The sequence below is a fragment of the Camarhynchus parvulus genome, chromosome 4A (assembly GCF_901933205.1).
Source record: "Camarhynchus parvulus chromosome 4A, STF_HiC, whole genome shotgun sequence".
NCBI classification, from domain to species: Eukaryota; Metazoa; Chordata; class Aves; order Passeriformes; family Thraupidae; genus Camarhynchus; species Camarhynchus parvulus.
The window spans coordinates 16,129,609-16,272,282 of record NC_044600.1 but is presented as its reverse complement, the minus strand read 5'-3'; the positions used below and the strand labels follow the sequence as shown (position 1 = coordinate 16,272,282).

The 142,674-nt window shown below is 49.7% G+C and overlaps 1 protein-coding gene across 2 annotated transcripts; it reads right to left on the bottom strand.

Annotated features, from left to right (window-relative positions):
- Positions 1-47,131: 47,131 nt before the first annotated feature.
- On the bottom strand, positions 47,132-126,173 carry LOC115914764 (gamma-aminobutyric acid receptor subunit beta-4). Of its 2 annotated transcripts, none has more exons than XM_030967505.1 (9): positions 125,542-126,173; positions 120,817-120,905; positions 98,437-98,504; positions 72,528-72,748; positions 58,939-59,021; positions 54,789-54,926; positions 53,187-53,339; positions 50,336-50,580; positions 47,132-47,741 (listed from the first exon to the last, which is right to left on the bottom strand). In XM_030967505.1, exons 1-9 carry the CDS (start codon positions 125,619-125,621, stop codon positions 47,364-47,366), a joined length of 1,455 nt encoding a protein of 484 aa, XP_030823365.1. In that variant the 5' UTR covers positions 125,622-126,173; the 3' UTR covers positions 47,132-47,363. The 2 variants fall into 2 exon arrangements, with proteins under 2 accessions (XP_030823365.1, XP_030823364.1); XM_030967504.1 differs by having other exon boundaries at positions 50,324-50,580; positions 125,542-125,839.
- Positions 126,174-142,674: the final 16,501 nt, after the last annotated feature.

The window sequence follows — 142,674 nt, the reverse complement described above, 5'->3', positions numbered from 1 at the left end:
AGAGCCAAACACTGAGGGAGCCATGGGCTGTAAAACAAGTATATTTTCTCATGGAGATTCAGGGCTGCATTTGTGGGAAGGCACCAGCTAATTTGAAATACAGTCCCAACTGAAAGACAAAACTGGTGGGGGCAAAGCATTAAAGGGAGAGCAAGGGGCTATGAGATTACATCATGCACCCTTTGGGGCAGCGTTCACTTTGATTTAAACGCTCAGTTCCTCAGGCCTGCCGCTAGATGGGAATAAAAACCAAAATAAGGGTTAAGAGAGGCTTGGCTTTAGCATCGCTGCCAAGCAGAGCTGCAGGAGTTTCCCAGCTCCACGGCTCAACCCGTGAGCCCAGAAGGAAGGTGATGCCTTTTGGGGCTACCTGAAACAGAGGGCAGACAAAATTAGAGAATAAAAAGCAGTTCTATTTATTGAAGGGCATTCAGGTACATTCAGGACAGACAAAGCCCCCAGGGGCTACAGCCAAAATAGATGACAGTTTTTAATATTTTTGTAAGTTTGGTCCATTTGCATATTGGGGGTTAATCTTCCAATTGCAGCTTGAGGTAATGAAGTAATTTACCCCCAGTTTGCTGCCCCCCGCTCATTTTTGTTTCCATCTCTGGGGGCTTGAGGCAGTGAGGTGTCCTTGATTGCCAGGTGTGAAAAGTGCATATTATATGGCTCTACACAGATATTTACCATGTGTATTTTGATGTATCGATTAGTAGTGCTGAAAATTTTAATAATATGATAAATGTAGTCTTGTAATTAAAAGGTAACTTTTGTAGTTAAAATAAGAACTATGTTAGTGGGATTTTTAAAAGAAAGGAATGAGGTACTTGCACCAGATAGCAGCCACAGGACACCTGAATCTTTCAGAGAAAGAGAATTTATTGCCCTCTTATCAGAAGAAACAAACTTCTTCCTGCCTTGAAGGTGCTGTTAGGATTAGAAGGAAGAAGCTGACACTGACCAGACAGAATCCTGTGTTTGAATGGAATTTATGCATCATGTATGAGGTGTATGAATATGCAACAGGCTGTTGTTTTTAAGAGTTAATCCTCTGTTAATGTGGGTCCTTTGTCAGGCTCGTGCTGCCCAGAAAAAGGTACCTGGACTGTCCATAACTCTTTGTTTCTATTGTCTCATATTGTCCTAATTCAATTTGTCCAAATTATTATTACTCTAATTGTATTACTATTTTTAGAACCATTTTATTACCATTAAACTTTTAAAATTTTAAAAACAAGTGATTGGCGTTTTTCACACCAGGCCTAGAGAGGAATTGTTGTGTCTGCCCCAAATGTGAAGACAGTAGCTAGCACTGTATATGGAGTTTAGAGTTCTGCACTAAAGAACTGCAGGATTACAAACATATGAAAATATAAAAACTAAAATCTAAAGCATCAAAGGCCCTGGTCCCTTGGAGGCCCAGCAGAATGGCAGGATGTGCCCACAGCAGCAGCTGGCTCTCAGCCCATTGCACAGTGGCACCTGTGGCTGCCTGGGCACAGGGCAGAGCCAGCCCGAGGTGCAGGGCCCCAGGGCCCTGGCTATGAGCCACACTGGAGCTTTAGCCATCTCTGCTCCACATTCTTGCAGGCATCCACCTTGCCAGGAGCTGTCCATGCTCTACACCCTGCTCCCAGCAGAGCTGGGCTTCCCTCAGCGCAGTTCAGAGAGAAAAACAAGTTTTTTCCTGGACATGTCACAGAAAAGCTCTGTGTCCCATCAGAGATCCCACTCCTCCACTGCATTTAGGGTAAAGGGGAAATAAGCCATCTTCACTCTCTGATCCCAGTTTATCTCAGATTGCTCAAATCTTCTGAAAAATAATGAGTAATTCAGAGAATAATTGTAGCCTTCAGCTTGTCTGGAGCAGACACCATATCAGACATTGAGGAAGGTCTGGCTGGCATCATTTTGAGGTCTGGGATATCCTGGGTTTCAGAAAGGCTCACTGCGAAGCTTAGGGATGCCTATGGATAGCAAGGGATGCTCTAGCAGAACAGTCTCCTTCTAAACGGAGCTTTTAAAAACACCAGGGACTCATGGAAAAGTACTGGATTTGGGGCAAATAAAAACCAGCATGAGCTCAAAGCCAGCTCAGAGTTACCCTTTCATCATCTAGCCCCACTAAAACCAGTGCTTTAGTAGACACAACCAAGTGGATGTGCCTGCTTCATCACTTTCCCTCCAAAGATCTTTTCACCAGGTTAATTACCCTGTGTTACACAAATTAGTTCAAACTCATCTCATGGGGGTCCCTTTCCTTCCCTTTCCTTTCCTTTCCTTTTCCCTTCCTTTCTCTTTTTTTCCTTTCTTTCCTTTTTCCCTTCCTTTCCTTTTCCTTTTCCCTTCCTTTCCTTTTCCCTTCCTTTCCTTCCCTTCCTTCCCTTCCCTCCCCTTCCCTTCCCTTCCCTTCCCTTCCCTTCCCTTCCCTTCCCTTCCCTTCCCTTCCCTTCCCTTCCCTTCCCTTCCCTTCCCTTCCCTTCCCTTCCCTTCCCTTCCCTTCCCTTCCCTTCCCTTCCCTTCCCTTCCCTTCCCTTCCCCCTTTTCCCTCACCAGGACCTCAGCTTCTCCTCAGCTTCCAGGTGATATTTAGATGAATTATTAGGAAAAATTCCTGCCTGGAAACATTGGGCCAAGCTGCCCAGGGAAGTGCTGGAGTCACCATCCCTGAGAGTTCTCAGCAAAGGTGTGGATGTGGCACTTGAGGACGTGGTTTAGAGGTGAATATTGGGTGGTGCTGGGTTGATAATGGAATAGTTATGGTTGGAAATCCCTCTGTGACAGACATAAGGAATGGCAAAGTTTTCCTGTGGCCAAGCAGGATCATTAATAGCATTTCTTGCAGTGAGGCAAAGCCAGGGTAACCTGGTGCCAGCTGCAGAGGGCTCCCATGAGGGGACAGCCACCTTTCTCTTGGGGTCTCTGTGGTCCTGGCTGACCCCGAGATGTGTCACAAAGTCTCTTTTCCCAGCCCGGCAGTCAAAGAAGGAGTCAGGATTCTTCCGTTCCCATTCTCAAGATTGTTTATTGTTTCTTATCTATAAAATTCTTTCTCTGGCCTGCCAAGGTCTGTTCAGCAGGTCAGACAGAGGCACTCTGCCTTCCCCTGGGGCAGTGTTATCTTTTTATACTAAAAACTCCGTGTACATTATTTACCATAACTTCCCAATACCTATCACCTATGTTAGACAGTGAGCGTATACTCTAAACCAATCCAAAAGTGCCAACATCACCCAGAACATGGAGGCCAAGAAGAAGAAGAAAGAAGGACAAAGCACACCCAAATTCCTCCATCTTGGGACCCCGAGCCCCCATTCTAAAAACCCCAAAAACTGATTTTTCACCCCGTGACAAACTATTATTCTACTTAACCTTTCGTGGCCTGTAAATCTTCATATAAGGTCGGTAATTTTTTCCATGGGCTGAGATCAAAGGCACAGGGGTCTTGGGCTCTGGGCCAAGGTCTCTGAGCCCCCTGGCAGGGGCTGGAGCCACCCAGGGCAGCCACAGGGATGTCCTGGGTTCTGACACTTTCCTCTTCCTCAGGGATTGCCACCTCCCTCTAGCAAGGCCTGAGTGCTCTGGAGGAGAATCTCAAGTAGAACATTTAGAACACTGCAATGAGCAGGACTGCTCAGAGCACCACAGCACCCCAAAGGTGTCAGGAGCTCAATTATTCCAGAGGCACCCAAGCATGTGCTGTCAGGAGCAATGCTGCTTTGGCAGAGAGGATGGCCAAACCAGCCTGATGGATCCCTTCCTTCCATCCTGGCATCCCTAATTTCTCTGTAATTGCATCCTACGTGTCAGGACACATTTTGGTTCCTTGCTTGATAAAGCACTGGGGCCAGGAAGATCATTCAATTAAACGCACAGTCCAATACCTCCCCAAGCACCAAAGCCTTCCATCCCAGATCAGCTGGGATCATCTTCCTGTACCTCTGCAGGGCCCAAGGGAGAAGGGAGCAGAGCACAGAGAAACATTCATTCCCCTCATTTAAAAATGTAAAGCACATTCAGGACTGCGTGTAATAGTGTTGTAAATCTTATTTCCATAAAGTACCTCCAGGGCTAATTCACGAGACATTAATCATATTCCAGCTTCCCCCAGCTGTTAACTCATCTGCAGGGTTTTTAATAAAAGATTTTGTGTGCATTTTCAAGAGACAAAATTGTACCAATGAGGGCTGGTCTACTTGGAGCTGCTATTTCCATGGTCTGGAACTAAAGCCACCTTAGAGGCTCCCAAGGCTCTGCCCAGGAGGTTTCACTCCCCAGCTGAGCCTTCCCCAGCTCCAGCCAGGGTGACCTCAGCTCCATGCAATGACACCCCATGGTGAGGAAGTTTGGCCAAGGGACAGGCAATAAATAATATATTTCCAGGTCACTTCCTTCAAGTGAAATCTGATTTATTCCCAGCCAGTTCATCAGTGTTGTTCAGTGGCAGAACCCTTAATTACTCCTTTAAACCTCATTTTAATTTCCAAGTGCTGCTCCCTTCTAGCCTCCTGGAATTATAAGCTGAGTTATGGATAAACACCTTTTGCCTTTCACCACAGGATCACAGATGCCTCCCCAGCCAAGCCCTGTGCTCTTGCTGCAGGTGAGGCTGGGGCAGCAGGGCAGGGATGGTGCTGCAGGTCTGCCCTCAGCCCCTGCTTCCCCCAGCTCCTTTTCCCTATGCAAAGCCAGATTTGGGAGGATTGCATTGTCTGGCTCCATCCCCTGAATCAGCTTGATGGCTAATCCTGTTTTAAGTGCACTCCACCTTTGAGGGAGCATCACCACTTGCAGAAGCCCCTCTTGCTCCAGTTAATTACACAGAATAACACCAGACCCAGCCTCAAACTACAGGAGCCTCATTGCCACAGAGCAGATGGTTTCCAAAAGCAGTTTTCTCTCCACTGTGAAGTCTGTAAAAATTGAAAGCAGGAGACACCTGCCTTCATCACAAAGGGAGAAAGCTGGGCAGCTTCCCATTATCAGAACAAGTAATTTTCAATATCAGCACTCACTCAGGGTAGTATTCCTATCTGATAAGTCAATTTTTCTCTGCGTTTCTTAACCACTTTTTAAAAAAGCCAATTTAAAAATAAAAAAGCCACTTCAGACTGAAGTGTCCAGGTGTTCACACCTGCTGTTTTCCAAGGGAAGCCTTTCAACTTTTTCTTTCCTTTCCTCAGCTGAAGTTTATCAGCAAATTTGCAACAGTTCCCCAGGCTGTGTCTTTAGACAAAGAAATCAGTGATACTAAATTTAGGTATTTGTTTATTTTTTTAAAAAAGGACATGGGTAATAAAAGCCAAATTAAGCATAGGTGGGACCACATTAGATTTAGACAGAGCCACAGTGAAAGGAGAGCTGTGTCTTAGATTTCACTGGAGGAGAAAGTTTTGTAAGCTTATGGTGAGCAAATAAAGCCTCCATATTTCACCTTGTGCAGCTTTAGATGGATTTTTTCCTTGAAAAAGGAAAAAATCTTCACAACTTCAACCTCCTACTCGTAGCATAATCACCTGTGCTGTCAGTGTCCTGCAGTGATCCCAGATGTGGAATGGGACCAGGTTTTTTGCCACATTCAATCCCAGCTGTTTTGCCAACGTGAAGGACCCCCATGGCTGGGTTGAAGCTGACAGGAGATCTCAAACTGCCCACAAAAAATGAGCATTCCCCAGCACGAGGTGGACTTTCAGCCAGCTGCATCTCAGCAGCGCAGAGGCAGCCAACATCTGGACAGGCCACCAGCAGGAGGCTGTGCCTGCACATCTGGCAAAGCTGCTGCTGGACAGCAGAGATGGGCACCCAGCATTTCCTGGGACCTGGCTCTGAGCCTGCACTGAGCACACTGACCAGGGGAGGTACAACCTCACCAAAAGTCATGCAGGTATTTGTAAAGATAAAGAAAAAAACCCCAAACAACAATAACAAAACCCCCCAAAAAACCAAACAAAAAACCCAAAAACAACCAAAAAAACCAACCCAAAATCCAAAAAACAACCCCAAACCCCCCCCCCAAAAACCAAACAAAAAACCTCCCAAAAACCAAAATAAAAAGAAAAATAAAAAACCCAAAAAAACAAAGCAAACAGAAAAAGACCAAAATCAACCAAACAAAAAAACCACAAAAAACCAACCAACAAAAAAACAAACAAACAAACAAACAAAACACCCCCCTCCCCCAAAAAAACCCAAAAAACAAACAAAAAAACCCCAAAACCCCTGACCAAACAGAAGACAAAATGCTGATTTTTGCTGTGTTTGGGTAGGACAGCACAGCCCGTGCTCCTGGGGTTTGGCTGTTGACATCTACAGAACTCCTCTGCCCAGGCTCAGCACAGTCCCTTGGGGCTGCACCCTTGCTTCTTGCTCTGTCTGCAGCTCTCTGCTCAGAACATTTGTGCTGCCCTCTCCCCCTTCTCTTTGCCTTTGCTTCTGCCTTTCCAGGAGCCTTCCTGCACAGCTGACAGTCCAATACTGCAGCTATGCCAGATATGTCACTCTCCAAAGAAAAGGGATTTTTTTTTCTGGAATTAGGATCCTCTCTCCTGCTAATCCACTGCCCACCATGCTGCTTGCAACCTCCTGTTGCACCTCAGCTAGGGCTTTAACACCATAAACTAGAAATACCTCATTAAAGGCAGAAATATTTAGGAAAATCCTATCAGCACCTTGACTGTGTCATGGCTACAACCAGAGACACAGCCAGCAAAAAACCCCAAACAACAAAAACAACCCCACCACCTCCACAACAACTCTGGTTCTTTTTCTCACCTTTCCTTTGTTTCCTTCCTAAAGGATGATGGGTTTTTTCCTAGGTTTCTGTAGGTTCCCCATTGCCCCATACAGCCAGAAGAAAAGAGACTCTCCACAGTATTGCCAGACAAATTTATTCACAAACTGAATTTGCTATGCTTCCTCCCAAGGTGAAATGCAGATTCTCATCACTGCTATTACCGATGTGCTTCTTTTGAGCAGGAAAAAATAGCCAATACCAAATGTTATTAAACCTATGGGATACCAGCAGTTACCTTCATGTTTTCCATTCTGTGGGGTGTTTGTACTTCCCTCCTCACAGCCCTCACTGAAAACCCAGCTCTCCCCCCACAAAGACCCAACCCATTACACATTTGGTTGCTGGCAATAATTATTTTGGGGTCCCACAGCTCCAACTGAGCAGAACCACCTCGAGTTCTGTGAGCAGCTTAATTTGATGATCTGGAGAATCTAGTTGTTTTCTTAGTGTTAGGTAGTTTAGATTGATTTTGCTATTATTTTCAGCTCCATGGGAAAGAAAATTTGTAAATAAATTATTTTTTAAAAATAAAATTATAGCGATCTAACTGTCAACACAGCATCAGAGAAATCAAACTGCAGCAGCAGAAATCGAACTGCCCTGTGTCACCTCAGTGTCCCCTCAGCAACCAGAGGAGAAAATTAAACCATCCCAAGCTCAGAGCTCCAGACCTAAGGCACAGCCAAAGCCAACTCTCCTGTTTCAGAAGTCCCTCATTATTTTGGCTTTTTTTACCTGATTTTTCTTGCTCCTCCTCCTCAACAAAGTCTCAAGGAAATCTTCAGCAGCAGATCTACATCTCCAGACCCTTCACACCAAATTCTTCTGCTTCACTCTTGTGTGTGAACACCAATTCTTCTGAGGTAGGGCCCTCCATAGCAATGGAGGGTAAGCAATCAAATCACTCCTTTTCCTCCTCCAAATTTAAGATTTCAGGAAGTCAGGGAGAAGTTCCTGCCTGTTTACAAAGTATTGTTCATAGAGCAGCACTGCAGGACTTGATCCTCCTCTACAAAGTGTTCAGGGACAGAGAAAATGGCCTCAAGTTATGTCAGGGGAGGACTGGATTAAATATTAGGAAAAATTTCTTAGTGGAAAGGATTGTCAAACATCAGAAGAGTGAAGTGGTGGAATCCATCCCTGGGAGTGTTCACAGGACATGTGGATGTGGCACTTTGGGGCTTGGTTTAGTGGTGGGCACGGTGGTGGTGCCAAGCTGGATTTGATGGTCTTAAAGATCTTTCCCAACCTTAACAGCTCCATGATTATTCTGTGATCTGCAGGTAACACAAACCAAAGCTCCTCCTGCTGCTTGCTCCCAGGATTAAAATCCTGTGGGCTCTGGGACATAGTCCTAGCAACAGCAACAGTTCCTAATTTGCGAGATGTCAAAGCTCTCTGCCATCCTACCCCTAAGGAGCCATCCAGCCTCCATTTCCCCCACCTAATCTGCAATTCTGCAGCTCAGAAAATCTCACATCCCTCCACAAACAGCAGCACAGCTGCACCAAGGGCAGCACTCCTCATTTCCAGAGCAATCACATGAAGTCTTTAGCAAGGCCAAATACTTTAAATAAACACTTGAAGACATGTTCATCTGGGAATTCTTCACATTCTGGGAATTCTTCAGCATTAACAGATGGGTTGGTAGATGCAGTAGATTAATCTGGGTACAATATAAGCCAGTGTGACACCCAAGTGATTCAAGCAAGGGAACCACACGCAATGTGGTTTTTTGGAAGAAAATCAATATGTTTTCTTGTCAAGGGCATCAAGATGTTCTGGTACTGACCCTCCTCCTGCATACACTGCCCATAAAAATATGCCCTGCTATCCTCTGTGGCCAGATGGCCACAGGTTTTTCTAAGGGAGAAGCATCATTCCCACACACCCTGGATTTCAATGACTCCAGGGCAGACTCCAGTGGAGAATTTCCAGTCAGGCCAGCTCAGGACAGGCAGCACAACCAGTTTTGTCCAAGCAGAGATTTGGACACCTGGCAGGGAGGAGAAGCAGCAAACACTGAGGTTTAATTTTATGCCCAGTCAGGCCTTGACATCCTATCACTCAGCTCCATAAATTAGGCTGCTCTTTCCCTAAATATTTGCTTGGAGCAGCTCCTGACTTTATCCTGGAAGCTGAAAGATAAACTCTGATATTCCTGTATCAGGCCAGGCTGCACCAGCCCAGCTGTCTGAAGGAATCCCCCTCTCCCCAGGCAGACCCTTGCAGAGCTGTCTGTCTGTCCTTGCATGCCAGCCTGTCACCCTTTGTGTTTCATTTCCCTGCAGCAAGGAGAGTGCTGCAGAAGCTGCAGGGCTGGGCTGCCCTATCCCCCTGCAGAGGGGGACAATGCCATGGTGGCAGCCAGGTGACCACTGGTGGCTTTGGCCCCTTTCTTCCTTGGAAGAAGGGTCAAGTTCAGGCTCAGGGCTGACCCTGACACCTCAGTTCTCCTCATTCCCAGATTTTCTCCCAGCCTTCCCCTTTCTGAGCGCTTCCTGGAGTGTTTTGTGGGTGGGGTGGGAATTGCTTCACCCAAATATCTGTGTGGTTTTTCCACCTGGAGCACTGGCAGCATCCCTGCTTTTCCCTTGGTGCTGTGTCTTTTTTGTAGCATTTATCTCTCTTGGGAGGACAACTAATGTGTGTGATGATCAGACAGTCTGATAAAGGAAAAATGACACGTACTACACCAGAAAGGGAAATTAAAAGGCTTTTCCATGCCTCTGTGTTTGTTAATAGGCTTTAATTGCCTGCATCAGACTCATCTGGGACCCCCCATGTCAGCCATCAGTTTAAGGGCTACACTTCAGCTCTGACATGGTTTGTAGCTTTGTCCTCAACTATTCCTGACTTAACAGGCAACATCTTCCTTTTCCTGGTGATGACACAGGCTCGCCTGTTCCAATGAGGTGAGATTGCACCCTGGCTGCTCAGGGTAGTGTTGCCACTGTGGTCACCCTCCATTCCCTGCTTGGTTTTCCTTTCTTTGCCTTTCCTCTCCTGCTGGATTTCCCAGGCAGACAAGATGGGAAAGGGAGGGTGAAAGGAGAAAAACCCGCCCCTGTGCCCAGACTGTCACTGGATAAACAGCAAAGGCTGTTGGTAGTTTGCAGCAGTCAAATCTAGAAATTAAAGAGACAAGTCACCTTTGCAGGAGGGGACTACAATGAACCACAGTTTCTACTGACCCTTGGCCAGCCCTTGAGCAGGATGGAGAGCCCACAGCTCCTGTGCTTGGCTGTGAGCAGAGGATGATCTTGTGCAGAGCTGCATTTCCAAGGTGCAGCTCAGCTCTGCTGAAAGCCTCTGGCAATCTCCTACTGCTTTGCATGGAGAGCTCCAGAAACACCAGGCTCTCTGCTGATGTAACTTGATGGATTTGTCAAACACGTTTCTGCATGTTTTATGTGGTGCAGAACCATGAACTCTTCCTGTGTTTGATACAGCTTAAATGCCTGGAATTGCTCAGAATGGAAAGCTGGCCTGTGGTGTGCTGGGGCTGTCCCATCACCATGTTGAGGCAGGAGCTGGGCAGGCAGCTCATGCCAAGGCTGGAACAGTTTGCCATGGTGGGGCTGTGCTGGGAGCCCTGACAGCTCTGAAAGGGTGGGAGCATCTCTGGGGCTTGGAGGTTGGCACAGGAAATGTGTGGGAACCTCAGCTTAACTCAGGGTCAGGTCCCTCTTACAGGGAATTTCTTCTATGAGCTCCATGGTTTGGAGACTTGGCTTAAAAAACTCCCTTTCTGTCAGCCCATCTTCAGAAGAGTCCCTCTGTGTTGTGACTGTGTTCACAGGGGTCTGAGGATGAGGGAAGAGATGAGGATCTGACTCCATGTTTCAGAAGGCTGATTTATTATTTTATGATATATATTATATTAAAACTATACTGAAAGAATAGAAGAAAGGATTTCATCAGAAGGCTAGCTAAGAATAGAAAAAGAAAGAATGATAACAAAGGCTTGTGTCTCAGACTCTCTGTCTGAGCCAGCTGGGCTGTGATTGGCCATTAATTAGAAACAACTAACATGAGACCAATCACAGATGCACCTGTTGCATTCCACAGCAGCAGATAATCAATGTTTACATTTTGTTCCTGAGGCCTCTCAGCTTCTCAGGGGAAAAATCCTAAGGGAAGGATTTTTCATAAAAGATGTCTGTGACACAATTTAAACTTTTCTCCCTTTAAGTGAGGCTTTGGCTGACAGCACTGCTCCACTGTCAGTGCTGAGCAGGGAAGGAGTGTGGAGCCAAAGGTGAAGGAGGAGCAGGAGGAGCAGCAATGGAGAGCAGCAGCACTGCAGTGCCCTGGCAGCTTTGGCAAACTGGAAATGGGGACATGTGAAAAGCAGGGTCAGGGGAAAGTCAAGAGCAGAGAAGCTGCTGAACAGCTCAGCTCTGTCTGGCTGCTCAGCACTTGCTGGTGCTCAGAGGATATTTCAAGCTGTTATTAGTCCCTGACCCTTACAAGTCTGGCTGCAGCAGGGGAAGTGGGGTGGGAGCAGCATTTTCCAAGGTGTGGGGCTGATTCTGACTGCTGCCTTCAGAAGCTGGTGGTGCTGTCTCAGAATCTCTGCTGCTCACAGTGACTCTGAGATATGTACAAGCCTCTTTTCCCAGCCTGGCATTCAAAGAAGGAATCAGAACTCTTCCATTCTCATTCTCAAGGTTGTTTATTGTTTCTTATCTATAAAATTCTTTCTCTGGCCTGCCAAGGTCTGTCCAGCAGGTCAGACAGAGGCACACTGACCACCTTGGGGCAGTGTTATCTTTTATACTAAAAACTACATGTACATTATTTACAATAACTTCCCAATACCTATCACCTGTGTTAGACAGTGAGATTCTACTCTAAACCAACCCAAAAGTGCCAGCATCACCTGGAACATGGAGGCTAGGAAGAAGAAGGAAAAAGGACAAGGCATGCCCAAATTCCTCCATCTTGGGACCCCGAGCCCCCATTCTAAAAACCCCAAAAATCTATTTTTCACCCTGTGACAAACTAACTATTATTCTACTTAAACTTTCGTGGCTTTGAAATCCTCACATAAGATTGGTAATTTTTTTCCATGGGTCAAAATCAAAGGCACAGGGGTCTTGGGCTCCATGCCAAGGTCTCTCAGCCCCCTGGGCAGGGTCTCCAGTCCTCCAGGGCAGCCAGAGGAAATTCCTGGGTTCTGACAGTGCTGGGCTCTCCTGCGCCTGTGCTGAGGTCAGATCCTGACCAAGCTCCTTTACAGGCCACACTCAGCATCTGTGCTGTATTGCCCCTGTGGTTCTCACAGATGTGACAAAATGCAAGGGCTGAGCAGGCAATTGGGGTCTCAGCCAGGCCTAGAGCCCAGCTGGGACAGAGCAGGGCTCTCCTGCTAGTCAGGGAGCACAGCAGGGCCCTGCTGGACACATGTTGGGTCCATGTTCTGCACCCCAGCAGAGCCTGTGAACTCCAGAGGGACATTCCCTGTGACCATGTTCACAGGGGTCTGAGGATGAGGGAAGAGACGAGGATCTGACTCCATGTTTCAGAAGGCTTGATTTATTATTTTATGATATATATTACATTAAAACTATACTAAAAGAATAGAAGAAAGGATTTCATCAGAAGGTTAGCTAAGAATAGAAAAAGAAAGAATGATAATAAAAGCTTGTGGCTCAGACAGAGTCTGAGCCAGCTGACTGTGATTGGCCATTAATTAGAAACAACCACATGAGACCAATCACAGATGCACCTGTTGCATTCCACAGCAGCAGATAACCATTGTTTACATTTTGCTCCTGAGGCCTCTCAGCTTCTCAGGAGGAAAAAATCCTAAGGAAAGGATTTTTCATAAAAGATGTCTGTGACAATTCCCCCATTCCCATGGGCAGGAATTGTTACCTGGGCACAGCCAGGGGCTCTCAGGAAGGTGAAGCAGCTTTATTCTGGATACTCCTTTCCCCTCACATCCTTCTGGCTGGTCCCAGGCAGAGTCCATCTGTGGCTCTGCTAATGCCCAGTGGAAAAGGGAGGAGGTGGAGGAGGTGGGTGCTCCCTGGATGGCAGCACAGGCCCTGGGGGCTGTGGGAGCCACTCCTGCTCATGCCCAAGGCTAACCCAGCCTCTTGGACTCGGAGCAAAGAGCCTCAGCCATCGGGTACAGTAACAAGTGGGCTTTAATGGTCCCCAGCAGGCAGCTCTGGCCCTGCCAGGCTTCCCTCAGCAGGGCTGGGAAGATCAAAGCTGTCATGTGTGAGTGCCAGCCTGACTGATGGGGACATGGGGAACAAATGTGATTAAGCAGGAGGGATAAGGCTCAGCCAGGACCTTCCTGGCAGCAGCAGGAGTTTGGAGAACAGCTGGTACTGATCTGATGTCCTGTCCTGCCTCGGGAGGATGAGGAGGAGGCAGGGGAGGAAGGGATCCCCCGCCCAGTTTCACACAGTGCCATGTGGGAGTACCTCAGCTCCTGGCTCTGCTCTGAGAGCACAGGGACAGCCTCTCCTCCTTCCCCAGACCCTCTCTGGTGATGAGGGAGGCTCCTTGGCTCACACCGTGCTCAGGTCTCACCAAACCCCTCCCCAGGAGCCCCAGAGGGGATGGGGACTGCCCTGTGCTGCTCCCACTCCTGATGCTGACACTGTAGCTTATAGGGAATTTAGTGTGCATTATTAGCGTGCATTATTATCATCCATTATTCATCCCTGTGATGTGAACATACATTTGTGGTGCTGGATAATAAGGGAATTATGCCAAACAATTAAATGGCCCTCCACAGAGGAACAGCCTTGAGAGAAGGGGCCGTATCCCAAAACAAGGGGGGATTTAGTGGGGGCTGGCACCAAACCAGGTGGGGAAAGGAGGCAACAGACCCTGCAGGAGGAAAGGCAGGGCACAAGGCAAGAAACCAGCAGAGATGAGTGAACTACAGCTGGCTGAACAGACTATTTTTCATGTGAGTGGCTGAACCCAAAGAAAGCAGAGGGAATTTGGGTCAACCACGTTGGCAAAACTAAGTCAGGCCTAAGTGGTTGCTTCAACAGGAAGAGAAGAATGTCCTTTACCATCTACTCTGGTTTTTAATGTTAGGCTAAACAAAATTTGCTTCAGTGTTGAAAGTTTAAAAAAGGCCATTTCAAAACGTATCAGCTTGATGTCAAAACTAATCCTGCATACGTTTGGCTGAAGCTGTTTGTGAAATTAGACACAAACTTTCACAGAGGTTGGGTTAACTGGAAAAAGGAAAATTTTGATCCATTTGGCATATTTGGGTTTTTTATATATGGCATGGTGGGGAGGGGAGAGGAAGGAATCCCCAGTGCTCAGGGGAGAGAAGCAGATCAAGGAGCAGAGCTGAGAGCTGCAGCCTGTGTGTGATAGATCAGAGCGGCAGCAAAGCTGGAGGGGGAAGCTCAGGTTTTCAGAATCCATCTCAATTGACAGAGATAATTACAGGTGCCATGTTCCCAATTTCTTCTTCTGAGGACTCTCTTCTTTAATAAACTCATTCTAACAAATTGATCACAGCCTCTCTGCTACTCAGCACATATCAAAGCCATTTTTAAGATTGAAGAGAACACTTTGGGTGAAAAATAGGAACCAGTGCCAGACTTTGTAGAGATCTAAATCTACCTCAGCTGTAATACAACTGAATTAACTTGCTGTCTTCACATGCCACTGCTTAATATGTTCATGGGTGTCTGAGGTTTGGTCAGTGCTGCAGCCAGGACCCAAAGAGACCCCTGGAACTGCTGATGGTGTTCTCTGGAGGTTGCACCCCAGCTGGGGATCACATTGTGGTTTCCCAATGCAGCTGGGACGCCCCTGTGCTGTTTTGGGCTGACTTCAGAGAACCAGACAATCACAGAGAGTTTTGGGTTGGAAACAACCTTTTTCCACCACCTGCCATGTGCAGGGACACCTTCCACTGTCCCAGGTTTCTCCAACACTGTCCAGCCTGGCCTTGGACACTCCCAAGGATGGGGCAGCCACAGCTGCTCTGGGTACCCTGTACCAGGGCCTGCCTGCATAATACAAAATAATTTGTATTATTTATATTGTTCATATGAAGGACAAATGCCTTCATACAAACAATATAAATATTACAAATAATAAAAATAGATTCATAAATTCTGGAGGAGTTTGACTAGATGACTGCTTGATTGGGTCTAGGTTACTTCTCTTGGTTGTTTCCTGTTCTTTTTTCCTATATTTTCAGTGGAGTGTTTGTATCAGCATAATTCTAGTGAAATAACTAGACAAAGAGTAACTTTTTCACAGGAGCATGCAACATGCTGAAGACCTTGTTTTCTAAACCAATGTAATTAAACCAGTGCTCCCCAAAAATCAACAAGTGATTAAACCCAAGCTTTTAAGTGCATTTCATCAGACATAGGGAAATACCACGGGGATGCTGTAATTCCCTAGTTGAATTAGTCTGAGGAAAAAAATCATAATTAACTCTCATAACTCCAAAATAAATGCTTCCTAACTGTCCTAGGTTACAAATGCAAGGTGTGGCTGAGGGTGTGTGTTCCATCACCATCTGTCAGAGCTGGGGCAGTTCTCTGCTGTTCATGGGGCAGTTTTATTTATCTCTTCCATGACACATATCTCCTCCAGGAGATCTCTGCTGTCCATGGCCACTGAGTGTCCCTGCAGGGCTGATCCAATTCCAGCATCCCATGGGGAGATGCTGCACCCAGGGGAGGAGCCAAGCATTCCTACCTGGATCCAATCTGAGCCTGGAGCAGCACAGCAGCCTTTGCCCCCTGCATTGCCAGAGGAGCAGCTTTCTGCTGCCCTGCATTGCCAGAGGGAGCCCAGGCCCATCTGCAGCAGCCCTGGAGCTGCAGAGGAAAACTCCCCCCTTGTGCAGGATCCCTGCTCCAGCAGCAGCACAGCTGGCACTGCAGGAGGGCTGAGCCCCCATGGGATGGGGCTCTGCCCCCACCCTGACCCACCCTGCTCTGACTCTGGCAGTGGGGTTTTTTGTATTATTTTTTGGTATTATTTTTTGTAATTTTTTGTGTTACTGTATTTGTATTATTTCTATTTATTTGTGTTATTGTGTTTGTATTATTTATATTTATTTGTATTATTTGTTTGTATTATTGTATTATTTTGTATTTTTGTATTATTTTGTATTATTTGTATTTTTATTTTGTATTATTGCATTTTTACTCCTTTTCTTTTCCTTACTAAAGAACAGTTATTCCTATTCCCATGCCTTTGCCTGAGAGCCCCTTAATTTCAAAATTATAACAATTTGGAGGGAGGGGGTTTATATTTTCCATTTCAGGGGAGATTCCTGCCTTCCTTAGCAGACACCTGGCTTCCCAAACAAGACATAACCCAAACTGAGAGCACCCATGCTGGCATTGTTCACATGAATAAGCTGCAAGTTCAGTGCAGCCACGTGGAGATGCTTTGCCCTCCACAGTGACCCATTCAGCTGTTTCACCTGGCCCCAAATCTTCCACAATCCTGGTTAGCAGCTGTCTGCAGGGATAGGCTCATCCAGGACTGCCTTCCTGGTGTCCAGTTGGAGCAGTGCTCAGACTAAGGTGGGCTTCACCTCCTGCTCTGTGAGGAAAGCAGGGGTGACAAAATGGTTTGTTTTCCTCAGGGGGGGTGGCAAGGAGCAGCTGAGGTTGGGGTTAAGAGTAGCACATCCCAAGGGAAAGAGGGATGTCCAGGGCTCAGAGCAGCACATTTGCTGCAGCTGCAGCTGGGAGTTGTCCTGGTGGCTGTGGGGAGTTTTAAGTCGCTGCTCCACAAGGTTCAGGAGCTTTCTGCAGCTGCTGAAATTCCCAGAGTGATGAGGGCTGAGTCAGAGATCCCAACCCTCCCCTTCCTGTCCCCGGTGCCCTCCCAAACCTGCATCTCTCATCTGCCCTTCCTAGCCAGAAAAGGCTTTGTGTGCACAGAAAACTGCATCACTTTTATGTAACACAGAGTTACAGCCAAGACAGACACCTGCACAAAGCCTCTTCTGGTGCACCCCTCGTGCCAACTTTCAGCATCTAAAGCACCTCCTCCTGCTGCTCCTGAGGGACAGCATTGGCAGTGTCAGGGCTCCACAGCCAGGCCCAGGACAGGGAATGGCTGCTCTGTGTCTCTGTTTCACACTCCTTGGTCAGCAGGTCACAGGACACAGGTCCCGAGTGCATCTGTTTCCTTTCAGCCTCGGGGGAAGCACTCCTGGTGCTCTGCTGGGTGGCCAAAGTGATGCTCCAGCCCCTCAGTGTCTTTCTTGCCCCAAACTGACCCCAGCACTGGAGGAGTGGCCTCAGCAGTGCCCAGGCAGGGGACAGTCACTGTCCTGGTCCTGCTGGCCCCACCATGGCTGGGACAGGCCAGGTGCCATTGGCCTCTTGCCCACCTGGGCACACCTGGCTCCTGTTGAGCTGCTGGTGAGCAGCATTCCCAGGGCCTTTCCCACCAGGCCCTTTCCAGCCCCTCTGCCCCAGCCTGGAGCTGCAGGGGTTGTTGTGACCCAGGACAGGACCTGGCTGACCTCAGCCCATGGAGCCAGCCTGGCCAGATCCTCTGCAGAGCCTTCCTGCCCTGCAGCCAACAGTGCCTTATCAGAAAGGAGCTCCTTGGGGCATCCCACTGTGAGCTCAGGCCTTGGTGGGAACAGCAGCTGCCTTTGGCAGGGCTGGGAATGCAGAAATGAGCTGCTCATGCCCAAAGGGACTGAGCAAAGAGCTGGCAGCCTGGGAAAGGAGCCATTCAGAAGCACAGGGAAATATTTCTCCAGTTCAGGTGTGGTTTCCATGTTTCATGTGCATTTCTTTTCAGCCCAAAAGAGGAAGAAAATTTCAACTGGAAAAATCAGTCCTGAAATGGACCAAAGAAGAACATTTGAGCTGCTGAAACCTTGCCCTGCTAAGTTTTGTGTTTTGTTTCACTGCTGATCATTTAAATGCCATGTATTTTGAGCTATGAGTGGACATAAATTTTTGGATAAAAGATTGATCAAGATTGACTAACTGCTGCCAGTGTCTCCCTTGTCCCCATCTCCCCTTCCTTCCCCATCCCTGAGGGACAGGACTGGGGAGGAAAGTCCTTGAGAGGCAGCCAGCCCATGGCTCTGCTGCAGGCAGGCAGGCAGGACAGCCAGCTGGGCCCTCTCCCCTCCAACCTTGCTGTACTTTTCATTTTTGGCTGGGATGGGGGCTGGGGGGAGCTTAATTTTGCTGCTTTGAACACATGCAGGCTGCTCTGCTCTGGGAACATTGCTGTGGTCATTAAAAACCATCACAGCACTGGCTCCCAGCTTTGATATTGTGATATTGTCCTCCTCACGTGGGGACAATTGGCCTGTTTGGATCGAGGTGAATACTCCAGACCAGATCCAGGTAAGGAGTGCAGCATACTCTGGACACAAGGGAAAGATCAAACCATCAGTCCCTGAAAGAGAAATAATCAGTGCAAGACCCTCAGCTGGAGGAAAAGCACACTCTTGCTCTCTAGAACTCCCAGGAGGAGGTTGCAGTGAGGGGGTGTCAGTCTCTTCTCCCAGGTAAACAAAGGACAGGACAAGAGAAAACAGCATCAGGTTGTGCCAGGGCAGGTTTAGATTGGATATTAGGGAAAATTCTTGAGCTGAAAGGGTTGTAACAGGCTGCCCAGGGCAGTGGTGGAGTCACCACCCTTGGAAACATTCAAAAAAATACGTGGATGTGGCACTTGAGGACACGGTGAATATGGTGGTGGTGCTGGGCTGACAGCTGACAGCAAGAAAGGTCAAATCTGTTACATCAACTTCTATTTTGGCTGGAAAAGTATTTGCTTTCAGCACTGAAAAAAAAAAAAAGAGCTTCTCCTGGGGTTACTATTTTTGTGGCATTTATGGTTCAAGCAGACCCCTGCTGTCTTGCTTTTCAGGAATATTTTTGGATTTGTTGGTGCTCCTGCGGTGTCCAAGGCTAAAAATATTATTTGAGCTTTTGTTGCCCCTGCTTCCAGAAATAAACCAAACCCAAAGCCCCAAACAGAATCTCCTTAGGGGTTGTTTAAAGGTCAGTTTAAAGAGTTTTTACAAGGTGGATTGTTGTGTTAAGGATGCCTGGCCTGGAGCTTGGCATGGGTTTGGAGAGGCACAAGTGCCCAGCAGAAACAAAGGGGAACAAAGCTGGTGAAGGATCTGGAGCACAGGTCCTGTGAGGAACAGCTGGGGGAGCTGGGGTTGCTCAGCCTGGAGAAAAGGAGGTTCAGGGGGCACCTTCTCATTCTCTGCAACTCCCTGACAGGAGGGGGGAGCCAGGTGGGGCTTGGCCTCTTCTCCCAGGCGACCAGGGACAGGACAAGGGGAAATTGCCTCAAGCTGCCCCAGGAAAGTTGAGGTTGGACATTTGGAGGAATTTCTTCACAGAAAGGGTGATTAAATATGGGAATGGGCTGCCCGGGGAGGTGGTGGGGTCACTGTCCCTGGAGGTGTTTAAGGAAAGACTGGCACTTGGTGCCATGGTCTAAGGACACGGTGGTGTTTGGTCATAGGTTGGACTCGATGATCTCAGAGGTCTTTTCCAACCTAATTGATTCTGTGATTCTGTGATTCAGAGCGGAGAGCAGCAGCAAGAGAAAAAACCAAAATAATTTAAAATCCTCAGTGCCCCCAGAGGTGCTGGTGTCCCTCTGGGGTGCTGTCAGCACTGGCATTTGGGATCAGGATGAGCACAGGGAGAGGCAGCTGCGGGCAGGGAGGGAGGGGAGGAAAAGCTGCAGCAGGAGCCCTGGTGGGACAGGGTGAGCTCCCCCAACAATCTGTGCACAGAAATTCCCTGGGATGAATTCCCAGCTCCAGATTCACAGCCTTGAAACCAGCATCGTAAGCGAAAGGTTGGGCTATTTTTTTGTTTGTTTGCTCATTTTCTGAAGTGGCAGCTCGGATTAGAGCTGACACCAGGAGGATAAGCACTGAATCCTGGGCTAAATATTTCATTTCCACAGATGCTGACATCAATTTGGTTACAAAGGCACTCTTTTGCTTTTTTGCTTTTGTTTTGTTTTGTGTTGCTTCCAGGCTTTCCTATAGGGCTATTTGTTTATTCTTTTATACAACCTCCTGCTAAATTTTGGGGTGGAAAAGGGAAAATATAATTGAGCTCAAAAAAAATCAACTTGGAAGCAGAATGAGGTACATTACAAAGAAAAAAAAAAGCTGAAGAAGAAAAACCCCATTACCTCCTCTTTCTTACAATTTTCATGGGCTTCATGCAAAGATCAAGGAGAGCTTTGCCCTAATTCATGGCAAAGAGATTTTGCTCCAGTTGATCCAGAGATGGGGTTCAGATTTGGGCAGAAGGGAGTGGGTCAGGGTAGGTCTCTCAGCTCGCTGTTCCTGCTCCATGACAGGAATTCCTGCTGTCAGAGAGCCCACCTGGGACAGGCTGGGCTCCAGCAATGCCACAGGTGTGCTCCTGTGCCCCTCAGACACACAGGTGATGCTGCTGCTGGGCCAACAAGCAAAGGGCAGCTGAAGAATGCAGTGATGCTGAGCAGCCACAGCTCCCTTTTGCTACATTCCAGAGGATGGCTGGAAAACTCCACAAGGGAAATTATGTTTATGCTTCAATGCAGTGAGCAAAAAGCATCTCATTTCCCTGCTCTGCCATTCAGGCTAAATCCGGCTCTCCCTGACACGAGTCCATTTGGAATTCATCCACTGAACTTATTCTGGATTTCCACAGCAGCATCTGGGAGTGGAGCATGGAACCCTCTTGATTTATTTATCAAGGCTTCTGTGGATTTGGGATTTGTTCCTGCAGGAGGAGCCTTCCTGCCCATGGCTTATGCTGGGCTGGGGAGGCCTCGATGCCCATCCAAGGGGACAGAGAGGTGGCAGGGCTGTCCCATTCCGTGGCACTGCCATCTGAGAAACGTTTGAAGGAGCCTGGGGCTGTTTAGCCTGGACAAGAGGAGGCTTAGAGGTGACCTTATTGCTCTCTACACCTTCCTGAAGGGAGGTTGCAGACAGGTGGGGTTGGTCTCTGACAGAACCAGAGGACACAGTCTCAAGCTACGTCAGGGAAGGTACAGGTTGGATATTAGGAAAAAAAAATTTTCACCAAAAGAATAATAAAGCACTGGAATGCTCTTCCCAGGGAGGTGATAGAATCACCATCTCTGGATGTGTTTAAAAAAAGACTGGACATGGCACTGGGTGCTATAGTCTGGTTGAGGTGTTAGGGCACAGGCTGAACTCGATGACCTTAGAGGTCTCTTCCAACCTCATTATTCTGTGATTCTGTGATTCCTCCCATGGCACTGCCATCCTCCTGTGGCACTGCCAGCTTCCAGAGCCCTTGCAGGGTCTTTCCTGCCTCTGACGTCGGCACTGCTGCGAGCGAGGGAGACACGGAGGGATGAAAATAGCTCAGCTGTTATCAGCTCTGCTCTGAGCTCTGCTGCCATTTAAACGCCTTTGTCAGGAGAACAAGAGCCAAACCTTTGCTCTGAGCAGCTCTTTTACCTCCTGGCTGCAGAAACATCTCGGTGCCAGCAATAACAGAGGCCAAGGCTCACAACAGAGGCACTGTTTGGCTCCTGGGGATGATCCTAAATTCTTTCCAAGCACAAACCAGTGCTGCTGGCTCGGTTTGAAGGTTTCACTGGACAGCAGTGAGATCAAAGAGGCCAACCCCATCCTTCTGCCCCAATTATTTTGGGGTAAGGACCATCCTACACAAGGAGAAGTCTCATCAGCTTGCTGTGGTCAGAAGGTAGTCTCTGCATCTAAGTCTCTGAGTCTCTGAGTTCCAGTTTCAGCTTCTTTTTGGGGCCAGTGGCTCCTTCTCTTTTTTCCTTCCCTCACTTAGGAAAACAGCCATAAATGGTCCTTCCTACTTGGCAAAAAGTGTCATCTCTGAATGCAACTTTCTCTGCTTTTGTGCAAGCTGGGATCTTTGTTAGACTGGCACATCAGGTTTTCCCTCACAAGCACATTTAGGTGCTTGGTGCTGCAGAGCTTGGGCACATTCAGGCAAGCAGCCCAGCTGTACATTGCTCTAGAGCATGAGAGTGCCCCCAGTGTCTCCTCCTCATCCCAGCTCTATCCTCCTGCCTTCCCACATTAAACACACAGAATTCCCACAGAACCTGGGGTGATCCTACACTGGGTTTGGTCCCTACTCTCCCTGTGATTTCTGGAGTCCCTTTGCCACCCACAGCTGTTTTCAAGCCGGTGAGCTGATAATGCTGCTAACCTTTCCTTCTGCACTTGCATTTGGCTGCTTGAAGTGGGGAAAAATAAAAATCCAGGGCTTTTAGGCAAGCACAGTTTGCTTCTCTCTGCCTCTGAGTTTTCCTTCAGGAAGACAGGTTGGAAACCCTCACACCCTTTAGTTTGGAGTTTGCCTCAGCAACACCTCGTTTTACAGCACTTTGAATTGAGGTGCTGCCAAAAAATCCCCTCCCTGCCAGCCCAAGCACCTTTCCATTAAATATCTCTCCCTGCCCTGGAGAATATAGGAAAGGGAGAGCTGTGTGTACCTCAGTCTCTCCCCCACACCACACTGAATGTGGTTTCTTGCTTGCTCCAGTTCTTCCCACAGCTTTTTGGCAGCAACATCTTGAACACATCTGCACCCCCAAAGGGAGCCAGGCCCCAGCTGAGACACCCACCCCAGTGGAAATTGCTGCTCACAATTGCTGCTCACATGCCTGTGGGACGGGGCAGCTGTCCTCAGAGCGCCTGGGGACCAAGCCTGCAGCTCAGGGCACACCTGCACAGCACAGGAGGGGCTTTTGGGCCTCTCAGTGAGGGAAAAGTGCTTCAAGGACTCAGATATCAAACTCTGGCTCTTGTTTCAAGCCAGATTCCAGCTCTTTGGGAAGCTTGTGTAGCAACAGGAACCTCAGGCCCGGCCCAGCCTGTGCCCGGCCTGAATTGGGGTCTGCTGGGTGGAGAGCTGGGACTGCGCTCACTGTGAGGTACATGGATGATGCCTTTATGGGGCTACCCAAAAACAGAGGCCAGACAAAATTAGGAGAATAAAGAGCAGTTCTATTTATTGAAGGGCCTTCAGGTACATTCAGGACAGACAAAGCCCACTGGGGCTGCACCCAAAATGGATGACAGGTCATGAGTTTTCAGAGTTTAATAAGTTTGGTCCATTGGCATATTGGGGGTTAATCTTCCAATTACAGCTTCAGGTAATGAAGTCATTTACCCCCAGTTTGCTCCCCCCAACTCGCTTTTGTTTCCATCTCTCAGGGTCTGTGACAGTGAGGTGTCCTTGTTTGCCAGGCCTGGAGAGGAATTGTTGTGTCTGCCCAAAATGGGAAAGCAGCAGCTCCCACTGTGTGTGGAGTTTAGAGTTATCCACTAAAGAACTGCAGGGTTACAAATATAAGAAAACATACAAGCTAAAATCCTGAGGTATCATGGACAGCCACTCCTGTCCCCAGCTCACATGGGCTGTGCTGACAGACAGAGCCCAGCCAAGGAGGGGGAAAGGGGAGAGACACACCTGGACCTGCCTCTGGAAATGGTCCTGGTGCTCTCCCAGGGCAGCCACCCCCTGCCACAGCTCCCTCTGGCCTCAGGGCTTGGGGAATGTGTGGCCCTGATTTTTTAATATTTTCTAAGCCTTCTGATGTTTACATTCTTGTAATGAACTTCTCATGTGCTTTCTGTAAATAACTTATTGTTTTGCATTCTTTTATGGAGGAGGAGAAATTTGATGGACTGTTGGTTTGTCCAGTATCATTGGGGAGGTGGCACTGTCACCCTCCAATCCACTGTCACTTTTGGAAATCTATAAATGTTGGAGTCAGAAAAGAAACTTCCCTTTTTTCACCTTGAGAGCAACGGTGTGTGCGCTCGTGTTGTTTTGTGTCCTACAGTGACTGGGATGAGCTCCTGTGTCCCACTGTGAGAGAAGCTCTGCCTGTGGGGCAGCTGGGAGAAGGCAATGGGAAGATAAACCATGCCAACAACAGGCAGGGCATTCCCAGTACCTCTGCTCCAGCACCTGCAGGCTCTCTCATTGCCCCCTGTCCCCTCTCCCTCCTCAACTCCACGTCCCTGCACTCCCCACTAGGATCAGAAGCTATTTTCCTGTCTCATTTCTGTCAGTAAATCTCACTGAATTCATGAAAAAACCCACAGAAAAGTTGAGCACATTTCACACCCAGCTGCCCATCTCTGGAGAGCACTGGAGCGAGAGCAGGAGCTGCATCACGGGGTGCAGAGCCCCTGGGACCCCTCCTGCCCTTCCCTGGGGATGGGGCTGCTCTGCTGACGTGCTTGGCTGGGCATGGAAGGTTCATTAGAGGCCTCCTGCAGGCCTGGCCATGGTGGAGGCAGCTCACCCTTCACTCCCTCCCCTCTGTGTGTCTAGGCAGGGCTTCACCTCCTCTCAACCCTTCCAGAGCCATCCCTGCTCCCCAGATGGAGGTGCACACCTCCCTGTCAGCCACCCCAGCCCTGCAGCAGCCTGGCAGTCTGTCCTGGAAGGGGCATTCAGGATGGGCAGCCTGAGTTTTTGTGGAATTGAGGTGAGGCGCTGTGCAATGCCTGCCCCCCTCTGGCTCCTGCCGTGGAGTTTGCAGGAATTGCTGTCCCACTTCCCTCTGAGGGGCTGCCCAGGTCCTCCTGTGTCTCTCTGCACCCCTGGCCGCCACTCCTCTGGTCATCCCTGTGCTCTGCAAGCCCCTCTGACAGGATTATCCAGGTTTCTGCCAGCTCTGCTCCCTGCTGGCAGCAGCTGGGTGGATTCCAGCTCTGGGCCTGAGTTCTCCATCAGAAAGGAAGGGGTAACACATCACCTTGGCGCAAGCACAAGGAGCATTCAGCTGCTTAAAAGATTATTTCAGCAGATAGAAGTGATTGTGCCCAGCTGCCCATCACTGCTGACCACAGCTCTCTGGGAAGCAGAGCTGACAGTGTACATTCTGGGTGGGAACACCAACATTTGCTCATCGTGGCAGTCAGTGCCTTTCTTTTTGTGGTGCTGTTGCCTCGTTGCCCCTGAATCCTGACCCCAGCACTGAGCTGCTCCCTGCTGGGTGCTGACAAAGTACAGCTGGCACCAGGAGCAGGAATCCTCTGGCTGGAACTGCAGCCTGGCCCCATCACCATGTTCAAGACTCTTCTCCAAACACTATTTGTGCCTGAACAAATCTCCATCCTGATGTTTTGCAGGCCTTAGATTGTTCCCTTTCAATGTTCACTCAAGAAATCCAAGTGGGATTTTCCCTTTCCAGGCACAAGAAGCATCCTGCTGATGGGGGCAGCCTCGTGGGTGTGATAATTGCTGCCCACATCTGCCTCAGGACTGCAAACCATGCAGTGGCTGGGATGGGGCTGTGGAGGAGGCTGCTGTGATATTCCTGCAGCTGCCCTCTCCAAAAACCTGGCCTCTCCCTGGAAAAGCACCCACTGGTGAAGAAAAGGGCTGCTCTGAGTCACAATTCTTTCACCACACAAAAACAAGCTGCAAAAACAAGCAAACGCCTGAGCAACCACCTCATTCAATTAATCCCCACAGCTGTTGGACCAAAAGTAGCCAGGGGAGAGGAAAGCAGGATGATCACATCCCTTTGCAAAGGTTTGCTCCCCATGCAGGAAAGACCCCTGCTCCCCTCCCTCTCCAGCTTTGGAGGAATTGCCCACACAGGTTTTATTTGGTGTTTTCCACCTCTCTCCTTCATTTCAAATCCCTGGGATTGCCACACCTTCTGTGCTGGAAACAAAGCCATAAAAGAAATTGGAAGAGAAAGGGAAAAGACAGCCCACTGATCCCCCAATTAGCACGGAGTGCTTAAACAGTCAGAACTTTGCATTTTAATTGTAATCAGTCCAAACACAAAAAACTGAAGTGACAAACCCCACAGCTAATTCCAGCTGATTAAATAACTCCCCATCCCAATGCTTGTGTGTGTTTCTGGTTTAATTCCTGGCCTCTGGACACAGCCCCACTGATAAAGGCAGTGCTTTATTTTTACTTTCCTCCACCCAAATCAGTTTGCTTCACTGAATCCTTTAACAGAGCCACATCTGAGCTCTTTCCCCTGCTCTGGACCACAGGCTTGGGTGCCAGGGGCATCCCCAGCACTGAAGCTCTGACCATCTTTGAAGTTAACTTGGGTTTTCAGGTCTGTTTTGTCAAATAATGAGTATCTCCAATTAGAGAGATCCCACTGCCGACCTGGGCCTGTGATTTGCTGGCTGACTGCCTTTGCTATGGAAATTTTTTCCTTTTCTCTAATAGAACTTTTTCTGTTGCAATTCTGCCTCCCATCCCCTTACTGTGACAATTAATTAGGAACAAATTAAATGAGAAAGAAACTCCATGGATCCAAGAAGAGCTCCCAGTCCTTTGTGAAAAGCAGGACACACTGCAGAGCCTCAGCTTGGAGCAGAACAGACCCAAACCAAGCCACAAAACCAAACTTCCTGGGAAATGAGCTGCAGTTCCAGATGTGGGGAGAGAGCGCACCAAGAGAGAAGATTCTCAAGAAGCAGCTGTCCCCAAAAGAGGGGAAAGCTTCTCTTTCCAGTATTCAGTGCGGACACTTCAGTGTTGGATTTTCTGAGATGCTCAGTCCACTCTTCCCATCCCCTGCACAATATAATGCCTTTAAACCTTCTGTAAAAAACCTTTAAACCCCCACAAAAACAGTGACTCTTCCACCAGATCAGACTGCTCAGAGCCCCATCCAGCCTGGCTGTGAGCACTTCCAGGCATCCACAACTTCCCTGGCCAACAGGCCAACAGGGGACATCGCATCTAAGAGCAGAATCAAGGTGTGAACCTCTGACTGCGAGGCTGGCACTTGCTTTTGAAGGTCCTGACTGAGAAAGCTGGGACAGACTCTGGGAGGAAAAAGAGCTGTGAAAAATGTGTGAGGCCGGCACAGAGCCCTGGAACATGCTTATTAAATGAAACAGCAGAGAAGCAGGCAGAAGGTGTCAGTGTGATGTGACATTACACAGGAAATTCCTCCTGAAGTGGAATCTGAGGGGCAGAGTGCCTGGGACCCCAAAATGGTGCTTTGGGGCAATCATGAGCCTGCAGAGGAGGAGCTGGCTGCTGAAGGAGGCAGAGAGTGAGGGTTTGATGACCTCTCTGGTGCCCATTGTCCCTGCTGCTTCCTCACAGGAGCTGGAATGAAATGTCAAGATGGTCTTTAGAGCTTAGAAGCAACAAGGTGCTGTGGCTGCTGTAGAGAGTTCACACAAGGATTTTCTTTGCTTACTGTTGCTTTGTAAATTAGTTCCTTTAATCAAAGTGCTCCTTACCAAAGAACAATTCTTGGAAGCAAAAGTACAAGTGGGTGTGAGGGCTGTGCTCTCCCCTAGCACACATCCCTGTCTGGTGCTGCAGCTGAGGGAGGAGCAGATTCCTGCTCTGTGCTCCTCAGGAGGACAAGAGATGCCCAATGTCACCTCAAGGCTGCCACTTCCCATCCTGCAGGTGTTCCTCAGGAATAGGCCTGGCACACACTTCAAACACGTCCCATTTCTGGATGTGGGATATCTGGAACTCTTTTGGTTCAGGACAATGTGTTTGAGGATATCAAAGCCCCAAATTGTGGGCAGTGCTGAACTTTCATTTCCTCCTGTAAGTAGGGCTGTGCTCACGCAAACACTCTATTTTTTGTTAGTCAAAGTGAAGAAGCAATTCTCACAGAAGGGTGGGAGATGAGGAGTGTATGGATTTACACTGAATCAGATATTTCATACAGAAGGCTTAATTCTTTTTTTAGCCCCATAGGAAGAAAAGAAATGAAGAAACTAAGTAGTCTCAGAGAACTGGGGTGGAAGGAAAAATCCTGATCCCACCACAGGCTCTGCATTTAGCCACACTCAGCTCCCTCCTCTGCCCCAAGGGGTTGGGAGCAGCAGGTCCCACATCTCTGGGGTGGGTAGGGTGCTCCATCCCTCCCATTTCCATGACTCTCCAGTTTCCATGAGTCACAGGAGGCAGGGCTGCAACCCCAGAGCAAGTTCTCCAGCAGCTGGTGGGTAGTGGATTTGACCCTGTGCCTAGGAAAGGACTGGGAAGTGGTAGGAGGCAGACAGGCTCCATACCCCCTCTGCTGTTCCACTGGCTGCCTTTAGGGCTTTTTTTGCCATGTTCAGGGAAATTCCTGACCTGTGGGAACATCGTGAGACAGCACCATGCACCTTATGGAAAAGGTGCTGGCCAAGGGAACCTGCTGATTGAGAAGGAAAGGAGAGCACCTGCACAGCTTTCCTCTCACAGGATACTCAGGGAAAGGCCCCAGTCTGCTCAGATTTCTCCCTCCCCAGAGCAGCACAGCTCATGCAGTCATGCACACTTTCACTATGTGCTCTACAAGGTCACCACACCCAGGGACAGCTCCTCAAGCCTCTCTGCCAAGGTCCCCAGGAAGAGCTATTATCTTCAAAGAGCTGACACCCAGACTGGGCAGTATTGATCTGCAGCTGCTGATCAGGCAGGAGGACAGGAGTGCCCTGGGCACAGCTGGGGTGAGGAAATCAGGCATCCTGTGGTCACTGAAGGGAACCAACTCTGCTTGTTTCAGTCCCTTCCTCATCTCTTGCTCTGTATTTACAGCAATAAATCATTTCCTTAATCAGCCTGAAAGGGGAAATAGAAACCCCAGCGTAGGCAATGGATTTCTAGGGACAGAAACCCAAACCCATTACTGGAGGTCCCCATTCATTCATCTCCACTAGCAAATGCCTTTGCCTGCCATTGCAGGCCCTGTCCCCAGCTTCAGTGCCTGCAGGAGTTGTTTGGGGCATTTAATAAAGTCCCATTTTCCACCAACTCCTGAGCCAGAAGGCAGCAGAGCTCTCCCATTTCCCCATTCCCCTGTGCAAACCTGAGCCCTGAAGTCCTGGGTACCACAGGGCATGTTTTCCTCACCTGAGCAGCCCTGCAGTGAGCTCATGGCTCAGCCCCTGCAGATGAAATGGGCAGAGCTGGGGCTGACTTCACAAGAAGCTTTCACACCCCAGGGACACAAAAGAGCAGAGACAAATCTCCATGGGCAAGTTTGGGGGTGAGCACAACTTGGTATTGAAAAATTTGACAGAACATTAAAAAAAACACAGGTGTTCAACCCACCAAGGACCCTGGCTCCTGTGACCTGGCTGGCTGCCGCTGGTACCAAGTCCTTCTAGCTCCAGTCTTACTCCTATTTATTTATTTTCTAACTACTCTGCATGTCCTTCATTCCATCCATCCTCTTAGGAGCCTTTTTCCCTTCTCATTTTTATTTCTGCTCTGTACTTTGCCTTTGTACTATGCATCCATCCTGTCTTCTCTGTTTGCCTTCTGGCTGAAACACTTCCAGCTGAGGTTTCCCTCTCCTAAGACTTTCCCATCCTCCTGGAAAGCTTACAGAAGTGCTGAGGCTGCAAGCTCTGTCCCTCTCAGGAAGATGCATGGAGCAGGTGGGCTTGCTGTCCTGGGACTGTGGGCTGCTCTCAGGTTAATTTGTGAAATTACCTTCAGACTCAGCAGCTGCTGGGGCTGTTAGTACTTCAAGAGAGAAGAAAAATGCTGATGGGAACAGCTGCCTCTATGATTTATAAACCGTACAAGAACATCTAAGCTCTGGAGGGAGCTGCATATGGAAGGGGATTTTCTTGTGAATGACCTTCTTTAAGAAAAGGTACCAGACATAGGTTTGAGGGGAAATTGCAAAATACTCCCTCAGTGGTGAGAATTTCATCTTCCCCTCCCTGCCATGAGGAATGATGATGAAGTGCTGATCTCATTTCCTAATCCTCTTCTGTAAGACACAGTCTACTCACCTCTAAGGTCTGCCAAGATGTTTTTCACTGTCCCAGCACCTCAACATGAGCTGAGAACTTTGTGTAGTGGCAAGTAGGACAATGTGCGTCCAAATATAGGGAGGTCAGGTGTGGTGAAACATCCTCTTCTGTTTGATCATCAAATCCCAGGATGATTTATGTTGGAAGGAACTATCTTGTTCCACTCCCTTCCACTGTCCCAGGCTGCTCCAAGCCCCATCCAACCTGGCCTTGGACACTTCCAGGGATCCAGGGGCAGCCACAGCTGCTCTGGGCACCCTATGCCAGAGGCTGCCCACCCTCACAGGGGAGAATTTCCAAAAGTTTAAATTTAAATCCCTTATCCTTCTTGACACCCTGCTATGGACATCCTTTTCATTCAATTAGGGTGACCTAAGGTGCACAACAGCTTCTGCCAGTGGAGCACTCACATTGTCACCATGGGTTATAGGAGTTCCTCCCTAACATGCCCAGCAGAGACCTTCTCCTGCCTCCAAGGAATCCAAGGAGCTCCATGTGGACAATAAATAATGTTGTCTCATTGGGATGACAATCCTATCTCCTCTTTTTGAACCGTTACCAGAGCAGGAGTAAACTCTTCCTTCCAGCTGGAATCTGGGTGCCTCTCCCACCAAGACCACAATGCTCTGACTCTGCCATGCTCCAGTGGAATGGGATCTGCACCACAGGGACTGCAGGCCTGAGCTCTACAATTCTGGTTTTTCTGTTTATACCATCCTTGAGTGGTCACTCTTGCTCTGTCCTGAGGCACCCACGTGCTCCAGGAATGTGAATCATCTTTGCTGTTTCGTAACGTGAAGCCAGGTGGAAACTTCATCCAACAAAAATGTAACCATGAGCAGCCCTGTGCTCCTGTGCCACCCTGGCTTGTACTGCATTAATTACATTTTTATCTTTGTCCACCAAAGCTGGTCACAAATGCTGTGCTGGGAGAGTCCAGGAGGAGACAGTCATAGTCTCCTGTGGGGATTTGGGGGTGGACATTTACTTTTATGTTGCAAAGAAACCTCCTTCAAACCAGGAGGTTTTGGACTGGGTACAGAAATCTGTTAGACACAAATATTCAGTAATCATGAGTTATTTGCCTTTCTGCTTCTCCAAAATCTTGGTTTTGACTTGAAACCTATTGCCTCAGTAATAGTCATTTAATGACAGATTCTTTTAATTTATCTTCTGGTAGAAGGCTCCAGCAGTCAATTTATGAGAGTTTGTCTCCATGACAGAAACTTACTTTTTGTTTTTAAATGCAAACACAGCCCTGGATTTATTCCCATGAATCTAAGAACATGTTGTTGTGATTTTTTTTTTCGAAGAAGGACTTAGAACTAGGCTCATGATTAATTCACCAAATTAAATTAAACCAGTTGGCAACTCTGATTTAAAGTTGGCTCATTTTCACCCATCTGACTTCAAAATGGCAGAATGGATTTTGCTCAAAGTTTAGGAAAAAAAAGAAGACAAATTTTGCCTTGGGGGAAAGAATAAAAATATGAAATAATAATAGTGTGTGTCCTCCAGTGTTAAGCAGAAGCAGCACCTTGCCAGCAGGTGCACAGCAGGTGAGGGATGCCTTTGCCAGCCCACGTGGTGTCCAGGTGCAGAGCTGAGATGCCGCAGTAGTTCCTGCCCCAGCAGGAGCGTGGTCAGTGCTGCTGAGCACAGTGCTAAGCTCCTGCCCTGCCCTGCTATAGGAATCCCAGGGCACAGGGAATATTTCTCTGTCTGCTCTGGGGTGCCCTGACCCCCAGGGCAGCACTGACTTTGACCCTCATCCATGGAGAAAGTTTCCTAGACATCAAGATAGACTAAAATCCACAAAAGTGTGAAATAGATTATAGAGAGTAGTGCAGGTGTATCACTTGGTGAGATATTGAGGTTTTGGAATTTTTAGTATGTTGTGGATGGAAGCAAGATGGAGGGCACAGGGTGTCGTCCTGGGTTTCTTCTTCATGCTTCTTCTTCCTCCTTCTTCTTGGGTTTGGGTGGCATTTTGTAATTGGGCAGGAAAGTCTGCACTGTGGGCTCTGTGGGATCACTTATTGGGTTAAAAGGGAAAATAATCTAGGTGTCAGCTCTTAATTGGATAGTTTAGTCTTAAAAGACCTTGTAACAAGAGATTGTTGGCCATTTTGTGCCTTGCTGCTAACTCACAGTAGTGAGACTGTTTTACTGATAAGAAATAATAAACACCTGAGTCCCGACATGAACTACCTGTCCTAGGGTGACATAATGATGCTTGTTTCCCCAGTTGTGTTCTGTTTATGCTGGATATTATGTTCTGTGCCTTCAAGACTGGCTCTGAAAAGCAAAGTTTTATTTTGTTATTGGCCTACTCACTCCCCCACAGTCGGAGGGACACAGACAGGGCAGTACATAGCGCTGCTTTTGCTTTTTGCTTGTTAGTTAGTTTAGCTAGGCAGTCTGAATTTTCCCTGGGCTGTTTTTCTATCCTTTTCTTGGAACCTCTTGAGCCTGCTCCGGACTGGGACCTGGGGAGCACCGAGAGTTTGCACCCTGTGGCCTACTGGGGCCTACTCTGGGCAGCAGCCTTTCCCAGTGCCAGAGGGACTGATAACAGCGTGAGCACCCCCAAGAGAGACTTTCTGAATTTGTCACCTTTTTCAGAGCAGTAAAAGAGTGGTGTCACCCGGTATTGTTCATTTTGTGTGCTGGGGGGTGCTGTGCCTGTTAAATGAACAGGTTCTTTCCCCTTCTCTCTGAGGAATCCTTCCCGAACCGGTTGGGGGGAGCCATGTGGGTTTGCTTTCTGGAGGGGCCGCCTTTTGGAGCTTTTCTCCCAAATTTGCCCTAAACCAGGACACCACCATCTCAAATGCCTTCAATCCAGACCCAGGGATACTGATACGCTGCAATCAAACTGCACCTGCAGCACAGCCTGCAGACCTGCACCTGGCCAAGGCCAGCAGCAGCAGCAGCAGCTCCCTCTGTACCGCTGCAGCCCCGGGGAGGGTTCCTCAGTCTCCCCATGGCAACAGGGAGAGGATTCCAGCTGAAATGTGCTCATCCTTGCCCAGAAATCACAGAGTGAGAGTGTGCACAGCGGGAGCCTGTGGGCGGGTGAGGATCTGCCCCGTGGCACCAGGGATGGGTGCCTGGGCCCTTTCCAAGCTCTGGATCTCAGCAAAGAATTGCTGGGTTTGCTGCAGCACTGAGCTCTTCCCTCAGTGCTGGTGCTGCACAGGTTTTGGATGTGGTGGATGAAGAACAGTCTCGTGCTTTTAAAAAACAGAGTGCCCCCAACCAGGGAGTGATTGGTATCTGACTGCAAGGCTTTGCAATGCTGAACACTCACTTTATTATTCTATACTATATTACATTGCGACTATGAGAAGAATACTAGATTTGTCTTTCCAAACAATCTGTGGGTCTGCTGGTAGATAAAACCAGCACTGGGAGGTAAAAGAAACAATGGGAAGGATTCTGCTGATTGATGAATGGAAAAAGATATTTGCTTTTACAAATAAACTTTAGGTTTGCTGTTAAATGAAATTAGACATTGAAAGATGAAAGAAACAATGGGGAGGGGAAGAAAACCCCTATATTTTGTAAGAATTAAAAATTAAAAGGGAGGGTTATACATTAGAGGGAAATCTTCAGTATCAGGCGTTCTGGGAAGTCTGAACTTCTCAAGTACCTCAGCCAATGGGGAAAGAGAGAAGGGAAATTGGGATAAAAAGGAGGCTGTGTCATCCAAAAATTTGAGAAATCCCAGGGAAATGCCCCATGGCCTCTCCCTTCATTTGAATAAAGTAAAAGGACTCCTCTGTCTCCTTTTTGGACATAAACCTCTGGTGTTTGTGGATTAATTTTCCTAACAACTATATTAAAGAGAGATACTATACTAAGTCATACTTACTACTAACTGAAAAACTCCCGACTGTCTGCAGACCAACAGTCCACACATCTTGGACTTGATAGATGAATTAACATAAACAATCTCTACTAGAATCCAATTACTAAATTCTTTCAGGTAAACAATCTTCTTAACACATGTGCAAAACACTAGGAGCAGCAAGGTAGAATGAGCTTTAGGGAGCTCTTCTAAATCCTGGTCTAGGACCTGCCCTGTAAACACACAAATGAGAGTAGTGTTTCACATATAGGCCACAAGGTGAAGTTTTGATCCTAGAGCTGAGATGACCACACAAAACCACTGACATAAATCACATTTTTAACCAGAAACTTCTCTGAAGACTCTTTTTAAGAGCTACAGATTTTGCTTTTGTAATTTGTTCCTTCATTGTTGCAAGGCCAGACTCCTTCACTGTGCCCAGGGTGGTGCCAAGACTAAAGCAAACCCATTTTCCAAGGCTGATGAAGACCCTGACAGGATGCATGAACAGTCAGCAATGTCTGTTGCAGGGTTGTTTGTCCCTGAGCACATCATCTTTGTTTGAAGCTGGGTTTGGGGGGATTTTGGCCACATTTTGGAGGTATTAGTTCTTCAGTTTGATGGAGAAGGAGTCTTCCTCCCTTCAGCAGACACAGCCTGGGATGCTGAGTGTGTTTGGAGCCGCCTGCCCAAGTGACCCTGGAGCTGTGGAAAAGACCTGTCTTCCCACACAGCCATTTGGTGTGAGAATTGGAATATCAGAGCTGGCTTTTGGACAGCAATGTGGGCTCTCTCTAGGCTGTTTCTGACTGCACAGATCTGTCTGGGGGGAAAATCCACGAGTGGGGTTGGAGGTGAAATCCTCTGGCTGATCCTGCATTTTCCCTGGGTGGCAGGAGCACGTGGAACTGTGTTGATATTTAAATTGTTGACACAGAGCCTGGTGGAGGCAGCAGCTTCAGCACCACCATCCTTTGGAGAAACCTCTTTCTGGGGGAAAGCTGCAGGATCCAAAGCAAGCTGCCAGCACAGAATGCCCAGGCTGCCCCAAAGCAGGCACTGGGGCTGCAGCTGGGTTGAGTTGGTGATTTCTGTTCTCCAGGCTGAGGGTGGCTTGCAAGGACTTAGCAGCACAGAATCTGTCAGATGACATTTTACAAGACAACTGGCTGGATAATGTTTGCTGTTCTTTTTTTTTTTCCCTTCAAAAATCTGCATTTTGTCAAAAAACTGTAAAAAAATGTCAAGTTGCAGTGATTCAAATGAAATGCTCTTCAGCTGCATTGAAATAACAGACTTTATTTCATTTAAGTTTCAGTATCAACTCTGCTCTGAATTTGTCTCTCCATGAATTTCCATTCTTCTGCCTTTGCTTGTCTGAAATTAGACAATGAAAATGGTGCTGATACCGATAAAAACATAATTTATTCTTGAAGACAAAATGCTCCAAAGACACACCAACAAAAATAAAATCCTTTTGACATCAAAGATTTCACATGCATTAAAGACATCACTTTTAAATTTCCAAATAACTCTTCCTTTCTTTTTAGAATCTTAGCCTCTCCCATGTTGAAGAGACTTTATATTTGCTTTAATGCATGGCAGAGCAATGCACTAAACTCTGCCTTGTTGCTCCCTTCCAAACTCTTGGAGGTTGATCTGCAGAGGCATTTCCTGCAAATGGAGTTAGGAGAGCTTGGACTGACATTCTTCCATGCTGTTATACAAAGTGATCTTGAGGATTTCTTCATTCCAGCCTCAAGAGAATTTCCAGGATAAACCAGCCTGAATATGCTTCAATGTCTTTACAAACTCTGCATGTCACTTTGGATATTATTATTGTGCAAATTAAATGCCCAAGCCATTGAAAAGCCAGAGGAACCTAGATGATTTAATTACTTCAGAACCTGTAAAAATCACTGTTTGAATCTATAAGTTTCCTAGCACCATTAATGGTCATTAATAATTGCCTTTTGTTGAGGAGCACAGTCTCTTTAGCTTCCATCTGTGCTTTTGGGGAGGATGAGACCCTCAAGAGTGTGGACACACAAGCCTGAGGAGCAGATGTCCAACTCCCATGTCAGGTTTCAAATAACTTCACCTTTCAGCAAGCAGGGAGCCTGTGCTTCCTGCTGATCCCATATTTGCTTAAAGCTGAGGTTTTTCAGGGAAGAAAGAGGCAAGAAGAGAGGGCAGTGATGCTCCCAAGGCTTCCCCACTGCTGGGGCTGCAGCTGCAGCCTCTGAGCTCAGCAGGGCTTCAGGGCTTTTAGAGACAAGAACTGTCCTAATGGCTGGTGAGGAGAGAGGAAAGTTGAATTGGTAGATTTGAAGAAAAGAAGAAAATGGTTTTGTGTTATATATAGACTTCAGTGAAAGGAAACCTTCATCCCCATTACCTGTGAAATATCAGAGTTTTTTTGCTGAGCAGGTGGTGACTTCAGCCAGTGTTGGGGAGGGCAACTAGGGCTGGATTTCACATGCTGGCTGCTGAATGCAGTTCCTAGCATGATTTTTATCCCTGACTTTCCATCCAGCAGCCACACTGGTCCCACTGGCAGTAGGTCCAACCTGGGAAGACCTCTGGACACCAGGATGCCCAGCTAGAGCATTTCAGGCACTGTAAATATTCCTGTTTTCCTGCCTGAGCAGGGGGGAGCAGCACTCTCTGCTTCAGGGGTGCAAGGATGGCTCTGTCAGGGGCTGCACACTCCCAGCAGCATCCCTGCCATGGTTGGTTTTGTGTTTCTGACCTTACATTTCTGCTCACACCACAGAGGTGTGGAGAACAGAGCCTGGGTGGGGAATGGATTTTGGGCTGGTAACATCCCTTTGCAGCCCAGGGAAGTGGGGATTGAAGGCCAGCTCCCTCCTTTTGCTGCCATCATCACTGACCACAGTCCCACCCCTGCCAGCCCCCCCCCATGTCCCCACAGTCCCTCCCTCGATGACAACAGAGTCCCCCACCCCCCTGGCTGGACAGGCAGCATGACTTGAACATCCTAAGACCTCTGGATGGCCTTTTGAACTTCCAAACACGAACTTGGGAGCTTAAGTCTGGTCATTAAATACCTCCATATCTAGCTGGAAGTGCATCAGTCATTTCTAAAAAAGGTCCTGACTGGTTCCCTTTTTTTCAGCATGGCAAAGCCTGAAAGAGCTTGAATATTTCACTTGCTTTTGGAAATAGGAGTGAAGAGCCCTCAAAAATGAAGAATTCCTGATGTTCGTTCCTCAGAGTTAGGGTAAGTCACTCACCTTGTGGTGGAAAAACAAGAGTGGGAATTTATTCTGATTTTCCCCTCTGCTCCAGGCAGTGTCATGGAACTTGAGCACATTCCAGCTCTTGGTTCAAGCCAGCAGAACACTTGGAAATGCAGAAAATTTTGTTTAGGTTTTAGCAAAGTCCTCGGGACACCTTTCAGGTGGCATTACCACAGCTGTGTTTAAAGCTCAGGACAAGTTGGAGTCCTCTCTATGGCAAGGCCTAAAGACAGTGCCTTGAAAATGGAAACAGGGAGAACACTCAGACCAGCAGAGAGGAGTTGATTGTTTCACCTTCAAAGGCTGTATTTTATAAGTGTTACTTTTGTTCTGGGTAGGAAAAAAAAGCACAAACCCAAAAGGCCAAGAAAGTTTCCTAACCAGTTAATAACCAACAGTGTTCAAGTACATTTATGTCCACATACAGCATTTGTTAAAAAAGAAATTTTTTTGTGTGTTTTAACACCTTTTTTTCAAAAAAAAAAAAAAAAAAAAAAAAAAGAAGAGAGAGAATAAATTAATGTAATAAATTAATGTACATATTACACTATTTTGGCACTGGTATGGACCATTTTTAAAAACATTTGCTGTTAGTATTTATCATGTTTGTACAAAATTGTAAACTCTTTTCAAGTTTGTTGGTTTTTTTTTTCACTTTTGTTCATCGTCACCTTTCAAAAACTGTCACTACAGGAACAGAAACACCCCAAGCCAAACCCCAAAAGAGAATCAAGGCAGCTCTCCCTGCCCCTCTCCACCCTTCCCCCTGCCCTCCTGCGCACTGTCCCTGGAAGAAGCTGAAGGGACAGTTTTTGAAAGCACCTGGCAGCAATTGGTGACCACGTCCTTCCCAGAGCCCTCCTGGCTGCCCTGGGCTCCCACAGACACAGCAGAAAGTGCCACCCACCAGTCACACCTTCCCACCTCTAGAGTAGACAAAGATGGCTCTTTAGGTCATTTTATTTTATTTCTTTGTTGGTTTTTTCCCTTTTTTTTTTTCATTGTTTTCTTTTTTTTTTTTTACAAAAATTTCTACATCTAAATCACTTTGCTAGAAACATTATTTTTCTTTCCTTTCCCCCCCTTTTTTTTTTACATTAGTTAAAGCAGAATCTGCTTTTGTGAAAAAAGACAAGGATCAAGGTCTTATTTCATGCAGAAAATGCAAATTAAAGATCATAAAAATGGGTGGTTTGTTCTGGGTTGGTTTTTTTTTCTTTTTTTTTTTTTTTTTTTTTTTCCTTTTGTTTTTTAATAACGCTGTACAGGATGCAATGCAGCCACTCAGAGTATATTAAGATGGTTCACAGCAGTCCCTTTGACAGCACACTTTGACACTGACATTGATCCTCCTGCCCTCTTGTCCAGCTGTTTGGATTTCAGGCCCCAGCAATTGTCCCCAGCCAGAGAAGACACTGCAGCTTCTTCATCTTTGGGAGGGAGATGGGTGGGTGCAGCTGGAGAGGATGAGCCAGAAATGGAACAGATTTTCCTGGGAAGATGCCCCAGCCTTGTTTTTGTTTCTTTTTTGGTGCACCATCCCTGTGGTGAGCACACTGGGAGAGGGTGCTTGCCCTCCAGGAGCTGGGCTCTCTTTTGGCAGGGGATGTGATTTCACACAAAGGCACAATGTTATGATGTGCCAGGCAGCAGAAAAAGGAAATAAAAGTAAAACACCCCACCCCACAGACCCCACCACAGCCCTGCCACCAGGGTCATGTATGTTTGCCAGAGGCTGGGATATTTCTGGGTGATTCCTGAGGCTTTCCTTTATCCTCAGTTTTTCCATTTTTTCCTCCAGCTCCTAGCTGCTCATCCTCCCAGGTAACAGAAACCTTCTGTGTGACAACTGCTGAGCCTTTCTAGGGGTTTGCTCCCTCAGAACCTTCCCTTTGGCCTGCCAAGCACATCCAACCCAGTGAAGCTGTCAGATCCAGGCAGGATTTCAAGGAGATGTGCAGTTGTCAGTTCTGCTCCTGTGCTCAGACTTGAGCAAGACATGGGGCTTTGCTGGGCTGGGACTGGGTGGGTTTAATCTCTGCTTTGCCCATCCCTTTCTTGCTTCAGTGCAAGTGAAATGGGAGAGGGAAAGGTTGCCAACTCCCTTGCTAACCTTGCTAGCCTTGGCAGGGGCTGAAATTCAGGGATTTGTGCCCAGTCTCTGCTTGTGGGAGGCTCTGGGACACATCTTCCTCCTGTCTGCGTCAAAACTCAAGGGCCACAAGGGTGACAGGATCTCTGACAAAAACCTGAAAGCTGCACTGGCAGAAGAGCTATTCCTGTCCAAAACAGCCCCCGTGGGTCCCCAGCTGTCCCTGAGGCAGGTAGCACAGTGGTCCCCAGGCTGTCAGGTTCTGTAGGGCTCTGTTTCTGGGGAAAAGAGGTTAAAGCACCACCAGCTGTGGCAGCACCAGCTCTCTCACGGGGTGCACCTTGGGCTCCCAGCTGACCTGTCCCAGTATTGTGCACCAGGAGTTACCTGTGTGCCCCAGCGCTGAGACCCTCTGGCCTCACTGGGAGTGGCCATTGCAGGGCTCCAACCCAGCCAGGGGATGGTGGTGAGGGAGAAAAGCCCAGCCAGAGGCACCATCCCCTACAGGTGAAACGGGAGGACTCCCTTATGGCCAGAGCCAAGACAAGCGAGTTCATCCCAGCGTGGAACAGAGCATCTGTCAGTGCAGGGGCAGTGCCAGCTCCCTTCTCTGCAGGCAGGAGAGCAGCCACAGAGAGAAAAGCCTCTGCTAGCCTGAGACAGGCTGCTCCTACTGCTGGAAACCCTGCTAACCTGAGACAGGCTGCTCCTACTGCTGGAAACCCTGCTAACCTGAGACAGGCTGCTCCCTGCTAGCCTGAGACAGGCTGCTCCTACTGCTGGAAACCCTGCTAACCTGAGACAGGCTGCTCCTGCTGCTGGAAACCCTGCTAGCCTGAGACAGGCTGCTCCTACTGCTGGAAACCCTGCTAACCTGAGACAGGCTGCTCCTGCTGCTGGAAACCCAGCCACTGCCCTGCCCTGAGGCCCCAGGGGCCATCAGCATCACAACAAAGGTAAGCAGAGTTTCCTTCCTTGCTGGCCTGGCTTCTCCCAGCCCATGCATCCCCGGACCCTCCCTGCAGGCTCATCAGCACCAGGGTTGGGCACCATGAGCCGTGTGATGGCACATCCAGCAAAGCACACACTGGGCAAGCCTCGTCCAGAGGGCTGGGAGAGCCAAGGAAAGGATCTTTGGTCTTCATGCCTGGACACTGCCCATCAGATACCCAGCAAGGCTCCCAAAAAACATGGACCCAGCATCTAATTAAGTGAAACAACTCTGGTGCTTCCCCACATCAGAGCACTGAGAGCTGGGAGGCATTAGGCTTCAAAGAAGGCAAACCAACACTGTTTAAAACACATACTGGAAGAGAAATTATCATCCCCTTCACAAAAATAATGTTACTCACTGCTATACTGTTTCATCCTTTCTGGGGGAAAAGTCTGCCAGCATAAATGCCAAGCTCAGCCTGTGCAAATGATAAAACGTGCATCCCTGGATCATAAACGGGTCTATCACATCTCCTCTCCTCACTTTGTCACACACATATTCAGTATTATTCACTGAGTGCTTTCTGCCCCTGGCACTGGCAAGTTGTGGCTATCTTAGATGGGAACAGACAGCCCATGGCATGGGGCTGGGGAGGGGAGCTTTGGGATGCTGTGGGTCCTTTGGGGAGTTTTGGGATGCTGTGGGTCTTTGGGGAGCTTTGGGGTGCTATAGGTCCATTGGGGGGCTTTGGGATGCTGTGGGTCCATTGGGGAGCTTTGGGGTGCTGTGGGTCCATTGGGGAGTTTTGGGATTCTGTGGGTTCATTGGGGAGCTTTGGGATGCTGTGGGTCCATTGGGGAGTTTTGGGATTCTGTGGGTTCATTGGGGAGCTTTGGGATGCTGTGGGTTCATTGGGGAGTTTTGGGATTCTGTGGGTTCATTGGGGAGCTTTGGGATGCTGTGGGTTCATTGTCTCTGAGGTGACACCCTCAGATTCTGGTAGCAAGGGGCTGCCCTTTATGGCAGAGCACAGAGCAGTGCAGGAGCTCACACAAGTCCCCATGGTTTTGTCTCAGCAAAGCACCTGCCCTTGGTCCCCCACCAGTGCTGGTGGCCTGGTCAGCAGCAGAAAGGGCTGAGCAAGGCTCTGGGGCTGTCCCATGGACTCCAGCCTTTCTGCTGAAGAATGGCCTTTCCTAAGAGGATTGAGACTCCCCTTAGGTCTGCCTTGCACATCAAGTGTTGGTTTGCTTTGTTTTTTTCCTTTTGGTCTTGCTGCAATAACACAAACAACAGGACATTTATTGGCCCCACTGCAGAGGAGCCACACTTTCTGCCCCATGGAGGCAAAACTGTCCTCTGCTTTTCCAAAGCACTAAACACAAGACAGGCAATTCCAGTTCAGGCTCCCACTGCCTTTACTCCATCTGCATTACCCCATTTATCCAAGGGACAGCTGATCCCATCCTCCCCTCCTCACTACATCTCCAACCACAGTAAGGCATGAGGCAGGCTGGCTCTGGGAAGAGACCCTGTGCACAAGAGACTGGGATTTAGCACACAGCCTCCTCCTGCTGGCCTCAGGGGTGGTGGGATCAAACACTGAAAAGTTACTTACATACCATCACTTCCACCTCTACTGCCCACCTCTTCTGTGCTGCACTCACAGGTGGATCAGGGAGCCAGCCCCAAGGTCACCATCCCAGCACCTCTGTGCAGGCACAGGCACAGGTCTGCCCTCCAATCCTGTGGGAAAAGTCTGGGGAAATGGTTATAGTAGCCTGAAGGTCAGTGCTTCTTTATTGTACTTGTCACCTTTCAGCTGTTCTTTACTTCCGAATGTACAGAACCATTTTTATTTGGTTTACATCAAGACATTAGAAATCAAACAACTTTTTTTTTCTTAAAAAAAAAAAAAAGGAACAAAAGGAAATGAAAAATAAAACCCAACACTATATACATCTTCTCTTCCCCAGTCTCTGCTCCCTTCCCTCCCACCTTTCCACCCTCCCTCCCTCCCTCCCAGCATCTGCGTTAGGTCCTGCTTCCAACACATTGGTTTCGCATCTCTCACCCAAACCGTGCCCCATCCCAACTTTCACATCTACTGTAAAGACATCCTGCCCTGCTTGGTAAGGCCAGTTTCCTCTCCCAGAAAGCATTTGGTAACCAGCAGGACATTTCTTGCCTCGTTGTCTCTGGTGTGACCCCAGGGCAGGGCTCAGCCATGCCCCAGCCTGGCACAGCGGTCACCCCCTGCACATCTCAGCCCAGCTCCTGCAACTTTGTCTGGATGCATCTGATTGTCCCTGCCCCCAGGGACTGAGCTCTGCTGATGGCCACGCACCCTGAGTCTCCCTCTTTCCCTGTTCCTGCCCTCCCTGTCCCCCAGAGAGGACAGGCTGTGCCCACCAGGGACTGCTGCCATGGCTGGGCTTCCTGGAGTGCTGCCTGCAGCTGGACCCAGCCTGTCTGACTCAGGGCTGTCCCCAGTGCTCCAGTCCCTGCAAACCTGTTGTATTGCACATATATTTTCAAAAGCTCTCTCCTATTTGCTCTGCTTCTGAAGTTATAGCTCTCTCCCACCAAGCACCTTTTCCTCAAGCCATCCTCTCCATCAGGATTCCAGTAACCGCCTTCCCTAAAGCCACTGTCCTTTGGTCTGCAGCTCCAGAGGCTTCTCTTCTGTCTGAAAACAGCTCAGAGATTTAAACCCCTTCCTCCTCCCCACAACAAAGAGAACAAAACCAGCTCCCTTCCCCACCCCATATCTCCTCCTGCCAGACCCTCTGGAGCAGATCTGGTCAAACAGACTGGCCAGATCAGTTCCCTTCCTGGCTCTGTTTCTGGGAAGTGGATGTGCTGTCCATTGGACAGAGGAAGTGCCAAGCCTTGGCAGGTTCCCTACTTATTTGCAAGACATAAGCTGCTGGCGTGGTGTCAGATGTGCATGCAAGAAAGTTGGATGCCATTTAAAACCTACAGTCCTGTTTGTTTCATGCACTGTCAACTTATCCTATATACACTAGTGGCTGGTTTATGCTCAAAGCCATGAATATAAAGGTTTACATTTTCCTTTTACCTCAGTAACCAAAGCTTTTCTGTTACCCATGGAATAGCAGGGGTTTGCTAGCAGGGCTCGTTTCCCTCTTCTACACTTCCTTTCATTGTCTTTTCATCTCTCAACACTCAAGGCGAAGGGGGGATAGGAAGGGGACAGGCAGAATTACAGTCCCAAGGTCCCAGTCACGAAAGGTCCCTGAGTGACAGCACTATACAGTATCAGAAAATGAAGCAATAGAGTTGTGTTGGCCATGTATGTCCTGAGAGAGATTTCATTTCTATTTCTGCTCCTCCTTCTTCTCTTCCACATGCCTTCCCTAGGCTGTTACACATGGAAAAGGTGCAAAACATTCTCCCCCAGCCCGGCCTCCTCAGGCAGCCCAGAACGCCCCTCATGTTCAAGTGCTAAAAAGCACAACCCAGCAAGCAGCAGTCCTGCCAACAATCCAGGCCCTGAGCATTGCCTCCTGCACCTCTGCAGCAAAAGCCAGAAGCAGCTCCACTCTGGAAAAGCACTCACAAACCCTTTTTCCCCCTTTCCCCTCTGTGAAGAAGAGGAGGGCAGCAGTGGGCATGCCAGATGCAGCATGGAAATCCCTCCACCTTTCTGGTAACATTCATGCTTGTGATGGCTTGAAATCTCTGAGCCTTGAGCATCAGTAAAATGCCTTGGTTTTCCTTCTCTATGTCCTTTCTGTGTTGCTGGGCCTCAAAACAAGACAGGGGTTTGTTGCCTTCCTTAGGGGTGGAGCAGGCAGCTGTGGAGGGGGACACAGAGGTGCCACCTCACTTTTGAGCAGAGCATTCCTAAAGGCCTTCAGCAGCCTTCCCTCCCATTTCCTATTCCTCATCCAACTCCCAGGACTCTCTGTTGTTCTCCAGCACTCTGCCCCATCACCAGCAAGTGTAAGGCAGCTCCTGAACTGTCACCAGTCCTGAACACACACTCTTTGGCAAAGATCATTGAGTTGGACCCAAAAGTCCTGGAGTCTGGATGTACTGACTCTGTGACTAACACTGACCTGGTAATACCAAGTTAGAAACATTCAAAGAGAGAAACTAGGATGGCTCCTGACAAGAAAGAGAGCCCAGCCAACAGAGAACAGAGGCCACAGCACAGGAGTCTGGCTCCCAGTCCCAGCAGGAGAAGAAATCTGCTAAGCAGAGCTTTTTTTCCCTGGAAAGCTTTTGGATTGTCACTGGGCTCAACCCTGGATTGAAGCCTCAAACATTAAACACAGCCTCCCCATGCCTGATCTCCAGTTTCTGGAGGCTGTACTTGCAGGGCACTGATCCCTCAGGACCCCACCCCATGTGGGGCTCAGCTCTGAGAAGCACAGAGCATCCCTGGGGTTTGCATCATCTGTGTGCTGCTGGCCCTGCCAGCCTTTGGGGCCAGCTCAGACAGCTCTCAGGTGCCTAACTCATACCACACATTTGTCAGGCTTTTACTATAACTGTCAGATTCCTGAAGTTCCTGAGTCATTTTCCTCAGCTTCAGAATTTCTTACCCCACGTCCATTTGTTTTCCCTCCAGTCTTAATAGGCTTTTTATAACTGCCTCTTTTTCTCCCCACTTCTATCATTCTGAGCACCCTTTACATTGCAATCACATATATAAAGGGTAAATTTTTTGATATTTTATTGAATCATCAATCACCTGGTTAGGCTCCCCTTGCAAACTGGACCTGCTGATAAGCAGTCTCCTAGTGGGAGCTGCAGCCATGCCATGCTGATATCCACTGACATTCTACTGCTGCTGTCATAAAGCAAAACTTTATGACTTCCATTAAAGCATTTAAAAGATATTTCTAAATAGAATCACACTAAGAAGTGTAACTTTCTCCACTGGCCAAGCTTTAAATTCCTGCATATCAGGTAGACAGAACTACCTGATCCTCCAGACTCCTATTCCTATACAGACCCATACAGACCATGAACTGCAGCAATTTGGGGTAAACCCATCCCCAACAGCACTGCTCATGGATGGGGAAACCAGCAGGAGACTGTTCTGCAGGGCAGGGGAGAATCTAAGTCTGATTTAACAATTGTGCTAAAACCTTGGTGAGTCCAGGCAGGCCTGGACCAAACGTGCATGCATGAACATGAGACAGGGACAGACATGTGGGGAAGGGGGGATGCTCTGCTCTTATGCTTCAGATTCTGCATAAGACACATTACTGATATAAAAATAACAATAATTACTCTGATGAGGCCTGATCCTGCTTCAGCCAAGTCCAGGCAAAACTTTCCCTGACTTCAGAGTTACTGGGTCAGGCCTGGAGAGATTTGCATTTTCATAGTATTGTACAGACATAAATCAGTGAATGAAACGTGCATCAGGGTCATCTGAAAAACAGGAGTTTCCCTGGTCTCAGAGGATCACTCTGCTCTCCCAAGCACTGGGAATCAAGGAAAAGGGAGGACAACGCTAGCAGGAAAATAAAAAGATGGTTGACTAAAGGGCAATGTGAGTGTCTGTGGGTCTGACACGAAAAAACTCAATCAGGTAGGAATAAGGTTCTCATCATTACTCTAGGAATGGCAGAATGACCCTAGGGTTAAAGTTTTGCACTTGTGAATTTAACATTTTCATGGCTTTTATTAATATTATCAGGGAGATTATCAATCATTAGTGATTGCCAAAGTGGCCAATAATTCAGTGATTTTCCTGAAAGTCACTGGCTCCTTTGGGAAAGTCAGACCTTGCTGTCCAAGGCCAAGTTCCCTTCTTGTACCTTCCTCAGGAATGCCTGTGGATGAAAGCTCCTGGAGACTCAGGGGCTTCCACAAGCACCAAGCTCAGCATTTTCACTGCAACCTTCCCCCTGCCCAGCCTTTGGAGACCATCACCTTCCAGCAGGATGATGCTCCATGGAACCCCACCTCATCCTCAGCTTCATCATCTGCAAGGAAGGGCACGGGATGCTTTTTTCTATACTCTGTACATCTTAACAGACATAAAGGGAGGCCTGGTAGCAGCAGCACAAATCAGAGGCTGCCAGCCCACCATTCGCTCCTGAACTTCCTAGGAAAGGGGATCATTATCATTTCCCTATTTTTTTCATCCTGAAACATAACAAAGTTAAATGATATCCAGCCTTTTCCGTGCCTTGATGCAGGCTATGGTCACTCAGAGGGCTGGAATGTGGATCCACTGTCTGGAATAAGGAACAGGGAGAGGGGGAAAGGGTTGAATTTTTAGAGTCCTGCAACTGCTTTTCTCTCCAGGCTCAGTAAGGAAGATGCAGGGTAGGGATAACTAAGAACAACCCCTCCTCTGAGGACTGAATCAGCTTAGTCTCCTCGAGATCAGATGCCAGCAGTGAACAGCAGCACTGCCCTATTGCTGATCCCCAAATCCCTCTCTTCCCTCAGCAAGTGGCAATTTGCACACTCTGCCTCCCCAGCTCTGCCTCTGGAGCTGGGATCCCGACCTCCAACCTGGTGAAGCTGCAATGAGCAAACAAAGCCCTGCTATTCCCTCCCTCCCCCAAACACACTGCCAGTTAAATGTCATCTGTGTTCTCTTTCTACAAAAGATATTACAAAACCCCCCCTCCCCAGCCCCCCTCCCCAGAAAACATGCTTGCACACACACATCCATGGACACACGTGCCCACACACACACACACCCACACACACACCAATGCTCCACACACACACATTCACACAGGAAAAACAGCTTGCAAACTCCTGAAGGTGGAAAAAGGCATCTTGCAAATGTGCCTTGGTTTTGATAAGTTCCCTCCTCCCCCCCCTCCCATAAACCCCACGTTTCCCCTTCCCTCCCAAATAATTGCCTCGTCTTCCCCTCCCTTCCCAGCTCTTCCAAAATAAATATTCTTTTTATTTGTTGGTTTAAAAGACTCTTTTAGGCTTGTAAGCAAGAGAGAGGGAGAGAGAGAAAAAGAAAAGAAAAATCTCATAGTGTGAGAATGAAACCCCATCATCTCATGAATCCATGAAAGAATTAACATGAAGGGGTTAAGAACAGTGATAGAAGAAAGATTAAAAAATATATAATAAGACTGAAAAGTGAAAGATGAAATTCAGTAGTGAAATGGAAGTGAGGATAGAGCATTAGTGAGCACAGCCAAAGATAACCTATCGCCCCCACCAGTTTTTGACTCAATTTCTTTAAATCTCCCCCCTCTTTTTTTTTTAATTTTCTTGGTTTTGGGGTTTTTTTGTGTGTTTTTTCCTTTTTTTTCTGTCTTTTTTTTCCTTTTTTCTTTCTTTCCTTTTTTTTTTTTTTTTTTGGGTTTTTGTTGTTTTTGTTGGTTTGGATTTTGCTTTTTTTTTGTACAATGGTATAAGTCCTTCAGCAGGAAACCAAAATCAAGTCAAACACATCCCTCCCTGAAACCAAACCCCCTCCCGTACCTTTCTCTCCCTTTACCCCACCCCACACTCCGTGGTTCTACATGTGCTGAAAAGAGAAGAGTAAGCTTAGAATAAATCTAATGAACCATAGGAATAAATGACAATGATAGTAAAGAGTAAAACCCAAACCCAAAAGACCACAACACTCCTGTGTTGTCATTGTCTGAGTGTCTGTCCCTATTATCTCTCTCGGAGGCCGCAGGCATCAATTTACATAGTACAACCAGTAAACAAGGTTGAAGAATCCAAAAGTGATTGGAAAAATGATCCTTGACCACTTGTCAATGGTGCTGACGTCTGTCAGGTCTGGGATTTTGAGCTTCAGCTTGGACGACCGCCGGCGCAGGCGGCAGTTGGCGCGGTTGCGGGCGGCGGCGTGGTGGCTCAGCGGGACGTGGCGGTCCAGGGTGGGGTGGTGGCCAAAGCCATCCCGAGAGGCCAGCGGCTTGCGGAACTGGATTCCTGAGCCTTCGAAGGACATGACAGAGTTTCGAGAGTCGCCCACGCTGCTCATCATGTCCGTGGCCAGCAGCTCGTTGTTCATCTCCAGCGTGCTGAGGAGGATGTTACCGTAAGGGTCAACCTGGGACGGGGAACACAGACACAGAGGTACTGGGTTGTGGCGTTCACATTCCCTGAAAAAATCCCTTTGCCCAGGATTTTTCTCCTGGGAAGCTGAGAAGCCTCAGAGAAAAGGAAAACAATAATTATCTCATTTTCTTCTCCTGTGTTTTGCACCGTTGGAATGTGTTTGGAGATTGTTTACCCACAGGTGATTGTTTCATTGTGAGAGGAATAATGGATTTGTCTTTCCAAACAAGCTGTGGGTCTGCTGGTAGATAAAATCAGCACTGGGAGATAAAAGAAACAATGGGAAGGATTCCACTGATTGATGAATGGAAAAAGATATTTGCTTTTACAAATAAACTTTAGGTTTGCTGATAAATGAAATGAGATATTGAAAGATTGAAGAAACAATGAGGAAGAAAAACCCCTAAATTCCATAAGAATTAAAAATTAAAAGGGAGGATTGTACATTAGAGGGAAATCTTTGGTATCAGGAGTTCTGGGAAGTTTGTACCTCTCAAGAACCTCAGCCAATGGGGAAAGGGAGAAGGGAAATGCAGCCAAGAAATTGGGATAAAAAGGAGGCTGCGTCCTCCAAAAATTCGAGAGACCCCAGGGGAATCCCCATGGCTTTTCCCTTTATTTGAAAAAAGCCAAAAAAGGACTCCTCTGTCTCCTTTTTGGACATAAACCTCTGGTGTTTGTGGATTAATTTTCCTAACAATTGGATTCTGCTGTGAGTTATTTTGACTCTTTGGCCAATCAGGGCCAAGCTGTGTCAGGACTCTGGAAAGAGTCCCAAGTTTTCATTAGTATCTTTTTAGCATTCTGTAAGTATCCTTTCTGTATTCTTTAGTATAGTATTCTTTAATATAATATAGTATTATAAAGTAATAAATAGCCTTCTGAGAACATGGAGTCAGATTCATCATTCCTGCCTTCGTCGGGACATTTCCCAGCAAATACAATCCTGAGTGTCCTGTGTGCCATTAGGGGTGATTCTGAACAGATTTCTGTTAAGAGCAATACTGTTGAAAATGATATAACTTACAAAAAAATTTACTTTAGTCATGGGTTGGTTTGTCTTTGCCAAAGAGGGGTGGAAATTGAGGTTTCTCTTCAAAAGATTCTGTTCGCTGAGGATTTGAGTCTCATTGGGTGAGGACTCAATCAACAAAAAGATTCCTAGATTCTGAGAGCTTAATATCTACAGGGTAGAAGTAGCCAGAAGACACACAGGAGATAGAGAGACATTAACAGATATTAAACCCCTGACAGGTTCCCAGTCTGGGAAAAGATTGATAAGGGAGCCAAAAAACAAGGACAAAAAATAGCGTTGAAGAAATCAATAGCCAATAGGAGATCAAATACTAAGAATTGTGTAATGCAGAACCAAAGAATGAGATTTTTTTTAATATATGAAAATTCTGGTAAAGAATCACATGTGGTTGGAATGATTTCCACTGCACATCCTGGCCAAAATAAAGTAATGCCTGACTCATTAATACTTAAAAGATAGTGTTGGGGAGTTCTTTTTCTTCCCCAGGATTTGGTGACTATACCCCTGATGGGGTCATTTGTGAGCTCTGAACATGCTACATTGAGGATTGTCCTCTGCTGCTGGGGTAGAAGGAGCAGCCACCTGTGCTTGCAGCAAAATTTTTAGCGGGGGAAGTGTGATTCTGCCAACACAGGAGGACCAAAAGACACAGAGGCACTTTTGGCTACACCTGCCCCATGCAAGAGGAGGGTTCTGATGTGACTGGGTGAGGATGATCAAGGTGGAAAAATTCCCAGTAATCACCAGAGAAGGGAAACTAGGGATTATCTAGTGATGAGCACAAAGACTGCTCTGCAGCTGTTCCAGATTGCAAGGCAAGATGTTTTCTATTACCATCTGTATGGCAGTTGTCTTTTGTCAAGTGGGCAGTTTGCCTTATCTCTCTCTCTGAGTGACCACATTCACACCTCCCTTGGGAGGGGACATCTGCTGATAACAGCCATTGAATGTCACTGCATGGCTGATAAGAACTACAGCATCCCATTGGGAGATGTGAGCCCAGAGGGAGGAGCCAAGCATTCCTGCCTGGATATAATCTGGAGATTCTGGAACACCAGCACGGCTTCTCCACTGGATTCCCCAGAGGAACAGCAGCTGCCTCTTCTTCCACTGGATCTTTGAAGGAAGAATACATCCTTTTCTACAGGACCCCCTTGCTCCAGCAGAACGACCCCTGACACTGCAGGAGGGCTGCAGCCACAATTCCAATGGGACTGCTGCCAGCACCCTGACCCACAGGGTGTCAGGTTGGGTTCTGACTCTGGCAGTGGTGTTCTAGTGTACTGCATTTTTTATTTTATCCTTTTACTTTTTCTTCCCTACTAAAGAACTGTTATTTCCTGCTCCCATATTTTTTTGCCTGAGAGCCCCTTAATTTAAAATTTATAGCAATTCAGAGGGGTGGGGAGGGTTTACATTCTCCATTTCAGGGGAGGCTCCTGCCTTCCTTAGAAGACTCCTGTCTTTCCACACTGAGACAGCAGCTGACCCAGTGGAGAGCCTGAATTCTCCTGCCACAATGAAAGGAGAGGACAAACCTGCTCTCTCACCCTCTTCTCCTCGTAGCGGTGGCGCTCGTTGTTGGCCTTGCTGACGCGCTCGCTCTGCTTCTTCTGCTGCCGCGGCCCTCGCCCGAAGAAGATGTAATTGACAAAAGCGTACTCCAGGAGGGCCAGGAACACGAAGACAAAGCAGCCCATGAGATAAACATCAATAGCCTTGACGTAGGGGATCTTGGGGAGAGTCTCCCGCAGGTGGGTGTTGATGGTTGTCATGGTAAGCACCGTGGTGACCCCTGTGAGGAGAGGGCAGGTGCTCTGTTACCCACGTGGGATGGTCTCCTGGAATGCCATCCTCAGCTCCCACATCCCTCCTTCCAGCTGGACAGCCTCAGGAGGGAAGGGAGCAGTGCAACTGTTGTTATTCTAAGCCCACATGCCCACCACAAATTGCTGCAGAAAATGATCCAGCAGCAAACAGTTGGAGAAAGTGTCAAAGCTGAGCATCATCAGCATGATGGGGATCAGCATCCCTGTTTCTTTAAGTCCCCCTGATCTTCCCTCTTTCTCTCAGTGTGGTAGGAAACATTCAGTTTTGCTCTTTTTACCCTCTTCTCCTCCTTTTTTTTCTCCTTCATGAACTCATCAGGCTTCACTGTGTGCTACTGAATGCCTCAGCATCCTTGGCATCATGAGTTTATAAACTACTGTGTCTTTCCAATGCCATGAATTGGAGAAAGAGTGATTTCCTCTTCATGGCATTCTCTTTTTATTGCCTGCCTCGTAGGCTTCTGTCCTTGACCCCATCAGTTCCCACCTTCCTCTCACCAGCTTTACCATTCATTACATCAATTATCACTTGGACACATTCCTCCCATGGTTCTCACACTCTCCTTTTTAGTCCTCCTCACATTTCTTGCATCTTAAATAAGCATTTTGTGAACACTTTTGTCCCCATCTACTCAGTTTGAAAAGCCTGATTCACTATGATTACTCTCTCACAGCTTCAGTCCTCTTCTTCAGCTTCTTCTCAGACTCTTCCCTTCTCTGGACTGTCAGAGTGGCCTCAGACCTGCTTCTTTGACAGTGTTCTGCCAGCTCCAAAAACATGGCAATGAGCCTTCACACTTCTTTTGGGGGTGGTAACTCTTCTCCTTCAACCTAGTCTTCCTCTGCTTCTCTAGAGGTTCTTACTACCTTGCTGATCTTCCTTTCTCCTTTTTTCCTCCTCATCTCTCTTTTGGCAGCTCTAATACTCTCCATGACCTTAATTTGCTCCTGTGGTTTCAGCCCCACCTCTACAGTGATGGCTCTCTGTGCACCCTGGACCTCTGCTTGTCCTATTTCCCCTTCACCCTCGCTGTGCTTTGGTGTCATTCCTGATAAAAACTGAAAGAACTATTAGCCTTCAGTTGGGTAAACAGAAGGGAGATATATTTATATACACACACAATATGGTCTATATTTAGGCAATAGTCTAAATATACAGAAATCTGAGGCAAGGAAAGGGAGAATAGAATGTTCTCCATGTCTCCATTAAGAAGTGGACAAATTGCAATGGAGACTTAGGGCAAAGAGGAGCTCTTTGACTGTGCAAGCAGGTAAATCTGGAGATAAATTGACCAGAGGAGGCTGTAGAGTTTCTTTTTTTGGAGCTTTTTATGGATAAGTTGGGTCGAGAACTGTCAGGAATAGTTTAGGGAGAGCTGTTGCAGTTCTGATCTACAGTGTTCTTTTCCTGTCTTCTCCTTTGAGTCCAGATGTCAGCAGAAACTCAACAGCTGTGCATCTCACCTCCGCCCTCTTGCTTGTGCTTCCACAATGTCTGCCATGGTCTCTTTTTTTCTCTCTCTGATTACACTCCTGTCAATGCAACTTACTCTTTTAATTTACCAAGTTCTTCTTCCCTCCTGCTCCAGCCTCTCCAAGCAGGCAAAGCCAAATCACCTCTTTTATACCTTTGTACAACCCACCCCTCCTCTGAGCCTTCTCAAACTCATTCTCCTAGAGCTGCTTGAAGCCCCCAAGCTTTGCTGTAAGACCCAGCCTGTTCCTGAGCTGCCTCTCTGAGCCTTGTCCCACTCACAGGTCCAACCCTGCTCCTCCTTGCCTCTCCTATTGCCCTGGAACTTCCCCTCATGTTGCACAGCCCCATTCTCATATGCCAGCCATCCCCCCTTTCTTCTGTTCCTCCTTCCAAACCCTCATCTGCCATCCACCTCCACTTCCCTTCTGTTGCTTAAAAGATCTCATTTTTCCCCCTCTTATAGGAAAACATTCCTATTTAGGGGAGCATGTGCCAAAGAAGAACTTGGACTTTAACTGCTGCCCCACATTTGCCTTGGCCTTGAAGGGGGCCAAGCCTTTTCTGCAGTGTCTGTATGGGCTCTGAGCTATCAGAAAAACGTGTAATGCCCCTTCCTTTATTTCTTTCATCTTTTAACCATTGCCATACAACTTTTTGGCCACCCAGCCTCAGCATTAATCATGGAACTGGCCACTCCTGGCACGTCTGTTGACAAAGAGAGGCCCAGATTTCTCTTCTTAAGAAGACCAGTGCAAACCAGAGTGAAGGAACTCAGGGCATGTCAGGGTCCCACGTTCCTGAGAATCAGTGACCATCTGCATTTTTGTTTAGAGAGTTTAAATTCATACCCAGGACATTTTTGGTAGGACTTTTACTGATTCAAATAAAACAAACTCCAGTTTGGGAAGTATTAATAAACAAAAACAAAACAGAACAAGTAACTCTTCTGACTGAAAATTTAAAGTTTTTCTCAGAAAAAAAAATATGTCCATTTGGGATGACAACTTTGACAGACTTGCTTAATTGCTACCTCACAAAGAAAAGGGATTTTCTTTTTTACAGCTGACCTCCAAAATACAATGAAAAGGTCCATACCCAGTGCCACTCGTGCAGCAGAAGCATCATAGTTGATCCAGAAGGAGACCCAGGACAGGATGGTGATGAGGATGGAGGGCATGTAGGTCTGCAGGATGAAGTAACCAATGTTCCTCTTAATCCTGAAACTCAGGGATAAGCGCAGATACGAACCTGCCAGTGAGACATCAGAGGAGGATGTGGTGTGAGAGGAGGGCAAGGCTGGGTTTGTGCTAAGAGCTTAGGTTAGGAATTGAAATTTTATTTGGAAAAAGTTCTCAAGAGGCAGGAATAATGAGAAATCTGCTGGTTTCTGCAGCTGGTTTTGCAAACTGGTCAGCTTTTGCAAAGGGTCCCTTCAGAATCTGCTCGGTTGCCCCAGAGTATTAAGAAGAAAGGAAATTCTACATAAGTGACATTATTATATTATATCAGCCATCATGGGAGAACGGCTGTTCAGTGCTGGAATTGCTGTTATGGTGCCAGCCAATATGATGGAGGCTTACACAGGAGACTTTAACCCTATATTTGGGTGCTACAAGATGATTTTTCAATGTTTCATGTGCCAGCTCTGCCTCCAAACAGCAATGAAGATCTGAATCATATTTTTCCCATGCTGTTCTAAAAATGGGTTATGGTCAGACTGGGCAAATTCACATGCAAATAGAGTACTGTTAGTTAATCTGAAGGTCTCTTTTTTATTATTTTCAAGTTGTTGCAACTTCCTCCTAATCTTTTAGCAAACCTAATGAGGATAGTGAGGATAATAAGTACTTTTTACAGTCCTTCCACTGGAGCAGGCTAATTTTGACAGGGAGGAAGCAGTGCCTCTTTCATTGCTGTGAGACAAAGTCCAAGTAATTTCTCCTGCCCACCTCTGTCCCTCAGGCAAAACAGGAGCCTGAAATATGGGTGTAATCCTGGCTGGCAGCTAAAGTAACAAGAAAACAGCAGTTTTAAACCATCAAGGATGCAAACTGGGAAAAAGGAGTTATTGTTCTCTCACCACCATGTGCCACTTGTATGGCTTGAACACAATATTTCACCAGTCTTTTAGAGACAGGTGTGTGCTGTGCTGTCTTGGCAGTGAACTCCACCCCAGACCAGCAACCAAAATCCAACCCCCTCCAACTTTCCAGCTGGCAGCATCTGAATCGTCCCAGGTATTCTCTCCAAACCTTTTTATTGCCATGTACAGATGGGTTTGCATCATTTCATAGCCCACTTGCTTCTCAATGGATATATTTTCTCCTTACTTTGCACCTACATTAGCTTTGAGACCCAGATGTAAACCACATAAAAAATCAGATGAAGGCTGAGAACCTTCTGAAGAGGTTCTGAACTCACTCATTATTTTGACTAAGAAAGTGGAAAAATCGCAGTGGGGAAAATGACCCTGGAAATCTTTGAAAAGAAGCAGACAAAAAAAAAAAAAAAAAGAAGAAAAAAAAAAAGAAAAGAAAAAAGCAAAGCTGGTGGGTGCAGAAGACACTTTTTTTAGAGGAACCCCAAGGTGAAGCCTAGATCCTAAGTTAATGCCCCAGCATCTGAGTCAGAGGGATTCAGCCCAGTTGATCAGCAGCAGCTTTGCCCATTCCATGCATCCCTTGCCCAGAGACTCACCAGTGGTGAAGACAACTTCCCTGCTGACCAGCCTCTGCTCAATGATGGTGAACTGGGGCAGCTCCAGCACCTCCATCCCTGTGACAGCAGAGTCATTCCCTTGCCAGAAGAAGACAATGTCATCCACGGTGTAACCATCTGCAGGGAGGAAGGAGCACACAGGGAGAGCTGAGCTGACAGGCTGGACCAGAGGACACCTCCATTTGCACTAAGGTGATTTGGAAAAGGATCCAAAAGAAAGCCCACACCAAGCCTAGCCTCTCCCTGCTGATGTATTTTCCTTCTTCAGCTGAGCTTGGCAATACAGTCCCCAGGAGAAGAGTTAAAATTGGCCAGGACTCCCACTTCTGGCTAGAATTCAGACCAAAGGTGAAGTGTGGCCCATCCAGCCTGGACTTGCACAATGTAATCTCCCTGGCTGACTTGTGCACCAGGAGCCTCTGATAAATGCACCAAACACAGCATTTTGCTTTTTAAAAACTGCCTCCTTTTACCAGGAGGGGGAGACCACACAGTACAGACTGGTGGGACTGGGGAAACAGGGCAGCTCAGTATTAAAAATTCCCAGAGAGGAGAAGATCTGCAGCAGCAGTTGAAAAGAAGTTTGAAGATCAGAGCACCTCCCTTTTCTAAGTCCTCTCAGTCAAAATTCAGATCCAAGAAGCGAGCAGAGTCTCTGAGGCTGGGGGCTGTTTTACCAAGTGCTGGCTGAGAAGAGCAGTAATGAGAGAAGAGAGGAAGGGGAGCCAGACTCAAATATTCATCCCTTACATTTCAGGACCATGGGTTTGCTAACTCAGCCAAGCTTCTTGCTTTAACCCCAAAATATACACAGCAGACAGGGCTGCATGGGCTGGAAATGTGACCCCCAAGTGCTCTGGACTCGTGGGGAATGAGGCCCAGGGGATAAACCATGAAACTCCTCACCCAGCAGTGCCATGTCCACAGCCCTGCCTGTCCTTGGGACACGGATTCATCACAACTTGAAAATCACTTGTATGTTTTGAAGCCCTTTGGCTGTAGCTGCACAAGGTGGCCTCAGATTCTCAGTAAAGCTTCCTGGGAGCAGTAAGAAATGGCCAGGCTTTGGTGCAGCTCGGGGCAAGGCTGCCTTGTGAGCATGAGCTGCCCACAGCCAGCTCGTGTTCACACCTGCACTGCAGCACAGCAGCCTGCCTCTGCCACCCAGCCTGGCACACAGGCCATGCCAGCTCACAGCCACTCAGCAGAGTGCCACCACACCCAGCACCGGGCACCAGGGCAGTGAGGAGCTGTTGAATGCTGAGGAGAAATTCTTCCTTGTGGCTAAGGGTTACCCCAGATCAGAGGTGAGCCTTCGAGGACAGAGTCACCTGAAGCTGCTGAGTGGACCCAGGGCTTAGCAGTCTGCTCTGATCTCACAGCTGACCCTGCTTTGAGCTGCAGGCTGAGACACCTCGAGGTGTGCTCCCAAACAGAATTATTTGATGACTGTGCGGTCTCCAAGCCCACATCTTGCGCTCTCACTCATTGCTGCACTTATTCATGGGTGCCAAAATACAAACCCAATCTTCCAAATGCCATGCCACATCTGCTTCTGATGGAAATCAGCTAAGCCAGGGCCCCTCCTCCTGCCCCAGCTGGCATGTTCCTGCTCCCAGAGGGGTGAACCCTCACACCTTGGAGCCCACAGGGTTTCAGGACCCTTGGTTATCCTCCTCACACACAGCTCTGGGCACAGCACCTGTGTTTGCATCACTCAGCCCCAGGCTGGAACCAGCAGGAACACCCAGGTCCCCCCCAGCCCTGCTGATTCCAGCAGCTCCAGCTTAGGGGCACTGTGTGTGATTTCACATGGGAACTCAGCTGGCTCAGACCCTCAGGCTCCCATGCTTGTTCCCAATTTCTCCAGGAGGTTCCCAAGCCCTTTCCCCCCAGCATTCCCCCTCTGCAGAGGTGAGCCCAGCCTGGGAACAATTCACCTCTGCACCTCCTTTGCAGTAAACAAACCACACCGAGCTATTGACATTTCTCACTCACTGCACAACATCTGCTCCAGCCCTTGAACCACTTTTCAGCATCTTCCCTCAACCTCTTCGGATTTCTCAGCTTCCTCCCTAAATTTTGGCACCCAAACACAGCCAGAGCCCGTTTCCCCATCCCAGTGACATGTTTAGAGGCCAATCAATGCCGAGCTCTGACTCACGGCTCCCCTGCTTTATATAACAGGGCTCGCTCCAGCCCTTCCTGCCAGAGCCACAGAGCCTCCCGGAGCTCCCCGTGTGGCTGCAGCCCCCGGGGATGGCCCTGCAGCCCTGCACACAGCCCGGAGCTCACAGAACTGAGCTCCTTCCGGATGGATTCCCATTGGGGAGGATTCAAATGCGCAGCCAGCGGAGCCCCGCACGCCGCTATCTTCATCATCCACAAATTTAACAGCAGTGACTTCAAATTTACTTCCTGATCAGCAATGAAAATGTCAAATTGCAGTAACTAATTTTAGGAGATCTCACAGTTAACTAGCTCTATTCCATTTGTTCTATGACCTGCTGGTGTTGGGTACCAATTTTTTGTATTTTAATTTTTTGTATTATGGCATTATGCAATATGAAATCGAGCATGTTTTTCATGAAGCCATTTTTAAAAAGTGTTTCTAAAGGGAAAGGTTGCTTGGTCTAAAAATAAATGCTTCACTTTGATTTCTAGCTTTAAAGAGAAAACCAAATTTCCATTTTACTTCTAAAAAGTAAACGAACTTTCACAAAGACAAGTCATTTCCATCTGAAATATCGAAAAGTATTGATGTGACGTCTTAAAATGTCAGATTAGCAGTCTGTTTGCAGCCTGCCTCATCAGGTTTTTGTTGGATCCTGGCACACAGTTAGGCAGGGTGTACGTGGTGAGGGCTATTTTTGGGGTGGAGGGATGGGATCAACAGGCAGTGCTTATCTCCTACAGGTAAGAGCCCCCAGGTGCTTCCCAAACCCAGCACCCCTGCATCAGAAAAGGGCTTTTTCTCTGAGGTTTGGGTTGGTTTTGTTTATCAAAATACATTGGTTTTATAATCCAGCCCTGAAAGGACTGATGTTCCAGAGTCAAGTGGAAGCAAAGAAAATGGAGCCCTGCAGTTGAGAATGTGCAAATGTGTAAAAGACAAAAGCTCTGAGGGAGGAAACAATTGGATCTCCTCATCTCGGCCTGGGTCTCAGGAATACTGTGAGGAAATGTAGCTTTGATGAGCAAATTGCCTTGACATGACCCATTAAGAACAAAATCACAACACGGGGAACTGTGGGTAATTCCCTGCCTTCTGTTTGCTTGGTTCTACTGTAAACTGCTCCCAAACTGCTGAGGAGTGGCAGAAATGGCATTCTGGCACTGGTGCCTGCAGCAGGACCTCATTTCCATCCCCTGACCCTGCATGGGTGGGATGGGGAGGGCAGCTCCCAGCCAAGGTGATGTGGGAGCTCCCTGATGGAGGGAGCAGCTCCCAGATCGTTCCCTGATGGAAGGAGCAGCTCCCACATCCCTCCCTGATGAAAAGAGCAATTCCCAGATCATTCCCTGCTGGAAGGAGCAGCTCCCAGATCATCCCCTGATGGAAGGAGCAGCTCCCAGATCATTCCCTGATGGAAGCAGCAGTTCCCAGATCATTCCCTGATGGAAGGAGCAGCTCCCAGATCGTTCCCTGATGGAAGGAGCAGTTCTCCCTGATGGAAGGAGCAGCTCCCAGATCGTTCCCTGATGGAAGGAGCAGTTCCCAGACAATCCCCCCGAGGCTGCACAGGGAGCTCTGCTGCTCTGGACAGCCCTGGAGGGAACCTGCTGTGCATTTTTATCAGGGAGAGCTGGACCTGCTCTGCCAGCACAGCTGGAAGAGGATTTCCATGGGCACCCAGGGAACATCCAGGCAGGGATGAGGGCTTGGGTGCCACTTCCCACACGGAATGGAGCCAGCCATGAGCAATGACAGCTTCCTTTAGGCTAAGGGAGGTTTCCCCACCCTCCCTGACTGATTTTAATGCCCAGCCTGCTGCTAGAGCTCTGTTTTCCCGGGAATTTCCCCCATGGGTGAGGAGCCCGGTGCTGTGGCAGCCCCGGGGGGCACCCCCAGGAGCGGGTGGCATCAGGTGGCACCGTGTGGCAGGGGATGTGCCCGAGGCATACGCACAGCTCTCGATCTCCAGCGTGCAGTTCTGCTGGTCCAGCGGGTACCTCCGCAGGTCCATCATGCAGGCGGCCGTGGTGGTGATCCTGAAAGGGAAAGAGGGACAAAAATACAATAAAATTTAATAAATAAATAAATAAATCAAAATAAATCTGTTGTGTCTGCTTTTTTTTTTTTCTTAACAAAAAGAAAAAGGAATAAAAGGAGAAATGAAAGGCAGAAGTGAAAGTCAGGCAGCATTTGGGGCCGCTGTTTCCCTGGAAACCAGGGAGATCCGGGGTGGGAGGTGTGCAGGGCGGGGGGCTGCTGCTGCTCACCCCCAATGGCACGGCACAAACCCTCCCGATTCACGTCAGCAGGCAGCATCTCCATTAACGGGGTGGGGAGGGACCCGTGTGCCCGCTCTGCCCCTCCCTGGAGAGACACAAAGAACCCGGGAGGAGGCACAGCCCCGGCTGGGGGAGAGGAGAGGCTGCCAGCGGAACAGGGAGACAGCAGGCACGTGTGTGTGGGGCTGGGGATGGACTGGCTCCACCGCCCAGCAGTGACCTATTGCTGACCACATCATCACCCCCTTCCCTCACAGGCTGCCCCAAACCCCCTTATTGCAGCCCCCCATCCCCATCGTGCCCACTTTGGCACTGCCAAACCCAAAACCCAAAACCCCAGAGGGCTCTGGCAGAGCCCTCCTGCTCCACAGCCCCGCTAACGGAGGCATCTGTGCACAAATCATGGTGTGGTCATCAAAGACACTTGGGGGATGTGTGTGGGGGTGTGTGCATCCCCCCAAAAAATAAATATGGAGAGAGGATGAGGGTGGGTGTTGCTTTGGGAGCGTGGGGAGGACACAGGGTAAGGAGGTTCAGCTGAGGATGCCAGCAGGGTGTGTGTGTGTGTGTTGTACAGGAAGGAATATTGTACATCTCTGGGGTGGGGGGTTTTGGGCTGGCATAGATGAGGGCATGAGAGGCAGGGACAGAGTTAACTCCCCAGCATGGCAACAGCGCCCTGGAGTTTACAGGCTGCCCCTGTTTCTCAGATCTATAGATCTATTGCTCCCCTCACCCTCTGATGCAGTCTTCTTCCCGTGCAATGGATGTGTGCAGAGTGCTGGGGGGGGGGAGATTGCTGCATTCTCCCCCTATTTTTTCAATTAACCATCTGGAAGGCATTAATCAAGCTACACATTTTTTACTATGTAGGCATAACCAGTGAACTGTTAACTAGAAAGCTTTATCTTCTGAGCCCTGTGGCCTGGGAGAGAGAAAAAAGAGGGAAAAAAGAAAAAAAACAAAACAAGAAAGCAGGGAGGATGAGATGGCGAACCAGTGAAAGAGAACGAAAAAAAAAGAAAAAAACATCAATGGCAGAAAAAGAGACCAGAAAGGGGGAGAATATGGGAGAAGCTGAGCATAAAATTGGAAATGGGGAGGAGGGGGGAAGAATGTGGGAGGATAGAAGGGGGAAGAGGGCTGCCCCGGTGGGGGTATCGGGGCAGGGGCTGTGGCAGGGCAGGCTGGCAGCCCCGCAGAGCTGCTGGCTCTTTAAGAAATCTCGTGTGCTAAATTTATCTTCTCTGCTGTCTGTGAAGTCTGTTTGTAGGAGATGAAGCCTTGAGGAGAGCCTTTGCCACTGCCTGCCGTGCTATAAATAGATCCGAAGAGACGAAGGGAATTTATATATATCCTCACTGGGTCTAGATACAACACTGCAACTGCCCTCTCTCCGAGCAGGGGGCCCAGGCGAGCTCTTAACCCTTTCATCTGTAATGCATTTGGGGTGGAGGAGAAACCTCTGAGGGGGGAGAAGGACAACAGGACAGGAACCACTTAAAAAATTACCACCGCAGCCTTGCCCTTGCGTGGATTGCTTTCAGAGCCTCCCAGCTGGGCAGCTCCAGGAGGGCAGCTGGGAACGCAATGCCTGTCCCACCCTAATCCTGCTGCTCTGCTGGGGTAGCTGGGCATTGGGGTGCTGGGGGAAACAAAAAGGGGGAGCTGCAACCTTGGCAGGAAAGCCCAAGGTGGGAGGCGCAGAGTCCACGGTGGCCGGCGCAGGGACCAAGGAGTGGGATGAGTCATCCCCCAGTGCTGCACACAGCATCCACTCCCTGGATTATGCTGCACCCCTGGGAAATCGTGGCCACAAATGCGCTTTTCTGTTTTCCCTAAAGTGTGAGATGCAAAAAATGCATTAAATGAAAATTTTCCACCCCATTTGTGGAGCCCCGCGGGCTAAAAAACCTTTGCACAGTGTCCATCCCAAAATCGCAGCCTGGCTGGCTGGCTTGGCTGCAGAAAGGACATGCAGCCTGCTCTGCTCACACAGGGACCCTCTCGCCAGGATTTGCTTATCACCTGCAGTGCTGGTTGGAAATGCAGAGCGTGACACAGTGAGATATGGCTGCTACACTCCATGCACCAAACCCTGCTCACACTGGCAGCTGGCATAAATCCACAGCCACGCCAATGATTTCTGCAAGATCACACCAATTTGTATCAGCAGAGATTTACATCAGGGCAGAATTTAGCCCTGTTGATTCAAAAGGAAGGGACAGGTAGGACAGAAAGGAGAAAAACAAGATTAAGAGGACATTTGTCCTCAAAAAGCCAGATAATTTCTTTCTTTGCAATGAAAGGGCAGGTATATCCACACTGTATGGCTCAGCATCCTCCAGAGATACCCCAGTTAGATGCAGGTCCCAAACTCCAGGTGATCTGCCCGTGTAAAGCTGCTTGGGCAGGTAAAATGGGAACCATGTCAGGCTTTGCTGTGGTTTTTGAGCAGAGGTGGCACAGCCATCCCCAGCTGTGCCAGGCTGTAGCCACCTGCTCATCCAGAGAGTTTCACCTGCAGTGCCTGCCCGGCCTGGGGACACCAGCACTGCAGGACCACCAGGTGTGGGGGCCTGAGTGGAACAAGATCCAAGAGGCAGCTGGTCTGGGGCACCAGATCCAGCTCAGGTCCTGCCTCTGGGCTTCCTAAACCCTGATAAACCAACCCAGCTTGGGGTAAAGCAAGTGTGTATCCCAGAGAGATGGAGGTGTTTGACTCTTTAGACTTCAGGTCTTACGAAGCATCCTGGACACCAACTTCCCTTTGGTAGTACCCTGCTTGAAGAGTCAACTTTCACCTGCTCCTAGAGGGGCCAAGGAGAGCTTTGTCCAGCTCCTTTGGTGGCTGTGTACCCAGGGCAGGTGGGACTCATGGAGGGATGAGAGGCTTCATGCACCTCTCGCAGTCAAAGGGGAGCATGAGCAAATCTCAGTCACCCCAGTGACATTTTGGGGTCACAGCACATGCTACCTCTGGTGCAGAAGGGCACAGGACCAACATTTGCCTCATTCTTTCATGGGTATAAATGTATTACCTTGATAGACTCTGAGCTGTTGTGTGAAAAGATGGGTTTGCTTGGCACGTGGGAGACTGCATGGGGAGTATGGGATAGGGGGATGGATGAGGGGGTGACACTCAGGAGCTCTTGTCTCAATAGGCTTAAGAGAAAATTAAGGTGGAAGGAAAATAAGAGGTGGAAAAATGAGGAGAGAGAATGGCATGAGCACAGCTAGGAAAGGCAGGAGTGGAGATGACAGAGAGGAGAGCAGAGAGCACAGGACAGAGCAGCAGGGTAAGGAAAGAGAGGAGGAGGATCAGGGAATGCACGGGGTAAAGCAGCCTGGAGAGGAAGAGCTGGAGGAGAAGGAGAGGTTAAAGGAGGGAAAGCAGAGGAGAGGATACTCACTCAGTGAGCAGGGAGATGAGGAGACAGGGAACAAACCATCATCCTGTAAACAGCTCTAGACAGAGCACACAGCCTCCAGAAGACGTGAGCACAGTGAAAGGGAGCAGGGAGCGCGGGGACCAGAGGGAACGCCGGGGAAGGATGCCACCTTCCCCGTGGCGCTAGCATGAGGCGCTGGCGCCCGGCCAGCCCGCATCTTCTCCCTCCCCCTCCTCCTCTCCTGCTTCTCTACCCACCTCCCTCCCCTTTTAAATTCAGAAATTTCTGTGGTGTGAAATTTCATCTAATTTGACGGCGATTCACGGAGACACTGCCCGTGGAGGGAGCGGCTCTCCCGCGCCGCGCGCTCAGCGAAGCGTCCAGCGCCTTCCACACCGAGCCCGGCCACCACCACGGCACCCTGCAGCTCCCCTGCCCTGCCCCAGCCCCTGCCCACCCCACAGGCCTCGGGGTCAGCCCCTCACAACATTTACAGCTCCTTCCTCACAAAAAAAAAGACATCCATGCCCTTGGCTCTAATTGTTTCTCCTGAGGTCTGTAGGCGGTTGTGCCATCCAAGCAGCCAAGGCCTGACTGCCCTGCTACTCCAGTGCACAGCTGGCAGGCAAACATGGGTCATCTGGGGAGACACTGCTGTGGAGAAAGCACCGTGCAGCTCACAGAAAAATAAAAAGAAGAAAAAGGAGAAAAGGGACATGGATGAGATGTTGAGCAGCTTGGACAGGCTGATGGAGATCCCCTTCTCTGCCTGCACCAAGTGGATCAAGCAGAAGGCAAAGCAATATGGATACCTCACCCTGGAGAGTGCCCTCGTACCCAAGAGAGGTAGAAACGACCTCTAGAAAAACATCCATGGAGCTCTAAGTCACACAGGGCTAGTTCTGAGTGTCTGATTGTTACAGTGAGGAAAGCTCTGCCCTATTGAAGCTGGTATGGCCAGAGCAGATGCTGGCATGGGGAGGGTGGTGCAGCCTCGACTGCTGCTCTGCACCGAGCCTGGCAGCAGCAGAGCATGGCCCCAGCACAGCTGCAGCATAAAAGGGAGCGCTCAGGTTGCTGCAAACTATCAGTTCTCCACAAATATTTCAGTTCTCTGACATGAACACCACCAGCCATTTCATTCCCCCTCTGATCCTCCTCATCACTGTTTACTTATTAATGGCTTCTTCTGTCTTATTTAGAATGATTATATAAGTGCACAGGCATAGAGCTCCAAGCTGCCATTAAACCCTGCTGCAGTCCAGGGTCTCCTTTCCATCTCCTCCCTACCCTGGTGCTGGGCTCCTTCAGGGGAGCTGCACATTCAGCTCCTGCCCCAGCCACATCTCCCTCTGCTGCAGGCTCTGAGGGCCCTTGGCCACCCATTAATCCCAGCATCATCTCCAGTGTGTTGGGAGAACTGAGCTCACCAGCCACAAGTGTGAGGGGTAAAGGATTACTTCCCAAAAATGTGGCCTGGTTGCAGAAGGAGCAAGTCCAGGCTTTCTAAGGAGCATTGAGTGGAAGACAGAAAACCATTACCTTTGAGGCATTGCTAAACTGAGTGAGGGGCTTTCCCCTTAAAGCTCATCCTCATAAAATCCTTCTGCATCATGACTGTGTCTATCCCAGCAAATTAAAAATGCCTGGCACTGGTTTCTGAGGTCAGTGTCAACTGGCATGGAACAGTCTTGGTCTACACTTCAATTTCTACCCCACAGAAAAGGATCTGGCTGCAGGAAGCCTGTTGGGAATGGTCACCAGCCTCTGCTGGGCTCTAACTGGGGATGCCCAAGGGACTGTTTTGGGCACAAGCAAAGCCAGGAAACAAACTGACTGATGTTCAGTCTCCAGGAATATTCCCCAACACCTTTGGCTTGGAAAGGACGCTGACTAAAACTCAGTATGGCTGAGAAGAGGAGGGGAACAGCACAAATCCCCCACCACTGCCTTTCTAATTCCAGGGGAGACACAGTCAGCAAGCGCCTCACCCTATTTCCCTGTTATGGATGAAGTGCCATGATGCTGGGACTAACACAAACACCTTCACAGCCAAAGACAAACATTTAAGTTGCTGGTTACAACTTTCTGGATTCCAGATCTCCTGAGAAGCTAAAGATGCTCCCATCCCCTTGGGAAGCAGACTCCCAAAGCTCCCAGCAGTTTGCAGCAATAAGGAGAAGGGATGGAAGCTCAGGTTCTGCAGGACTTATTCAGGCTCGCCCCATGGGGCAAGTTAGACTCCTACAGGAATTCTGGTGACTAAGAGAAGAAAGAGAGGCAAAATTACTGTTTTGCTAAACATGGGAATAAAACCAAAACCGAGTTCTTACTCTGTACGTTCTCAAAGACAGTCATAAAAAACATGCTGGCAAATGTCACCTTCTGCCTGGCAGTAAGCACAAACTTCCAAGGGCCTGGAGGGATTTATAAACCCATGGTGAATTTTGCCATTCTTTTAACACAGCCTGATCTTTGCAAACTCCTGGAGGTCATGACTGAACCACGAGCAAGGCAAGGATATGGAATATTTTCCTCTCGTGTCTGTTTGCCTAAAACTGACTCCACAAGCCTTGGCACAATGCTGCTAAGGTCACTCTGTTTCCAAAAGCATCTGTGCTTGCATAGGCATCCTTTGATGAATAACAGTGTGCACTGCACTCAGATGGGAGAGGAAAAGGAAGGTTTTCTAAACTAGTGCTCAGGGTACCACTCCTCTTAACCAACCATTCTTCCACCCTGGGAGAGTGGAAAACTGCAAGGTTTTGTTTTTCTGCCCCTTTATTCCATCCCAAATGCACCATGCATTTGGCCAGCTGCCAGCTGAACTGGGGGACAGGAGACTGGTGGAACACCTTAAAAAGGTTCTTTTCCTACACTTGAGTTTCAGATATCAGTGACTTGCACTTAACAGAGGTATCTCCCTCCAAGAGCATCAGGCTGGCACAAGTTGCATTAATAAAACAGCAAAACAAACCTATGGGAGGTGGCAAAGAACAGGCAAAGCCCAGGGACAGGCTTAAGAGTGGTGGCTGGGACAGGATATTTAGGAAGATGAAGAGGTGCTGCCAGGGTGAGCTGGAGGCTCAGGGCACACCAGCTGCCTCAGGAGACAGTGGATGCTGCCTGACCTCTGTTTCTGCTAATAAACAACTCAGACTCATAGGAGATGGAGCACAGGCAGCAACTCCAGCCAGGATGTGCTTGCCTTTGTTCTTGCAAAGATGCAAGGATGTTAAGGATGGAGGAGCAGCTTTGGCTTTGCTGCTTTGTCCTGTTCTAGTAAGCTCCAATTTCTTCCACAGCTTCTAAGATTATTGAGAAATTCCATACTATTAAACTTTCTTTAAGTGTTTCCTGTTAAATCCATCATCCCAACCACAGGAGACAAAAATGCAGGAGAGAATCTGGGGAGCTGAGCCCTTAATTAAACACCCTCACCTACCTAATGAATTTTTCTTCAACCTCCACATCTTTGTGCTAAGGAGCTGGCCCAAGGCACGGCTTGGGGGTGGGAGCAGGACAAGGCTCCAGGACCAGCTCCGAGGGGATGGATGGATGGATGGATGGATGGATGGATGGATGGATGGATGGATGGATGGATGGATGGATGGATGGATATGAGTCCAACTTTTTGCACCCCAGCTGCCACAGGGGAGATTTCTGCTGGCCTTTACCTAGCCTGCAGAGGGAGCAGGCAGAGCTCCCATAGGCAGGGTCGAGCCTGAATCATCTCTCACATTTCCAGAGAAAACTCTCTCAGGGAGGGAAAGGGAAGCAAAAATAGTAGATTTCTTCCCTGCTGGCCTGTGAGATGGGAGAAGAAAATTGCTCAGTGGTCTCAGCACAGAAAAAAACTCCTCTGTGTTAAAAACTCCTGTCTTAACCCATCAGGCCAGATTCTTGCAGAAAATCAACAAATACCCATGGAGAAAACAAGGACATGGCTGCAGACAGCATCTCCAAGTGAGACAGGAGCAGAAGAAACCTTTCTACTGGCTGGAGAGCTAAGTAGCCCCAGGCTAGGACCTGGGGAATGCAGCCCTGCCAGGGCCGGAGCCTGATCAAGGGGCAGGTTGGGGATGGGGGCTCTGGAGAAGCCCCCAGGAGGAGCCCCAGCCACGGGGAGCAGGCAGGGCAGGCTCTGCGGTGCCACAGGGGGCTGTGGCAGTGTGACAGTGTCCCCAGGGCTGAATGGGCCAGCAGGTGGGATGTTTGCCATCACCCTGTGCTGCTCCACAGTGCCAGGTGGGCCACAGGGATGTCCTGGCTGCTGCTGTGCCCAGCAAGGGTCAGAAGTGAGAGAGCTGGTGGCCCCAGGAGCAGCTGACTGGTGAGAAGTCACCATGGAAAGCAGAAATGAGGCGCTGCCAAAGCAGATACACCCAGCATCTCTCAGCTTAAAACATTTTGAGGTGTCTGAAGCATGGCAATTCTCTCGCTCTTGCTTTAAGGGATTTTTTACACTGATGAGAGGGTTCTGCCTCCCCAGGAGAGCATTCCTGGGGCTCGGAGCCCCACGGTGCTGCCTTGGCACCTCTGCGTGCTCCTGAGCTGACTCATCCCTCGAGCACACCTCGTTACATCACCAGGGCCAGGAATAAAAACCCCCACCTCACACATGCACACGTTCCCCAGCACCACCCCCAGCTTCGCAGGAGGAGATCCCTCCTTCCCTCCACACAGGATTTAGCCTCCACCACCACCAAATTCCTCTGCACTTCTCCAGTTGCTCAGTTTACACTGCCTGGGCTCCTCGCCAGCCAGGCACGGTCCACGCTGCTCCCTGCCTGCTTCCCAACATCCCAGATTCCAGGGAAGAATTCCTGCTCCCCAACATCCCAGATTCCAGGCAGGGATTCCTGCTCCCCAACATCCCAGATTCCAGGGAAGAATTCCTGCTCCCCAACATCCCAGATTCCAGGCAGGGATTCCTGCTCCCCAACATCCCAGATTCCAGGGAAGAATTCCTGCTCCCCAACATCCCAGATTCCAGGGAGGAATTCCTGCTTCCCAACATCCCAGATTCCAGGGAGGGATTCCTGCTTCCCAACATCCCAGATTCCCCCCCAGCCCATGGAGACAGCCTGGCCTCCTCACATCACCTGTTTTGTCAAAAACCCTCTAATTAGAACGACACCAAACGGCTTCAAGATTTCCCTGAAGGATGTTTTAAAGCTGGTTTCAAATATGATTCCCCAATTACCACATGAGAATTTCAGCATTGTTACAGTGGTTGCTATTTTTAGGTCTCTGAAAACAGACAGCGAAATGCTGGTGACATCAGCACTTGACAAGTGTCGACTTGTTTCACTACCAAATGGATGCTGCATGGTCTGGGCAAGGAAATAAAAATCCCAGACCAATGTAGAGCTTGAATGTGTGATAATGTAAAGCTTATTGAATATTGGGGCAGGGCTCCAGACAGTGTCTGGAGGTCCAGAGGAAGCCTTGGTAATTCTGTTACTCAAACATCAATGGTGGTTGTAAAGCAGCTTGTAAGAGTGAGGGAAATATTGACCTAAGTGAAATATCAACATGCAATGACATGGTTTTTCTCAAATGAAAAAATTCTATTTTTTATTTAAAATTTGATGGAACTGATGCAATTTCTGACCAAAAAAAATTAATCTATTTTTCCATTAGGTGGAAAAATATATGAAATTCAGCCAGTGCTATGCAGATTTTCCTCACTGTTTTATCCACCTCCCTCCACCACCCAGCAGCTTTGTCTTTGTGGGTAGCACCTTCAAGCCTCCCTTTCTGGTGCAGGAATTCCACATCATTTTAGCACTCCCCAGTTTCACACCGTGGGTGAACAGCCCTCCTGTGCTCCACAGGCACTTCTCACTCCAGCAAGGTGTTCAGGGGCCAGGTGAGTGCCAGGTCACACCTCCTGCATCCTCCCGTCCCAGTGCCAGGTCACACCTCCTGCATCCTCCCATGCCACCGTGCCTGCAGAGCTGGGGCTGCCCCCTGGGCTGCCTCGGGGCTCTCTTTGGCTTTCTGGGGTTTGTGCCATCTGGTATCTGCTTGGGGAAGGGGGTAGGAAACACCAATCCTGCATCCCAGCCTCACTGCTGCTGTTTATTCATTCCTTTTGTTGGAGACCTGGCAACCAGCTATTAATGTGAGCCTGGTGGGAATTAATTTTGGAGTAAGCTTTTGTATGGAATGCTTCCCTGAGATGGAGCTGGGTTGCACTTCCTTCAACCATTAATTTGTTAATTCCACCAAAACCAAGAAGAATGTGCTTTTCTGACACCCAGCCCTCAGAATGGATTACAGGGCTTCATTTACTCGTGCAAACAATTTATCTGGAGCCTGCTCTTGTTCTCACAGTGGTCAGGAGCTCCTCATGACTTGGGTGTGCCTTCACTTGGGCCCTGGGGTCTGGTCCAGGGATTGAGCCTGGTCCTGCTGGTCCCTGGAACACTTGCTGAAGGCAAGGGCCTGCCAGGATGTCATCCTTCCCTGCTCTCTGACATCAGAGCCTGCTGGAAAAAAAATGACTGTTGTGCCACAAATAGCATGATTGAGTCACTTTGCTACAGGATCAGCTCAGAGGAGGGGGAAGCGACTGGCGAGGAGGGAGAGGAGCAGGAGATGTGGGATCCGCTCAGGGGGAAACTGGCAAACAAAGGAAAAGAAACAGGTATTGCCTCCTTTGGCCCTCTGCCATCAGGGTGACTCCATTTCATAAACTCCTCCACAAAATGCAGGACAAGAGCAGGATCCAGAGCACAGGGTGCACCTGCCCCTCTCTGCCTGTTGGCAGGGCAAGCCTGGCTGCACATTTACAGAGAGGGGGGAGCTCAGGTGAATATTCAGGGACTGTTTGCTTGCTTGCTTACACCTGCTGTGTCTTTTTGAGTAGGATCACTTTTGTCTGCACCTGGAAAAAACTGGACCTAGTAGTCCTATTTTCAGCAAAATTGCAGGTCCGGGAGTCAGTATAGAAAGCAGCCCTAAAGAAATCCTTTTCCTACCACTGTGAGCAAAGCAAGGGACTTCAAGCATTCAGGACACCTGGCTTGTACTCCCAGTGCTTCCAGCAAGCCACCCTGACCTGAGATACAGCTGGGGAGCAGGAGCTGCCACTGCTCAGAGTTCACTTCTGCAATTGTCATTTTCTCCAGGGGCAAGGGAGCAGCTTCCAGGAAAACCAGCCAAAAGTTAAACCAACACAGGCAGCTCTTACTGAGGCCTGGAAATAGCGGGCAAACTGCTGTCATTTTCTTTCATTTGGCCTGGGTGCAATTTTCCTCTTCTCTTCCATTTGCACAGGGCATTCCAGGGAGCTGGAATGGGAGGGGAAGGGAAGGGAAGGGAAGGGAAGGGAAGGGAAGGGAAGGGAAGGGAAGGGAAGGGAAGGGAAGGGAAGGGAAGGGAAGGGAAGGGAAGGGACAGTACATGAGGAGCTGGCACAGTGGCCCAGCTCAAGTGCAAACCCTCCAAGGACTTGCACTGCCTGGGTTCACACTGCTCGTTCTTCAAGCTAAATAGCAGCTGATAAAAATACACCAGCTCTTGTACTTGTGCTGTGCAGGTGTGTGCAGAGATTGCCCACCAGCCTGGGGGAGGCAGCTCTGTGCTCAGGTGGGCTGATCAGCAGCAAAGAGCAGCCTGAGCTCAGCAGCATTCTTTGCCCCCTCCTTCCTGAATTTATACTCTTACCTGCTTCCAAGTCAAAGCATCTTCCTGCCTGCCCTTCACTCCTGTTGGGATACAATGAGAAGATAGGGGGGAGTCTGCTGTGGGACTGCTGCAGTCTCTCTGGTGGGTCAGCAAAGCCAGCTCGGGGCTCTGTGACAGGTTCAGCCAAACAGCATCACTGGCAATGGGGAGAGATGATGTACCTGTCCTGAGAGGGAGAGGCACAGCAGAGACAGGCTCACAGAGCTGGGCTTGTTGCACCTTTTGCTGTCTCTGGGCATGGAGCAGAAGGCTTCCATTAATTGAAAGGCAAAACCAGCCCAGACATGACCCCAGGGAGCCCAGGGTGCCCCTCAGCACCAGCAGTGCTGCTGCTCCTTTGGCTTCCCTGGGCTCTGCTGCAGGGAGAGCACAGGGCACAACCGCCTCTGGCAGGACGATGTTCTGGGCAGCCTCTTGCTTTGCCATGCCCTACCCTCCCCAAAACAGCCCTGCCACTCAGAGAGGTGTAAAATAATCCTACAAGTCACACTTTGCCACAGAACACGACAGAGCACAAGAGCTGATACTGTAAATGGGAAGGGTGGGTGTACCCTCTCTGAAGGGGAAAGGTCTTTCCTCCCCCTTTCCCTCCATCTCTGGGACAAAAGACCAGAGATGTTATCACAAATATTTGTGGAGCAGGTCAAAAGAGGCAACTGTGAATTTTGGTAATTGAAAAGGAAAAAAAAAAACATGACAAAAATAAAAAACCCTCACCAAACAAACCCAACAACAACGACAAAAAACCCAAACAAATAAAACCCAAAACCCTGAGACTAAAGCAAACAAATACAGGATTGGAAAAATAATTTCCCAGATTTCAGCTGCAGCATCCTGCAGCTGCAAATTTGCTTTTTTGCCCTCTGCTTTTCCATTCAACTGTATTACATACCCTGGCCCTTCACATATCCAGATAAAAGGGTAAGACCAACCTTTTCTCCCTGCACTTCACACAAGCACAGCAATTTCAAAGGCCTTGGACTTGCCTATGTTCCAGACACCACCAAAAATCTCCTCACTGAGGACAATTCTCCTACCAGATATCAATTTTCAAGCCTCCATCCTCAGAATTGTTCTAATAAACAGATGTTTTCCTTAAACTTACACAAACCTATCTTGACCACAAAATATGACTGAAGTGGTTTGACTAAAAAGCTACATTTAGTCTTGGATACCACAGTAACAAAGGCTCATCTCCATGGCCCAAACTTGCAGAAAATTATAAGCAACTGAAAATGAGTGTTTCAAATGGAAGTGTTATGCAACATGAATGACAGTGACCTGAAACGCCCAGAGCAGACTATTCCCCTCTCCAACATCCATCTATAGCAGCACAGGAAATGTTGGAGGCCTGAAAGAAATAGCCATTTCCAGCTTGGAGAAAGAACAGAGACACAAAACTGCGTAGCGCTGGAGCATCTTTTGGGCCCTTGCCTTGCCAGAATATTTTTAGAGACAAGAGAAGTTCAAATGAGGTGTGGTTTTCGACAGGAGTAAGAGCCTGAATGAGGGATGTGGGACTCCAGGCAGCTCTTCAAAATGCAGTTTATTGTATCCAAGAGTTACAGCAGTCCAGGGTTGTGGGTGACAGAGCCTGTGCCTACAGCTGTCAACTCCAGCTGCAGGCAGGCCTGGAGACCCTTTGGTTTTGGTTACAAGTGCATTATAGACTTTTCTTTGCTTGGCATCTTAATAGAGTAGAACCAATCTATACCTTAACTTTTACCTATAGCCTATCATAACCGCTATAGTTACCATACTCATGTTACTGTTCTCCAATCACTAAAAGTTAGTACGTTACAGGTTAAGCTAGAAGTTGCTTTTCAGTTTTCTTGCAGTGGAAAATTCTGAGACCTTTTTTCTGCTTGCAACTTTGCTGACTTGTTTGCCTGTGCTATCTTTCTGCTTGGTAAAAACATCTTCTTGTTTGGGGTGGGTTTTTCCTTTGCTCTAAGCCATAAAAACCCCTTCTAAATAACATATCCTTGGTTAGCTAGTAAGACTGGCTCAGCAATTCTTTTCTTCTATATCAAAACTTGCTTCCATCTCTATTTCTTCTTCAGATTCAACATTCAAAAACCTTCCTGCCAAGTATAATATCTGCGAGACTTTCTTGTCGAACTTTCATCCTCCCCAAGGGACAGGAACCATTCCAGCAAACCCTGGGACTCACCTGAGGCCGTAGAGGACGGTGCCATCGGGGTGGAGCCGGATCATGCGGTTCTTCACCGTCACCCCGTGCAGAAAGGACTTCTTGTCGTTCAGGAAGTAGGTGTCAGGCAGCCACAGCTGGTCGGCCACCCTGTTGTCCAGGGTCAGGTTGAGAGGAAGGTCGTTGTAGGCCAGGCGTTTGTCCCGCCAGCTCTGCTGGAAGTACATGGTGATGGTGTAATCCTGGCAGAGAAACGGGCACACGTCAGCCTGGGGCCACTGCAGCTCCAGCCCCTCACCAACCACTGCCAACACCTCCCCCAGTTCCTCAGCACACAAATGTGTGGGTCCACACCACCAAAAGGTTTTTTTAAGGGGTTTTTGGTTTTTTTTGTTTGTTTTTGGTTTGGTTTGGTTTGGGGGTTTTTGGGGGGGGTTTTGATGGTTTTTTTTTTGTTTGTTTTTTGTTTTGTTTTAGGTTTCTTTTTTTAGTTTTGTTTTTTTTATTTTTTTGGGGTTTTTTTTTTTGGTTGTTGTTTTTTTGTTTTGTTTTGGTTTTGTTTTTTTCTCTTTCTTTTTCTCTTTGTTTTGGAGGGGCATGTGCTGCGATTTGTTCTGTGAAAATGGGAGCAAGCCCATGTTTTACAAGGGACAAAACAACATTATGTTTTGTCTCCTGCTTCCCCTGTCCTTGCCATTTATGTTTCCAATCAAGCAAAACTGCATCCCCCTCCTGCTGTCCCAGCCTGCTGAGAGCTTGTCTGCACTACCAGCAGCAGTTCAGGCCATGGGAGCACCAAAGGGTGCTCAAATTTATGGGGAATAAATTTTAGCCAACAGTGGCTACCCAGCAAAGACTTCCAGGGTTGTTCCCCACTTCCCTCACACAAAGGTCACATAAATGAAATCCACCCGTGTCCAGGCACTGCTCATTAGTTGGTAAAAGCCAGTTTTGGTTTCAGCAGAAGCTGAGGCTGTTCCAAAGGGCACAGGGAGAGCCTCACCTCGAGGCCAAGGTTTGAAGGTTGGGCCAGGCCAGCTGTGACAAGCTCTGAGCACTTGCCTCACTGTGGGAGCTGAGTTTGGAGTTTGTGGTGGTTCTCAGGAAGAGATATATGGGAAGGAAATCTGTCATCAGTGGAGCATGAGCCACTGGTAAAGGGGCAGTTCCCTGAAAAATTCCCCATAAATTTGGACAGCAGGAGGAATTTATTCATGGAAAGGGTTGTTAAACATCAGAATGGAGTGCCTAGGGAGGTGGTGGAGTGTCCATCCCTGGAGGTGTCCAAGGAACAACTGGATGTGGCACTCAGGGCCATGGTCTGGCTGACAAGGCTGGGGTCAGTCAGCCACAGGTGGAACTCAATCTTAGAGATCTTTTCCAGCCTAAATAATTCTGTGATTCCCAACCATCCCCAGCTAGCACAATGCCATGCAAACCTCCTGCTCCCCTCCCATCCAACGGAGAAAAGCTGACACTCAAAACTGTTGCTAACACAAGAATTTTACAGAAGGGAGGGTGAGCTGCTGGTGGCTGTTGCTCTGCAGAAACCAAACCCATTGCTGGGCACATCGAGAGGCCTTGGATCAGCCTGTTCAGAGGCACAGCGTGGTGCCACATAATAGAACAGCTTCTTCTTCTCAGGTAAACAAGCAGTACAGGAAGGAGTCTTGTACACACCAACAACAGGAAACATTCTCAGGAAACATTCTCACAACAGGTCTTAAATAGGCTGGGAGACAAGATTTGTGGGGTAAACCAGATGGCATTAAAATCTATGGCTTGATTAGGAAGTGGGCACAAGTCCTGCTGACAGTGACCTCACAGAAGGTAGAGATTTTTTCCCCAAGTCCTTAAATAAAAAGCTATAGGAGTGTGCTTCTTGTTGACAGAGTGATAAGACTGTCTTTTGTCCCCTTAAAAAGGAAATAAGTCTAGAAATTTCTCTCCTCAATTAGATGAAAAGACATCTCATAGGACTTAGGAGACTTCACCTCAAACTTGAGGATAGCTAACTGGACAGAAGCTAAAAAATCTTGCCTAAGCAATTTACTTAAAGAAGATAACAAAGAAACTAATGGCTTTTGTGAGGTGTTTTACTAGGGGCAAAGACCTTTTGCACCTGGCTCGTTTTTTCTCTGTAAAGAGTTTTGTTATTTTGTCTTTTATTAAAACCTTTTTGTTTTTAACACTACCACAGAAGCCATCCTGTTGATTTTAAGCCTTCTGAGGCAGCTGAGCTATCTTGGGTATGAAATAATCTCCAAGAGTTTATGAGACTTAACTCAAATAGACCCAAATTTTTGCAAATGATCTAGAACAGGTGGGACCACAGACACATGGTCTCTTCTCAAGCAGTCCCTGCAGTGCCACAGGAATCCCCTTGACCACATGAATTTGCAGGATGAGCCTTTCTGCTCTGCAAATCCCAGCGAGGAGCTGGTGAGGAGCTTGCTCATGCACCAACATCTGGGCTGAGCACTGAGGCATCTGCCTGCCTGTCTTCTCCCACAGCCTTCATTCCAAGCCAGGTTTGATTAACACCTCTGAAAACAAGCTCAAATAATCCCACATCACGGATAATGCCAGCTTTTGGGTACCTAACTATGATTCAGAAATCCAGACCCACATGCACATCCGAAAGGTCAGGGTGTAAATCTGTGGAGCACACCCAATACAGAGCTATATCTGTCACTTGCTGGGCTGTTTGAAAAGAGCAAAGATGCAGCGACAGCTTGCTGGCCAAGGAGCTGTTTTGCTCTGCTTCTTAAAGGACTCTAAACTCCTGCCTCAGAAGCCTCACAGTCCATCTCTCTGAGGCACAAATATTCTCATTTTGGTCAGGACCCTGTAAAGGAAGATATTGTCCCCAGAATCCCTCCCAGGGTGCTTAGGGCTGCAGTGCAGTGAGAGCACAGAGGAGCAGAGCATCCAAATTCCTGAATCCTCTGGCTCCTGTTGGTAACAGACTCATCCCCTGCCTGTGGGACACTTGGCTATGGAGGCATCCTTTCCATTCCCCCTTTGAGAACTCCACCCACACATCTTGGCAAGCTCCTTCACTGACCTGCATTTCCCTAATCCTTGACAGAGCCCTGCCACACCTCACCCCTAACCAGGCCACCCTGCTGTCACTGCAGGCTCCTGCCAGCCTTCAAGCAGCAGCAGGCAAGAGGTGGCACTGATCTCCAGAAGACAAAAAGGGCAAGCTGCTTACAAAGTGAACAATGCACCTTCTAAAACACATCCTCTGTTTTCCCAGGGCTGATGGAACAGGCTCAGAGGGGTGCTGACAGAAAAGCCTACACCCCAGCCATCAGCTAGAGGATGTTCTTCCTGGGGAAGAGCAGCCAGCCCAGCCCAGGGCTCAGCTCCGCTCTCCAGCCTTTCTGGGTTCCTTGGCACAACAGATTTCTCTGGGAAGCACTGTGGAGGTGAGAACTTGATAATCATGGCTCATGCAGGGCCTCAGGTTTCCCTCAGCCTCTCTCTCTGCTGATTCCTGTGCTCCACTTCTTGCTCTGCTGCTCTCATCACATTGCTGAACAGCAGGCAGGATTTCTGGGCAGAAGGAAGAGCAGGGCAGGTGCCCACCCCACAGTGGTCAGCCCTTCTAAGAGGGATGAAGGGCACTGACATGGCATGGACAGAACCAAGCCATGGGGAAGAGGGACAGGGCAGGCACAGCTGGGGCTGGAGGCAGCACTGGCAGGGCCCCTCCAGCAGGTGAGAGGGGCAGAATGCAGGAGAGGAAGCAGTGAGCTTCCCCTTCATGCCCCATTTCCTGGCCAGGCAGTCATGGAGCACCCATGTGCCACCCTAACATCACACCCTGGCCAGGCTCCAGAGCTGCTGGGACTTTAATCACAGCCTTCCTTGCAGAGGCACACAAGGGTGACACTGCTCTGCAGCAGCAGAATGGCCAGATGGAGCCAAGGCATGCCGGGGTTCATAGGTTCAGGAATCAAGTAATGAGCCTGATTTCCCTCCAAGCCTTGGATGATGAGGCCTTTGTTGTGGGGTTTTATCTGTCACTGGGCTAATATGAGGCTTTCCCAAACCTCCCACTGATCCATGACACTCACCAGCCTGCTGATGCCACAGATATGACACCAGCTGGGTTTCCCAGAGTCACCAGCTGGCAGCAGTTGGCCAATTTACCAGGTTCAGCGAAGAACTTTGAGTTAAACACACCTGGAGCTCTCACACCCCTCCAGCTCTTCCTTCCACCTCACCACTGAGGCACCTTGGTGGGACAGCACAGAGGATGTCCCTGCTGCCTGTGCAGGGGTAAGTGAGGGGTTTTCCCTCTGCACACACACCCAGCAAGCAGAGCTCTCCACTGGTGCTGCTGGAGGAGCAAACAAGAGGTGCAGGAAAATCTGACTTCTTGTCACTAACAGGACACAAAAGAACACAAGCACACCACCGTTCTCAAGGCAAAGGAAAAAAGGGAAGTGTAATTTCTGACTCTAATATTTGTAGTTTTCCAAAAGTGACAGTGGATTGGAGGGTGACAGTGCCACCTCTCCAATGACACTGGACAAACCAGCAGCCCATCAACTCTCTCCTCCTCCATAAAGGAATGCAAAACAATGAGTTATTTACAGAAAGTGTGTGATAAGTTCACTACAAGAATGTCAACATCAGAAGGCTTAGAAAATCTTAAAAAACCAGGGTGACAACTTCTCCCTTGTCTCTAAATGAGAGGTGCAGGAAAATCTGACTTTTCTCTTGTCTCTAAATGAGATAGGTGCAGGAAAATCTGACTTTCCCCTTGTCTCTAAACAAGAGAGGTGCAGGAAAATCTGACTTTTCTCTTGTCTCTAAATGAGAGAAGTGCAGGAAAATCTGACTTTTCCCTTGTCTCTAAATGAGAGGTGAAGGAAAATCTGACTTTCCCCTTGTCTCTAAATGAGAGAGGTGCAGGAAATCTGACTTCTCCCTTGCCTCTAAACTGGCAGTCCAGACCCTCTCCACTCTGCACCAAAGCAGCTCCAGCAGCAGCAAAAATGCTTCCAAATGATGGATCCCACTGGTCTTTGTGGAGGACCATAAAATGCTCAGGCAGGGCCAGAGTCTGGCCATGGCCATCACAGCTGGGGCAAGGGTGGCAGAGCTTTGTGGGGAGCTCCCAGCTGGCCCTGCCAAGGTGATCTGCACTGGGATAGAAGGCAGGACCCACACTGGAAGGGGCACACATGTGCCAGGCCACCCTGTGCAAGCTCCTGCTTCATCTGGTGCCTGCTGGGGGAGGAGAGATGAGGCTGGAAGCAGCGAGATACCACTCCTCACCAGAAACTCCCTGCACCAGGAACTGCACTTTGGAAAGGGTTCACCATGACCCTGGAATTCATTGTTTAAAAAACAAAGGCTGGGACAGGACAAAGGGAGTTTTGAAGGGTGGATATGACTCTCGGGGTCGGCTCCTTGTTCTCTGCCCCCGAGGTGAGTTGGGTGGTCCAGGGAGCGACCCCAGGCTCTGAAGAATGAGACTGGACTCTCTGGTGTTCGGTCTTCAGGTTGTTTATTAAGTCTTATCTACAAAATTTTCTCCCTGGCAGACAGAGGTCTGACCAGCAAGGCAGCCACAACGCTCTCCGCCCGCTCCCAAGGCTGCGCCGTCTTTTATACTACAAATCACGTATATCATATTTACTTTTACTTTCCAATAGCTATCACCCATGTTGGACAGTGCACCTCTACTCTAAACCAATCCCCAAGTGCCAACATCACAGCAGAAGATGGAGACCAAGAAGAAGAAAGAAGAAGGACGAGACACGCCCTGTTCCCTCCATCTTGTCCCCATTACCCTTATACCAAAATTTTTAAAACTTATATTTTCACCCTGTGTACACCTTATAAAAACACCCTTTAAACCTGTGTGACCTTCCAGCCCTCATACCAAACTGGCAGGATCAAAATCCAGCCACCAAGTGTTCCAGGCATCATGCCAAGATCTCCGAGCCCCCTGACAGGGTTTCGGCTCTCGACGTGGTTTTGGGAGACTCCTCACATCCGAAGTGATGTGCAGAGTTCCCACATATGACCAGAAGTTGCATGCCTCCCCTTGTTCTCCCTTTTCCCATCCCAAGGAAAAGCAAGCTTTGCAAAGACACCTGCAAACTCTGCCCAGCTGGGCTTTGCTACCAGAGCTGAGCTGGCCATGTCAGGCTGCCCTGCCCTGCCCTGCCCAGCACCCCACTGTGGGAGCTGAAACGCCAGAATCACCAGCTCTGGCCAGGGGGAAGCTGTTTCAGCCCTGCTGAGGCTCACTGACCTAAAAAGCAGGTTCCTCTTTGTTAAAAGGGCTTGTGTGCTTCAGAAGAAGCCTCTCCTCCCTCTCTGCCAGCCCAGCAGTGGCCAGATCCCTCAGTTTGTCCCCAGGGTCTGATACCCAGCAGCTCCCAGCTCCAGCAGCACTCCCAGGACTTTCACAGAATCACAGAATCACAGAATCACCGGGTTGGAAGAGATCTTCGAGATCATTGAGTCCTACCCAACCCCAACACCTCAACCAAACCCTGGCACCCAGTGCCACATCCAGGCTTTGTTAAACACACCCAGGGATGTGTTTAACCTGGGCAGCCATTCCAGAACTTCATCACCCTTCCTGTAAAAAGCTTCAACTCCCTGCAGCAGCAGCAGCAGCAGCAGCCCCTGAGCTGCCCTCCCGTCCCAGCTGTGTGTGGGATGGCTCTGGGCACCACAGCTCCCCTCCTGCAGCTCAGATGGCACCTGAGCTGCTGGAAAGCTGGGGAGTGGCTGTCCCTGAGGGATCCCTGCACATGCCTGGCTCTGCTGAGCAGCTCTGTGCCAGCTGCCGGCGCCAGCCCCTGACGCCCCCACTCCCAAGGGTTCCAAGGCCTTTCCAAAGGCTTTTTCCTCTCCCCTTCCTGCTCTGGGAGGCACACAAGGCAGAGGTGAGAGCTGGCAGACACTCGTGGTGCTGAGGTGCTCCCCTGTGAGCAGAGCTCACAAAAAACACTGCAGAAGGAAGAGGAGATTACCTGGGGGCCCCGCGTGTTGGGATGATGGGCTGTCCTACCAGCTGCTGAGGACAGGAATGCTAAAATCCATCTCCAGATGAGAGGATATTGATAATTACAGCCTGTCCTGAAGCTCAGCTGAGCCCCCAAACCAAAGATGGTGTACACTGTGAGAGGCTGGAGTGTTGACACGGCAGGGGCATGAATGGAGGTGTTTCCTGCAGAACCCCAGAGGCAACAAACTCAGCCAAGCATGCACAGGGATTCCCCAGACTCTCAGAGGACAGGGCAGAGAAGTCTGAGGGAACAGCAGCTGAGTCACAGCAAGAAGGGAAATAAGCTGGCACTACTGGTGTGAATTCAAGAATGAATTTCCACTGGCTCATTTTCCAAACACCTTTATTAACATCTATCCTATAAGCTGCTTCTCCTCCTCCATCTCACAGAGCCCCTTTTGGGAGTGAAATGCTCCTTGGGAAGCAAACCTGGCCCTGGCCCTGGACCCCTCTCTGTGGCGCTGGCTCTGTGCAGCCCGGGAGCAGCAATGAACCCACTGACACCAAAGCTGCCTCCTGGAGAAGTGTCCCAGGCTAAGATGTCAGATCTGAGCACAGGAACAAACATGCTTGTGCAGAGAAAGGCACACTTTGGGGGCAACAAGGCAGTGAGAGGACTTGAGAACCAGGGGAGGGGACTAATGCAGGAGAGGAGCCACTCCTGCCATGGGGAGCACGGGCTGGGTGCTGCTGGAGCACTCACACCCTGGGAGGCAGCAGGAGGCTGAAGATGGAGGTAGCAGATATCATCTGAAGCCACCATAACTCAGTGAGGACACAGAACAGCTGCTGGTGGGCCAGCCATGGCTGTTAAATGTGTGCAGGGATGTGCCCAAACCACCAAGGGACACAGCAATTCAGAGAGTCAGCTCAGACTGGGAGCCTGAGCCTCCTTGTCCATGGATCAAGGAACAGCAAGGGGTGGGCAGGAGCAGTGAAGGCACCACAGGGCATCGTGTCCCTTTCTGTCACTGCAGTGACAGGAGGGATACAAAATCGAGGAGCCACTCTTCTCCTGCAGTCCTGTGTCAGTTTGCAGGACACAAACATGCTCTGAACACAGGTGCAGTTCTTACCAATGTGTTTGTGTTGGTTTTGGAGACACAGGTGTATGTGTCAGCCCAAAAGTTCATAGCCTGTCTTCAGTGACAGCAAAGAGAATGGCAGGGGGGAATAGAAGTTTAAAAGGGTCTTTGTTGTGATACTTAATTCTGCAGCTATTTGGACTTAAGGATCTCCTCAGTCAGAGCTGGTACCTGCTTAATTGAAGACACTCAGTTTCTCTTATGAGAGCTTATCTTATTTCTCAAAATATTCAACCTTTGGCCTCTGCAGTCTTGTGGCTGTGAGTCCTTCACTGTTTGCACATCACTTTAAACAGGTACAAGTCAGGTTTTCTCTTTTCCAACTCCCTGTAGTGCACGTATTGAGCTGGTAAACAACCACAACCTTGTGCTCTCAGGCTCACAGTGTCCCACCTCCTTTTAGACAATTCAGGTTATTCGTTACTCATCAGAGCACGAATAACCACAAACACTCTCAGAACTAGCTGAGAGGCTCTGATAGAGGCAGGAGACAGCAAGGCAGGGAGAACTGTTGCAGGGGTTAAGCAGAGAGCAGAGCTCAGGCAGAGTCTGATGTTCAGCAATGGGTTGTTGCACAAGAATAGACTGAAGGCAAGGTAATGGAAATAACTTTCCACAGAGCCTGTGCAATTAGATGTTACAAAAGCATGAAGTCAGGAGCCTAAGAGTATTTTGGAAGGTCTAAGCATTAATATGGAAAATAAATTCAAGTTGTTATGGAAAGGATAGCTCAAGGATGCTGAGCCTGCTGCTGCAAGGCTCCATCTTCCAACTGCTTCCATGTTTGAACAGAACTCCCAGCAGCTGCTCCCCAGATCCCCAGCACAGCTCCTGAGGGACACACCTCGTGGGCAGGCTGGGTCAGACCATTTTCCTTCGTGCTGTGACCTAGAGAACCCTCAGCACTGAGCTAGTCCAGGGGCAGAAGTGTGCAGGCTCATTAGGGGCTCCACTAGACCCAGGCACCAGGACCAGAAATTGAAAGAATAATGTGTGTGGAGAGGTCAAATATTTGCTCAGAATACAGCAATTCTGGCAACACAGATATTGCCTTGTGCCTGGTCCATTTTTGTGGATGACAAACGAGTTGGATACCTTTCAGTGGGGCTTTGGAAGTGAAGGTGACTGTTCCAGGCTGCTACTGGAGGCTCTTTCACCAAGCACTTGTAAGGTACTGGGAACAATAACTTTCTGCAGGGGGAGAAAGTGCACTGCTCTTCTGCTGCTGCAGAGCTCTGGACATGAGGGATAGAAGGTTTTGCAACTCACCTCTAGCTCTGGCTGTACCACTTGACTTTTCCCCCCACCCCGACTTTGATAAAGAACCTCCTTTTGGAGAAGCAACCAAATAAAAGTCCTTCCCTATATAAGCAAATGACATATGGTCTCCTTGTCCAAGATCACAAAAGAACATTAGGAAAGCCAAGATGCTCCAGAAAGAGGGAGAAAAATGGAACATCTGACTTAGTAAAAACCAAGCTGCCACTGCCAGAGACTAATGAACAGTTTGCTGGCTTCAACTTCTTTGATGATTAAACACCAGCTCCTGTTCCCGTCATTCTTGGGAAAGAAATTAAAGGACAAAGTAGTCCTCAAGTATGTTTCATTTGAAGGAGGGGATAGGAGAAAGAAGGGGAATTGTTTTGAAGGGGAGAAGACAGGATCTGCCTGCAGTCAGCTGCAAGGAATTGGAACGGTGTAAAACGTAGAGGAATGTACAGGAATGTATAGGAATGTACAGGAATGTAGAGGAATGTACAGGAATGTACATGAGTATATAGGAATGAATGTACAGGAATGTACAGGAGTATATAGGAATGTAAAGGAATATATAGGAGTATACAGGAAGGTACAGGAATGTACAGGAATATACAGGAATGTACTGGAATGTACAGGAATGTACAGGAATATATAGGAATGTACAGGAATGTACAGGAATGTACAGGAATGTACAGGAATTTACAGGAATGTACAGGAATGTACAGGAATATATAGGAATGTACAGGAATGTACAGGGATTTACAGGAATCTACAGGAATGCACAGGAAACACTGAGCACAGCCCTTCTTCTGCAAGCTCATCACAGAGGGGTTTGTCCATCTCCAAGCAGATAAATGAAGGCACCCCAGACCTCAATGAGCAGCAGTTAACCTGCCATCAGTAAATACCTGCCAGCAGCCTCTCCAGCCTGAGACAGCACAGAGGCTGCTCAGACTCTCACCTTTGCTTGAGGCAGGAGGCAGCAGCTATCTTGTACTTACTGTACTTTTCATGGGGGGAGCATCCTGCCAAAATGCTGCTTTTAATTTCTGTTCTGGTGCAAGTGCCAGTGCCCAGCTTACAAGTCTGAAGTTCTGCATGACAGTTGTTGTACATAAAGTGACAAATATTTCAGATATTGCCCTTCTCCCTACACTTCAGCCCAGCAGGTGGGAAAGACACAACTCCTTTCCCACCTTCCTTCTTTTTGAATAGCCAGATGTCAGCACTGACTTGGGAATCAGGGAGAGCACTCTTCCAGCAGTGCAAGGAGGGGCTGGCTTCTAGGATATACTCTATGCCCTTCTGTGCTGCAGGTCTGTGTGCTCTTGAACTCATTTTCTTCAAGACCTGAGAAGTACTTTGCATAGATATGTTCCCCTCACTAATCTGATCTACTTTTGTAGTAATTTGCATGTGTTTAATTGCTGAATGCATGACCAGAAACTGGGACAGGTGTCTGCAATATCCTCAACATCCCAGGGTGTGCACAGAAAGTGTGGCTTTGTTGCCCTATTTCTCTCCTGCCTGGCCCTGTCCCTGCAGCACCTGGGATGGTGCTGGCCCTGCAGGTGTCAGCTAGAGGACATAGCTGGGTCCTGGCCCAAAGGGACCTGCTGTGACAAGGCCTTCAGAGTCCTGAGCCTGCACCTCAGAGCCCTGTCTGAGCAGGAGGCAGCACCTGCTGAGCTGCCCCAGTCCTGCTGGGAGCAGAGATCAAGGGGAAAGAGGCAGAACTGATGGGCACAGGGATGAGCATCACCTGCTCTGTGGGCACAGGCACAACAGCAGCCTTGCTCACAGTTACAGGCAGCAATCCCAAACTCACCACCTGCAGCACATCATCCTCAGGCTTTGGAAACACCACCAGGCACTTTCCACCCTGAGCTGTGAAATCTGGGAGCTGGTGCACACCATTCCTGAGGTCTGCTCTCCTCCCTCTGCCCCCCAAGGACCAGCAGCCAGGCCAGCCCAGAGCCCTTCCTGCCCTCAACTGTCCTTTTCTGCACCACCAGCTGGATTGCTCTCAAACCCCACCACAGCCTGAGAAATTGCCTTTTCCAGAGAGCAGTCACTTAATGGGGACACATTTTGTTTCCTGCAGCGTGCCGTGGCAAACCAGCACAGAAGGGCACACTTTGGCCAGACACCCACCTAAGGGCAGAGAAGCAAAGCCATACATACATTTTGGGAAAGGCACTACATGAATTTGGCCATTCTGGGGGCAGAAAGGGAGGCTGTTACACAATCTTCCAATCCTAGATGGGCTGGGAACTGCTAGGGAACTCACATTTATGTTTTGCTAGAGCATCAGATGTCTCCAAATGGCTGCTCCAAGCCTTCCCAAGTCCCTTTTCTCCCTTACCATATTTACTTAAGGCAAAATCTTACCTAAGCCCCTTTTGTTAACTGCCTCAAGCTCTCCCCAGGCATGCACAAGGCCACCCATGCCCACAGTGTGGGACACACAAACATTAATGCCCTGTTTGTGTGGAGTCCTAAAGAATGATAACCAGGCATCGCAGAGCTGGGAAAGGGAATCCAAGAACTTGCTTTTATTTCAAGATGCTTTTTGGTGTGAAGTGCTTGGTGATTTAAAACAGATTATGTTGACCCACCACAGAAAAATCTGGTGCTTTCCAAGGCCATCTTCACCTTCCTCTGCTGATCTGCACTAACCCAGCCCTCTCCCCCACTGCCTTCCACACTCAGGTGCCTGAATCCCACCTCTCTGCTCCCCTTTCCTCTCCTTCCTGCCTCACAGCCTGTGCTGCCAGCATCCTCCTGTACACACATATTGCCATATCTAATATACAGCCATGAAAGCTCAAAAATGCTTTTAATAATTACTTGGTATTTAATTAAACATGCAACAACCAGCCTATTAGAGTAAATTAAATCTGAGTGAGACATTTGAACAGTGACTAGTGAAGATATCGGTTTCTAAAGCTCTCAGAAGGAGGGAGGAAGAAAACTGGATTATGTCAAGGGAAAGTTGATGCTGGAAGATGAGTGATGCTTCCTAAACCTTTCCCCCACATCTCTGGGCAAGTGCTAAATGTGTAAACACAGAAATTATTTTTTCCTCCCTGAGGAAAAAAATTAGACAGAATTTGTAATTCCCTGTGCTGTCAAGACCTGCAGTGCAGTTTGGGGCTGCAGAGGTAGGGATTCATGTTATAAATGAAGCAATATTATTACTTTACATGGCAAAATAAAATGCAGTATATCCAGCTCTGAGCATTGAAACCATGACACTCTGCTACAATATCAAGGCACACAGGGCCTTGAAGACATTGTTTTAACTCAGGGAAGGAAGGTTTCCTGTTTCAGGTTCTGAAAATTGCCAGAAAGATGTCATTTCCCAGGAGCTAGCCAGAGGCAAACAAATCCTTTACATCATTTAAGACAACTAGCACCTCCTGGATGAAACCATCACCTCAGCTAGGCTGGCACAGATTGGCTTGACCAAAAACTTAGACTGGTGTTTGCTTCCTGTGGAAAGCAAAATTTGATCATGTGAGAAGGATGAAGCAGATGGTGATGAGCAGAACATGAAGAAGTGAAGATGAAGATGAAGTAGATGGTGAGGAACGGAACATACTTCTGCCAGGGGGGTTCAGTTAGGTCAGGCATGGTCTCAGCACAGAGGATGGCAGCCCTGGAGTTGGAAAAACAAGGCCTGCTTTTCAACAGGAGCAAGCAAACTGGACACAAACCATTTCCCCTGCAAACCCTCAGCCTCCTGCTCCCAGAGACCCGGCTCTGTATCTGGGGTGACTTTCTGCAGGTGAATATTCTGCACAGCTGCATCTGTGGCCCCTCAGGTGACAACCTCAGTGGGAAGGAATGGTGTTAGAGAAAAGGGTCAGAAATCAGTTTTGCCAGCTGTGGTGTGGACAGAGCACTGTCCACTCCTGCTGGGACAGCTGGAAAGGGCAGGGCATCAATGGATCTGTTCCAGGGAAGAATTTATACTGTCATGGAAGAAGTCAGCATGATGGATGGATGGATGGATGGATGGATGGATGGATGGATGGATGGATGGATGGATGGATGGATGATGGATGGATGGATGGATGGATGGATGGATGGATGGATGGATGGATGGATGGATGGATGGATGGATGATGGATGGATGGATACCTCCTCCTCCATCCATGGGTGAGTCTGCCTGTGGTTATTCCAGGCCCAAGCCAAGGGAACCAGCCCAGGCTGAGGCCAGCAGCAGTGCCCACCATAAGGACCCTGCTGGTCCTCTTCCACTTCATCCACCCCAGTGCTGGCTGTGGGATCCCAGACCTGATGGGTGAGTGCTGGTAGCACTGCAAACACCATTCACACTGCAGCTGTAGGAAACACTCCTGATTCTGCTGAACAAGTCAAGCTTATTGCAGGAGGCACGAAGGGGGAAAAAAAGAGGTTTCAGCAGGCTGTGGAGGTCCACAAGCAGAGCAGACTTTGACTTCACAGCCAACTGGATGGGGAGAACAAGCTGCAGTCCCTGTCCACGCTGAGTGAGTGCTCGCTGCAGCACCAGGACCAACAGTCCTGGAGCCAAGGAGCTCTATTTGCAGAGCTGGCAGGGAGCCCACGGGAGCTCAGTAAATAAAGTATCCAGATAATAAAAATACCCAAAAGCACTGTTTAATTTTTTTTTTTTTCTGAAGGATCTGATACAGAGAGAAGTGTAGGGCAAACCCATCCCTCCAGAAGAGTGGAGCACACAGCACCTGAAGGGTCTGGTGGCTCCCAGCTGGTACAGCAGAATATCTGACACTCCTTTTTGGGGCAAGCAATAACGAGGCTCAGACAGGAGCTTCTGCATTGTAAAACCTCACATCCCCTGCCACCCTAGCTACAAACTCCTGATGGATAAAAGGGTCAATGCTTCGGGTATCAGGGACCTAGGGAAGCATCAGAGGAGGTGGTCAGGGACACAGAAGGCACAGGCTGCCCTCCCCTGCAGTCACACTGGAGATTCAGGGGTAGCAGGGTGCTGCAGAGGGAAAAGGAGGTGAGATCCAGCCTGTAAGCACTGAGCATGGTCTGGGTTTGCTTCCCTCCTCAGCAGAGCCTCAGATGGGAGGTCAGCAGCCCCCGGGACATGCAGGCAGGGGTGTGTGAGATGGCATGCTCAGCCAGGTGACCCAGCACACCCGCAGGAGAGCAGCTGCGCACACCCGACAAGCAGTGACGTGGGAGGGGCCAGTGCATCTTGCCTTTTACTCCCTCCTCTGCCATTTTTTTCTGGCTGGGGCTGGCCTGAGATTCTGTTTGTGCCAGGGCAGCAGGGACTGCCCACAGCTCATCCCACATGTGTGCATGCCCTCCTTCCCCAAAATGATCCCTTCATCTGGCTAGAGGACCTCTCTGGAGCTCCAAGCAGCTCAGCAGACCCTCTTCCTTCCACCATCCCTTTTCCTTGAATGTTCCTTTTTCTCTGTAGCCTAGCAACTCAGCACAGACTCAGAATATTAACAGCTCCTGTCCCCACACACGATCTTCTCCAGAGGCCTGAAAAATGTGATAGCAGAGAGGCTGAGAGGGGTAGGAGCAAACATGAGAGATGTGGGGAGCGTGCAGGGAGCCTCTCCCAGCATTCAGAAACAGCAGAGCCATTCAGCTGTCGGATCTGCCACCTTCACTTAACATGTACATAACATATAGAGCTATTTATAGCCCCATTTATTTACATATTCAAATAGCAGCACGACACGCAAGCGCTTGTATTTGGATTTAGGTTCTATATTGAGGTACTGGCACTCTTGCACAAAATACATTCTCTGTTGCTGGGTGCTTTAAATGTATATATGACAGGATGTCAGAAGGTCAGATTCTCAAGGTCTAATTTGGTTTTCAATCAAATCAGATGAAGCTTTCACTTGGGGGGAGAGCTACTTTAGCATTCTGCAGTAATCCTCTCCAATGCTGCAACATTGCTATTGAAACAGGTGGCAGTTTGGAACATTGCTCACAAATAGAGCCAGCTTTTTAATACATGTATATATATAAAAAATATATATAGGCTGGGGGAGTTTTGCCCATGTGAAAACATGAATAAAAACTTAAGCAAGGGGGGGGGGGATTATCCCAAGCACTTTTCTGCAGTAGGAATTCTAACTACTACAGGAATGCTGGGGTGCAAGCTGAAGTGGTTCATACCAGCACCATACAACACTGACATGTTCAGAGCTAAAGATAACTCGGCTGCTAGAGGAACAGATGGAGCACTGCAAAGCATAGCCCCGTTCAGCTGAAGGCACGCTGCAAAGCATCCAGCCACAGCCTCTCCTCCCCCCCAGCACGACTCCTCTCCTGGCGTGGGGCGCACGCACCTCCCCAGTGCTCAGGGAGCTCTGAGTGCACACAAATGGCCCCGTTTGGGAACCTGCCTGGAGAGCAGAGCACGGGAACTCTGCTTCTGAGCGCTGCAGCAGGCTCAGCTCAACCCTCCAACGTGTCCTGGAGGACTCCCTGCTCCTCAGGGAGGGCAGCACCCTGGAAAGGCTTGTGGCATTCACATTCTCTGAACACAGAGAGACATAACTCTCTCTCACAGGATTTTTCCTGAAGAAGAGAAAACAATTCTTATCTCTACTCGCTGCTCCTGTTGTTTGTGCACATGTGGAATGTGTTAAGAAGATTGTTTACCTGAAGTGATTTGTCAATTAAATTCTACTAAAGATTGTTTTGATTCATTAGCCAAGCACTCCAAGCTGTGTCCTGGCTATCTCAGAGAGTCACAGGTTTTTCTTTAGTATCTTTTCTGTAGTATCCTTCTAGTATCTCTTTAGTATAGTTTTAATATAGTATTAATGTAATAATTAATGTATAGTTTTAATAAATCAATTGTTCAGCATTCTGAATCAATGGAGTCAGATGCCAATTACTCCTTATGTCAGGGGTGCCCTGAATTGGATAAAGACACACTGGGGGATCACTCTTGACTAGCACTGCCACCAGGTTTTGTTCATGCTGCAAACCCCAAGCTCTGGGCTGGGAATCAGCCAGTTCACCCCACAGCTTTGCCATAACCCAGAAATTCCCATTGTGCAGACAAAGAGATTCTGCAAACTCTCCCATTAAGATATCAGGTGAATGCTGAAAGGCTCCCAGGCAGAAACAAGCAGAGTAGAATAAAAAGCTTCAGGGGCAAGAGAGAGAATCATTCCCTTGTCCAGCACTTCAGTCTTGCTCCAGCAAGGTTCCCACAGTTCACCTCCCACTTATGGCCAAATCGTGCCATTTGGCCAACAAAAATATTCATCCAAGGTCATCATTAATGTTGAAAAAGTCACAGCCCATCATCACAAGCACAGGGGAGCCCTTTTGGGGAAGCAGAGGAGCTGTCCCCTCACAGGAGGAGCCTCAGGCTGTCTGGTGGCAGGACTGCTGCTCCACCAGGCTGCTCCACAGGCACAGAGTCCTTGAGACCTCTGTCTCCAAAGGAATTCCTGGGGCTTTGTGCAGATCCAGCTTCCAGCTGGCCACGGTGTTCGGAGAGCCTGCCTGGTGATCTTTGGCTTGTTACTTAGCAACTGGGCTGAAGCAGCGGTGAATTCACTGGGCTGTCACTGCAGTCACAGCAGAACCAGGAGCAAGGGCGCGGGGAGAGCTCTGCCATGGCAATGGGATAACTTGTGAAGCATTATGGGAGGCAGGCGCGATTTTTCCCTTCTACAAGTTGCCATAAATGCAGTAAATATTGACATATGAGTCACACTGACCTATTTTCCAGCTTTTAGGCCGGGACAATCTCTTTGCAACTGATTTCAGAAGTAGTGAATGGGGAGCACTTCAGGCTCCTTCACAAGTTCACTTTATCCCTGATTATTTTATTCAACCCCTTTGGAAGAACCATCCCCATCTTTCAGGCAGACAGAGGACAACTCCTTATTTAAACTTGAGCCCCCAATCCCTGCCCACCACCCTGCAGAGCACCCCTGAGACCAGATGCTTTCCTTGTCCTCACAGTCTGTCTCAGTCCAAGGGATGTTTCAGCACAACCAGTGGGAATTCTGTTAAAGAAGGGCACTGTCTGATGTGAGCAGGTGTCCACACCTGATCTTTGGCTTTTTAGGCAGTCTCAGTGCTGGTGAAAGTCACCCTAAGCCTCAGCACTCACAGGATATCACTGCTTCAAGGATAAAAAAATCCTAAGCACAAATCTAAGGATGGCAGGTGAGGTGTGTCCCTGGCATCAGCTTTGCAAAGGTGTTTCTGGAAATCAGTGCATTTCTACTTTTGCTCTCTCTCCAGACAAGCCACAGAGCAGGCAGTTGTGCCTCCTGCATGCAAACAAGAGCATCTCAAAGCTGCCAGGTCCAGAGTGCTTTGGAGATTGCTCTCCACCCTGCCACAACCATCTTTTATTGCTCCAAACATCCCTCCAGCAGCAGGAAAAACCATCAATGTGCTGCTGCTGCTTTCCCTCAGCCAGCCCAGTGGCTGTGTGTTTCCCATTTCCCACTGCTGGAGAAGCAAAGTGAGCAGGTCCTGTGTGACTGATGGCAGTGTGCACATGGACCTTTGCCTCCCCTGGTAACTCTCCCCTCCAGGAGATGCAGTTTCAGTGCACAGAAGCAGCGCTGCTTGATTTCCCAGCCATGCCATGCACTGCAGCCCCACACAGCAGGAGCTGAAGGGACAAGAGCTGTGTGACCCCAGCAGAGGAGGGCACAGGCCCTTGCAGCCCTGAAGGAACCTTCCATCCCAGCTGCCTGCTGCAATAGCCTGGTTTAGCTCACACAGAAGCCCCTTGTGAATAAGAACAGCACAAAACCCAACCTGCCCATGCCTGTAGGGATTGCCCACCCCAAGTCAGAGCTCTGCCATCCTCACCACGAGCACATCAAGACTTATAGAATCAGTAAGGTTGGGAAAGATCTCCAAGGTCATCAGGTCCAACCTTTGACCAAACACCCCCATGGCCACTAAACCATACCACACACTGCCAGGTCTGCTCAGTTTTTGAGCACTGCCAGAGATGGTGATTTTACCACTCCCCTGGGGGGAGCCTGTTCAAATTATTAACCACTCATTCAGGGAAGAAATTTTTCGTGATATCCAATGTGAATACCCCCTGAATCCTTCTCCATCACCAAGGCCCCACAGCCCCCTCTGCTACCTACAACACTTCCATCCCAGGAGCCTCCAGCAACCCAGCAGGACTAAATCCCCTGCAGCACCATGACAGAGCACCAGCTGCAGCTCAGCACCAACCTCCCAGCTTTCCCATATTTTGGCAGTCCTAAATATTCAGCAGCCTTGAATACCAAGATGTGATGTATACACACACACACAGAGTCACAGGGCTGGGGATACCCAAGGCTACAGAGAAACATTTGCAGCACTGGAGTGTCATGTCATACTTGTATCTCACAGCACATAACTCCAGAAAACTCCGACTGCAGGATTTAAATGCTTTAACCTTTGCTTTTAAAAAACATTTCAATACCCAAGGACATAGAGACTGAGGAGTATCTGCATGTAATTTCTCAATTGAAAAGAGACAGCAACAAAACAGAACGTTTTCAATTAAGAGTAAGGAAAACATTGACACATTTCAAGAGAGTAGATGGTACTAAAAGGCACTGCATAATAGTAGAGCTTTCTTCTTTAAAATCTTGTTTTTTAAAGCTCAAGGCATCTACAGCAATGGAAAATCCTTTTCAAGGACACATTGCAGCAAAGTTGGGTTTGTCCAGTATTGCAGGTGTACAGATATTCCACAAAAAACAGAACTGCAAAGCCTGCTCAGGACACATTCCACCACAAAGTCTATTTCAAGCATGCCCAAAAGATGGAAAATTTGATATAGTGAGGAGAGTGATGCCCCACTGATGATGATGTTACAGGTTGTAGGATGAACTGTCCTGGTCAAGAACACTCTTACACAAAACCTGGTCCACTTCATTTTGGGTTAAAAGCCAGTTGAAAACCCTTGCAGCTCATGGTTGTCTGGAGACATGCTTTACATCTCTCTTGAGCAGGGAAATCTGCCAAACCAGACAGCTTGTTTTTGAAGCAAGCTTCGAGAAGTTGGGCAATAACAGCCACGATGCTTCCTGCTGTAACCTCCAAGAGATCCAGTGCCAGCACCAGAGCAGTCACTCCAACAAGGCACAGCCTGGCAGGAGGGGCACAGGGCTGGGAAGCAGTGAGCCATTGGAAGAGGTTGCCCAGAGAAGCTGTGGCACTCCCTGGCTGTGTCCAAGGCCAGGCTGGATGGGGCTTGGAACAACCTGGGGTGGTGGAAATTGTCCTGGTTTGGAATGAGATGAGCTTTAAATCCCTTCCAACCCAGACCATTCTGAAGGAAAACATCAAGGTCAGCTTTGCCAAACCCCATGCCCTGACCCCTAACCCCTCCCCACTGCAGGCTGTCCCCCAGCAAAAGGAATTGGCAATGCCACAGGCATCCTTCCTTTCACAGCCCTGTTCCTGCAAATGTTTTTATCTGGAAGCCTTGTTTCCTACACTAGCCCTCTGCAACAATCCTCTTGTAACTTTTCAACTTGTCACCAGGTTTATAAAACTTTAAAGCTGGTGCTATAACAAACTGAAATGATGTTATTGCAGATGTAGGAGAGCATCTTGGGATGAATAAATTATAGGAGGCACAAAGAAATCATGACTATAATGGCTGGATGCTCCGAGCTGTCTACGGTGTGCAGACACAGGAGGGAGCAGGTTTAGGACTGCACAGATCATAGGGCAGGAAAATTGAAGCCTTATGAAGGGTAACCTCCTCTTATTTCAAATGCATACAAAACTTCTGGTAGTTTTCCTTATTGAAATAGTTCATTAATACTTCAAGGCAGTCTGAACTGTCTGGTGCTAGAAAAACACATCCCCAGAGATTGCCTAGAGAGGGAAAAGGCTGCTTTGGAAGGATTAGTCCTTGTCTAGTCCCACCATGCAGGAATATACAGCACACCCTGAGTCCTCAGCTGCATGGAAGGACATCCAGCAGTGGGGGAAGACCTGCAGCTCTTTCTGAAGCCATTGGTGCTGCTCAGAACTGCACCCCCAGAAGCAGACCCTTGAGCTGAGTGACTCTGGGCAGCATTCAGGCCACGAAGCACAAGGACAGACACCCCCTGCCTGCTCCAGCTGAGTGTGACATGAGCTCCACACTGCCAGAGCTCTTCATTCCCCAGCTCAGAAACGCTGCTGGGCTCCTCAGTAACCTGGCACCACACCAAGAGACCTGCAAGTGTCACTGCCCCAGTGTCGCTGCACACCAACAGGAGTCCATAAACACCTGCAGGCTGTTCCCTTCATGCCTTGAGTTTTCAGCTTTTCTATTTTTGAGATCTTGCACTGCATTAGTGTGAAGCTCTGAACCCCATCCAGAGTGTTGGGAAGTTCTCTTCAGTTTGCTCAGACAGAACAACCCTTCCAGGCCTGAGAGCCAAGGACACCATCACAGCCCCAAAAAATACAAACAAAAGTAAATTAGGGGGAAGCAAACTGGGGGAATTCAGGTGACTTCATCCTCTGAAGCTGTAATTGGGGAATGAAGCTCTGCTATGCAAATAGACCAAGCTTATATCTGTCCAAAGAACTCATATCCATCTTGGGTGTAGGCTCTGCCAGGCTCCTGCACTGCCCAAGGTGTGCCTGTTAAAGGCCTTTCATAAACACTTTTTTATTTTAAGTCTAGAGCCTCTGCTCTAGGTTGTCGCTATAGGACATGAAACAACACATTGCACACATGCAGCTCTTCCAAGGTAAAAAGAGAATTTTTAATTTCTGACTCCAACATTTATAGATTTCCAAAAGCTACAGTGGATTGGAGGATGACAGTGCCACCTCTCCAATGACACTGGACAAACCAACAGTCCATCAAATTTCTCCTCCTCCATAAAAGAATGCATAAGTTATTTACATAAAGTGTGCGAGGAAGTTTGTTACAAGAATGTTAACATCAGAAGGCTTAGAAGAACCTAAAAAATCAGGGCTACACCAGGGAGCCATTCCAGGCATCACCCTGCTCACTGCAACTCAATCCCAGATCACCTCAAAGGAGAAGGGCTGGGTGAGCTCTCCAGGAGACACCGTCCCTCCGTCCTTCATGGCTCACCTGAGCTACTCAGCAGCAGCAAGAAGACATTCCTCCTCTCAGCCTGCCTTCAAATCACCACCCTGCAAATGTGTACAGCAGATGAAAAGACTCCAGTGAGGCCTTTCATCTTCATGGATCAGCACTTCCCAGAGGGTCTGCCACTCAAATGTGCCCTCCCCAATACCTGTATGGCCTGGCCCCTGGCATCCTTCCCCAGACATTTCAATTGATGTCACTGATCTTGGCTCAGCAAATAATCCTGCTAACCACTGAGGAGAACAGAGGCTGCAGCTCAGCATTCCTTGGCCATGCTGAGGGGGGTACACAGCAAGAAAGCAGCACTCTAAAAAGTGAGCTTGAAACTATGGCTGACCACACATAGGCAGCAGCTGCCATGGACCAGGAGGGGACACTTTTTACTATAAGGGCTGCAGTTTTGGTCTCTCATGACTGGGAGAAGGTTGCCACTGTACCTATGAATACCCTGCAGCCTGGCATGGCACAGGATCTGGGAATGGCCCTCAGGGAGCTGGAGGTGCATCAGCTTTGGGTGTCAGAAAACAGGATCTGGGAATGGCCCTCAGGGAGCTGGGGGTGTGTTGCAGACATCTTTTATGAAAAATCTTTTCCTTAGGATTTTTACTCCTGAGAAGCTGAGAGGCCTCAGGAACAAAATGTAAACAATGGTTATCTGCTGCTGTGGAATGCAACAGGTGCATCTGTGATTAGCCCATGTTAGATGTTTGTAATTAATGGCCAATCACAGCCCAGCTGGCTCGGACAGAGAGTCCGAGCCACAAACCTTTGTTATCACTCTTTGCTATTCTATCCTTAGCTAGCCTTCTGATGAAATCCTTTCTTCTATTCTTTTAGTATAGTTTTAATGTAATATATATCATAAAATAATAAATCAGCCTTCTGAAACATGGAGTCAGATCCTCGTCTCTTCCCTCATCCAAGACCCCTGGGAACACGGTCACAGGGGTGCATCAGCTCTGGGTGTCAGAACACAGGATCTGGGAATGGCCCTCGGGGAGCTGGAGGAGCTTTGGGCGTCAGAACACACATGGCATCTACAGACAGTGCAAAGTGTTCTGTGTGTCAGAGTGTCTGGGAACACCCAGCAGAAGGACATCACTGTGCTGCCTCCTCAGAGAGCCCTGTGTCCTCCAGGACAGGGATGTCACCACATCTTCACTTTGGGAACACGGCTCCCGTGGGACTGAGGGCAAGAAGTTCTCGTGGATGGAGCTGGGCTGCTCCACAGCTCCACAGCCAGCTGGACTCCTGTGGAAAGCAGCTTTTGGAAGCATGCAATGCCTGGTCACTGAGAGCACTTGTTCCCCACCAGCAGGCAGCCAGCAGGCGCCAGGAGTCCCAGAGAAAGGCCTGGGAGAGCTGGGGGCTGTCCTCAGCCTGCCCAGCCACAGCACCAGGGCCATTGTTCCCAAAAGGATGTCTGAGGATTAATTAATTATCCTACAAGGGGTAGTAAGTAATAACACTCCTTGTGGAACAATAGAAGCTATTTGGTCACCATGACAACCCAGCTTCACTTGTGTGCCTTTAATTTATTCATTGCACAGTTCCTTTCCCAAGCACACATGATGCCAAAAAAATGCCTTGTTTTTCTTGCCAGGATCCATGTCCAGAGCAGGGGTAAAACACAGCCCTTTCCCCGGGGCATCTGTCACACAGAGGAATGATGCACATAAAATCCCTTCAGCCTGGAAACTTACATCACATGAGAACTCTTCTGCTCCCTAAATGTTTGTTCTTTAAGATGATTCTGATTCTTAACCCCTTCTTGACGCTGCCTCACCACGGTGCTCAGAGATCTTGATCCCGAATAAATGCTCACCTACAGCCACCTCATCTCCCATCTCCAAACCTTTCCAAACCCCCTCCCCTTGCCCCAGTCTATGTAGGAAAGATGGGCAGGACATTTTTCTTGTCAAACAGACAGCCAGGAGGGATAATCAAAAGCCTAGAAGGGACATTCCTTCACATCTACAGGAGCATGGCATGGACAGCGGTGCCACAGCCATGCCACCACCATCAAAGCACTCAGTGTCCATCACTGTGCTGCTCAAACTCTGCAGGATCCACAGCAGCACGTGGAGGAAGGTCTGTGGCAGGAAACCTGTGCATCACAGAGAGATTATTGCTGTTATTATAAGTGTTTGTCCCCTAGTTGTGTGGCAGAGGGGAGCAGAGGCTCTCTGCAGAGGGGAGAGCACCACATTTACATGGCAAGGGTTGGAAAGTGCTGCTGGGACAGTGGTACTGTGTGCCTGGCCACAGCTGCTCTCACCTGCTGGACAAAGCTCTTGATCAGCCCCTGTAGCCCATGGACACCTCTCCAGCAGGAGGTTCATCCTGCACCAGCCTCTGCAGGGCTCAGCTGCCTTCACACAATGGTCTGGGTTGCAAAGGACCTCAAAGATCACCTTGTTCCAGCCCTCTGCCATGGGCAGGGACACCTCCCACTGTCCCAGGATGCTCAGAGCCCCATCCAGCCTGGCTTTGGGCACTGCCAGGGATCCAGGGGCAGCCACAGCTGCTTTGGGCACCCTGAGCCAGGGCCTCACCACCCTCACAGGGAAGAATTTTTTCCTAAGGTCCAATCTGAACCTATTCTCTTAGTCTGAATCCATTCCCCCTTGTCCTGTCACTCCAGCCCTTGTAAAAAGTTTCTCTCCACCTTTTTTCTGGACTCCCTTCAGATACTGGAAGGCCACCCCTAAGCTGGTTTTTTCCAGGTTGAGCAGAGACTGGAGTCATTTTTACTTTATTCCAATAAAGGGAGAGGCCATGGGGCATTCCCCTTGGGTCTCTCCAGTTTTTGGAGGACACAGCCTCCTTTTTATCCCAATTTCCCAGCCATATTTCCCTCTCTCTTTCCCCATTTCTGAGGTACTTGAAAGGTTCAGACTTCCTTGAAAGGTTGAGCAATTCCAGCTGTGCCAGCCTTTCCTCCCAGCAGAGCTGCTCCATCCCTCTGATCCCTGGTGCCTCCTCTGGACTGGTTCCAGCAGTTCCCTGTCCTTCTGTGCTGGGACAGAGCTGCTCAGGCTCACAGGGGCAGTGGCTACAGCTGAGAGCCAACCCTTCACCCCCTCCCAGTTGTGTTTGTGCAAGTCTTGGTCTTTAGGCACAAGTGCAGAGCCCAAACTGTCCATCCTGGCTCTAGCAGGAGGGTGACATTTGCTCCAGCACCCCAGAACACCCAGGTCCAAGCTGAGCCTGGGGGAGGAGATGACTCAAAGCTGAGTTGTGGCCTGACAGGCAAGAGAGATGGATCTAGGTTAAACCATCTGGCCCTGCTAAGCTGAGCCTAAACTCAAGCACAGCTACCCAGTGCCTCTGAACCCAAATCTAGGCCCACACCCACTGCCCAGTGTCACTGTCACTGGGGTGAGGTGCCACAGGTCATGCAGAGAATTCAGGTGGGGGTGGGATGGTGGCAGAGTCAGCAAAAGGAACTTTCACTCAGGAACATAAAGGTTCATGGCTGGCTCTTCCCCCTGGGTCATTCCAACACAAATTCAGGCTTTTCAGGTAGCTTGAGAACAAAACCAACTGGTCAGGTTGTGTCACCTCCCTCCTCAGAAGAGCTGGTGGGCCAGGGAAACAGGGCAGGAGGGGCCAGAGACAGAGAAATGGGACAGGAGCAGGGGCAGAGCAGGATTTTAATTGACCTGAACTAGAAGAGCTCTAAAGTGGCCCAGGATCCTCCTGCACAGGCCAGGAAGGGAGGAACTGGACAGGAGCTGCCAGGAGGCTCCCACCAGCCTCCCCCTGCACTCAGCCCCTGGGAAAGGAGCAGAGTCTGGAGGAAAAGTCTCTGGACAGGAGGGAGAAAGGCAAGTTTAGGCAATTACAACACAATCTATGTCCTCTGCTGGGTGCTGAGGGCTTCTGAGGGACAGTCCTGGATGTGAACCTAAACCATGACCAAAGTAATCAACAAATTTCACAGATTTCACCCCACACCATTGCTACCTGAGCAGGTATTTTTTTGTTGTTGTTCACAGTGGTATGAAAAGTTCCAATCTATCAATGCCACCCCAAACCAGATTTCCATTAGAAGCCTCTCTTTCCAGCACAGATCTCCAAGGAAATGTTGAATTACCACCAGCAAATGAAAACTCACTGTTTTTAACTTGGCAGGGACAGACTGACCATAAAGCCGCCTTTGTATCAACCAAAAAAATACAATTCACATCTACTTTTTTAAGGCATAACTTGGGGGGATGTCTCTGCCACCAGCAGAGAAGGTGAAAAGAATCTACTCTGGATGAGATGAGATGGCACAAGCTCCAGAGGTGCCAGCAGAAATCCAGATGCCTCCAAGAAACCATTGCCTAGGAAGTAAATCTCAGCCAGAAAATGAAAAAACATTTTATAGCTGTTTTCCCCCACCCTTTCTTTCTTTTTTGATTTTTTCTTTCTTTCCAAACTTACCATGTTGACTTCAGAGATCTGGTCAATGCTGGAGATGTGGATGCTCATTCCCACTGTGACAGGGTTACCTGGAACACAAATAGGCTGGGTTAGGACCACTTTCAAGCCCTCCTCTCTTATCTGCAATATAAGAATTGCCTAGAAATGCATGGATTTGATGTTAAGCAGCCCCACATTCCCTGAGTATCATGGAATTGAATGTGCTGAAGCGATTGGACTTCTCTCACTCCCAGACTTACAGACTCACCCCAAGGAGCAGTGCAGCCTAAGCTTGATTTTTTTTTTAAATTCTGGAAGTTAATTACCCCCTAGTAACACAATTATCTCTGGTTATTCCAAATAATCCCTTCAGAGACCATCAGCAGGCTCCTAGTGGGCTCGCACAAGGTGGTCCTGATTGACCACACAAAGAGCTCAGCACCCAAGGCCATGCAAGCCATGGGCAGGAAATTTGCTCCAGCTCACTCCTCCATCACTCTGCTGGCTCTGAGCACTCAGTCTGAAAGTCCCAAGTGAGTTTTAACACCCAAGGCACCAGACAAGTGCAGGAAACAGATCTATGAAGTGAAAAAGCAGCATATGTAAGGTGGCTTTTCAGAGCAGAGCTCGGATTAGAGACCAGGACAGTCCTTACTGTGGGGTTTAAGCCATGTAAAACAATTTAGAACAAGATACACATCCACTACCAAACCCAGCAAAAACCCTCCTGCAGCTGGAAATGGGGTTTTTTGCATGTTACCCCTCCCCTGCTCAGGTCCACGACCCCAAAGGCAGAGCACAAACCCAATCCCACGCCAAGAAAATGCCCTTTACCTCACACATGCAAGGTGGAAAATGATCCCTTGCAATGCATCACTAGAAAGGGAAAGGCAAGCGGTTGTGCCACTCAAGGTATTAACTCTTCCATGCACTCATTAGTAGATCTAAGTGCTGAAATATTTACAGATAATCATGAAATGGCTTAGAAAGTAATTAGGAGATTGGGGGAGAGGGGAGAACCACACAACTGGAAATGGAGTGATTTTTTAATTATGTGTTACCAGAAGTAGGGAAGCAGTGTCATTAGGGGTGCCTTGTGATTGGGTGTGCTGTTCACCGAGACCCTCTGCTGCAAATTAAGCAGCATTATCCTTTAATGGAATATGAACAACACTGAAAACATCAGAATCAACCACTGTAATTAGGCCCTGCTATGCAAATCTCCTTAAAGAGGCAGCGCAGGCTCCAGCACCCCGGGCTGGCTGACAGGGTGCCCGAGGCAGGGGAGCTCAGGAGACCTCGTGGAGCCTCTGAAGATGCCATCACAGCCACACTCCAGACACATCTTAGCTGTGCTTGTGCCTTCATCCTTCACAAGGGAGCCAGGTGGGAAAATAACCAATAGTCACGCCAGGGAGACACAATCCTCCCGCAGCCCCTTTGTGCCAGAGGCTGACACAGGCACAGCAAAGCTTTTAAGGAAGTCTCACTTTGATAGTTTGTCTTTTTTTTTGCCCTGAAATCAGGGCCTTGTGATAGAAGCCATAGCAGGAGGAGGAAGTCAGAGCTGCCCTGAGGATCTTGCAGGCTAATTAGTTACAGGAGGAGAGTCAGGGCCACGCACAGGGCTGCAGCAGAGCCTGGCAGAAGGCACACTCCCATTCCAGAGCCTTTCTGCCATGCAGTGCTGCTCCCTCCAAGAGTGCCCCACTGCCTGCTTGGCTTCCAGCCTGTCCCCACCAGTGCTTGTGTCACTGTGGCTGTGCATCCCTCCTTCCTCACCAGTGCTTGTGTCACCGTGGCTGTGCATCCCCACCATCCCCAGCAGTGCTTGTGTCACTGTGCCTGTGCATCCCCTCCTTCCGCAGCAGTGCTTGTGTCACCATGGCTGTGCATCCCCACCATCCCCAGCAGCGCTTGTGTCACTGTGGCTGTGCATCCCCTCCTTCCCCACCATCCCCAGCAGTGCTTGTGTCACTGTGGCTGTGCATCCCCTCCTTCCCCAGCAGTGCTTGTGTCACTGTGGCTGTGCATCCCCACCATCCCCAGCAGTGCTTGTGTCACCATGGCTGTGCATCCCCACCATCCCCAGCATTGCTTCCTTCCCCAGCAGTGCTTGTGTCACTGTGGCTGTGCATCCCCTCCTTCCCCAGCAGTGCTTGTGTCACTGTGGCTGTGCATCCCCTCCTTCCCCACCATCCCCAGCAGTGCTTGTGTCACTGTGGCTGTGCATCCCCTCCTTCCCCAGCAGTGTTGTGTCACTGTGGCTGTGCATCCCCACCATCCCCAGCACCAGCCAGGGCTCTTCCCCCACTGAGAACAGGCTGGGTGGGCAGAGCAGGGGAGCTCTGGCAGTGGGGATACACAGATATCTGTCAAAGCCAGAGCCTGTGCAGTGCATTCTATGCATGCAGACAGTTGTGCTGCGTTCATCACCGTGGTATCTGAGTGCCCGGGGTCATGCAGTGACTCAGAGCCAGGGATGAGCTCCAGAGCTCCCCTCTCCCAGCTCCAGGAGCAGCTCTGGGCTGGAGGGATCAGCTCCCTGCAGAGTCAGCAGGGCTCCTCTTGGCACTGCCAACTCCTCCACTTCCCATCTATCAGGAAATTTGGGGGGCTCCACTGCCCACCTGCAAGCCCTGGGGTGTGCAGCCCATGAGCTCCTGTGTATGACTGTCCTACAAAAAATGAAATGCAAGCCCTGCCTTTACTGCACCTACTTCATCTTGATGCCAGGGAAGCCATTTCACCTTCTCCAGCCCTGCTGGCTCCCAGACTGCTCAGGACAGGCATTCAGGAGCATGGATACAGCCAACACTAAAATATGTCCTGACTCTCAATGCAGCCCAATGGGAAACCAGGCCAGCTGGTGCCCAACATTCAGACTTTAAGTAGTACAGAAAAATAAACAAAGGACATCAATTCTGCCAATGTTAATAGCTTCAGGCAAGAGGGATACAAAAGTAGGGTATTTCAAATATGGAATAACGTCATCTGTAGATTTGTCCAGAAGAGACAAAATTTGTGGATCCAAGACAGGGCAAAAGAAGTAAACCTGATATTAAAGGCCCATGCTTTTATCTGTGCCTTGCCAGTGGCTACAAAGAACTAGGCTTCCTCCCCTTAAAGAAAAAGCTTCTGCCTGGGAAGGATTTATAGGCAAGATCACGAGTGAGGGAGTGTGAGAAATTCTGCCACTTTTACCAGTGAATGGCACCCTCACACATCCCTGTTTCTCACCACCACTGGAGAGTTCACCAACATTTTGTCCTGAAAGTAGTTTGATGCCTGAGAATAATGCACTCAGGAAGTTGGGAAGGAAGCAGACAAAAGAGTTATAATAAAACCTGTCCTTTTTCTGCAAGTGATACTTGTCAAATATAAACACAGTCAAGGTAGAGAACAAGTTGTGCTAATCTGCGATATTTTCCCAGCAACCAGTTATTACTTTCACATTTTATTTTATAATGCATCAAACCCCAGCACCTGGAGTCACGTTGCTAACCGAAATAACTCGGCACAGGTGTAGAGGAAAGGTTGTGTTTCCAAGCCTGTGTGTGCCTGCACTCCAGCCAGAGGTGATGGCAGCCTGGCCTGGGACATCCCTCCCAGAACTCAGCCTGGTTCTGAGCTCACTGAAGACAAAAGCACAAAATTCAGTGAACAGGGGGGTGATCACTCAGGCAGCTGCCCAGAGCTGAGGTCCAAGCTGTCCCCTCCTCACTCCTACCCAAGGAAGTCAACACCAGAGCAAGCTCAGGTTCCTCTGCCTTCAGATCTCCAACTGCAACTCAGACACAGCCAAAGAGAGTCCAAACCAGTGGGCAGGAGAGCAGAGCTGCATTTATGGTCCACTGAAGCCACATCATTGTTATGAACTGCAGCCAGGGCTTCAAGGATGCTGGTTCCTGCATTCCCGACCACGTGGACTTGGCCTTGCTGGCAGAGCTGAGGTTTGCAGTGCTGAGGGACAGGGATCAGCCTGAAAATTACCCTTTAGTCTGAACTACAGGAACAAAGGCATTAACAGGGTGTCAGAAATTTCACAGCTTCCCTGAACAATACCTTCCCACATTTCACTGCACTGAAGGCTTTTCCTAGATATCCAAACCAAATCTTCTCTGCAGTTTAAATGTAGTTTGGTCTCATCATTCCCCTCCCCTCCACAACAGTTAAAGAATAAATCAATCATCCTTCCTTAACAACAGCTTTTATGTTCTGAGAAACCATGACATCCCCCTCCCTCCCCCACCCATACTGCCTTGTCTAGATTAAATGCACCTGATTTCTTCAACCTCTCCTCAGAGGTCATGTTTTCTAAAGCTCTGACAATTAGTGCTGCTCTCCTCTGGCCTTTTGCCAATTTGTCTACATCTCTATTTTAAAGCCTGGTATCCACAAACCAGCCACTGAAGCAACAACACACTCGTAGAGACAGAAGAAAAAGCAACATCTCATGCACAGAATCCTCCTAAAACCACAGAAACATCTCTAGACCCTCTGCAGCCATCCTGGGAGCTGCTCACTCTCTGGAGGAGGTTGGGGATGGCAAAGGGCAGCTGAGCTGCTGCCACTGGAGTGCATCACGCGTGCAGCAGGGGCGAGCACAGCCCTGTCTCTTCTGGACAAGAGAAGAAATTATTCAAGACAGCTTTGTGCATGAGCCTCAGCATTCCCTGCTTGCACCCTGCCTGTGGCATCACCAGTCTCTGAGATCCCTGCAGCAGCAGGAAAGCTGCTTTTAGGTTTTTGCTGAGTAAACAAAGCCAACCAGAGAAAATTAGAGGCTTCAGTTACTAAACCTACATGTAGAACAGGTCTGTGCCTTACCATGCAATGGTAAACACCCACAGGCATGAGATTCCATCCATGCAAAGCCTGCTCCTTACTCTAAACCCTCCAGAAGCTGAAGGGCAGCCCCAAACCAGCCAGTCCCAGACAAGGTTGCCCTGCACTGTCTGGTGGAAGTGTTTCTGCACAGAAGGCTGGTGCAGGCAGGCAGGAGGAGGGCCAGGTTTGCTGAGGAAGGACCATGGCACCACAGTGCCTCTCTTGCATTTTCAGTGATCCCCCCCACCCAACAGGACCAGCACTTGGGGCAATCTCAGTCTCACCACAGGCACAAGCAGCACACAGCCTGTCACTGTCATTCCACTGCCAGGACTTTTCCCTCCAGTCCTCACTCCACACTCCTCAACGAGGCAGGGGCGTTCAGCATCCACTCATCCTTTCTGCAGAAAATGGCTCAGCCAGGCTGCTCCTCTGCTTTGTTCCCAGCACTGGACCTGGGGGCAGCCTGGCTTTGTGTTTCCAGCTCAGAGCCAGGCCCACGTCATGGGCTGGTTACACAAGGCCTGCCAGACGCGGTTAGTTGGGAGCCAAGAGCTCCCAGGTAATTGGAGGTGCAGAAGGCAGCACATCCAGCACCAGGCTTGTCGCTGGCTGAGGAGCTGCTGCCAGGATGAAAACATTCATCCTCTTCATAAATCTCCCTCTGGCCCTCCCAAAACAGATAGCCTTGAATCATTTTTGGCTGATGGACTAATTAGTCCTGTGCTGTAGTTTTTTTGAAACCACCCAAAAGATAACTCAGAGGCCAGCCTGTTGTCAGGACACTCAAATTTACTACACTCCAGTGCAGGCAGAATGGAAATGCTCCTGGGTTTTCAGCACACAGGAAGATTGCAAGAGGAGCTCACAAATTGCTGTCTGCATAATAGCTGTGCTTACAGATCTCAGGACCAAGGCTCTGCTACAGCAGTGAGAGAACATCTAAAAGATGCCAGCCCAGCAGGCTACACAAGCCAAATCACAAAGAAGTTTCCCAACACTGATTTTCGTGCTCCTTTCCTTTTATTTTAGCTTATGTACAGCATCAAGCACAAACTCAGTTTAGTGTTAACGTTGCTTGAGGAACAAGAAAAGCTGACCATGTATCATGAAAGCAGAAATGTTCTGGGAACCACTTTCATCCAGCACCTCTGATTTGCAGTGACATCTAGAAGCAGCGAGTTCAGCAGGGTCCCTTAAGAACCAACTCAAACTTTTCCAATAAAATCCAGGTTTAAACATCCATTTAACACTTTCCAATCATTTTCTCACTTGGTTTTTTCCACTCTTATTTCCATGATCTCTCCCCCAAACACAGCCAGTGCTGTGTATTTCTTTTGCCAGGTTTAGCACAAGAGCCAGAAACACCAAAAACATTCAGAGGCTGATATTGGAGCTCTCCCTCTACTCCCAGCAGGTCGCCCCATGGAATCCCTTGGATTTAAAAGGGCAAAGCCTTTCAATAGCCTTACACTGTTATACATTACCAGAAGGAGAGGTGGTCTCAGGGCAAGTTAGCAAATCTGGCATTGGATTTTCGTTGGGGGGAATAGGTTTTATGAGGGACTTGTCACTGCTGAGGAATCTCTCAGTGGGATTTTGGGGCTGAAAGACATGGCTCTGGCCTCCAGGGTGTCTGGGGATGTCAATGCCTGCTCTTTCCCCATGGATTCATGGCTCTGCAGGGGCAGGAAGGATATCTACCACCACTAGTTCCCATGGAGATTGCAGCTGCTCTCCAAGTAGAACTGGTAGAAAACAGTTTCTTGGGTATTTCTTAGGTTTCCTTGGTATTTCTTAGGTTTCTTACATTTTCCCATACTCCTTCAGGGAGTGCCTGCCCCTTTTTACACCACTGAGCCCAGGCACAGAATGAGATTTTGCCTAACCCTGGTGTGGTTTCCATCCATCAACACCATACCAGGCACAGCACCACCCTGTGCAAGGAGGATAACAAGTATTTCCTGTGTCATTGTCCTCTCCTGGCATCCTGGCATTATCACCTCATCCAGTCAGACAACTGAACTTGAAATATTTATTTAAGAAAGGGGAATAGTTGGGACTTCCCAGGGAAAATGCCACGTTGGAGGAAGCTCTCGCCAGGATATCAAGGACAGCACAAAGATAGGATGGAACATCCAAGGAAGGGTAAAACCACAGCACAGCTCCTGAGCAGACTTTTGGAATATCCAAACACAACCATGGTGCAAGCAATGAGGCTCCTGTTCAGTGAGGAGCCAGCAGGCACAGCCCTTGCAGAGCAGACAGGGCTGACCTCTGCTCCTGCCAGCACTGCTCCCCAAGATGCTCTTTGCAAACACACAGCTTAACCCGGATAACAGCAGCCACAGTCCCAGCCTGTTGTCACATGAAGCCTCCCTATGGACCTGAACAGTCACAGAACATTTTCTCAAGCAAACTGTGCCTGCTGCTGAGCCAGTGCTGAGGGATCCTCCTGGAGGAGCAGTGCTTTCCCAGGGCAGATGCAGCACCCGCTCTGTGGCTGTTCCAGGGGAAGCAGAGAGTTAAGGAGCACAATCTGTGAGGCACGGTGGATTACCTAATCTACCTCATGGGTATTTTTAATGGATTAGTGGGTATTAGAGTGGGATATTGCAAATATCCCATGGAAATTTGGAAGTGAGAGAGAACAATCAGCTGGCTGCAAAAACAGTGTAAAGGTTGTCCCAGAGGGATTGAAGGATTACAGAGGAAGCTAAATCAAGGTTGATTTTAAAAGATGTTGGTAGACAGCTACCCAAGCTGAATAAAAACAAAGTCTCAAATGTACAGGCTTAAAAATGGAACAAGAGAGTAGACACCAAGCCTGACAGCATCTGGACTGCCAGTGGACCCAGTCCAGCAGAGCACCTGTACACACACACAGGGCTCTCAGCATTAAAAACAGTTACTGACTACCCAGAACATCATCTGTTCTTGCAAGAGACCTAGGTCAATATTCAGGAGATAGATTTTTAAAGCTGTTTCATCCTCAGTGATGAAAACAGTCTCCCAACAGCTTCTGCTTGTGAATCTCTTGCCCAGGTGATGCACATTTGGTAAGGTTACAGCAAAGAAAGAGGAAAAGAAGTTCTCAGGTTTGTCAAGCTCCCATTTAGAGATACACAACTGCATCACCTCACCAGCCATCTTCACCCTGGCACTGACAAGTGGGTCCAAGCAATCAACTCTTTAAGAGCAACTTTACCAAGAGGATTGAGTGCCAGCTCCCATCCACCCCTTAAAGCTGGCAGTGCCCAGCTGAGACAATGGCCAGCTTGCTTTGCAGGGGTGTCACTGCTGCTGGAGCCTTTGTTGGAGCAGGGACATGGCAGTGGATCCAAACCTGACCCTTGGCAGATGAAGGCAGCGCTCCAGCCTCCTGGAGGATGGCTCACCTGCCCTCCCCCTGTCCCCAGGGCGCCCACAGGGACCAGCTCTGAGGCTCTGCAGCCTGCAGGGCACACGCTTGGTGTTCCCCTGCTCTCTGCAGAGCTGGCACTATGCAATAACACATTTCCCTGTGTTCACACTGATCAAATCCCAGGAAAGAAGAGACACTGAGCATCCCAGGTCCCTCCAGCTCTCCTCCACCAAGAGTAGTAGCAGGAGGACAGCAGGGCTTGCCAAGCAAGTGCCTGTTGTAGACTGACAGCAAAGCAGCACAAGGCAGGCTTCTTCTCCCCAGCAGCAGCGTGAAGCATTGTGCCCACGCTCATCAGCCACCCCCACACCGCTCCACCTGAGAAGACTTCCCTCCTACCTCTGTCAGGATCCTGGCAGGCAACTGCATCTCTGCAGAGGCCCTGCCAGAGCAGCCCTGGGGCACAGCTCTGCCTGCCTGGGCAGCTCTGGTGGACTCAGGAATAGCCCGGTCCTTCTGCTTTTACTCAGAGCTTGTGTTTGCCCCATCTCCTAGAGCCAGCCAGGGCACTGCCAGACACTCTGCTCCTCCAGCTGGGGCAGGCTCAGAAGCCTTTGGCACCCTCCTGCTCCTCCTTTCCCAGCCCTGTTACCCTGCTTTGGAAGGGGGCAGCACTTCAGGAAGGATTGCACACAGACACGAGATATTTTGACCCCCTGGGTGCAAAAGTAAGCAGGGTATTTAACCACGTACCAGAACACTCTCACCACAGGCAGCTGCCCCATCTCAGTCTCTGAGCAGACCAAACCCCCAGGACTCATCACAGCCTCAAAAACACTCTTTACAATGCCAAATGTTCCATCTCTGTACTAGTTCTGGTGTTACAAGGCCCACAGAGGCACACTAGGGCTGAATCCTAAGTTCTGGGATCCCTCCCCCAGCATCATAAAACTCCTTGCAGAGTCAGGAGGTAGGAGTGCAGCAAAATACCTGGAAAACAACAGCACCACCCTCCTCCTCACAGCCAAACCACCCCCAATGGCAGGGGTGGTGCTGCTATGTGTGGGACCGTTATCCTATCCTATCCTATCCTATCCTATCCTATCCTATCCTATCCTATCCTATCCTATCCTATCCCATCCCATCCCATCCTATTTATTCTATTCTATTCTCTATCCTATCCTATCCTATCCCGTCCCATCCCATCCTATTCTATTCTCTATCCTATCTGATCCTATCCCTTATCCTATCCTATCCCATCCTCTATCCCATCCCATCCCATCCCATCCCATCCCATCCCATCCCATCCCATCCCATCTCATCCCATCCCATTCTATCCTATCCTTTATCCTTTATCCTCTATCCTATCTTATCCTATCCCCTATCCTATCCTATCCTATCCCCTATCCTATCCTATCCCTATCCTATCCTATCCTATCCTATCCTATCCTATCCTATCCTATCCTATCCTATCCTATCCTATCCTATCCTATCCTATCCTATCCTATCCTATCCTATCCTATCCCATCCTCTGTCCCATCCCATCCCATCCTATCCCATCCCATCCTATTCTATTCTCTACCCCATCCCATCCCACAGGATCCATCTACTCCCTCCCTCCCCAGGCCACTCCACCCCTCAGGCCAGGTTGCCAGCATGGCCCACAGGTGAGGTTATTTAGCAGTTTTCCCTGCCTGGCAGCTGTGGAATTTTCTCCCAAGCTGCCCCTTGGAATGTCTCATTTCTCACCTGCCCAGCCAGGGCACAAAGGTGCTGACCCAGCTTTTCAGTGCTGGGGCTTTCCTGGCACGTGAGCAATAGATGTTCTCTCCATGGAGGAGCCTCTCTCTTGTGTGCACTGGAAATATTCTCCCCCAAAGCATCTGCAGACCTGGCCTGGACTATGGGATGTGACCTGTCTGGGAAAACACTCTCTCACATTACCAAATCCTGAGCCATCTAATCCCCTTAGCTGCAAATGAGCTGAGCCAAATTAATTTAAATGGGTTAACACAAGCTCCTCTGTTCACATCAAATCCCTTTCTCTGTCTTAGAAGTGTTTGTAACAACAACAAAATACCTGGACTTGTCATTTTTATCAAAGTGACAACAACAAGGTGTTTTCTCTTTTTTCCTCCCTGTTTTCAATTTTTTTTATGAGTTAGTCACACCTCCTCATCTCTGTTTACAGACTCTTGTCTTTAAAGGATGTAACTCCTGGATTGGATCCAGTTGGACATCCCCAGCATGTGGGGAAAAAACAAAAGGAACAAGATGGCCAGGTTGGGACCTGGTGCTAAACTTGCACCATGCCCAAGGCTTATGTTTGGGACAATTTACAGGGCAAGTATTGAAAAAATGGAGTGAGTCAAGTCTGAAAACATCACTACATTCACATTAAATTCCTATCTCGGTTAGGAATCACGAGAAACAAAGCACACACATAAAACCAAGCCTCCTGCTTTCCAAATGTCATCCATGGGATGACAAGTTTCCATCCCTCAGTTTCTGAGGCTCTTGATCTGCTTTGTTCAGGTGGTCCTGGCCTTTCTCCACAGTCTGAAACAGGGAAGATCTTATGAAATTCAGTGGTGACCAAGAATTGAAAGAGTTTAGTAGAAAAAAGATTCTAAGATGTTCACTTCTGAAAGATGGCCCCCTGTGCTGGTGTTTCCATTATTTCAGGAAGGCTTCATTTGCAATAATGTCCGGAACAAAAGTTGCCTTTTAGCCCAGAACCTCTTTATTAAGACATAAAACTAAGTCCCATTTGCTCACCAAAATAATTGCTTTCACTCAGGATGCATGGATGAGTGAATCTTGCAGAGCTTTTACATATATATTCATCTCCAGCAATTCATCAACACAATAAGCACACATTATTAACTTGAGTACTCATCAATTTCTTTTTTCTGGAGCTTCAAATACTAGCAAGGAGCTAGTGTGCAATAGGGAAGAAAAACATGTAGGGAACTTGTGATAAATGTTCTATTTTTGCTGTGAAAGGAGGATAAGAAGAGGAATTCAGCTCATAGCCTATCCTCTCCCTCACTTCCAAAAATTTCCTGCCAAGCTGAGATCCTTCTCCAGAGGCCAGGAGAGTGGGCTTTCCTGCAGACCTTCTCCAGGTGACATCTGTGACCTGGGCGGCCTCCTCTCCTGGCCTGACAGTTTCTGATCTTACACCCAGAGCTTTGCCAGTGCCATGGGCACCCCCTTTTTGTGCACCACCCCTTGAACTGCCCAGTGCAGCCCTTGGACATGGCTCTTCCCCTGGCACAGGGTTCCCCTGTCACCTGCTGTGGTGTCACCAGCACCAAGCTCCTTAAAGGGAGCAGGAATCGTCTCACAGAGTGTAAGACAAGAGTCAGAACTACTCCAGGTAGCTGAGGGGATGTGTTTGGAGAGATCTGCTGGCCAGAAAGCCCATCCTGGCTCTGCAGGAAGAGGAAGGGGCACTTTGGTGCTCTCCCAGCTCAGCTGACTGTCCCAAATGTGAGCACAGGGTGACAAAGTGTCCCAGGAATCACGGCTGTCACCTTATTTCTTCCCTGCTCTTGGGCTGTGTCACAGATAAAAGCTCACCATGGCTGTTAGTGGCTGGAGTGGCTCTGCAGGCTCACAGTGGAGCCTCACATGGGGCAGGGAAGGCTCTGCTGTCCCCTCCTTGCTGACAGGCCCTGGGGGATTCACTACAGAAACACACAAGTGACAGCTGAAAGCAGAGCAGGCCACCCTTCACAGTTTTCCTACTCTATGACATGATCATAACAATAAATATATTTTCTGCCACGTGCAGTGGCTTTTTTAAACATTTTGCCAATGATCAAATTTACAAAATTTCCATTTTTCTCTGATGTGGTGTTGAGGAAAGTCCTTCTGCTTCACCCATCAGAAGAGGAACTATATGTAGACAAGATTAATGCCACTAATTAAGAGCCTTTCCTGTGGCTATACCATGACACTTCTCCACAGCAAGAAGTGGGCTCACCTGCCTGTTCCCTGTTGGGATTCCACAGGACACCACAGCTGGAGGAGAGGTCACAGTCTGGTGACCAAGCAATGGCCCAGAGCTCAGGAGGTGCTAGGTCTGTTCTCACAAACAAAGAGAACAGCAGGAAGCAGAGCTTCCCAGTGCCATTCCTGGTGCTGCTGTGGGATTTCACCATCACCCCCCAAAATCTTCTCCCTTTGGGTGTCCTCAAGGTGTAAAATGGCCCCAGAGGTGTCCCATCCTCCCCCAGGTGATGGGGGAGATTTGTTAGTCAATGTTTGCACAGCACGGGAGCCTTGCTGATATCTGTCACACAGAGCCCCTAACACCACCCAGGAACAAATTCTATTTGTGCACACTCAACATCACATCCAGCTCAGCCCTGATTTGAGAATCCTTTCTGGCGAGTGATGATGTCCAGGGCAGAGAGAGCACAGCTTGATTTCCAGAGCCCAGGCTGAGCTGGCAGAGCTGGCAGGTAGAAATATCTTGTTTTGACTGGTAAACTGAGCAAGTTTGACATGGAAACCACTGAGGGAGAATAAATATGGAACAACAAGATGTAATTTTACAGAGTCTTTCTTCCAACTAGAACTGCACTCGGAGTCATCCCAGAGTTGAACTAAGAGGTCCTGAGGTCTAGGGAGGGGAATTCTGGACATGGTGGGTTGGGCTGAGGCTCACCCCTGTCACAAACACAATAATTTAACAGCACAATTCCTGCAGGACTGCAAAGAACAGGAGAAACAGGAAGGGGAGGGGGGAAAGATCAGAGGGAAAAAAAGAGGTTTTTGCTATGGCACAGAACCAGGGATAAATGCCACAACAAGGAAAACAGCCTATAGGAATGGTGTGATCAGTGCTGCCCAACCCAGCCTGCTCAAAGCAAACAGCAGAGCTCCCACATTCCAGCAGCAAGGGAGAAGAGCTTTGTTTCCTTCCATTTCATGAGAACAGGATCTATCCCTGGGTCTCCAGCAAACCTGTTTTAATGACCATTCTGTTCATCCTGTAGGGCTCCAACACCGAGCTTTGCCCTCTCTCACATCCATGAGATGCGAATTCCTCTGAAAGACCTCGTGCACATCTTTTCTCCATGTTTCTGGTCATGCTTTAACAAGTGCATGATATGTCACATGAAATATCAAGATATAAAAACCTCCTGTAAGGGCTCTCTGCAAGAATGGATTTTACAGACCAGACACTGTCAGTACCACCAAAAACCCCTCTTACATCCAGCCACCCTGACACTGTAGCAGCCTCCAACTCTTTTTCTTTGAACCAGACATGGGTGAGAAAAGTGACATGCACACACAGAGTCTCTTTGACACAGCAGCACAACTGCAGCACATTCCTTGGCTTTTCTATTTCGTGTTACATGGATTAAAAATACCTCTCTGCCTAACTGGGATACTGGGAGTCTTAGGAGATGAACAATGCAGGTATGTAAAGCTGCTCTGATGAACAGCTCCAGGGCGGTGAGAATATATTTTGAGTAATCAAAAGGACTTGTACTAATGGATTTTACACTCCTTTCACATTGTGCTTTCAGTGGCAGTCCCTCGAAGGCGAGTTTGCTGGCAGGAATAATCTCAGAAATGGTGAGTGTTACGTAGATGTTTGTCCAGGAGGAACATGGGTCCAGGTGATGTGGCAAATCTGGCTATAAACAACAATCTGCTTTTAGTCAGTTAATTAATTAAGAAGTATTGGAATTATTCTGCTAATTAGTAACTTGAATGCATTGCATCTTGATGTAAAAAAAAATCTATGACTAAAGGTGGAGGCAAAATTCCTGGAATAAAAAGCTTAGTTCAAATGATGATGACGTCTTTGTTTTAAGAGAGATCTCTGAGGGGTCCTTGCCAGCCCAGGGCCCTGCCATGGAGTGGAAGAGCAGCTGTGCCAGGGCCTGAGCAGAGCCGCAGGGAGAGGCTGCCCCAGCCAAGGGGGAAAAGGAAGGAGAAGGGCAACCAAGTGCATTCATCCCACACAGCCTTGGGCATGAGAACCAACATCTCTCCAGTTCCAGTTGGAAATGGATGACAGCAAAACTTTATGCTCCTCACTGGACACCACATCCTGAAAAGCAGGCACAGCTCTGTGGCAGGCACACAGCTTGCCCAGAAACCCAAGGCCAGCCTCAGGGGAACTCATCTCCATTGCTGTCTTCTCCAAAACTGCCTCCACTGCTCTGTGCCAGAGATTCTGTCTCGAAAGGAGGATAATAAGTGTGGCCACATCTGAATGCACAAGGGTGTTCAGTGTGCAGCAAGAGGTTCACAAGCTCTGTCACACTGGAGGAAGGGACTGGTCTAATATCCTAAAATATTATTGTCCTCAAGAACAAAATCATGAGGAAAACAAAATGAAACAAAATGGATGAAGGTTAGGTGGAAGGATGCCCACTGCTGAATGGATGTTATGGAGCCAGTTCTTAATTAAACTGTCCACAGCATCCTTGCTCATTGCTTTTCCTTGATTAATAGAGGATGGATTTGCAGGAGGGCAGTGCTGACAGTGCCCAGTGAGTGAGGGGAAGCCCAAAGAAAGGGAAGATGTTTTTGTGGCTGTGTCACAGGGTTCCTGTGTGCTCTGTCCTACCCCAGCCACCGGGAGCTCCTGGATTTCAGTGACCTCTGTGTGTCTCTCTCTTGGGGTACTGGGGCTGAGCGCTCACAGCTGTGGCTGAAATCCAGAGGAGCTGTGCTCCAAACAGGCACTGCCTGCCTCCAGTGCTGCTGAGCATCCTGGAGAATCACCCCCTCACTGGGCACCCCTCAGCAGGGGATACCTTTGGCTCCTTGGGGGAGAGGTGTGAACACACTCCTGCTGTACTGCTGTGCTTGACAGCAGTCATAAACACAGCTGAGGCTGTGTGGAGAGCACAGAACAGCCAGGAAAGCACAGTCCAAGATGGAATTTGGGTGCTCAGTCCCAGCCTTTGCATCAGACAATCAACCCTCCCTAATCACCTGCTGTGGCCACCTCAGCTGTCCCCACTGCCATGCCCCCAGCCTGTTCCCCTCTGAGGGAAGGGAAGGAGAAAAATCAGCTCCATGTGTAAATGGCACCTTGGTGTGCTCTGCAGGGCTGCTCAGGAGGAGGCAACTCTTGGACCTTGCCTCCTGATGCACCCTCACAAGGGGACCAAACATAAATCCCTGGAGAAGCCCCAATTCTGGCTTTTTCTGAAATCTTGTGTGTCTGACTTTACAGCCTCCAAGTCCTTTTCACAGCATGTATTTCATATAAAAAGAGCAAAGTGAAAAAAATAGAAATTCCATCATGTGGCAATGTGTTAACATCCACATATGTCCCAAGAAGGACGGGATCCTTTCATTTCCTACCACTTCAGTTAATGAAGTAAGACACAACAGCAGGAGGTTGTCATCTTCCTTCTGGATTAGCCCTAGAGAGGATGTGACCCATGGTCTGGAGCCAGAAGTCACAAAAACTGGGGAGGAAGTGAGGGCTGCACAGCTGCAGCCAGTTTTACTGACCAAGAATGGCCTTTTCTTAATGCTCTTTATTCAGGAAGGAAAGGGGGACTACTGACAGCCCTAGTAGGAATTCACCTTTCCTTTGGCCTTGAGTGACACTGGGGTTTACAGACTTCCCAGACAGCTTCTGTCTCTCCTTCCTCAATTAACTCCTTTCCCCAGCCTGATCCATAATTACCCCTCTGCTTTCAAACCCAGAGCTGCAGCCACGGTGTGGGGACAGAAGGGTGACATTTCCTGGTGGAGTCAGGCTCTGTGAAGTGCAGAATTTCACATTCAGCCCATGCCCAGCTCTGGGCAAGTCCTCCTGCCAGCAGGGAAGGAGCTGTCCCTGGTGGAACCAGAGCCCTCCTGCCAAATCTCAGTTTCCTGCCCCAAAAGGGATGGCTCAAAGCATCTCAGAAGAAAAAGGGAAATTGAATCTAGCTGCTCTGAGATTTAAACAATTTTTGCCACAGAAGAGGAGGGGAAAGCTGAAAACTAAAGCCTAGAAAAGCAGGTGAGCAGCTCCTGTGGGGCCCTAGACAGGCAGCCCAGGAGCAGCGCCCACTGCCCTCTTCCAGCCCCATATCCTGGTCCTCCTGCAGCAGCATCCCTGCTCTGAGGTGCTGCCCCAGCACCAGAGGCAGTGGGGACACAGTCCTTGTGCCAGCCAGGTGGCTGGTGGCCCTGGGGACACGTCTGCTCCCCATGCACAGGGGCCAGCCCTGCAGTAGGTGCCACCAGTTTCATCCCCCAGCATTTTAGGACAGGGAAAAAAACCCAGCACGTACATGTTTTGGCTTGTTCTCAGAAATTTCTGAATCATTTTTCCTAAAATTTCCCCCTTCCCTCCCCTTCAAAAATCCAAAGCAATCTAGCTGCCTGGAAAAACCCACCACCTGACACGCAGTGGAAAACAGGGACATTTTTCGGGAAGGCTTGAACAGCACCACCAGCCTTGACCATGGAAGAAACTAAATTCCCATTCCTTCCAGCGCAGGAGCGCTGAGAGCAGCAGCTTCCCAGGCACACAGGGCTGGTGGGCCAGGGAAATAACCCAAGCACCCCATTCCCTGCTGCTGCAGCCGTGCCAGCTGGTGCAGCCGCTCAGCCCCGCCAGTTTTGGAGCCCTGAACTACTGAGGATGCTTCACTGCAACACTTTATGCATCAGCAATCATTTATTTTTACAATTCTGGCTTTCAAGTGATGCTGTTACACAGGGAAAGGCTGAGGATTTCAGCCCCAGCTCCACTGAATCTGGAGTGGCCACTGAAGAAGGAATACTGGGGGATAAAGAGGACATGGGAGCAGGGCTGGGTGCCCAGGAGGATGGAGGTGTGATGGAGCAGAGGGGAGCTGAGAGCAGGAGGGGCAGGGCACAGGAGGGAGGAAGGCCAAGATATTGCAGCAAAGAGGGGTTTGGATATCCCAAATGAGGGTGACAAGAGCTGGGAAGCCTCATCCATGGCTCAAAGCAGATGAGGAGCAGGACACAGGCTCATTTCAACCCAAGACACTTTAAGTGCTAATTTTTCTTAGGGAAGTTTGAATTAAAAATGGAGCAGGGAAATCTGCTGGATCCACAGACATGAAAATCCAGGATTTACTGTACAATCCCAAGGGCTTCACGGTCATTCTGTTTTTACTGGGCATTTCCAGACACTTGCATTCCCCCCAGGAGAAACACCAGGAACCTTGCACTCCAGGAGGGCTGGCAGCAAGGAGCACACAGTGCCCTCACCTTGCTTTTGGCTACCAAGACCTGCAAATGATGCTGGAAAACCATCAAGAGCCATCTGCTTGGAACTCTTGCAAAGTTTTGGGCTGGAAACGTTGCACCAACAGAGAGCAGCTGAGTCACTGAGCTCAAGTGGGATCTTCCTGCCATTCCTTCATTGCCTTCTCTACCCTGGGGCAATATCATCTTAGTTTGCTTTCTTTTCCCTTTCTTTTTTTTCCTAACTAATGCTTCTGAATGTGAGTGCCTAAGAGCACTTACAAGAGCCAGGGTGCTGCTCTGAGATGATTCCCAGAGCACCCCCTGCTCAGCCAGCCCTAAATCATGGACATCCTGCTCACCTGCTGGTGGAATGTGTGTGCCATATAAATCACCCCCAGGCTGTCCATCCCCCAGGGCCAGCCCATGGCCCCACCTGGGACTTGATGTCCAAAACCCTCTCTCTGTGTTGTTCTGATCTTGCAGTACCAGGACAAAGATCTCTCTCTTGGAGGCCTGGCTGCATCTTGCTCCTCCCTGCACACCCCTCCTGAAGGCTGCTCAGATCCCCACCACAGCCCTGGCCAGACCCTTTGGACTTGTTTGCCATCACCCCTCCTGTCCCCTCAGTGCCAGACCCTCTCCTGGTCCCTGCCTGTCCCACCCTGGCACTGTCCCACATCTCTCCAGCATGGCGTGACACTCCAGGCCTTGGGGACAGCAGCTGAAACATGAGAGGGGACTGTCCTGTCCGGTGTCCCCTGAAACACCAGAGGGGACTGTCCTGTCCTGTGCCCCCTGAAACACCAGAGAGGACTGTCCTGTCTGGTGCCCCCTGAAAGGGACTGTCCTGTCCGGTGCCCCCTGAAACACCAGAGGGGACTGTCCCCGAGGCTGCCCCCACCTAACCAGGGTGGCTTTCCCGTGGAGCTGCTCCCAGATTTTCCCATCATCTCCACACGGCTCCAGCTGTCCCCTTTGGTGTCCTCTGCTCAGCCCAGCTCCCCAGGTGAGCACATGGCACTCATTGCCAGGGCTCCACTCCTGAGAGCTGACCTGCTCCTCGGCCTAATGGGTTTCCAAGGGGGTGGGGGAGAAGGGAGGAGAGCGAGAGGCTGATGCTTCTCAGCCACTCAGCTCGGCCCAGAGCTAACGAGGCATCTCAAAATTAAAAAGTGAACTGCAATCCCCAGCAGGCCTGTCCTCCTTTTGGCATTAGGCGGAGTTCTCTTTCTCTTTTTCCAAAAAATTAAAAAAAAACGAGGACTAGGGAGCCACGAGTTGTGTTTGGAGCTGTGGAAGCACCACATCCTGGGCAGGGTGGGGGTGCTGGGATGAGCCTGGGGCTCTCTTACAAAGATTGTGAGGTGCAAGAGCTGCCTCACCATGGCAGGTGGTACATGGGAACAGGTCCTTCCATGTGCCTTCACACCCAAAGCATCCCAGCTGCTCCTGCTCTACAGGCAGGAGTCAATGGAGGAGGCACCCCAGGATGTGGAGCTGGGAAACTGTCCCCAAGGTTGAGGGTGGGGACAGGGCAGGGTGACTGCCTCTGATGTGGGGACAGGACAGGAAAGAGGAAACAACTCTGCTGCAAGAGGAAAACACGGGGAAAGCAGCAGGAAAGAGCAGGGAAAGGAGGAAGGGAAGCCAACTGGTTCATCGTGTGTGTGGGTTGCATTCCTCCTGTGGGAGTCTGTCTGGGAAGGACCTGGCTGTGCCCACACCTCTGGGGAGCCCAGCACTGGCTGCTGTGACCTTCCTGCCCCTGGTGCCTCACCCTTGAGCCACAGCGAGCTGAAGGCTCTGGCTTTGGAGGCACAGCTCACCCTGGTTCATGGGCAGCTGAGTGGCAGCTGCTTTGCTGCACTCCTCTCCCCTTGGGCAGGCAGCTGCCTGTCCTGCCAGACCCCCGGTCACTCATGGCCAGCCCTGAGGCAGCTCCATGACATCCCCTTGGGGCACAGGGCTCCCAGCAGGACCTGCCACCCCCTGGCCATTCCCAGCTCACCCTCACTGGTGTTCCCAGGATGGGAGCACAGGGGTGGTGGGATCACCTCCCCCCACAGAGAGGGCTGACAGCCCCCCTGCCCAGCTGGGAGGCAGAGGAGGGGTGGCAGGACAGCCCAGGTGGAGCACAGGGCAGTCCTGGAGAACAATCCAGTCCTCAGGATGCTGGAACTGGAGCTCAGTCCCACACAGCCCTGGGGACAGCAGGGCTGCACACACACAGCCCCGGGGCTTTGCCCAAACTGTGCCTTTTCCACAGAATCACAGCACACCAGAGCAGGAGGGCACCCGCAAGGATCATCCAGTCCAAGCCCCGACCCTGTCCAGGACACCCCAACAACCCCATCCTGTGCCTGGGAGCATTGTACAAACACTCCTGGAGCTCTGGCAGCCCTGGGGACATGGCCATTCCCTGGAGAGCCTGCTCCACGTTCCAGTCACCTTCAGGGGAAAGAACCTTTTCCTGATATCCAACCTGAGCCTCCCCTGGCACAGCTTCATGCTGTTCCTGTGGGCCCTGTGGCTGTGCCAGCTGCACACCACTTACTGGGGAGATCTTCAGCCTCTCCACAGCAGGACTGGGAGCCACACAGGCTTAGACACCTCCTGGCATGATCCCAGTGGATTTCACCTAGAAATGGGTTTGATCCAAAAGCCCAGAGAGCTGGCGAGCTCTGGGTACAGCAGTGGTGCAAGGAAACTTCCACCCCTTTCCCTTGTAACACCAACAATCTCCAGCTTCCAGACCCTTGTGTCAGCCCAGCTGGAAATGCTGCAGGAATTTTGCCTGGATAAGCTTTTCCTAGGGTGGGAGCCAGAGATGCTGAGTGTTTGGGCATCCCTGCACCATGAGCACCAAGGTGCTCCCCACCAAGATCTCGCTCTCATTAGCAAAAGGAAGGACAAGAAAGGGTGAAGGGCAACAGTGAGGCAATTACAGGGAAGGGGGTTATGGTCATAATTCTATTTCTTTGCTTGAGTGAGGAGAAATGCAGCTTGCACTTCGGGAATTCAGAGCAAAATCCAATGAAATGCCAGGGCTGCCCAGCCCCATCCATCCTGCAGTGCCTGCCAAGCCCAGCCCCAGCACTGCACAGATCTGTAGGGTCAGCAGAGGAAGGGCTGGGCCCTGTCCTGGGTGCCCTGGGGGCTGGAATCAGGGAACAAAAGCTGCTGGCCCCAGCCAGGGCTCCCTGTGCTCCGTGGCTCTGCAGAGCCAGCTCTGCTCCTGCTGCACTGGATCCCAGTCCCTGCCGTGCCTGTGCACCCTGCTACTCTTCCAGTTTTATGTCATCTCCACGGCTCTCCCCCTCATAAAATGTGACTGCACCAATTTCTGTGGTCAGGCCTGGCCAGGTAATAGGGACATTTCGTGTTTGCTGGGCAGAGCCTTTAAATCAAAGCCAGCCTGTCCCATGCTCAGAGGAGAGAGGGAAGATTTGGAAGCCCTGTTTGCCTGCAGGATGCTGCACCCAGAGTGTCTCCCCACTGCCCTGGGTGACCTCCCAGGTGCCCCTGAGCACTATGGAGGAATGGGCATCATCTCCCCCACCCAGAGCTCTCCCTGAGGCCCGGGCCCAGCAGCACCTGGTGCTGCCTCCTGAAAGCTCCTGTTCCACCATGGGGTAGAACGAGGAGATGAGGGCAGTGGGGATGGGGTTTGTGGGGTGGAAGGGACTCTGCTGAAGGGTACAGGGCTGGCAGAGCATGGGGCAGGTCTGGGTGAGGTGCAGGGAAACCAGAGGCTTCAAGGAGAGACAGGTTTGGTCATGGGGAACAGCAAATTGGGGTGCCTTCAAACCCTGCTGAAAGCAGTGAGGGTATTCCTTCTCTCCCAGCTTCTAGGAACAATGGGTCAGCCCTGTTGCGAGAAAACTGCTCCCTTGAGTCACTAAATAATTGTCCCTGGCCTCTCTTCCCCCTGAGAGCACAGGCATGAGCCTGTTTCCCATCAGTCCCATGGAGAGGGACACCTGTATATGTCCTCCTGTGGGCTGAGCATCCCCCAGCCCTTCCCATCTCCTCATCAGGAGGAAATAGCATTGCCCAGAAAAGACTTCAACCAGCCAAGCTTGGCAGGCTGAGTCCAGAAGCCCTCAAATCCCCCTCCCTGTGCTTTTCCAGTGCCTGCTCCTCTCCAAGAAATGGACCTCAACTGGACCTGGGAACACAACAGTGCCCAAAGATTTTCCATATTTCATCTCCACCAGGCTACTGAGATTCTCCTGCTTGCTCACAGGACCCAAGGGAGGAAATGAAGATCCTTGACCCCAGGGAATATTTTATGCCTCACTGTTGCTGAGGGAGCAGCTTTGCAGGCCAACCAACAACCCCACCAGCAATCACCTCAACCCTCTGCAGGGAAAAGAGCCAAAATATCTGGCATGGGGAGCAGAAATGGAGAAGGGATGACTTGTTGTCTGTGATGGAGGAAAGCTTGGAGCAGAGGAAGAGCTGAGTGTCTCTGTTGTGGCAAAATATCCCCAGAAACATCACACCATGGACAGCGCAGCTGCCTGCAGAGATGGGGGATGCTGGAGGGAGAGCAGCCAGCGAGAGGAGAAGGGAAAGCAGGAGGGGTGACAGAAATGTGAGGGAGAAGGCTGTAAGGACATGAGGGAGAAGGCCGTAAGGACGTGAGGGAGAAGGCCGTAAGGACATGAGGGAGAAGGCCCTAAGGACGTGAGGGAGAAGGCCCTAAGGATGTGAGGGAGAAGGCTGTATGGACATGAGGGAGAAGGCTGTATGGACATGAGGGAGAAGGCCCTAAGGATGTGAGGGAGAAGGCTGTAAGGACGTGAGGGAGAAGGCCATAAGGACGTGAGGGAGAAGGCCATAAGGACATGAGGGAGAAGGCTGTAAGGACATGAGGGAGAAGGCCCTAAGGACGTGAGGGCTGGGGCTGGAGGTGTCTGAGGGGAACACTGCCCACTGTGTGTGAGCGACTGATGGACCAGCACAGACACAGCCCTTGTCCCCTGCCCCTGCCCCTGTCTCACCTCCGAAGTCAGGCCTGAGGCGGACGTCATAGCCCTTGAGCAGTTTGTCCACAATCTCTTTCACCACAGAAATATTTCCAGTGGAGGGGCTGAAAGACAAAAGAAGAGAGTTCTCGTCATCCCATGTGGCACCGGGGGTGCTGGCCAGCTCCCTCAGCATCCTTCACACCCCAGGGCACCTCAGCCACCAGCAGAGCCTCTCTGTGTTCCCTCTCACTCGTGTCTTCTGTCCTTGGCACAGCTCCCAGCCCCCTGCCTGCCCACGAGCCCCATAGAGCCCCTGAGCCATCCTGAGAGGAGCTCAGAAGTCTCAGCAGTGTTTTGGCTCCTGTTCTGCAGCTCACCCTGACTCCAGGGCACCCCCAGCTCTGTTTTTGCTGTCCCTCTGGTGTAGGCACCCCAGGGGTTGGGTACAGCAGTGGTACAAGGAAACTTCCACCCCTTTCCCTGACCTTGTAACACCAACAATCTCCAGCTTCCAGACCCTTGTGTCAGCCCAGCTGGAAATGCTGCAGGAATTTTGCCTGGATGAGCCTGTCCTGGGGTGGGAGTCAGGCATGCTGATAGTTTGGGCATCCCTGCACCCCTCAATGAGCACCCTGGCCACCGACCCACACACCTGGGGGCCTTCCCTGTCCCTGCCCACAGAGGGGTGCACAGACACAGAGGCAGAAATTGTCCTTTCTGTGCCCCAGGCTGTGCTTGGGGCAGCTGCAGCCCTCCCTTGCAGGTCTCACTCCCCCTCCTCAGCCCAGCTGGGCTCTTGCTCCAGGTCTTGCATCACCCAGCACAGACTTGGCACGTCCCAAGGTCCCCATCACACGGGTGGCACCCAGCAGGCACCCTGCCCTGTCACACACCCCAGTGTGACTTCCCCCTGCACCCAGGGCTTTCTTCAGGTTATTGAAGCAAACAAGGAAGATATTGAAGAAACCAAGGCTCCTTTTTCTCCTACGGCCTTGATATACGGCTGATCTTTGCCATGCAAAAATTCAGTTTCTGTCACTCAGCATCGCTGTGACTTCTTAGCAACGCAGATCAAGAGGCAGAGCCAGGGAAGGAGAGTCCATCTTCCCCTCTGTTTGCCAGAGCAGCAATCCTTTCCCTCCCAGCCCTTTAACCTGCACACAGAGAGGGCAGATGTCCTCCCTATCAGCCATCCAGCAAGAAAGGAGCTCCTTCTGAAGTCAGCCCAAGGGCCAAACCTAAACTGAAGGTGGGAAACCAGAAAGCAGGGGATGCTAAAAATACCGGACCTATTGAGTGCTGCGGGGTGTATCAGGTTTTGTGCCTGAATCCCCAGCCTCTGTGCCACCCTCGTCCCCTGCTTTGCATGAGAATAGAGACCCTGCCGGTGACAACTGCTGCTCTTTGCAGTCACCCACCACAACAGCATGTCTCCCTGTCAACACCGCCTCCCACATCCATCCCAGTCAACCTGGAAAGCTGCACTGCCTCTGCCTGCCAGCCCCGTGCCAGGGGCTGCCGCTGGCATGTCCCTGTGTCTGCACACACACACACAGACACACACAGACAGACAGACAGGCAGGCAGGCGTGCTCCCCTGGCTGCACGGAGCGGGTAGGGACTCCCTGCCTGTGCACACAGACACACAGACACACAGACACACAGACACAGGGCAGCACTGGGTGAGGCTGCAGAACAGGCTCAGAGGTGTGTGCATATGTGTGACCGCATCCCAGCCAGGGCCTGGGGTGCCTGGGGGTGACAACGGGGGCAGACCCTGTTCTGCTGGGCTGTGATGAGACACTGGGCTGTGGACATGACTTATGAGGAGCACAGAAGCAGGCATTTGTGGGTCTGGTGATCCAGACTCTCCCTAGGGCTCTGGGTGGAGGCATGTAGGACCACCTGGGAGCCTGGGCAGCTCTCAGGGCTCTCTGGAGGTGCAGGAATTTCTCAGCAGGACAGGGATGTGCAAATGTGAGGCAGCCCCCAGCTCTGGTGCATGCACAACCAACGAGCCCTCGTGCTGGCAGGGGAAGGGGTCTGAGCTCCCCTCCTGAGTGAGCTCCTGAGAGGGGTACAGCTCTTCCTTGCAGGGCTTTAATCACTGTGAAAAGGCCAGAGAGGTGTGCACAGGCAGGCACTTTCACAACGCTGTGCCCAGGCTTGCAAGGTCCACTTGCACCTGTGGATTTCTCTGCAGGTGTGTGAGGTTTTGCAGCATGCAAAGCACAGTCCTGTCACTGAGCACTGAGAGCGTGCAGCAGCACTTGTTCTTCTCCAGACAGCCGTTCCAGGGCACACAGACACACATATCCATAACATGGGCACTGTGCATTTCTCAAGGGGTTTGGACACTTCTGCCTGGCTTCCTACAGTGCATAAACTCAGGAATCAGTGTTTACCTCGTTAATATTAGAAGGGAAATTGAGGTAGAGACAGGAAACAGTGTGTCAGGGGCCCTGCAGAAAGGGGCAGAGTGGGAAGAGGGCCATGGGGTCTCTTTCCTCCTCACCAGCTACAAGGTGGCCTAGTGAGGGAATAAACCATCATGATTAAGGACAAGGTCTTTTGCCTCCCAGTGCTCCCTGTGATCCAAAAAGCCACATCCCTCCCACAGAGGAGGCAAGTCGTGCATTTGCCCAGCTGTGGGCGAGCAGCTGCATGCCAGTGCTATTCCTGGCGAATGTGGGTCTGCATCCGCTCGGGGAGCACGCAGAGCCAGCCTGTGATCTGAATTCCAGAGTGCTGTGCCCCTGATTCTGTGTCAGTGGCCATGTGCTCTGCACAGCCACGTACCCTTGCAGCCCAGCCTCTCCATACCAGCACCCCGTGCTGCTGCCTGGGGTGTGTAGGAGTAGCTGGAGGCTCGTGCACATGGAGAGTGTTTTGTCTCCAAGCTGTGCACAGGCACGCATGCAGGCTATGGGTAAAAATCAGTGCTGGACAGACAAACACACATGCAGGGACACACGTCTGAGTGAAGGGGCTTGCCGTGGGCACTGAATGTCACACATTTCTTGGCCAGTGCCTCCCGAGCTGCCTGTGTGTGCGTCCCCACACAGCAGGACCATGCATGAATGGTGTGGGCAAGGTGGGCACGCGCCTGTGCCTCTGCGTGTTTATGGCCACGGGAGCACAGCCCTGCAAGGACCTGTGTGTGTGTGTGGGTGTGTGTTTATAGCCATGGGAGCACAAATGTGGGCACACACAGCCCTGCAAGGACCTGTGCGTGTTTATAGCCATGGGAACACAAATGTGGGCACACATAGCCCCGCAAGGACCTGTGCGTGTTTGCGTGTTTATAGCAATGGGACACAAATCTGAGCACCTACAGCCCTGCAAGGCTGCAAGGACTCTGTGTGTCTGTGTGTCTGTGTGTGTCTGTGTGTCTGTGTGTGTTTATAATGACAGGAACACAAATCTGGGCACCCATAGCCCCAAAAGGACCTGTGTATGTGTGTGTTTATAACCATGGGAACACAAATCTGGGCATTCACAGCCCTGCAAGGACCTGTGCATGTTTATAACCACAGGAAACCAAATCTGGGCATCCACAGCCCTGCAAGGACCTGTGCATGTTTATAACCACAGGAACTTAAATGTGGGCACCCACATCCCTACAAGGACCTGTGTATGTTTATAGCCATGGGAACACAAATGTGGGCACCCACAGTTCTACAAGGACCTGTGCGTGTTTATAACCATGGGAGAACAAATCTGGGCACCCACGGCCCTGCAAAGATTGTGTGTATGTTTACAACCATGGGAGCACAAATCTGGGTACCACAACCCTACAAAGGCTGTGTGCGTGTTTATAACCATGGGAAGCCAAACGTGGGCACCCACAGCCCCGTAAGGACTGCGTGTGTGCGCCGGGAGCGCGCTGCTCCCCGTACACGGCTGAGCAGGGAGATGCCAGAGCTCCCCCCGGCAGGCGCAGGGACAAACGCACCTGCCCGCAGGTGTGCGGAGGGAGGGAGCCAGCGAGGGAGGGCGAGCAGCGGCAGCAGGCAGCGCTAGCCCCGTGCGTGAAAGCAGCGGATGAGCGAGCAAACAGGTGCGCTCCGCACACCTCGGCCAGGCTGGATGGGCTCCCGCACCTCCGGAGCGCCCGGGAGCAGCTGCAGCCGGAGCGGGCAGGGGAGCGGTGCCAGCTCTGCCGGTGCCACGCAGGGCAGGTGAAGCTGTGCCGTAGGTGTGAGTGACACACGGGCGGGCACGGCTGGCTGCGCACACGCAGGGCCGGATCCGGATGGATGGCACCCACAGAGGAGGTGTTGCATGCCATCAATCCCGCACGGCCGTGGGCATCGCCCCCGGAGCTCCGCAGAGCCGGGGCTGGGGCACGGCGCAGCTCGCACGGATGCGAGCGTGGCTGCGTGTGCGTGGCCAAGGCAGCCTGTGCCGGGCGCCTAGCGCAGCTCCGGGGCTCCGGCGGCTCCTGCGGGCACCATGTTCCCCAGCAAACCCCCTCGTTTGGCCATTTTTCCCCGGGCTGGGCAGGGGGACGCGCACACACGCTCTGCGAGGTGGGCTCCGTCCGCAGGGTCTGCTCCGCATCTCATGTACGAGCATCCCTCCTCCCCCCGGAACGGCACGGGCTGGGGAATCACAATAGCAGACGACAGGGGAAGAGATTTGGGGGAAGAACCCCCTCGTCTTCCCCACATCCAGCTCCATGGAGAAAAGCCCGACCGAGACAAACAAGCCCTGTGCCAGCCCCCCTGTCCCCGCAGCCTGGGATCGCAATCCTTACCTTTGCGCACAGCAGGCGAGACAAAGAGCTGCTAAAGCAGAGACAATTCCACTCAATCTGTCTGCCTGAAATGTCCACATTTCCACAAAGACGAAGGATGAAAAAAAAAATCTTTGGAGGGGAGGGGAAAGAAAGATGGATCTTCTGAAATCCCCCTCCAAAAAAAGGGGGGGAGGGAAAAAAGAAACCAACCCCCCCCCCAGTTAATGATTTCCTAGAGAAAAAGAATAATGACAAAAAACTAAAAAATGAGGGGGAAAAATACCCCCCCGCTCCTTCAGTGCCAGTCAAAGAATTCGTTTCTTCTTCCTTTCAGCATCCTCTCAACAAGAGACATCCTCTGGCAATGGAGAAAATCCCAAGAGAAAGAAAAATAAAATGCCCCAAAATGGGCTCAGCAAAATGTGAAATCGAATCTCACAGGTACGCGGCAGAAGAAGAAGAAGAAGGAAAAAAAATTTAAAAAAAAAAGGAAAAAGAAAAAAAGCCAACTCAGTGTCCCCTGAGCACTCCACTTGGATTATTTTTCCTCCTGCTCTTTTGCCATCCGGTTCTGCAGATGTTGCATGGCTCCTGCTAGCCACCTTCAGAGAGGAGGAGGAGGAGAAAGAGCGTGTGTGTGTGTGTGTGTGTGTGTGTGTGTAGAGAGAGAGAGAGAGAGGGAGGACGTGTGAGTTTTCGAGCAATATGATTTTATTCTGGATTTTACCTATTTGCTCCCCCTTGCCTCTTTATTTTCCGAGGGGGGAAGGGGAAGCCACCCAGCCCCACTGTGCTGTTATTTTATTTTAGGGAAATCTCAGGCTCGTCACTTGGGAGGTTTGGGGCTTTTGTGAAAAGGCTAAAAAGAAAAAAAAAAATTAAAAAGGAACAGCAAATGCAGCCCGGTGAATAAAAAAAAATACATATATGCATGTGTAGAAAATAGATAAATCCCTGTCTGCAGGGAGGGCTGGATGTCTCCCTAGTGCTGTTGCCGCAGCTCCTGTGGAGTTTTGCTGCTCATTGCAAAGTCACAAGAGGAGGGGAGGAGAGAGGGAGTTTGTGGTTGGGGAGGGGGACTCTCTGGACAAATTGGGATCCTGACGTCATGGCTGACAGCATTAACCCCTGCTGGCTTGCAGAGGGGATGGATGAGCATTTTTGCTGAGGTGGATTTTTGGGGTTTTTTGCCCGGGGAGGTGGGTGCAGGGAAGATGATGGGAAAGGTGATGGCATTTTGGCAAGAGGGGGGCTGTGCCTGGGCAAGAGTAGCTCAGCTGTGAGCGCTGATGGGTGCTGTGGCTGCCTGAAACAGTCATCAGCACAGGCTGAGCTTCCTCCTGCAGCCACAGAGATGGAAAATAAGGTGATTTACTCAGAATGGCTCCTTGCCACAGAGCCCAGTGGCCTGGTGGCCTCCTCCAGGGGCACTGGGGGAGATCTGGAGGCTCTGCTGGGGCTGGAGACTCCCCCAGGCTGGGGAAGCCCAGCTCAGGAGGGAAGCTCAGCTCTCCCTGAAGGATGCTGTTATGCATACAATGGAGTTTGTGGGAAAAGGGAGCCTGAACTTCCAGAAATGCTGCTGGGGATCAGCTCCTGGTGCTGGGGCTTTGCCTGCTGGAATGGTAACCATGGAATGGTAACCATTGAAATCACCATGGCCTCCTGTGCACCAGCCTCTGATCTTTGTCTTAAAAAATAACATAATGAAGGAACTCTCCATCAGGCATGCAGTAATGTACTACCATGAAGGGTTTGTTTTTTTTCCCTAGGAAAAGAAGAGATCCAGCAACACTTTGAATGCAGAGCAGAAGCCATGGCTCAAGGAGGAAACATCTGAGCTCTCACCAGCCTGGAATGGGATCTCCTCTGCACCTGCCTGGCAGCTCAGAGCAGCGCTTCTGAACAGGTATGTCCTGGTTGGCACCTGTGGGTAGTGGTCTCCAAAGCCCTCTGGGACAAGGGGCAGAGCAGGTGTGCCACTGCAGCTGGGCAGGACCAGCTCCAAAATGCTTCTGAAGGGGCACAAGGCAATGTCCAGTGGCCACTGGGCAGCTGCTCTGTCCTGCCCTTCCCTGCAGGGAGATCTGGCCAGCAGAAGCAGGGAGATCATCCTGCCCCTGTCCCTGGTACTGGTGAGGGCACACCCTGAGTGCTGTGCCCAGCTCTGGCCCCTCAGCTTGGGAAGGACCTTGGGACACTGAGCACATCCAGAGGGGACAACGAGGCTGGAGAGGGGCTGGGAACACAAACCCTGAGAGGAACCCCTGAGGGAGCTGGGGCTGCTCAGCCTGGAGAAAAGGAGACCCAGGGCTGCCCCCATCACTCTGCCCAGCTCCTGAAAGGTGCCTGTGCTCACCTGGGGCTGGGCTCTTTCTGCAGCAGCACTGACACAACCAGAGCACACAGCCTCAAGCTGCACCAGGGGAAATACAGGGTGGATATCAGGAAAAGGTTCTTACAGAAAGGGTGATAAAGTTCTGGAATGGCTGCCCAGGGAGGTGGTGGAGTCACCATCCCTGGGTGTGTTTAACAAAGCCTGGATGTGGCACTGGGTGCCAGGGTTTAGTTGAGGTGTTGGGGCTGGGCTGGACTTGATGATCATGAAGGTCTCTTCCAACCTGGTGGTTCTGTGAATTCTGTGTGAATCTGGGAGCACCCTTTTCTCAGGGGTTCCTAATGCTCCTTTCCCTCATGCTTGGCTTGGCTCTACATGGTTTCCTCATCAGAGACAGGCCACAGATCCTGTGCTCCCAATCTCCTTCTCTCAAAAAGCCTGGTGGGGAGTGATCTTTGGAGGAGCCAGAGTGGGCTGTGGCCATGCAGAGCCACCAAACCAGGGAACACTGAGTGCTGTGCTGAGCTGGCCTGGTGTCCCTGGGGGCACTGAACCTGTGGGGCTTGTGGGGAAAAGGAAGGCTGGGAAAGGTTTAACACCTACAGCGAGCTGGGCTAGAATGGCAGGGAGGAGATCTCACTTACTGCTGAGGCTGGTGGAAAAGGTTCTCTGCTTGGTTTAGTGCCCAGACCATCCCTGCTTGTCCAGACTTAGCAAATTAAGCTCAGAGCAGTGATCTCCACTGCCTTCCCAAAGCCCAAAGCCCGAAGTAGGTAAGTGGCACTTGTCACCTGCCAGTGAATGTGCCTGCCCCTGTGGAGCCAGGGCCATGCTGCCCATGGCTTTCACTGCTGGCCACTCCCTGTGGCCTCCACAGTGAGTCCAGGGCGCAGGGACTCCCCAGAACACCCAGCTGGTGATATTTCACTGTGTGGTAGCCAGAGCACGCCTGTGTGCCTGGGCTCCCAGTGCTGGCCCTGCACTGTGCCTTCAGGGTGCCCCTGGGCTCCCACATGCCCGGTGTCACAAGCAACTCATGCTTTGTCACCACCCCCAGGAGCTTGTGGCTCCCTAATTCCAGTGGCTGAGGGGTCCATGGCCAAAGCTATAGGGTTTCTCCACAGCTCTGTTGAAGAAGAAGAGCCAGCCCAGCAGATCTGGCCCTGCAGGGTGTCCCCACATGCCCAGGATGAGCTGCCTGGTGCCATCAGGTGCTGGCTGCTGTACAGGTACAGCATTTACCTCCTCTGCTGCTGCCAGCACACGGAGCTCCTGACAGCAGCGACTTTCTGAAGCATTTATTCTGATTTAAGCTGCTGGGCACCAGGGAGGAGCTCTTGGGGAGATGAGAAGCATTTGCCCCCAGCACCAGTGCCCCCATTAAGCCTTTCCTGGTCCCTTCGTGTTCTGTCCCCTTTGCTCTGCTCCCTCCCACCAGCCATAATTGCAAGTTACTGGCAGGAAAGGTAAGTGAAAAGCAAATGTCAGAGGCACACATGAAGAGGAAAAATTATGTTCACAAATGGTGACATTTGTGCTTGCGAGCTCTCCCAGTCGGGAGCAGAAACCGTGTCCCATGAATTATCTGACCACTCAACCCCAACAGGAAACTTTGGGAAGCCCTTCTTGGCAGGGAATGCATCCAAAGGAGCTGCTGAGTGCTGCTGAACACCCTACCTGGAGCCATGTTCTGGGATAAAGGAGTGCTCTGGAGTTAGTGCCCATCTCTGCTGGCTCTCATGAAGGAGAGGAGATGATGCAGATGTGCCCGTGCTCACTGAGGGGTTTGCTCCTTGCCCTCCAGAAGATGGGCCCCTCCCAGAGCCCCAAACTCTGTGTCTCCCTGCCCTGCTGGGGGCTGCCTGCTCTCCAGGGAGGGCCCAGTGATGGGTTTTTCTGAAGTTCACATCCTGACCCTGCCAATGTCCCTGAGAGTCTGCTGGGGATGCCAGCTGTGGCTGTAACCACCCTGCAGAAGCCATGGGCGTCATGTTTGTGGCCATTTTCTGCCCTCCACTATCAAATCACTCATTTTCACTCCTCTCTTACTTGCTGCTCTGCTGAAATATCCACACCCTGGCCTCCCTTTTTCTCCAGTGGCCACTGCCAACTCCCCAAGTGCTGCTTTTCCCAAGGGCTTGCCATCAAGGTGAAAAATCTCCCTCATCCCCACTCCCAGCCAGCTGGAGAGCTGGCTCTTCTGCCCAGCCAACAATTCCCAGAAGAAGATGGTTGTTCTTCTAAAGCAGAACAAGGACAAGGGCTGAGAAAGCAAAAGAATTTTTATAAAACCAGAAATTGAAGGGAAGTCCTGCAGAAAAGGAGAAGAAGGTCTTACAGCTGGCATTTCTGTGCAGAAGGTAGAAAACAACCTGAAAGTAAGTGAAGTGCACATCATGAGGTGGAAATAGAGACAAGCAGAGGCAAAGGGGAGTTTTCCCATCCTGTCTAGAACACATCCTCTGTCTCTGCAGCTGCATCCAGGACTGAGCTCACCAAGCCAAAGAGCCTTTGCAATTCCAGTTCCAGATTCCTGCAGGAAAGATTTCCCTCAAGCTATTCTGCAGGACAAAGGCTCCATCATCCCCCCCAGTGCCGTCTAAACACCCTCAGGTGCTGGCAAGGAAAGACCACAAGTCACAGCCCCCTTGGACTGGTGGGGCTGACTTGGTGACAGCTGCTTGGGCAGCTGTGGCTCCTGCTTTAGTGACTCTGCATCCTCTGATTCACAGGCTCCTCATGTCTAGCCCTGGCTGATTTCCTCTTTGCATTTCCATGATGGTGCTCAGGAGGAGCACTGGCATTTCTGATCCTGTTGGGACTGGCAGTGAAGGGCACAAGGCAAGGAAAAGGCCCTTCAGCCCCTGCAGAGAGTTAAGGAGTGCCCAAAAATGCCTCCCTGCTCACTATTGTCAGTGATGGAATCACTGAGGCTCATGTCCCCCATTGGTCCTTCCCATTTCAGAGGGTGTCCCACTTCTCACTCCTAGGGATGCTCCTGCCCACCTGTGCCAGCAGAGGAGTCTCCTTCTGAGTCAAAGCTCTTGGTTTGAGTCATGGAGCCACAACAAAAACATCTAGAAGCAGCAGCAGAAAGGATGGCAAGGATCTAAGCAGAAAATTACTCTGCTGACCACCACATGGAGGTGTGGATGGTTTCATCTCCTTTTTCTCCCTCTGGCCCCGCAGCTCTCCTGTTCTAGGGCTCAGCACGCAGGAGGAAGGGGAGCAGGGGAGCCCAGCTGCTGGTCCCTGCTGGCTGCAGGGACAAAGTGTTCCCAGAGCAGGTGTCACCTGCCTCGGCCCAAAGCCGTGCAGCACCCAGCACCTGCGCTGAGGGGACACAGCAGAGGTGACAGGAGAGGCTCCCTGGGGACACTGCACTCCACACAGCCTCAGGGGGTCAGGCCCAGCTCTCCTAGAGTCCTCTCCTGTGTTTATCCCGTGGCAAAGCTCGTGGTGTGTCCTCCCCAGGCAGTGCCCCTTCCTCCAGGCCATGGCTGAATTAACTTGAGCAGGACTGGGCCCAGTAGTGTCCCCTGGGCAGCAGCACCAGTCACAGGCCTCCAGCTGGACCCTGGGCCACCATCAGAACCCCCCCAGCCACTTCTCAACCCTCTGTCCAACCTCAACCTGTCAGCCTCCCACCCTCCCTGTGAGGATGTTATGGGACAGTGCCAGGGCAGACAGGAACCACTGCTCTCCCTCACCTACCCAGGCAGCCATTCCATCCCCAAAGCCTATCAGAGTGCCTGAGCATGATTTCCCCTTGCTGAACCCATGCTGACTGCTCCTGGTGACCTCCTCCTCCTGCCCATGCATGGAGATGACATTCAGGATGAGCTGTTCCTTAACCTTTCCAGGGATGGAGCTGGGGCTGGCTGGCCTGCAGCTCCCTGGGCCCTCCTTCGTGCCCTTTCTGAGCACTGGAGTGACTTGGCTCTCCTCCAGGCCTCAAGCAGCTCTCCCGTTCCCCATGACCTGTACTGTGATGAGATTATGGCTCTGTGACCACACAGAGATCTCTAAATCTTCTTGTTTATGCCCCATGCCATGTGCATTGCTGCACAGGCATTTCAGAGAGCTAATGGAGCCTGAAAGTTCCCAACAAAGGGTGCAAGAGGATCCCCAGAGCTGTCAGTCTGCACCTTTCCAGAGTCACACCATGCCAGGGAGCTGCTCTGCTCAGTTCCTTCCCTGGAGCAGATCAGAACCCCCTTAACCATGTTCTGGTCTCCACTGGTACTGCCCCATTCCCAGCTGGGAGGTTTCTGACCTGCCAAATTTGGTCTCTCTCAGACACCTAAGCCAGCTAGGAGGCTTTTTTGTGGGATGGAAGAGCTGGACACTGTGATGGAAGAAGAACTGGACGCACTTTCTGTGATGGAAGCACTGGACACTCTGTGATGGAAGCTGGACACTGTGATGGAAGAATTGGGCACTCTTTCTGTGATGGAAGCTGGACACTCTGTGATGGAAGAACTGGACATTCTTTCTGTGATGGAAGAACTGGACACTGTGATGGAATCTGGACACTCTTTCTGTGATGGAAGAACTCTGTGATGGAAGAACTGGACATTTTCTGTGATGGAAGCTGGACACTGTGATGGAAGAGCTGGACATTCTCTCTGTGATGGAAGCTGGACACTCTTTCTGTGATGGAAGCTGGACCCTCCCAAGTCCAGCTGTTAGTGTGGAAATGCAGGAGGACACAGGCAAAATGTGCTTTTTGAAGGCACATCCTGCTTTGGGAGAGGTGTGCTTCCTTCCCCTAGCACTCCTTCTGCCTGGGACAGGGCACTTGCAGCACATTTCCCCTGGGAACACAATGTGTTTCATGTGGGATTAACCCCTGTGTGCTTTTCCGTGGTGCTTCACCCCTGCAGTGGCTGCTGGAGGCTTCGGCTGACAGCTCTGATCAGGTGGCTGAGTGCTGAGTGACTTTTATGACCTGAAAAGGGTGATAATTGTGCCAAAATTAGCTCTCAGGAGTGTTATATGGCTGTCACCAAACACGATTTGTACATTATGGGTTGGGAGACAGGGAGATGTGTGTCCTGCCCCTGAGGCAGGTCTGACAGTCCATCAGCCCGCTGACAGCAAGCAATCTGGGGTGGTGCCTCAACTTCTGGAGCCATTTCAGTCTTTGGAGTTGTGATAACAAAACTCCTGAGTAATTCCCCAGCCCTGGGCAGTCTGAGGGTGGGAGAGCTGTTCAGCAATTCCCTGAGGGAGACAAGGATCATGGCAGGGTTTGCCACCACTCCAAGGGGGGCTGTGCCCAGAGGGAGCCCCACAAACCAACAAACCTTCCAGCAGAACTCTGTGTGCCCTCCCAGGTGCCAAGGTGGCAGATGGGGAGGCAAAGTGAGGAAAAAGCAAAGCCAGCAGTGACTGCTGGAGACCCCTCAGAGCTGCCAGGAAGGCAGGTGAGGTCCCTCTCTGGACAGGCAGGAGAAAAATCCCCTGTACTGCAGTTTGTTTGGGAGCTGGGGAGCGAAATCCATGTGATGCTGGGTTGCCTGGCAACAGGCTGAGAGTGATGGAGCACAGGGCAGGTCTGCTCCAGGCTGGGGAGCAGAGGGAAGGGGAGAGGCACTCAGAGTGAAAACACGGTCACAAAAACCTGCCAAGAACCAAGAGGGAGATAAAAATCTAACTGAGGGTAAGGAGAAAGAGAGAAGTCAGGGGAAAGGGAAAAGGGAGCCCAGAGAAGACATCTGGGCACTCAAGGAGCTGCAAAGGCTCCTGGCTGTCACCTCCCAGGGACAGCTGCTGTCTCTGCTCAGGGCTGTCCCAGCTTTGACAGAACTGCAGCAAAAGGCAGTTTTCCTTGGAGCACCTGTAGTGATTCTTCACCTGTGAGGGACACCCAGAGTGCTGCTGCCCTGACAGCCTCAGACAAGTTTTGAAGCTGGTCACACTGGTTTGGGCTGAAGGAGCTGCTCTGAGCAGTGATCATCCACACCAGGTGACACTGGGAGTGGCACCAGCTCTCAGAATGATCCCTAGGAGGGGTCCTAAACTGTTCTGAGGGGGCTGAGGGGTCAGGCATGGTCAGCACAGAGCCTGATTGTGAGTTTAATCTTAATTTCCTCCACATTTAGCTGTTTGGAGCGAGAGAGAAAGAAAGAAAGAAAAGGTGGAGGGAGGGAGGGAGGGAGGGAGGGAGGGAGGGAAGGGGAGGGAAGGAAGGAAGGAAGGAAGGAAGGAAGGAAGGAAGGAAGGAAGGAAGGAAGGAAGGAAGGAAGGAAGGAAGGAAGGAAGGAAGGAAGGAAGGAAGGAAGGAAGGAAGGAAGGAAGGAAGGAAGGAAGGAAGGAAGGAAGGAAGGAAGGAAGGAAGGAAGGAAGGAAGGAAGGAAGGAAGGAAGGAAGGAAGGAAGGAAGGAAGGAAGGAAGGAAGGAAGGAAGGAAGGAAGGAGGAAGGAAGGAAGGAAGGAAGGAAGGAAGGAAGGAAGAGAGAAAGAAAGAAAGAAAAGAAAAGAGAAAGAAAAGAAAAGAAAAGAAAAGAAAAGAAAAAAAGAAAAGAAAGAAAAGAAAAGAAAAGAGAAAAGAAAAGAAAAGAAAAGAAAAGAAAAGAAAAGAAAAGAAAAGAAAAGAAAAGAAAAAGAAAAAAAAGAAAAAAAAAAAAAGAAAAGAAAAAAAAAAAAAAAAAAGAAAAGAAAAGAAAAGAAAAGAAAAGAAAAGAAAAGAAAAGAAAAGAAAAGGGCAAATGACAAGGAAAGCAAGTGGTTTCCATCCATACCAAATGCTTTTGATCTTCAAAATCCCTCTCAAAACCACAGATCTCCCTGTGCATCTGTCCTTGCATTTGCATCCAGAGCAGAGGGGACCCCCTGCCAGACACTCCCAAGGAATTTATTGAAGTGCTGCTTTGTCCCACAGGTGAGGTTTGCCCAGCTCTCCCTGCTGATTTCAGCCCACTTTCACCCGTGGCTCAGGATGGAGGCTGAGCTCAGCCCCCCACACCACTCCCCTGACACCAACAGTGCCCCTGCACAGAGCACGTTGCAAAAAATGACATCCCCATCCCTTTGGCCACCCTTGGCTTCTCCTTTTGCTGTTTTAGCCTGCCCACACCATCCCACAGTGTCCTCAGGAGGAGGAATTCATCCATGTTTCCTCTGGGACACATAAGACAAGGTATTTTACTCACACTCACATGGTGAGGGAGCAGTAGGGTCGTTGATGGGCTGTGATTTCCCTGTTCTCAGCTCTAGACTCTTAATAATTAAAACTTTTACCTCAGTACTTTCCATTTTGGTGGTTTTTTACCCAGTCTGACTATAAACAGTGCTGTAACAGGACTTTGACCTGGCAGGAAATTCCAAACCCAGCAGTTAATTGATCCCAATTTGAAAAGACGAGCAAAAATATTTTATCTAAGTACAGCTGCTTCTGAAATGTCAGGATGAAGTTTTGGTTTTAGCTGTACCTTTCTTGTCATTTATAATAGGAGGCAATACTAAATTTACCCTGATAAGTACTGCAACACTCATCAGAACAAAGCCTATTACAATTTTCTATCATGAGTATGGAGGGGGAAATCATCCTCTCTCCGCAGAACATCTCCACTTTGTGCCGTGTTTTCTGAGAAAATTAATCCTCTTGCTCTCTCTTCAAAAATTCAGGCTCAGCAGAGCACCTGGGAGCAGCAGGGGAGGCAGCATTCCTGGGAGCTCCTTGCAGGGGGAAGCAGCTGGAGCCCAGGACGGGCACTGGGCACACTGACTGTGCCAGCTGCACTGCTGACCATGGCTGTCCTTGCCTCAGCTTCCCAAGGAAAAGCAGCTTTTTTTTTCAGGAGTAATACTCCAAAATCTGTTCAGAAGAGGGTTACAGTGTGTTCCCTGTAGTAAGAGCCTGAATGAGGGATGTGGGACTCCAGGCAGCTCTTCAAAATGCAGTTTATTGTATCTGAGATGTTACAGCATCCAGGGTTGTGGGTGACAGAGCTGTGCCCACAGCTGTCAGCTCCAGCTGCAGGCAGGCCTGGAGACCCTTAGTTTAGGCTACAAATGCATTATATACTTTTCTTTTGATTACAATGTATTATTTACTGTCACAGACATCCTTTTCACAAAAATCCTTTCTTTAGGATTTTTTCCTTCTGGGAAGCTGAGGCCCCAGAAACAAAAGGTAAACAATAGGTTATCTGCTTCTGTGGAATGCAACAGGTCAGTTCTGGATTGGCCCAGATTGAGTGTTTGGAAATAATGGCCAATCCAGAACTGAGCTCTCTCGGACACAGTCCGAGAGAGCAAGGTTTGTTGATCATTCTTTACTTTCTATTCTTAGGTAGTTAGCAGCTTCTGGAAACTCTCCCTTTCTTTTTCTTTTAGTATCGTTATAATGTAATATATATATATATATATCATAACATAATAAATCAAGCCTTCTGATCATGGAGCCCATCTCGTCTCTTCCTTCACCCCGAAAACCTTGTGACCAACCGTCGACAATTTACTTTTCTTTGCTGAGCATCTCAACATAGAAGAACCAATCTATACCTTAACTTTTACCTATAGCCTATCATAACTATTATAATTACCATATTCATGCTACTGTTCTCCAATCACTAAAAGTTAGTAAATCACAATTTAAGCTAGAAGTTGTTTTTCAGTTTCCTTGCAGTGGAAAATTCTGAGACCTTTTTTCTACTTGCAACATTTGCTGACTTGTTTGCCTGTGCTATCTTTCTGCTTGGTAAAAACATCTTCTTGTTTGAGGTGGGTTTATCCTTTGCTCTAAGTCATAAAAACCCCTTCTAACTAACATATCCTTGGTTAGCTAGTAAGACTGGCTCAGCAATTCTTTTCTTCTATATCAAAACTTGCTTCCATCTCTATTCCTTCTTCAGATTCTACATTCAAAAATCTTTCTGCCAAGTATAATATCTGTGAGACTTTCTTGTCAAACTTTCATCCTTCCCAGCACTCTGTGAATCCTCTCCCAGCCATCCCCTCTCACTCCACTGCCTTTTCCCAGGCAGAGCTATCTATAAGTGAAGCAATAGCTGTAACATCTGATTTTCCACCACCCAACACCTCCTGCTGCAGCAAGCACCAGCCTAAGGTGAGTGCACAAAGAGACACAACACTTCAGTAACATGTTACATTTGCTTTTTGCTGGTGCCAGCTGCTGCAGAAGGTGGTAGGGAGTGAGTTGGAGCTGGAACAGGAGATTTGGGGAAGTTGTTGCCACAAATCCAGGCTACATCTAATCTTCATTTCCTTCACTTTTAGCTGTTTGGAGACAGAAAGAGAAAGAGAGGGAAACAAAGAGAAAGAGAGAGAAAGAGAGAAGGAAAGGAAAGGAAAGGAAAGGAAAGGAAAGGAAAGGAAAGGAAAGGAAAGGAAAGGAAAGGAAAGGAAAGGAAAGGAAAGGAAAGGAAAGGAAAGGAAAGGAAAGGAAAGGAAAGGAAAGGAAAGGAAAGGAAAGGAAAGGAAAGGAAAGGAAAGGAAAGGAAAGGAAAGGAAAGGAAAGGAAAGGAAAGGAAAGGAAAGGAAAGGAAAGGAAAGGAAAGGAAAGGAAAGGAAAGGAAAGGAAAGGAAAGGAGGTCAGAAATCACATACAGAGTGACCCCAGGCATGGATATAGGGATGCAAGATTTCTCAGTTCATGCCCATTTCTTCCTCACCAAAAGGTGCTTCTAATTATTTCCATTCAGGCTGGAAACTGTTGTTTTCTGTGCTCACCAACTGCACGAGGGGGAATGTTTCCATCTAAAGAAAGTCCATAGGGGAAATAAACTCTTCCAAGGAAACAGCAGGGAGGCAGAGAACAAAGCAACTGGAAGGAGAAGTGTAAAGCACCCTGCAAAGCTGCTCCCTGCAAACCTCCTCCAGGAGGGAAAGGCAGGGAGTGGAGAGCAGGAATGGCCACAGAGCTCAGCTTTGCTGTGGGATGTGCAGGCAGGGCTTGCAGGTGGGAGCGGGGACCTCTGGGCTGGCACCCTTAACGCCCAGTTCATGGAAGCACCCCATTTTTCTTTGCTTGCTTTGGTGTTTCTGGCCCTCATCTGCAACCCAAAAGGCTGGAGGAGATGAGCAGGGGCTGGGTTAAACACAGGCAGAATCACAATCTGTGTTACACATTGGGCTGGTCGTGGTTTTCCACAGCCAGCAGCTGCTCAGTGTGGGCTTGCAGATATAATTTTTGCTGGTTTCTTTAACTGAATAAAAGTAAATGCCCCTGCTGCCCTCCCCAGGGTCCCAAGGCTAAAAACCCCACAGCCCAAGCTCAATTCAGGGCTCCACATCTTCTTGAGTTCTGTAAAGGAGGACACAGCACACACCACAGTCACTGAAGTGAGCTGACCTGTATTGCTGCTCTTCCCTTGCACCAGTCTCTGTTCCCCAGAGCAGGGGAGGCTTTTCCTCCACGGTTGGAGAGGACAAAGCACTTCGTAGATAAAACCATGAGGGCGAGGGGCAAAGACAGAGCTGGATGCCCCTGTCCCCAGGGAACCTGCACCAAAGGTGCCTTAGCCACCTGGTAAATGACTGTCCACTTTTTAAAATTGTAAAGGTTTATTAAACTTTAACAAAAAAATACAACAAAAGAACTAAATAAGGAAAAACTACAGCACTGGGAGCCCCCATGACTACCAGCCACGTGCCCATTTTCAAAATGGATGCTCTGCTTTTTATTCTTCTAGCTCCTCTTAAAGTCTCGTCAGCCAGCTCCTTCCTTGCCATCCAGGGGTGGAGATCACTTTCTTACATCTTGATTAGAGGTCAGGTGTTGCCATAGTAACAAACCAACCCTCCCCAAATGCCCCAATGACCAAGGCCATCCCATGATAGCAATGCAAGGGGAGGACACATTGCAGTAACATAACTACACATCTACCAAACTTCTCTTACCACACACCTAATGTTCCCCCCTTCACTGTGAGAGCCAACCATGTCATTACTCATCTGTAACAGCCAGCACCCCCCCAGCAGAAGGAAGAGTTTCTGAGCCTGCCTTCCAGGCCACCATTCCAGCTCCTGGATGTGAAGTTGTCTCCCAGACCACCAACATAATCCTTCCAGCAAGGACAGCCCAGCTCTGCAGGGAAAACTGAACCAACAAATCAGTGATGCCCAGACATCCATCACAGAAACACTGGTGGCAAGAGAGCCCTGGAGATCAGCCCAACCTCCCCTCACACTGTGAGCCATCCACACAGCACAGGGCACTGCTGATCCAAGGGAATTCCTGTTTCGCCAGGCTCAGGTAGCTGCTGGTTGAGGTGTTGCTGCTTTCTGTGCCACATGCCCACGTTGTCACACCGGTGTGAGCTCAGGACCAGGCAGCAAATCCACTGCTCCGTGTCCTTGGAGTCAGCCAGCACCCCGAGGGGATCTGCTGTCTCCTGGTGGTGCCACTCACATTTACACCCACAGCTCTCCAGGCTTTGAGGGAACTGGAAAAGCTCTTTGCTCTATGATGTTTAATTCCCAGTGGGAGTGCAAGGGTCAGGAGGAGGCTGCTTTTCGTGCCAGGATGTCCTGATTAAGTCAAGCACGGCTGATGGCATCTTAAAAGCGCTGAAGAGGGGTAAAGCATCTCGCAGCATCGGAAGTTCTGGGGGGCAATTACCGAAGAATGCTCTTGCTAGGAGTCAGAATGGGCCGGGCACATGCACATCCCTCAGCCAGGAGCCCGTGGCTCCCAGGAAAGCGGAGTGGCCCCTCACGACACAGGGGCTGGCAGGCTCTGTTGGCATGGCAACGCGGGATGCTGGAGAGGGGCCGCGGGCGGCAGTTTGCAATCGGCAACGCGGAGAAATGTTGGGTAGATTTAAAAATGCCAACCTCGCACACTCGTTATCTCCTTCCCTCCCTCCTCCCGCACTCACTCACTCCACCTTGTGCTGCCAAGCTGAATAACGACGGGATTGTGCTGGGAGAAAAACGGCATCACCCGCACCCCGGCTGGCAGGGACAGGGGCACAGGGGGCTGAACCACGTTTTTATCTGTCATTCCCCCATTCCCTGCCAGGATCCCTCCCTGTGGAGGCAAAGGCAGGCGGATCAGAGGGATTGGGGCTCCAGCAGGAGGATCAGGCTCTCTCTGAGGCTGTGATATCCCACATTTCTCATCAACACTCTGGACTACATTACTCTCCCATTGCAGGATGGAGAGGGCAACTCTGACTTACCTTTCTTAATTTTTAAAATGGATTAAGATCCAGGGTTTTTCAAGCATTAAGTAATTCTTGTTCACCATTAGAACTCACACAGAATATTCCTTAAGGAGCTAAGAGGAGTGAAGAGGCAGAGGGGTTAAAAAAGCAGATTTTTCTGCATAGCCAAAACCTTCACTGCTTCCACAGAGGGATCTCTGGGATGTTGGAGATGAGATCAGGACTCCCTGCACCAATGACAGCTGCACAAGTCCCTGTTCCCACTCCAGGGGTGACCTCCCCACCCCCCAAATCCCCCCAAAATCTCCCAAAAATTCCCCCCAAATCAACCCCAAATTCCCCCCAAATCCCCCAGATCCCCAAAACTAACCCCCAAATCCCCCCAAATCCCTCCCAAACTCCCCTCAAATCCCCCCAAACTCCCCCAGACCCCTAAAATCCCCCCCAAATCAACACCAAATCCCCCAGGTACATGACTGGGGACAGTGTGACAGCCCCACAGAGCCCCACTGGGTTACCCCAGGATAAACACCCTGCTGCTTTGTGTCTGGGTGTGATGCCAAGGGGAAGTTTCAGTGTGGTTCTGGCTCTCCCTGGCCAGGGCTGCAGACTGGCCCAGGTCTCCTGCAGGGGCTCTCTGAGGTTCCCCTCCAGCAGCCCCAGCTCTGCAATGGCTGTGGGAGACTTGTGCCTCACAGCAGGGCTCTGTGTGCTGCTCCTCCCCAAACCACCAGCCTAGAGAGAGAGGTGACCCTGGGGAGAGTCACCTGTGACATCTGGCAATGCTCAACCAGCAGGACACCCACCCCAGAGAGCTTTTCCCTAGGAGGTTACAGGTGTGTAACAGCTCTGAGTGCATCAGCAGCCCCACCTGGGGGATGGGGTGCCCACCTCTATCTCCCCCAGCACAGACAGGGGGGCTTCTCTGTGGATCCCCCTGCAGCCCACATCCAAGGAGGAAGGCAGACAGCCAAGGTGCTTCTGGAAAGAAGGTCCCAGCTGTATCCCCTCCAGTGCAATTTCTACTGTAATACCTCCCAGCTGGGCAGAGCATGAGCCAGCTCCTGCTCCTGAGCCCTCCTCAAGGTCAGAGGGTGACCTTTCCCTTGGCAGGAGGGACAAGAAAGGAGCAATGTTCTGAGGTCACCACAGAGGTCTGTGTCAGAGAGCAGTGTTTTGTCACTAAAACACACCTTGAACTCCACACAGGCTTTAGGCTCTATTATTTTGCACTCAGACGTGGTTGAGTATGATCTGAATGGGTGAGGAGACACTTGTGTCCTTTTCTCATGAGGGTGAAAAGGCACAAGGGGTTGGTCAGTGGGAACTGATGCCTCAGGTTTTGGCTTTTATATTTCTCAGGTTCTGTGCTGCTTTGGTGTGTGGGTCTGGGCTTCATATGAGGGGATGGGAGCTCTGTGCACAGAGCAGGGAGACAAAACAATTCCTGCTCCAGCTGGGGCCAAGGACAAATGATCCAAATCTCAGGCCCGAGAGCACAAACAACGTGGGCTGGAGAGAGAAAAACAAGAAGGATGGGACTTCATGGGCTAAAGGTATAATTAGACAATTAGTTCCCATATGCAAATGGACCAGAATTTATAAAAGTGTGAGATCTGGTGACCAAGCCCTCTTCTGCTTCCATCTTGGAGCCATCGAGGCCGAGACACAGCTGTGGCTCTGGTACTGCCAGGGTTTGGCCTTTGAAGGCAACACATAAATATCCTCTTTATACCTTCAGTAAATCTCCTCTTTATTCCCCTAAACTCCATCCAGCCTCTGCTCCAGCCCCTTAAGGCTCCAGAAGAAGCCAGGTCCCATCTCCTGGGCTGCCCCACCTGCAGGAAGGAGCACGACTGCTCTGCAGGACTGGCTGGTGTCTGGTGTCCATCTGTGGGGCCAGACAGGACCCTGCCATGGCTCAGGGGGGCTCAGGCACAGCAGCTGATGTGTTGGCTGTGAGAGGAATGGCAGATTTGTCTTTCCAAACAAGCTGTGGGTCTGCTGGTAGGTAAAACCAGCACTGGGAGGTAAAAGAAACAATGGGAAAGATTCCCTGATTGATGAATGGAAACAGATATTTGCTTTTACAAATAAACTGTAGGTTTGCTGATAAATGAAATTAGACATTGAAAGATGAAAGAAACAATGGGGAAGAAAACCCCCTAAATTCCATAAGAATTAAAAATGAAAAGGGAGAGTTATACATTAGAGGGAAATCTCTGGTATCAGTGGTATTGGGGAGTCTGAACCTCTCAGGTACCTCAGCCAATGCGGAAAGAGAGAAGGGAAATAGAACCAGGAAATTGGGATAAAAAGGAGGCTGCATCCTCCAAAAATTTCAGAGATCCCAGGGGAATGCCCCATGGCCTCTCCCTTTATTTGAATAAAGCCAAAAAGGACTCCTCTGTCTCCTTTTTGGACACAAACCTCTGGTGTTTGCAGATTAATTTTCCTAACAGCTCTCATTAGGAGCTGAATTTCTGAATGCCATCCTCAGTGCTCTGCTGGTACAGCCCCTTCCCCCTGAGCCCTGCAGAGAGGCACAAACGCCCCTGCGTTTCCTTGTGTGCTTTTGTGTGAGTGCTGAGCCCTGGCAGAGGCAGGAATCCCCCATCTCTGGAGGGGAGCAGAGGGGGATGGGGCTGCTGTTTTCCTCCAGCTCTGCTTGATGTGC

Excerpts from the sequence above, each read along its gene's own strand:
- LOC115914764 (XM_030967504.1), bottom strand. The coding sequence starts at position 125,621 with ATGTGGACATTTCAGGCAGACAGATTGAGTGGAATTGTCTCTGCTTTA. Across the intron at positions 120,906-125,541 it reads CTCGCCTGCTGTGCGCAAAG|CCCCTCCACTGGAAATATTT; the intron begins GTAAGGATTGCG and ends TTTGTCTTTCAG. Across the intron at positions 50,581-53,186 it reads TGCTGCACGAGTGGCACTGG|GGGTCACCACGGTGCTTACC; the intron begins GTATGGACCTTT and ends CTCTCCTCACAG.